At 42.0% G+C, this 144,179-nt stretch overlaps 2 protein-coding genes and 2 pseudogenes across 6 annotated transcripts; 1 reads left to right on the forward strand and 3 right to left on the reverse strand.

The window, feature by feature from the left end:
* Positions 1 to 9,877: 9,877 nt before the first annotated feature.
* Positions 9,878 to 34,855, reverse strand: LOC147421268 (uncharacterized; annotated as a pseudogene).
* Positions 34,856 to 35,081: 226 nt separating this feature from the next.
* On the forward strand, positions 35,082 to 37,624 carry LOC147421269 (isoleucine--tRNA ligase, cytoplasmic-like; annotated as a pseudogene). Its single transcript, XR_015186982.1, has 5 exons — positions 35,082 to 35,790; positions 36,218 to 36,283; positions 36,367 to 36,513; positions 37,086 to 37,321; positions 37,402 to 37,624. The product of XR_015186982.1 is annotated as an isoleucine--tRNA ligase, cytoplasmic-like (transcript).
* A 20,507-nt stretch (positions 37,625 to 58,131) lies between these two features.
* Positions 58,132 to 63,304, reverse strand: LOC147421270 (uncharacterized). The gene is made up of 5 exons (XM_086505098.1): positions 63,045 to 63,304; positions 62,251 to 62,357; positions 62,098 to 62,173; positions 60,281 to 60,327; positions 58,132 to 59,590 (listed from the first exon to the last, which is right to left on the reverse strand). The coding sequence occupies exons 1-5, from the start codon at positions 63,298 to 63,300 to the stop codon at positions 59,459 to 59,461; spliced, it is 618 nt and encodes a 205-aa protein (XP_086361224.1). The 5' UTR covers positions 63,301 to 63,304; the 3' UTR covers positions 58,132 to 59,458.
* Positions 63,305 to 63,366: 62 nt separating this feature from the next.
* LOC147421271 (E3 ubiquitin-protein ligase RGLG3-like) lies at positions 63,367 to 106,350 on the reverse strand. Of its 4 annotated transcripts, none has more exons than XM_086505095.1 (12): positions 106,126 to 106,283; positions 86,557 to 86,641; positions 67,126 to 67,276; positions 66,524 to 66,667; positions 66,301 to 66,414; positions 66,141 to 66,238; positions 65,960 to 66,039; positions 65,772 to 65,877; positions 64,417 to 64,544; positions 64,103 to 64,340; positions 63,952 to 64,008; positions 63,367 to 63,745 (listed from the first exon to the last, which is right to left on the reverse strand). In XM_086505095.1, exons 2-12 carry the CDS (start codon positions 86,566 to 86,568, stop codon positions 63,485 to 63,487), a joined length of 1,389 nt encoding a protein of 462 aa, XP_086361221.1. In that variant the 5' UTR covers positions 86,569 to 86,641; positions 106,126 to 106,283; the 3' UTR covers positions 63,367 to 63,484. The 4 variants fall into 4 exon arrangements, with proteins under 4 accessions (XP_086361221.1, XP_086361222.1, XP_086361220.1 ...); XM_086505096.1 differs by lacking the exon at positions 67,126 to 67,276 and adding an exon at positions 105,896 to 105,960 and having other exon boundaries at positions 106,126 to 106,267; XM_086505094.1 differs by lacking the exon at positions 67,126 to 67,276 and having other exon boundaries at positions 106,126 to 106,350.
* Positions 106,351 to 144,179: the final 37,829 nt, after the last annotated feature.

Here is a 144,179-nt window from a genome sequence, read left to right on the forward strand (position 1 = left end):
CCAGGTTTATGCGTGGCTATCGGTCGTTCTTGGCTACACACCACTACCTACTCCTCTGGGAGTCACCCCAGTCGTCGACACTCCTCGCTTCGGGGCCCACACTCCAATGGAGACACGTGACGTATGTACCCCCATCGAACGCCGCTAGAGACCCCTGCCAGGACACCCAGGTTCACGCGTCACAGGCGAGAGGGATTTCCGTACTTCGTCGACTTCAGCGACGGCATCATCTTGGATGATAAGGTAAGAAGGTGATCTCGCGCATGCACGATCTTTGCTCTCAGGTGTTAGACACTACATACTAAACATTTGGAGTGAAGTACCAAGTAAATTAAAAGACAGAGTCATTAGCATGCCGCATGACGAGTTTCCCGTGTCAACATGGGATGAGCGCTTCAATGAAGACCTGATGAAGGTCCGAATGAACGAATACTGCAAGCACAAGATTTCTGAAGTGCAAAAACCAGTAAAACATGGGTGGAACAGACCAGATTGGCTGGTCAAAGAAGATTGGAAGAATGCAAAGCGAGCAGTGTGCGAGAATCTTGACAAGTGGAAGCAACAAAAGGAGGCAGCCAAAGCGTGAGTAGAGGCAGGGAGCTCGCACCACTCGGGGAGCGGCGGGTGGACATCATTTGAGGCCCATTTTGTAAGTGTTTTTGCATTGCTCTTTAGGTTTGGTAGTTACATCTATTTGTACTTTTAAAGTCTAACGTAATGGATTCTTTGTATGTTTTGAACAGTGGTCGATGATAGGACGTGACCCCACACCGTACGAGTGTGAGTACGCACGCAGAAAGGGCTTAAACGCCCTGATGGACATTCTGAGTTCTCGTGGCAGCATGGTTAGGATTAGGGTTTACTCTTTTCTATTTGTTATATTGTTTTGTAAATTATATGTTTATACTTACAGAAAATTGTCTTATTGTTTTTTTCTAGCAAAATCCGACAGATGCGCCGCTTGGGCGCGATGAGACGTCTGATTAGACGACGCTAGGCTAGCCGTAGCTAGATAGCATTAGTTTCCTTTTGTCATAGCATGTATAATGAGATGACGTGTATACGTCTTTTTGTAACTATTGGAAAACCATGTATATTTTCTCAATAATGACAATGGTGTTGTAACTATTGCATTTGCAAAGCTTAACAATCAAGTGATTTTGCCTATAATGTGTACAATTGTCATTGATTTACTTTTGTCAGTTTTGTATCTTTATTCTGCAAACAATACTATGGATGATGGAGTTAATGGTTATATTGTCTTGTGGGTGACTACTTTGAATCTATACCTTGCACTTTCTTTCAAAGGTGAATATGGGATTATCTTGGATTCATTTAGGTTTACGCTATTATTGAAACATTCAATATGGTTGATGGGTGAATGCCCTGCCACCCAAAATTTTTTACTCTCGGGCGTCGCTATAAGCATCGCTATATAAGGCTCTGCAACGTCGCTATAGGTAGCCTGTAAGCGTCGCTATATATCAACGAGTATAGGGACACATATAGCAAAGGTTATAGCGGTGCTTATAGTGACTTTCTTGTAGCGACACCGATAGCGATGCCGGGGAGTATAAAAACACAATGTATTTTCGTTGCTAAAAACGTCACAAGTGCACACAACCTCTTGTAGTGAGGGTCTTCAATAATTGGTTCACTTGGTGACTCTCCTTTGTAGGGATTGAGTAGGCTCACATGAATTTGTATGAGCCAATGGTTGGGCAACTTGAGTTGATAAACCGTCTCATTGATAGACTTCAAATTTGGAAAGGACCATAGTATCTTTTTGCTAGCTTAGCATAATACTTTTGATGGCCCGTAGGATTTTTGCCCGTCGTTTGCCTTAATCGAGCCTTAGGAAACTTAAGTAAGACCCAATCATTTTCTTTGAATGTTAAGACCCTTCTGTGCTTGTCAGCAGTAGTTTTTTGCCTTTGTTGAGAGATGGATATAGCCTCCTTAATCTTTTGAAAATATTCTTTGTAGGTCACGGCTATACTCATCGGCAGCGAAGATCTATCCATGTACTTTGAGTAGTAAGGGACTTTTAGGTCGTCCCCCCATGATCTGAAAATGTGCTTTTCCCGTAGAAGTATGTACAGTATTATTGTAGGCATGCTCTACAAGAGGTAAGTACTTTTCCCGTTGAGCGTTGATCTACTTCGGTAACATAAGTCTTGAGTAGATCGAGTATCGTAAGATTGGCTATCTCACTTTGACCATTCATTTGTGGGTGATAGGCTACCGAAGAAAAATTCAATCTTGTTCCTAGATATTCAAAGAGACTTTCCAGAAATTATTAATCATTCTACGATCTCTATTTGACATGATGGATGTTGGTAGTCCATGGTGTTTGAAAACCTGAGATATGAAGAGAGTTGCCATTTGTTGTGCATTAATAGTCTTTTTGACAAGAATAAAATGTGCTTGTTTGCTAAACCTATTGGCTATTGTCCATATTCTTGTATTCCCATGGATAGAATTGGGTAATCCAAAGATGAAATCCATGGATATACTCTCCCATGGTGAATTTGGGATAGGCGATGGCTGGAGTAATCCAGGTTGCTTCCCTCTATCATACTTGGTCTTTAGGTATACTGCACATTTTGAAACGTACTCTTGTATGTCCACTTTCATGGTAGGCCAATAGAAATACATCTCTACTCCTCAGAAAGTAGGTTGAATGCCTATATGCCCCACATAGGGAGGAGCATGGGATTCATACATAACTTTCTCACGAATGGAATGGGTAGCACATAGCCTATTTTCGTGGAGAAGATAACCATCCTGCAAGGTGAATGGTTCCTCTTTCTTCCCCAAAGCAAGGGCTGACATTATGTCTCTAAAGTTAGGGTCAGTAGCATACTCACCTATCATAGAAGATAGATCATTGTGAGTGGCTATAGACACACATTAACTTTTGGTCATCATGAAAGTGCATCGGCCACTTGATTGTGCTTACCATCAATGTGAGCAATATGAAAATTAAATTGCGAAAGAAAATTTGCCCACCTCATTTGTTTGTCGGAAAGCTTGGTTTGCGTCATGAAATACTTGACACTTTGGTGGTCGGTTCGTAGAATAAATGGAGTCATGTAGATTCCTTGGATTAGGCCATTCTTTTATTACCTCTAACTTCAATGGATCCATACGGATCCCATCTTGAGAGATAATATGACCTAGGTATTGAATCTCTTGGAGGAAAAATTAACTTTTCTTTTGGTTGAGAAAAAGCTTGTTCTCCCTCGATGCTTGAAAAATCACTTGGACATGTTGCTTATGTTCCTCCAAAGACTTGGAGTAGATGATGATATCATCAAAGAACTCTCCAGTGAATTTGTGGTAAGGTCTAAAATTTTTATCCATTAGATGACTGAACATAGCTAGTACATTAGTCAAGCCAAAAGGCATGACTAGATATTCATAAAGACCAAGCGTAGAGCGAAACACGGTATCTTCATCCACTATCCTTATTTGATGATCACCACTTTTAAGGCTAATCCTATTGAAGTAGGTAGAGCCTTGTAGCTTATCAAACAGATTTTCTACCAGAGACACGGAAAATCTATTTTTGATAGTAATATGGTTTAATGCTCGATAGTCCACACACATACGGTAGGTACCATCTTTTTTTTGCACTAAAAGGACTAGAGAACAAAAGGGAGAGGAACTAGGCCTCACCATCCCTTTGTCTATCAATTCCTGAACTTGCCTCATGATCTCCTCTTGTTGAGCTTATGAGACTCGATAAGGAGGCTTGTTAGGCGGTGAGCTTCCTGGAAGGAGCTCAATTCGATGGTCATCATCCCCTCGTTTTGGAGGTAAGTCCATAGGGATATCATCAATGAACACATCTTGGAACCCTTTTAGAAAAGTAGACAAGTCTAACTCTTCTTGATTCCTACCATTTACATTTGATAAAACATTAATATCTTTTAGAGACTCTTTGACAAAAATCATGTACGCAGAAACTGAGCTCTTCGTTGATTTATCAAAAGCAGGAGGATTTATAAGTGAAATAGTGCATCCACGCTCACTAGCATCTATATACATGTTCTTTCCCCTGTAGGTGAAATAGATTCTCGTTTCAGGGAACTTGATATTGGCAGCTATGCGATCAAACCATGGCGCCCCTAGGATAGCATCCTCATGTTGGAGGGAAGATATGAAAAAGTCCTTTTTTGTCGACATAGCTTTGGACATGAAGCCTTAACTTCCCAATCGAGAGAGTAACGGAGGCTTGCTGTCCCTTGAAAGATGTGTCAATCGTTACAATATCTCCCATCTTGAAAGCTTGAATTCCCAACTTGGTGCCAACTCCGTTGATATGAAGTTGTGAGTAGAGCCAAGTTCAAACAAGATGAAGGCATCATGCTCTCTTACCTTTCCCCAAGCATAGGAAGTGATGATCCTTTGCAATGAGCATCCTCTTTTGGAGCTTCGATGGTGGAAGCCCTAGGAGTCTCATTGCGAGCATTCTTCTTGGGGCAAAAATAATAACCATGTCCTTGCTCCCCACACTTGAAACACTTATGGTCTTTGCGAAAAGATTCAAGCTCTTCAGGAGAGAGTTTTTTTTTGGCTTTGTAAACTCCCTTCTCCTTGAACCGATTTTTGTTGTTGTTGGAAGTGCCTTGGGAAGAATTTTGAGCATTGGTTTTTCCCTTTGCATCATTTTTGTCTTTGTTTTCCATGGGCTTGACATTTTGCCTAGCCCCTTGTTGGAAATTGATGCGTGAAGCAACCATGGTGTGATGGATTACTTCGGTTATAGAACCATGCCGTTGAGAGTTGATGTATTCGGCCATCTCTTCAGGTAATCTTGCACAGAATTGTTGCTTTTTCTCGGCAAAGTCTATCTTTTGAAAGATAGTAGCCTTGAGATGTAAATCCCAAAACTTGTCTACATACTTGTGGATAGACTCATGAGAGACAAGCTTCAAGTTGCGCCATTCGGTGAGCACTTTGTCCTTTACATGCTTGCAAGGAATTGCTTCATGATGGAAACTCCTATAATTTTCCATGTCTTTGGGGCTTCGTTGTTGCCATGAAGGCTAGCCCACCATTGACAAGCTGATTTCTAGAAGTGCATAGCTACACAGTGTAGCTTGGAGGACTCTGTGAAGCCCTCGTCTCCAAAGGCCGCATCAAATTGTTGGATGAAGGCCAACACTTTGTCAATAGCACCGAAGGTGAGAAAATAGATACTCTTTCCTCCCACTTTGAACTTCTTTAGCTTTTGTGACCTTCACCATGCAGGGTAGGATTTGCGATGTCCTTCCCTCTTGTATCTCTAGGAGAATAGTCATAGCTTTCATTGGAAGAGGAGGAAGGTGAAGAAGAAGGAGAAGAGGGTGACCTCTTTCTTGCCCTTTTCTTCCTTGTTTCCTCTCTTCCCTTTTGGAATAATGGGACTGTGTGTTGATATTTTCCTCTTGGGAGGAGTTGGTGATCGTCTAGACCGCCATCTTCGTGGAGCCACATCTTCAGAGGAACTTAAACTTTCATTGCTTTCTTGCTCTTTGGATTCCTCCTCTCGTATGGGAGAGAGCCTTCTTTTGGGGGTCTCTTCAAGAGGCTGCCTAAGCTCTCTCTCCTCTTGGAGAGGAAGGTAAATTCCATAAGCACGAAGTTGTTGAGTAACTTCGGCTTGCAAAGCAGAGTTGCCCATAGCTTGTTGCAACCTAGCAACGAGATAATTAATAAACATGAGAGCATCTTCATTAGCACCTTCATGTGCAAAATCAAAGCTATCAATGTTCATTCTACTCTCTTGGTTATTGTCAGCCATGTTATCAAAATTTGTGTATGTACTTAGTGTATGCTTTGGCAATTCAAAACCTTAGTTACCACTCCTCTTAGCCTTTGAAAATCAGCTCTTAAGTATTTTGTCATAATAATCAATATCTAATTCTCCTAAATGATTTTCTCATATTAAACTGATCATTTAATGTGGGGAAGTGCCAAGGGAGAAAAAGCTAGAATATTGGTTAAGTTAGCAGACCGGCCACAGTAGGGATCCAAAGGAGGGAAAATAGGGATCCAAAGGGGGGGCCATCTGCAAAAGAGCCATGTGAAACAACGGGCTAAAAAGACCCTAAGGTTCAGCCCATTAAGACTTCCAAAATGCTAAGGTTCCAAAATTCAAAGGTTGTGTCCAAAGGTCAACCTTAGGGAAAATTGGATGCTTAGTGTGTGCCCAAAAAGTCTTTCTACATCCCTACATGGGAGGGGGCGAGCCCCAAAGCTAGGGGATGAGAGAGAAAGCCACACACACACACACAGGCTCCCTTTACACAAAGGGAACGAGGGACACATGTCAGCTCCCTAGGCCAGATGCCCACAAGGTATGCCCAATTCCTATTGGAAGACCCTTGAAGTGGACCAATGAAAATTAGGCTAGAGTAAATCTAGTTTAATTAATTTAAAAACATTTAATAAAAGAAACCAATAAGAATTAAGTGTCCTAGAAGACTATTGGGCAGTCTCCCAAGGGGTCCAATGAGCATTCAGGAGCCCCATGGCTTGCCTGATTCCTATTGGCCAGGAGGCAAAGGGGTCCAATGAGAGTTTAGTTTAATTATTTAATTATCTAAAGCTCTCACAAAAGGGGAAAGGGGGACACATGTCAGAAGGCTATCACTTATGCTGCTTAATCCCTATTGGCTTGACCTGGGGAGGTCCAATGAGGCAAAAGCCAGACTAACTTAGCAGCTAGGGCTCGCCCAAGAGAGAGAGGGGGCTGATTTTTGCTTGGCATTGACACACACACTCTCACACTTGACCATGTGTGAAGGGAAAATACTCTATCTCCTCCCAAGCTTTAATGGAGAGCTCATCACCTACTCCAAGCTTGTGAGATAGAAGCCTACATCAACACTCTCTTGGCATGTGGATGCAAATCCAACCAAGAGCCAAGCTTCAATGCATGCTCATCTTCTCTACCAAGCTAATTACTAAGCTAAGCTATGCTAATATGAGTGATTATGTGAGGAGATGTACTTCTTTCTCGTAAGATACTTCTTTTTCCTCTCAATCTACTCTCATACCCTGCTAGCTCTCACCATCTTCGAAGGTGTGTGAGGTCTTGGGTCTGAGAACGGGGATAATTCAAGTTGTGTTTGATTAAGTGTTTTGCTTGGTGTATGAAGCTTCCATCTTCATTGCACTAGCTCGTCTTGAAGGAACACAAAGAATTGTATTGTACAATGTCTCTCTTGATGGGAGAAACCATAATACAAAGCCTTTTGGAGGGGGGACCGGCTCCATGCAAATCCGGTCCTCAACTGTTGTCAATAGCTTAATTGCTCTCTCTTTTGAAAGTATTGTCGATGCTATCTAACTAGGTGTTATGCTTTTTGTTGCTCTCTCCACCCAAGCACTCTTGTAATTCTCATTAGGAATCAACTCTAATGAAATGCTCACTATGTTCATGCTAATTTCCGCTACACATAAGATTTTAGGCCATTAAATGTTACATATTTACACCCACGGCTCGAAGTGGTTAATTATAGAGAGTAGTGGAGTAAGTCTAACATAGCAGAGTTGCCGAGGGCTAGCTCCTTTCGGACTTCTTATGTCTCGATAATGGTAAAGCCGTAGGCAAGTCTAAAAAGACTCCATTATCAAGTCCAAAGCTCCCAAGGTGTGCACCATATCCCACATAGTGGCCTCAACAAAATCGATTATAGATCCCAGTTCCACTTAGCCGAATATAATTAACAAAATCAACCATTTATAGGCTACTTAAGGACCTCTCTTCTTAAGCAAGAAAAGAGAAACCAAATGCTCTGATACCAATGTAATGGAATTGGCCTATTAACTTGAGAGTAGAAGAAATTGAAGAGAGTACTTTTTGTGAAATTACTTTGTGAGCATAGTGGGTGAACATAATTGATGGTAGCAACATAAACATAGCATTTAGTTAACTTGGCATGAACAATACTTTTGCCAGAGAGAGAATTTAGAGAACATGACAACATTTGAGGACCGGATTTATGTGGAGCCAGTCCCCCTTCCAATCGGCATTTGTAATATGATTTCTCCCATCAAGAGAGACTTGTTACAATACAATCTTTGTGTTCCTTGTGACCTAGGTGATGCAATGAAGATGGAAAGCTTCATGCATCATGAGCACAACATAAACTTTGAGGAAAGCATTAACTATCCCAAGAATTAGTCCCAAGACCTCAAACACCTTCGAAGGTGGAGATAACTAGCAAGGAATGAGGGTAGGGAAGAGGAAGAAGAAACATTTCATAGGAGAAAGAATTAGTTCCTCACTTATCATCACTCTTCTTGCTAGCATACATAATAGCATAGTAATGAAGATGGAGAAGATGGCAAGATTAAGCATTGAAGCATGGCTTTGGTTGCATTTTCACTCCATAGCCAAGAGTGTTGGTGTAGGCTCTCAACCTCTCTACTTGCTTGGAGAAGGCGAGGGAGCTCTTGCACTTTGCACTTCACAAAATGAGAGTGTGTGTGAGTGTGTGTGGGAGAGTATACCCCCTAAGCAATCCCCCTACTTGCTTTGATCGACCCCCCCTTGTAGCTCATGCTTGAAGCTCATTGGAGCCCTCCACGCCTAGCCAATCACAAGCAAGAGTCATACCAAGCAGCAAGGGTAGCCTTGGGACAAGTGTCCCCCTTTCCCCTTTGAGAGAGAGGACTTGATAAATGCAAAGACAATTAATTAAATTTTCTAAATTATCATTGGACCCCTTGGGTGGCCAACCAATAGGCTTCAGGCACACCATGAGGGTAACATGAGGAGGAACTTGACAAGTGTCCCTTTTGCTTTCTTTGTACCAAGCATGCCTTGTGTGAGTGTGTGGGTGTTCTCTCTCATCCCCCCTCATGTAAGCCTCGCCCCCTCCTTGTAGGGATTGGTATTAACTTTTAGACACCTAAAGCCACTCAACCTTGGGCCTAGTCCTCACCACAAGCTTGGCCCTTAAGCCCCTCAAGCTTGGATTGGGTTCTCATGTCAAGTACAGCCCTAGCATCTCAAGCATGACAAGCACCTCAAGCATCTCAATCATCGACCACCTCAAGCATCTCAGTCATCAGGCACCTCAAGCACCTTAGTCATCAAGCACCTCAAGCACCTTAAGCTTGGGCTGGGTTCCCACCTCAAGCTCATCCCTAGCTTACCTAAGGTCAAAGGACTTTTACACTAATTATTGGAATGGAGGTTTTCAATGAGGCTAACCCTAAGGTCTTATGCTCCATTGGTTAGCATTGCTCTTTGATAGACCATCTCTCATATGCGTCCCTTTACCATTGGCCCCATGTTGAGATAGACCTATAAGCACATGTCTATATCTTAACCCTTGGTCCCGTTTATTCTCCCACATTAAGTGATCAATTTAATATGAGGAAATCATTTGGGTTAGAGATTAGATTTTATGACATACATCAATGCCATGCACAATATTCCAAACGCCCTTTGACATAAGGACATGTTGCATCATATTAACCCACATAGGGTAATTGTCCCCATCCAATCTATCATCAACAACAAACATCTTGAACACATCTGTGTTGTTGTCAGCCATGGCAAATGCTACACCTAATGTGAAAACTGCTCAAAAAGAGGAGAAACAAAACGGGAACAACACGTGCTATATAGCACAAACCATAGAAGATTGTAAGGGACATGTTGTGCAAAAAGCGACACTGACAGAAAAATTGCACAAAATGACGAAATAGCCTGCACAGTACTGCCTATAGTGGAAATGAAGGCTGAAATGAGCCGAATTAGAAATCTAAGCAGATCGAGCTCTACGACCTTACCCAAAGTATTTGTCAACCTGTTGACGCTCGCTAAAGCTCACAAAAATTGTAGAAAGTGAGTAGGCGTGTGTAGGAGCTGTTATATTTTCACATCTTCATAAATACAATAGTAGTCAAAAGCTACCAGTAACACCTACATATAACCCTTAACAAACCATACAACATAATGGATTGCCCAAGAACGTGGTGGATGTCCGACCAAGCCACCCTCAATAAACATGCAAATGCATATCATCACATACCATCCACAAACATGAGCATTCGGCTGTTGTGGAGCCTACACCAAAAAAAATAAAAATTACATTTAGATGCTAAAAGCACTTGCTCGATAATGTGTGTGGGTAATGTATGCTCCATTGAACAATATACACCAAAGGTATCTCTGTGATCACAAATGCATAATATTTTAACTATTAGAATAGAATGAAAACTAAAATTCATACATATTAACAAATTCATAGCCATTGTGATGCCTCAACATCCAGCTCACTCTGCTAGAACGATCCAAGCATGTCAACACCGAGGTTAAAACGTGTTGACTTTAAGTGAAAGACTTCTCCACTACAACAATAAAAATGTTATAGAACAAGAAAAATATATCCTTTGAAAGTTACAAAACTAATGTATCATTGAAAAAGATGGTAGCTTACCTGACAGACCCTTCTAGACTTAGCAGTATGGGGCTTTTACAATCAATCACCCCGGGGCGAATCTCAATCGCAACATGGGTTTCATTTTTGGATTTTTGAGATTTCTTATCATCGAATGTTGGCTGCCAACAATTTTGTGTGTGTGTGTGTGATTTTCTTACATATTTATATCTATTTGTTTATTTGACATAGATTCAAAAATACCTAGAGAATATCCTCTTTGAATCCATCCATTGCCTGAGGGTCACGCTTTATTTTGGTCTTTAGCTTTTGAGGAGGAGCATGTGGAACCTCCACTTGACTTGTCCTTGCATCCTGGTGGTGAGTACAATCAAAGGAGTTAAATAAAAATAGTACATGCATTGTTTAAGAGACAATGTACTTAAGCACTATACCGGTGTGGTTTCTATTTTTGATGTAGAATTTATCTTCTCACTACTTTTAAGTAAATTTGATGTTTGTTTGCGCTTCAATTGAACATTATAATTTATGAAAATTTAGAACACACATATAATAATGCAATACTTTTAAAAAAAACGAAACTTATAGCTTTGTCATAGCCATTGAAAACTCGTCATATGACCATCTTGTCTCGTGCTCGCTTGTGTGAGCCCCATGATGCTAGCCCAGTTTTGCCAAATTCATCTATCCATGACTCCTTTGCTATTTTTCCTTTCTACTTATGTGTGCAAAGCGCCCATCCCCGCTCTCCTTGTTTTCTCTTGCTTTTCTCATATTCCTTTCTGGAATTCTTAAGCTTGTGCTCAACATTTAAAAATCAAGGCTTGCTTTGAATGCGTGACCTAGAAGAAGTGCATTAGTGTGTTTTTATGTTTCCCTTTGGCCGACCTATTGGAAGCGGGTGGTAGGACTACACTTTCACATTGATGCTTTGTTCAAGGTGGCGTTTCATATCCACTATCTTCTCAAAACACTGATGTTTGCTTATATGTTCTACAAAAGCAAAACAATACCGCCACCATCTCTTGGATTCATCTTGGTTACATTGGAAATAGTTAATTTCCTAGACGATGACCAAACTATCAAAAATCAACCTCTCTCCCTCTCTCTCTCTCTCTCTCTCTCTCTCTCACACACACACACACACACACACACACACACACACACACACACACACACACATTTGGTCACTTCTTTGATTGCTTCTTTTATTTGACCATTAGTGCATTGTTGATAAATTATTGCTTTTGCCCACTATCATATAGCTTTTATAATTGGTTTTCAATATGCTTGATAGAGCTGATGGACATATTGTCTTCTGTATAAATACCATGGGTATTGTACCTTGCTAATTGGGAGAATTTGGCTCTGTGATGCATGATGTAGTGGTGGTTTGCCTTGCAGCTGCTACTACCCTTGTTTATGATATACTTATTGAAGCTACTTACCCTCCTGAAAATTTAACAGGGCTTATGAATAGGTAAGCCATGTGGACCCTCCCCCTTGGTTCAGTTAAGTGGGAGTTTGGATGAGCTTTTATTGCTCTTATCTTCCCAATGCCAGGTCCTTCCCCTGATCTACCTGGGATTTTATGTGATTTTGTGTGCTCTATTGCCCCTTTTCATCTTTGGTCTAAACTCATAGATGTATCTCTTGATCTACCGACGAGTTTCTCCCTCTATTGTGCTAATACTATTCTTTTCCGCTCATGCTATGTGTACCTCAGTGATGTAGGTCCTGCTACCGGCTCAGATGCCCGCCCCTTTGATGTGCTGACTGGCCTCCCCTATGGATTATACAAACCAAGGTTTCTTGAGAGGATGTTTCCCAGGTAGAATCCTCTTACAAGATGCCACAACATTCTATTCAAAAGGTGAGGGTTCTCTATTTCCCTCACTTAGCCTTGCATTACCTTTTTGTAATTTGAATGTGATGAGTACTATGCATCTCTTATTTGCTGCATAACATTGTCCACTTTTACAAAGGAGCTTGTTGGGAGTATTGTAGCTTCTCAGGTCTCAGACTCGCTTAGCCTTGCAATACTATCTAAGTTGAATGAGTATGATGGTAATTGTAACAGAATTAGGTTAATAACATTGATTGTAGTGGAATTAACGTGACAATAATGAGCATTTTATTAAGAGAATTCCTAGAGAAGATAGAGACGGAATATTAAAAATAGCAATATAAACATGACACCTAGTTAGCTTGGCATGAACAATACTTGTAAAAGAGAGATAATTAGAGAAATTAACAATAGTTGAGGGCCGGATTTTACTTGGAGCCGGTCCCCCTCCAAAGGCTTTTGTATTATATGTTCTCCCATAAAGAGAGACTCGGTACAATACATTCTTTGTGTTCCTTGAGACCTTGTTGATGCCATGAAGATGGACAGCTTCTTGCACCAAGATTATGGTCAAAACAATAATTAAACTTACTTTCAATAACATAAACTTGTCCCCGACCTCAATCCCAAGACCTCAAACACCTTCAAAGGTGAAGAGAGCTGGCAGGGAGTGAGGAAAGTGAAGAGGAAAAAGATGTAACATACGAGAAAGAAGTATTCTCCTTACCAGATATTACTCTTAGAGCTTAGCTTAGCATAGTAATGAAGGTCGTAGAGAAGATGAACATGCCGTTGAAGCTTGACTCTTGCTTGGATTTGCATTCCATAGCCAAGAGGTGTTGGTGTAGGCTCTCTACTTCTCAAGCTTGGAAAAGGAGATGGAGTTCTTGCTCGACACATGAGAAAGTGTGAGTGTGTGTGAATTCGTGCTGAATTTGTCAGCCTTTTTCCACTTCCTTGGTCGACCCCGCTCTCTCCTAACTCTCGCCTAGACCCAATTGGTCCATGCTAGGGCCTAGCCAATCAAAGGTCTCCAACATAATAGGCAAGGGGTGTAGCATTGTGACAAGTGTGCTTCTTTCCCCTATTGAGAGAGAGCTTAATTCATTTATTAGTTGAAGCTAAAATCTTATTGGCTCTCTTAGCCAATATGAATTAAGCTAGTACATGGTCTGCTTAATTCTAATTGGACCCCTTGGTAGACTATCCAATAGGAATTCAATGGGTCTTAATTTTTACTGGTCCTTTTAATAAGCTTTTCTAAAATGTTTAAGCTTAAGTCTCATCGGTCCTTCCTATTATAGGCCATCCAATAGGATTCATGCTTAATTGGGGGCAACATGGCTAGGGACTTGACATGTGTCCTTTATGCCCTTTTTCTCTTGGGTAAGCCTAGAGAGGGTGTGTGTGTGTTCTCTCTCATCCCCCTAGCAAAACGGCTCACCCCCTCCTTTGTAGGGATTTGTTGACTTTTGAGGCTCAAGCACCTCAAGCACCTACAATTGGATGTAGTTCCTACCTACTGATCCTAGGCCTAAGGACTTTAACATTAACCTTTGGAGGTTTTAATAAAGCTTAACCTAAGGTCTTTTAAAGCTCCATCAGGTGCACCTTGCTCTTTGGTAGACCATCTCCTTTTGGGCCCCTATTGAGAGATAGTTATCCCTCCTCTTGGCCCCCCTGCTGAGATAGGTCTAGCAACACATATCCATATTGTTCCCTTCTATCTTCCCATATTAAACGATCAATTTAACATGAGAAAATCATTCGGGTCAAAAGTTAGATATTAGTTTTTATGACAGTAATTGTGCATCTTTACTGAGAGAGTGAGTCGAGATATGGGATGTTATGTTATGGCTAATGTTCTCTGCCACAACTTTGAGCTTGCTGGATTCACTACCTCTTCACTGGTTTTTTCAAAACCCATTGGTTGTTACAATTATTTTTGGCATGGAGTTTGACTGACATAATGGGAAATTTTTACCTGTGATGCTTATGTGGCTTACTTGCCACGATAATTTTATTGGTTATCTGAAATAGATATCTGCTTTACTGATGGTTGAATATTATGCTTTGTCTGATGAATATAATATCTGCTTTCATAGCTTTGTCGGCTAAAAAATCTGATGGTAGTGAGGTTTTGGTTTGTTTCTAACTTGATATGGGAAGATAATGGGTTATGTTCTGCTGATTCAAACCTGTGTTATCTAATTTGAATGTTATTTCTTTGAGAAGAATAATTGGACGGACATTTGGAAATATTTTGCTCATAGAATTCTGGTTTGATAAAGATGTCATTTTACTGGAGAACCAAAGTTGTGTATAAGTATTAGTTTTCAAAATTGTTTAAGAAATATTCTCTAATAGTAATAAGCTGTAAAATTTTAGAGCTAAATGATGGGATGGACTCTCCTCCTACAGTGTGATACTTCAGAAACTCTCAAGGCTTTTTGATGACTTTTGTGTCAGATTATGAAGTAAGGATAGGATGGTTATGGGTAGTTTTTACATGTTCCAGACTTGACCTTTTTCTCTTGAAGTCTGACTGAGTTTGGAATACTCGTCCAGCTTGCATTTTGATGACTAGTAGCTTCTAATTGCCCTACTTGATTTGATATTTATTACACACTCATAGCAGAGCTTTGGTTTGCTTTATTGGAAGTAGAAATTAGGTTAAATTATGCCGGCTTTTGGCTTTGTGGTGGCTCTTGACTTGTCCTTGCACATTGCATGGATACTTATCAAGACTTATTGTTGCTTCTCTGCATTCATTATAAACAATCAAATTTTTGAACATACTAGCCCCTAAAATTTTTGTTTTGTCATGGATATAGGGATTGATATACCAAGTCCATCTTAATTTTATGATAAGAATCCCTAAACTAGTGCACACTATAAGATTGGTTGCATTGGATGCAATCACTCCTGGCTATGATTGGGTATTTAGATAGCTAATTTACCATTGTTTAGGCATGGTGTATGACTTTGATTGAAAAGCTAAAAATATAGGTTTTCTAAAAAACATTGGATGGAATGGACAAAATTGAATGAATTGACTTAAATTAATAGATACACTTGAAAAATATAGCTTAACTTGGATACTTCACACTTGAAATAACAGAAAATTTCATAAAGATTGATTCATATTGTATTAGCAAAATACATTTTTTCACATTAAAGACAAGCCACTTGAATCAAAAGTGGTGATGGCCTTTTGATCCCTTTGTGGTTTAAGTGTTTAAAAATGAAGGGTTAATTATGCTTGTAAAGATCCGAAAGATATCGCTTGGAAAATATGGTTTAACTTGCATATTTCATACTTCAAATCCTTATAAAACAAAAATTTATATGATTTCTGAAACATAAAATGTTGGGAGAAGAGGGGGAGATCGACCGCTTAAATACTCAACACAAGCTTCCAAGCAATCACCATCAAACTGTCCACCTCTTCTTCCAATTTCCAAGCACACACACTCACCTAGACATAGCTTAAGAGAGTGGAGAAGAGAAACTGCAAGAGAAAGGCCTAAAATCTAGCCCCAAACTCCACGGCACCTCACTTGTGGAGTTGGTATTTAATATATTATTTTGAGTTTAAGGTGCCAAAAATTGAGGCCCCTCTTTTACAACCACTTCACTTTTGTATATGAGTGAAGCTCGTTAGTTCTTGCATGACCCATAAGGGGAGTTCCCACTACAACTATTTACAGAGCCATAGTGGCTTATTGAAATGATGTTCGAAGATACTGTGCAAATATAAAATGGCCAAGAGTAATTGCCGTCGCCTCTTCATCAACTCCCCACATTCCACTCTACAAAATCATCATCAACTCAATTAGTAAAATAAATAGACAGCACATAATTAACCATTACGCCCAGCTATCCCAATTGCAGCTAACCACCACAACAGGAGGGTGCCCAGTCTCGTAACATCCATCCCACCAGGGATAGCAACTGTCCTCAGTTGCTCAATAGAGAAATCAACTGGACCGTGAGTGATGGAAAGTGTGGAGAAGGTCGGGAAAGTTGCGAAAAAACTTTTCAGGCATCCATTTGGCATCCTCTCTAGGGTGGCCCTTGAAAGTCAAAAGGTAACGGTTATAAACCATTCCAGTGCGTGTAGTGGTGGTCTCATGGTCAACTATTTTGTCAGGGATGAGTTGCTCTTCTTGGTCTACAAGTGAAGGTGGGTCTTCATAAATGTGGTGTGTAGGTAGGGGTCCTCGGAATGGGCGTAAAAGACTAATGTGAAAGGCATTGTGAATGTGCCAATGTGCAGGTAGGTCTAAACGAAAAGAAACATCATTAATGACAGGTGAAATTTTGAAAGGTCCATAAAAACGAGGAGCAAGCTTAACAAAGACATTAGTATCAACACTTTTGATCCTTCGTTTTTCGATGCGAAGTAAAACATGATCACCTTCTTTGAATTGGTGTGCCTTGCGGTGCTTGTTAGCATGCTTGGTGTAAAGTTCTTGTGAGTGTTTAATGGAAGAATGCACACTTGCATAAAGATCATGAAAGTCAGTAGTGAAATCATCAGCGCGGCAGGCACAACATTAGAAAGACGTGAAGCAGGAGTAGGAATTGAGTGACCATATACAATTTCAAATGGAGATTTACCCGTGGCAGTGTGAGTGGTGTTGTTGTATGCAAATTGCAAAATATGTATGTAATCATCCCATTTCTTAGGTTGAGAAGAAACATAAGCCTTTAACAAGTCAATATTGCCTTCACTTAGCCTTGCATTACTTTTTGGTATTTTGAATGTGAGGAGTACTATGCCTCTCTTACTACTCCATAACATTGTCCACTTTTACTATGGAGCTTTTTGGGAATACTGCAACTTCTCATGTCTTAGACTCGCCTAGCCTTGCAATACTGTCTCAGTTGATTGAGTATGATGGTAATTGTGCATCTTGGCTGTGCACCTTTACTGAGAGAGTGAATGGGGATATAGGATGCTATGCTATGGCTAATGTTCTCTGCTATAACTTGGAGCTTGCTAGATTCACTACCTCTTCACAGGTTGTTTTAAAACCCATTGGTTGTTACAATTATTTTTGGCATGCAGTTGATTGACATAATGGGAAATTTTTACCTCTGATGCTTATGTGGCTTACTTGCCATGATTATTTTACTGGTTATTTGAAATAGATATCTGTTTTACTGATGGTTGAATATTATGCTTTGTCTGCTATGTATAATATCTGCTTTCATAGCTTTGTCGGCTAAAATCTGTTGATATCTTTGCTTCTAAAATTTGTTGTTTTTTTTTTCTGACTACAAGTATCTTGACCTTTGCTTAAAACGAGTGAAAATTTAGTAGGATACGATGTATCTACAATTATGCCAAAACTGTTTTAAGGCTAAGTGTAAATTTTTGGGAAGGATGGTATCTTTCCAGGTGATGGGCTGTAGAATTTTGAAAGTACTTCTTAGATTACCATAGCGATTTCTTTTCGGCATACTATATCACTGACATAATTAGTGTAAAATTGGAACGGTGCTACATTCTCAAAACTGGGTTTTTGTTTAACATGTGTCTTTAAACAAACGCCCGATCGAAAGAGGAATGCTCATTCATCTTCGATGACAATAAATGTATCATGTGACAGTGGCGAGGTTTTGGTATGTTTCCAGATGATATCGGAAGATAATGAATTATGTTCTGCTGATTCAAACTACTCTCTCTCATACACACGCATACACCTATGAAAGACTAGTATGTGAAGAAGGTGAGTCTTGTTCCTCCAATTCTTGCACCGGATTCAATGGAGAGTTACCGCTTTGTCGAAAGCCATCCAAGGGATCCTCTTTCACCGTGCTTGCACAAGCAATTTGAGCGCTTGGTACGTTCCATGAGAGCTCTCCTTCCTCACTTGAGAAGACTCTCTCTCTCTCTCTCTCTCTCTCTCTCTCTCTCTCTCTCTCAGCTTGGGGCTCCTCCTATCTATGCTCACATTCGTGCCTTGGATGAGTGAAGATACAATCCATTTTTTTGAATTAGGTATCTATTAAAAACTAAACTTGGGATCAAATCTAAACTCGGGATCCCAAGATTAGTTGTAAAGATTGATGGCCCGGATCTCGTGCGCCCCTCTTTTTGAACGTGCACCCCGTGGCACTTAAAGGGAGGGAGGAGAGGCGCCCACACTCTCTCTCTCTCTCTCTTAAATTATAATTATAATAATTATCTATATATCTATCTATATACTTCTGTTGGGAGAAGAGGGGGAGATCGACCGCTTAAACTATTCAACTCAAGCTTCCAAGAAATCACCATCAACCTGTCCACCTCTTCTTCCAATTTCCAAGCACACACACTCACACCTAGACTATGACATACACACACACACACACACACACACACACACACACACACACACACACACAATAAACAGAAAATTGACATAGTCATGCTTGTAAGAGAGTGTAAGAGATGGAGACTAAATTAGAGAGTACACAACAAATAACCATAGCTTAAGAGAGTAGCAAGAGAAAGGCCTAAATCTAGCCCCAAACTCCACGGCACCTCTCTTGTGGAAATGGTATTTAATATATTATTTTTGAGTTTAAGGTGCCAAAAATTGAGGCCCCTCTTTTTACAACCACTTCACTTTTGTAAATGAGTGAAGCTCATTAGTTCTTGCATGACCCATAAGGGGAGTTCCCACTACAACTATTTACAGAGCCATAGTGGCTTATTGAAATGATATTCTAAGATACTGTGCAAATATAAAATGGCCAAGAGTAATTGCCGTCGCCTCTTCATCAACTCCCCACATTCCACTCTACAAAATCATCATCAACTCAATTAGTAAAATAAATAGACAGCACATAATTAACAATTACGCCAGCTATCCCAATTGCAGCTAACCACTACAACAGGAGGGTGCCCAATCTCGTAACATCCCTCCCACCAGGGATAGCAACTGTCCTCAGTTGCTCAATAGAGAAATCAACTAGACCATGAGTGATGGAAAGTGTGGAGAAGGTCGGGAAAGTTGCGAAAAAACTTTTCAAGCATCCATTTGGCATCCTCTCTAGGGTGGCCCTTGAAAGTCAAAAGATAACGGTTATAAACCATTCCAGGGCGTGTAGTGGTGGTATCATGGTCAACTATTTTATCAGGGATGAGTTGCTCTTTTTGGTCTACAAGTGAAGGTGGGTCTTCATAAATGTGGTGTGTAGGTAGGGGTCCTCGAAATGGGCGTAAAAGACTAATGTGAAAGGCATTGTAAATGTGCCAATGTGCAGGTAGTTCTAAACGAAAAGAAACATCATTAATGACAGCTGAAATTTTGAAAGGTCTATTAAAACGAGGAGCAAGCTTAACAAAGACATTAGTATCAACACTTTTGATCCTTCGTTTTTCGATGCGAAGTAAAACATGATCACCTTCTTTGAATTGGTGTGCCTTGTGGTGCTTGTTAGCATGCTTGGTGTAAAGTTCTTGTGAGTGTTTAATGGCAGAATTCACACTTGCATAAATATCATGAAAGTCAGTAGTGAAATCATCAGCGCAGGCACAACATTAGAAAGACGTGAAGCAAGAGTAGGAAGAGAGTGACCATATACAATTTCAAATGGAAACTTACCAGTGGCAGTGTGAGTGGTGTTGTTGTATGCAAATTGCAAAATATGTAGGTAATCATCCCATTTCTTAGGTTGAGAAGAAACATAAGCCTTTAACAAGTCAATAATAGTGCGGTTGGTGACTTCGGTTTCACCATTAGATTCAGGATGAAATGCAGAAGTGAAGTCAAGTGTAGTGCCAAGATAGTCAAACACAGTAGTCCAAAAAGCACTACAAAATTTTGAATCTCGATCAGAAATAATCACTTTAGGCAAACCATGATGTGGGAAAACAGTCTTAAGAAACAAAAGTGCAGCTTTATGTGCTGTGAGTGTTTTCTTACACGGAACAAAATACGCTTGTTTAGAGAAACGGTCAATAATAGTCCAGATCATGTCACGTTTGTGCATTGTGAGTGGGAAACCAGTAACAAAATCCATTGAAATATATTCCCAAGGTCTTTCAGAAATGGAGAGAGGGTGTAAAAGTCCCAATTTCTTACCTGTAGCTGCTTTGATTTTTTGACAAATCAAACAAGTTGAAACATACTGTTTAACATCCATTTTCATAGTAGGCCAATAGAAATCACAACATAAATTTTGAAAAGTTGCAGCAAATCCTCTATGTCCAGCATAAGGTGGTTTGTGCAATTCTTCAATAATTAATGTATGGAAAGGTTTAGTAACAAACAATTTTTGTTTGAAATAAAGGAAGTTTTCTTGAATAGTGTATTCGAGAAATGTGTGTACAGAATTATCAAGCATGTGCAACCATGTCGTTTTGAAGTCATCATCATGTGCATAAGTGTCAGACATAGTGTCAAATGAAGTTCCCGTAATGGTTGATAGATGATTAAGTGAGGGTCTTCACTCAACGCATCAGCTACAACGTTTTCTTTACCAGGTTGGTATTGAATGTTGGGTTGAAAACTTTGAATAAAAGCGGCCCACTTAATATGTCTATCATCTATTAAGGGCTGAGAAAGTAAATATTTGATACTTTGTTGATCAGTTTTAATGATCAAGTCATTACCCATTACATAGTGTTTTCTTCATACGGTTTGAATTTACGACTTTTGAAAGCAATTGGATGGTTATCTTGCATAAGGACTGCACCGATACCTTTTCCACTAGCATCAGTGACTACCACAAAGAATGGTCTTTCAAAATCAGGCAATTGCAATACACGTGCATTAGTCAAAGCATGTTTAAGTGCATTAAATGAGCTTTCTTGCAAATCATTCCATTCATAAAGCGTGTTTTTCTTCAACAAGAGAGTCAAATAATGTGATTTATAAGCAAAATTACGAACCAATTTCCTATAATAGCTGCAAAGACCAATAAAAGATCGTAGCTCATGCAAGTTTTTGGGTCTAGGCCATGATTGAATGGCTTCAATTTTCTTTGGATCGACATGTATTCCCTTACCCGATACAATGTGTCCCAAATATTCAATGTCAGATTGGAAAAATGAACTCTTTTCAGGATTCAAATACAAGTGATTTTGTGCAAGCAGATCAAATACACGTGGTAAATGTTGTTTATGCTCTTCTTCAGATTTATTGAATACCAAAATGTCATAAAAAAATACAATCACAAAATCTTGATGGTCAATGAAAATTCTATTCATCATGCGTGTGAAGATAGCTGGTGCATTTGTCAAACCAAATGGCATGACAAGAAATTCATAGTGTCCAGTTTGTGTTCTGAAAGCAGTTTTGTAAACATCATGTTCAAACATTTTGACTTGGTGATACTCTGACTTAAGGTCAATTTTGCTAAAGATGTTTGCCCCTTTCAGTTTGTCTAATAGATCATCCACTCTAGGAATTGGAAACCTATTCTTAATGGTGATCTTGTTTAAAGCCCTGTAGTCGATACACATACGAAAGGTTCCATTTTTCTTCTCGACAAGAAGTACTGGAGCTCCGTATGGTGAACTACTAGGTCGGATTAGGCCTCGGTCAAGTAAATCAATGATTTGAGTTTGTATTTCCCTGTGTACGGTAGGATTTACACGATAAGGTGCTCACAAGGAGGTTCACTACCCGGTATGATGTCAATTTTGTGGTCTTCTGGAGGTGACGGTGGAATTCCAGGTGGCAGATCATGGATGAAATAATCTTTAAATTGTGAGAGAAATTCATCGTGTGTGGAATTACATGAAGTTTCAGTTTCAGCAGAAATTTGATTTACCACTACTAGATATGTTTTCCCCTGTTTTCGAATTGCTCGTTTGGCTTGAGTGTGAGAGAGGAGTGGAATTTTTTGATGTGCCAGTGTTGCTTGGATGGAGAAATTTGTATTATTATGAGTGAGAGACATTGTACGTGTTTTATAATTAATCAACGGATCAAATTCATGACGAAATGGAATTCCCAAGATCATATCAAGACCATGCAATGGTGCTACCAAAAATGTGCGTGCTTATGTGAATTCCCAATGCAAACTTCAACAGTGACTTGAGTTTTACAATTAAAACTTTGATTATTAAAAACAGTTTTGACCTTGTGAGGTGATGAGATTTCAAAGAGTGATAGTTGTTCAATCGTGTGGAAATGAAATCATGGCTACTACCATCATCTAACAGAATGGTGACATTTTCACCCTTAACAGTGCCTTGCACTTTAAACAAAGTGTGAGGAGATATAGGAGTACCTGAGAATGGGTTGTCATCGTTATCATAATCAGGATCGTATCCCTCACCGTAGTTAACTTCCACTTCATTGTTGTCGGGTGTAGCATCTTCGATGAGGTTAAGAGTAGCTCTGTTGGGGCGGTTGTTGTTGAAGGGTTTTTGACTTGAATTTTTGTTGACTCCATTGGAATGGCCATTGGATTGACCATTGCCCTTAGCATGACCATTTGGGCACTTAGCTACATAGTGACCATACTGAAAGCATTTAAAACACTTCACCTTTTTGTTACCATTAGAATTTGGAGGAGAACGTTGGTTGAAGGAATTTTGGTTGCCTCGTTGCTAGGTGTTGTTGTTGTTATTGCTCGTATGAGGTTGAGCAGTTGTAGGAGGATTGTCGAATCTACGTCTTTTGAAAAAAGTACGGCTTTGGTGTTTGCTTCTGTCAAAGTTAGGAGAGAAAGGAGGTCTCTTGTTGCGGTTAGTGTTAGCAGGTTGATCAGTGTGAGAGGAATGTCCACCTTTCTTCTTTTCTGCGTTGAGAGCCAAATTAATAGCTTTTGATAGAGAATTTGGTTCGAACATATCTACCTCAGCACTAATTTGTAGTGCCAAGCCTGATATGCACTTTCGCTTCAATTTCCTATGACTGTGCGCGTATGTCGCACGTGTCAATGCAAGGAACTTGCCGATACACCGTGTGTGAGCCACAAATGGCTCCAAGCACACAACAAGCCTAAACTAGTAAGCTCAAAGATGGCGTTGGTGTGTCACTCACTGCTCTACGCTTCTTGTCGTGGAGGATTCCTCGTCGTGAAGAGGAAGGAGATGCCGCTACGCCGCGCTCAACCGCTTCACCACCGTCGTGCCGTCGCAATGCTCGATCGCACACTCTCTCTCTCTCTCTCTCACGCATACACACACACAAGGAGATGAAGAAGAAGAAGATGGAGATGGAGCAAGAGCACTCTTCTATTGCACAAATGAGAGAATGAGTGAATTTTAGGTTTAGTTTACTTTTATATGAGCTCACCCCATTCACACTTGGGTGCCCATGCTTAGCCAACTAATCCCTTGAATGTTCCAGTTAGAGTGCGCCTCTCATCGGCAATCACTCTTACCCTTTTCCTATTGGACCGACAAACCCGGTACCTGACTCTATGGAGTAAATAATACAATGTTCGTCATAGGTGATAACGTGTCCGTGAGCCATGAGGGTTAACATGTCCCCCTTCCTGATGTAGATTCCGTCCTCGAAAGCTATTGAGTTGAAGCTCGTTCGTTGAGGTGGAAGAGCATTTGAGATGAATGTCCTTAGCCTTCTTCAGTCACTGCAAAATCAAACAACATTGACACGGTAATTGCATTCTCATAAGCGATTAAAAAGCATATGCAGTTGTAGGCAGACAATTTGATTGGTAACAGAATTTTAAACCTTTTGTCAGCAATAAACATTAAATTGCAATATAATCAAATGCATAAACAGTTGTAAAGGTAAAAAATTAAACAGTCTGGGGTCGCTAATTTAACGATCAAAAAGCACTAAAGATCGACTATTAATACCATGGGTAAGCTTCTTAATTTTCTCTGGTCAATTAAGTTGTTTAATCGTGAGAGCCAAGTATTTCATGTTCGAGGGATGACTAGAGGCTATACCTAGAAGACCTTGTAGTTAAGATACGATAAAAGGAATTTCTCATGAAATCATCGCCTGACTGATTACCTTTTCTTTGACCCCCCAAAGTCTTTTCACAGTGATTCAATTTTGATGTGTGTACTTATTTTGTATGCCTTGGGTTTTTTGCTTTTCAAGGAAAAGCACCCACACTGGGAACCTCTAGGGCTCTAGTACCATAGGCGATACATGTGAGTGAAGTATCCAATCAAGCTGAGATTTCTCTTCCAGTTTAAGATTTTACATTGTGGCACTTTGTTTTTTTTTTTTTCATTTTCAGCATTTTTATTTTGTAACTTTGGGGGGTCATATAACACTGTTACACCTCCCCAGGCTCATCACACTAGTGAACTCCCTTTATAATACTTAAGCTAAAGGTCAATAGGGACTAAGCCCACTAGAAAGCCCTAGTACATTTCACACAATGCTGCCTAAATCGGATTAAGAACCTAAGTAACCATTGATTATTAGGAAGGCATTCCCCATGGTATTAAGAGAAGATCTCTAACACCTAACTCGGTCAAACTGGACTTGCTTGATGTTTAAACCTAGACAAGTGATTATGACAAAAAATGACATTGAATTTAATGTTTGGTACTAAGCAAATGCGCTGAATATTATGCTACCAATCACAATCAAGGTAGACAAACATGGATGCAAAAAGATAAGGGGCAATGCTAATGGACAAGAAACACCTGTTTGTGTTGATGGTCGCGCTTGATTTGAAGTGTGAATGAGAGAAAGATCCAATGAAGGTCCAAATCCTAACCACAACAACATGTTCCTGTACACACTATGAAACACAAGAATACATCTAGGAGGCACATCAGTGGGAAAAAAGAACTTTGGTAATCACTCAACTCTAAAACAGAAACACTCCTATCGTACTAATTCTACCTACCCTCCATCACTCGAGTGATGAGGATCAAAGGTGTTTTATAGCATAGGTTTCTGTTTCAGTGTACCGGATGCGAATGTGTAGGTCCGAGTCAATGTTTTGACTTTTATTGTGCATACTCGTTTGCTAATTGCTCTTGCTCTTTTACTTTTTTATCTTGTTTTTGGGAGTATAAGTTTTTATATATACAATCCCTAAGATTGGGAGATTAAGAGGTCAGGGAGAAAGGTTGAGAGAGAAGCAAGTGAATGATGGATGTCAACAAACACTCCCCCCTTCCTTGGGTAGATCATACCGTTTGAAATGATGTCGTCACCCTTTGAAACCAGTTATTCCAAGTTGTTATAGGTGAAGGCTTTAACCAATAGTTTTCGACCGCTCTATGCGTTTCATCTAGTTGCAAGGGTGGTAAGGTACTCTCCCATGATTTTATTTGCAACATTGTTGTAGGTGGTGAACTTACAACGAGAGGTGGAAACTCTTTCTTTCTTGTATGGATATATACAATGGTAGGTGGAGGTTGTGTCGAAGCTTCTATTTCCGTATAGGAACTACATGAAGAGCAAGAAGCTTCATTTTCTTTCCCTGTTCCTGAGCTAGGTGGAACAAATCGTTCTTTCTTTGGTACCCAAACTAGCTCTGGAGCGGGTGTGTCGCATTCCGTGATTTTTTCCTTTCCACGATCTTCAATTTGTTTTGGAGCCACAGGATTGAGCTCACATGGGGCTGGTGACAAGTAAGAGCACAATTTACGTTTTGGCACCCAGATTTGATCATTTCCTTCATAGTAGCCTTGGGATTCCAATAGTTTTTTAAGAATCCAACGCCACATTTTCTTACTTTTCTTGGATCGAGTGGTACGTTTCTTACAAGGCTTCTGTTTTTTAGCACTAGCTATGGTCGCTAAAGAAGCTTTAGGGATCCACTTGTATGTTTTCTTTGTTATATGAGGATGAGTTTTGACAGAAGCTATATGCATTGCTTGTAGCATATTTAAGGGTACGGGCATTTCATCCCCATCAGGTGTTACCCAGGTCGTCCCCCTATTTCCCCAAGTGTCTATGGTTGCTGCTAGGTGGATCCAATCCACATTGTCCGACTCATCCATCCCAGGTAGTGCATCCATGTCAGGAGAATCTTCTCCAACATTAGTGTCCGCTTTACACGTGTAACAATACTGCAATGGGGCCGAGTGAACTGTGGTGTCAGATCTATGATCAATTATAAACCTGTTTCCTAGAGGATGTCGTCGACCTGTCACAAGATCCACTCCAATGACAGAATCTTGGAACTGCAGGTAGACATGGTTTTTCGACCAGTCATGTACCATTTTTGCTTCCCTCATGAAGGACGTCCTAAAATCATCTCCAATCCATAGTGTGTTTGGAGAAATCCATAACAATGAAGGTAATCCTTATTTTATGTCCAAAGACCTTGATCTTGAGATCTTCTAGCATCCCAATAGGTTTAACAATAGACCCATTGGCCATCTTCACTACTATGGTTGTGGTCGCAAGGTGAGGTGTTCCAATAGTTTCCCATTGAGGAAGGCTCGAAGAGTTGAGACTAGCTCAGGGTCTTTATATAGTTTGGACATGATGGTGGTTCTAACTTCTGAAGACATGAAATCCATCAATTTGGCAATGTTTAACGGCACCTTTTGGCCTTGAGTCCCTTGACGTGGGGAAGATGGGATCTCCATTTCTTCGATAGGATCATGTAGTCCCTCTGTAAACATTCTTTCCATCAAGAAGTGAGTACGTCCACTTTCCCATGACTTTAAGTCACTTGCTTCTTGGATGACACTAGGTATGGCTAAGGGTCTATGGTCTTGGTGAGGTTGTTGTTGCGTAGGGAACACGGTGTCTGTAATCTGGATCTGCCTAGGTGTTGGTTCTAGATCCCTTTGGGTATCTTCTACCAAACTCTTTAATTGCTTGACTCGCTCAATCTCCTCTGTAGGGTTTGGGTAAGTTCCTATTTTCTTTTTGGATCCTTGCCATTGTGGCTCATGAAGATCTTCCTTGTTGGTTCCTATGTTAGTGGTCGTTTTGGTCTCCATGGTTTCACCTAAATCAGAATCCTCTTCAGCATCATTCATATATACGGGGTCATCACCAATCCCTATGTTGGTCTTTGAGAGGGTTAACAGTGACTAACATGTTCAATAGCTTGCAATTCCAAAAACGGTCAATGTAACCCTGTACATCTTCATTTCTACCCTGTTGAATTAAATCCCACTGACGTCGTGCTTTACCTTTGTACTGTGTGGGCAAAAATTGGGATAAAAACACTTTTTTTAATGCATTCCATGTGTGTGGTCTTCTTTCATGTTGTTTGGTGGCGTTCCACCACAATGCAGCGCTGCTAGTGAGATGATTGGATGCACACTTTACCATTTCACGCTCGGGAAAGTCTTCATCATGAAAATAGTCATCTAGTTGACTAACCCATGCTAGAATCGTGCTAGCATCTTTAGTGCCATCAAAATCTTTGAAAGTGAAGGCTTTTCTGCTAATTTTGTTTTTCTTGGGTGCCGGTGCAGATTCGGTGCGTGCAAAATGCAATAATTTATCTTCAAGTTCTTTCCTTTGCATGCGTTCATATGTGAGTGATTGTTGTAGATTTTGAAGTTGTTCCGCAATCGTGGGTGCCTGGCGAAGGTGTGCCATGATTGCGTGTTTTTTATGTTTTCCTCCTTTTTTTGTTTTTTTCTTAATTTTTGTTTTAAATAAATATTTAAATGGTAATGCTTAAAAAGGCTATTTGGTGATATTCACAGATGCAATATGCGGAATAAACGAGTAAAATAAATGACAGAAATGTAATGTACTTAGCTGAGAAATAGCGGTGGCGTCCAGTCCGGAATGGCGGTGCGCTAGGAAATTGCCAGAGAAATAGACGGTCCGACGGTGCTTTACCGAGCCAGTTGAATTTTGTAGCATCCGGTCTCCCTTATCCTCCTGAAAGAAGACAACAATATCGATTGTAGAAGAAGTCCATAGGTTGATAAATTTTTTTGATTAATTTGACGATGTTCAAATTCTTGGCAAGTAATTTGGCAGCTCCATTGAGATAGTCGGTGTCAAGGAGGAAGTAAGTTGGAAGGGCCGATAATTTTCGTTGCAAAAATATTTAGCAAGTGGGGAAATCTCCTGTGCCTATATCAACCCGTTGACTTGCAAGAAAGGAAAGTCGAGCTTCTTGGACTTACCTCGGCGGTTGTCCTTCCACTTCTTGGTGGCACGAGTTCGATACTTCTTGGAAAATGGTGATTGAATGAGGAAGACCCAATTGGGTTGGCAAGTGGAGCCAGGGGGTATAGCTCACTTGGTAAGGGACTTGAGCAGAATGGTGGGACTCGAGGTTAAGCATGATTTTTAATTTTTTATAAATAGGGTTGATTTTGGGCGGCTGACCAAAGACCCAATGCTTTAAGCCACACTTTTTGATAAAAGCGCGTACACTTTAGTGCATGGTGGCGTGCAGTTAGAGCTGTTGACAACGCGAGGGCCTGCAGAAGTTGCTACAGCCTGTAGAGAAGGCTTCTCGACCCACGAGCAAGAAGGACAAGTTGTACACGCACCTCGGGCGACCAGTTTGAGGGCGACTTGGCTAATTTTGGTGGGGGTCGACAGTGCTGGGAGTTGCGACCAAAAGCCTGTTCCCACGTTGATTGGAGAACCCGAGCCTCTTAGAGATGCTAGTTGAAGCCGAAAATTGCCCAGATTAAAAGTTCTTGGAATCCTCTTGAATACCTGTAAAATTTTCTCTTCTCTTCTTCGCCGCTTCTTGATTTCCTTCAATCTTCAAGTCTTCGTAGCAAGACTTCAAAGCTTTGCCTATTTCAAGGCTTGCCGATTTCAAAGCTTCGACGGTTTCGAATTGTGGTCGATATAGATTTTCCTTGATTCTTGATCGAAGTCTACGATTCCTTAATGAAAAATTTCACCCAAATTTCTAAGATGTACCTATGCTTTTGCAACCATAGCTTCTTAATTGACGAATTGGAGTCTTCTTGTTCGTATAATTACTCCAATTGGACGGAACCTTCGCTCTGATACCACTGTTGGAGAAGAGGGGGAGATCGACTGCTTAAACTATTCAACACAAGATTCCAAGCAATCACCATCAACCTGTCCACCTCTTCTTCCAATTTCCAAGCACACATACTCACACCTAGACTATCACACACACACACACACACACACACACACACACACACACACACACAGAGTAAACATAAAATTGACATAGTCATGCTTGTAAGAGAGTGTAAGAGATGTGTAAGAGATGGAGACTAGATTAGAGAGTACACAGCAAATAACCATAGCCTAAGAGAGTAGAGAAGAGAATCTGCAAGAGAAAGGCCTAAATCTAGCCCCAAACTCCACGGCACCTCTCTTGTGGAGTTGGTATTTAATATATTATTTTTGAGTTTAAGGTGCCAAAAATTGAGGCCCCTCTTTTTACAACCACTTCACTTTTGTAAATGGGTGAAGCTCGTTAGTTCTTGCATGACCCATAAGGGGAGTTCCCACTACAACTATTTACAGAGCCATAGTGGCTTATTGAAATGATATTCTAAGATACTGTGCAAATATAAAATGGCCAAGAGTAATTGCCGTCACCTCTTCATCAACTCCCCGCATTCCACTCTACAAAATCATCATCAACTCAATTAGTAAAATAAATAGACAACACATAATTAACCATTACGCCAGCTATCCCAATTGCAGCTAACCACTATAACAGGAGGGTGCCCAGTCTCGTAACAACTTCATTAAAAAGGCAGGACTCATGTCCATGTGGCTCTTGCTCCATGCACCCACACAATGCGAGCCTTGCTGCATGCAGCCATGGGAGCCAGCCTGTCCAAGCAACCTCGCCAACACTCTAGGATAGCACTCCAGTCGGCCCGGGGGGGGGGGAGAGATAGGATGTGCGCATGCATAGTGTAATGGTCTGGTTCCGATGAAAAAGTGATGCAGGCCCACCAACACGTCCGCACACCCCTGTACAGCTTCGCCGTCTTCCTCACCGCCGCTATCGGAACATCATTGCTCTGTAGTTACAGTTTGACACCGGTAGCTTGCCGTTTGCAATGGAGGCTTACATCTCAACCACAAAAAACTCCTGATTTTGTGGATGTTGACTCCCGCCATCTTCAATCGGAGCCTTTGGGCTGTTCAAGCTGTGCATGTGCGTGAACCTATAGTCGATGTAGGCCAAGAGATCGTCCCCCTTCCATCGGCTGCCTGGGCGCATGTGCGCAGGCTGAGAGAGAGAGAGAGAGAGAGTTCTAGCTCACGTCCACTTAGCAACGGACTCACCTCCTCGAGTTGTAGGTTGACTCCTTGACTTCCCGAGACTTTTGAGCTTCACCTTGAGTACCGGACAACACACCTTGAGCTACGGGCGCACTAGGGTTTTATAATATGGATCCCTCTTGCTCCAAGTTCTACCTTTGTCAGCATCATCACCAGCAGATCCATTATCTCCATACGATGCTCTTTGTGAGTGGGCATGTTACCGTGTGACAATTTGTATCTGTCAAATTTTCCTCTGCTTGCATGAAGATTCATTTGAACCCTTTGCTCCCATGATTAGTAGTTGGATTCATGCTTGCTCACAGCAATCTCTCTCGCTAAAAAGCAGCCATAGCTGGTTTTTCTCTCATGTCAGACCCGACGCCTCGTTAGTTGGCAACCATACCTCCACAAGTCTCTCTCTCTCTCTCTCTCTCTCTCACACACACACACACACACACACACACACACATTACACACACACACAATGGCAGGCCGTAGGAGCAGTGTCAATAGGTATTGACCTAGTATATATGACAAACATTCTCCACCTCTCTCTCTCTCTCTCTCTCTCTCTCTCTCTCTCTCTCTCTCTCTCTCTCTTTGTGCAGGATTGCAACAAACAACATTAGATGGGCGACCTGCTAATTCTTTTGTTTAAAATTTCTCTACAGGGGTAGTTCCCACCACTAAAAATCCGCATTGTATAGGCCATTGTGGTTCTAATCATTCCTAAAAAATCTTAGAGGTTTTTGCATCGTTCGTTATTAGATGTTAGAAAAAAATAAAATAATAATAAATAAATAAATATAAATATATATATATATATATATATATATATATATATATATATAGAGAGAGAGAGAGAGAGGGGAAGAAGAAGAAGAAGAAAGCTTCTAAGATCAAAGAAACAACCCCAAAAGATCCTCAAAGATATACCGATGAGTCTTAAGGTGAAGAGTTGCTACATCTCAAGATACAGGGGAGAGAGAAGCAGCAGACAATGTAACAAGGAAAATACAAATGTTTGACAAAGAACAGTTGAAGAGGATTGTATTAAGTTGTAACGATGATCTCATAGTATGTAGACATAAGCCATAGGTTGAATAAGATGGTAATGATGGAATCAAAGGGACTAGAAATCCACATTCACATGCAATTATCAATGCGCATACATCCATAGATACTTGAAAGACAATGGTTTGAATATAAGATGTACAATAGATAATAGTATGGAAAGTTGTTGGATGCATTGTATATTTATGAGCAAGATCACTAATAACTTGCTCATGTATGGTTTTTTATTTTTGTTTATTGAATTAGTCCACCACAACAATAAGGGATTTGAGTCCATATAAAAGAGGTAGCTACACAAGGGAAAGCATCCACATGAAATCAGAGATTGGGGAGATGTACAATAGATAATAGTATGGAAAGTTGTTGGATGCATTGTATGTTTATGAGAAAGCTCATTAACAACTTGCTCACGTATGGTTTTTATTTTTGCTTATTAAATTGGTCCACCACAACAATAAGGGATATGCGTTGAGATAAAAGAGGTAGCTAAACAAGGGAAAGCTTCCACATGAAAGCAAAGATTGCCCACTAGGAGATTGTGGTATGATGATAGTGGAGAAATGTTATATTGGCAAAGAGAAGAGCCCGATGAACTAGAAGGAGATGATGAAGGATAGGAGGAAGAGGCCAACGCCATCACTACCTTAACAAGAGGGTTGGTAAGAGGGTTGAGACATCAAAGGAATCTCCTTCGCTTGAGTAATTCGCCCTTGGAAATCGGAAGCCCTCAGGACCAACTAGTTGCGGCAAGCTAGCTGGGTGCAAATCCATTATCTTGCGGGAATGATGCTCTTGAAGCCCTCCCCTTGCAGGTAGTTACATATGGATCTCGAAGGGTTGTTGCCATCGCCTTAGAGCAGAGGGACAAGCCACTCTAGTTGCAGAAAATCGTACTGCAATGCAACCATACCTCCTGTAGGTTTTGTTTGTGGTTGTGCAAGCCCCCCCCCCCCCCCCCTGTGTGTGTGTGTGTTCTGTGTGTGTGCGTGTGCAACCAGTCCCTATGCTTTCGCTCCATGTTTGCCAGTGATCAAAGCCTCTCCCCCCTCTTAATAATGTGATGCAGGGGATATGCTTTACAGGCAAAGCTTCATGGCAAAATGGCACATTTAATCTTCCCTACTCTCTCTCTCTCTCTCTCTCTCTCTCTCTCTCTCTCTCTCTCTCTCTCTCTCTGCAGCCAGCATGTGCTCTCTCTCCTTGTTGAAAGAAGAGGAACAGAACACTTGAGACGATCGTAGACATGATAGCAGAAGTGAACAAAACAGTCTTGAGAGGGTTAAATTTTGAATTTGTGGGTTAGCACAAACTATTTGTGACTACCGTTCATAGGAAGAATTGCTGGGTCCACAAGCTGTGAGCATACTCCCTTCTCTCTTGACTTTGCGTCCCTCAAAGAAGTATTGTGAGTGCATGTGAGTGATTGCCTTTTCCAATCTTAGCATATTGTCATTTTGGATCTTGACTTTGTGTGTGTAGGAGTCTTTGTCCCTCGTTGTTCTCAACAATGAACTTGGAACAATGGGCTCACATTTAACATTTTGGAAACAATTGGCACAAATAGGCAGTTTTTGCAAATGATTTATGTATGCTAATGGTTCTAGATCTCTTGAATTACTATATATTTGCAAGGAATATGATTCCTAAGTTTCTTGCCTTTTCTTTTTCATTAGTTTTGTGCCTTTCTACGACTTACCTAGCCAAGTGTATTTCTAGAATGCAATATCAGGATCTACCTGCACAAGCAAACATGGAGGGGAAGAGAATAAGACCGCTTGTTAGATGTGGGTAGTGGACAAGGTCCAAAAATGCCTATTCGGGCACTTTGGTTGTTGTCATACACAATGGAAGCTACACAAATTTACTGCTTTTGAAATTTCTCAGTAGTGAATCAAAATACACTCCCTCGGTATGCGCAAGCCTATGTTCGTTGCTCGCGCGCTTTCTGCTTTGCATGTCCGCTATTGGGCGATGGCATGGGCGTGTGTGACAAGGACCTAAGTCTGTGAGCTCACTTAAAGTGTGTGCTAAGATTAGGATTTGTACCAAGGTAGTAGGATACATGTTGATATTTGTGATAGTGGGTAAGAACACATACTTAGGCAACACATTAGTCAGTACGAGTGTGTGACCCGTCCTCTTAATGGCGAGGGGTGACAAGCATGGTGATGCAAGTGAGCAAAGGAACGAGAGAAACATCAAGCAAGAGAGACAAAGAGGGAGAGAGGGAGTGCGCTACCTCGGCCGACATGTATACCAAGTGTCATCTAATTTAGAAAGCATAAAAAGTGTTTGATGAGCTAGCTGTCTAGGATACCCTCTCTTGGAGTGTTTTGATTGCGGGATATGCCCAACAAAGGCAAGGCAAGAAGCTCGAGGATGTTTTTCACAGGATGCAAATTGAGGCCATCTCTTCATATGCAATTAGATACGCTTGCATTTTGAAGGCATGTGGCAATATGCAAGACACCGATGTGGCCAAAAGAATTCACGGGGATATTGTTAGTCAGGAGCTCTTGAAAGAAAATGTTGTGCCTAGCAATGCCTTGGTCGACGCATATGCCAAATGCGGTGTGCTTTAGAAAGCATAGAAAGTGCTTGAAGAGCTACCCGTCTGGGATGTTATCTCTTGGACTTCATTGATTACATGATATGTGATTAATCACTTACACTTTCATCTTGAAGATGTGTGCCACCACTCAAGACGTTGATACGGGCAAAGGAATTCACGATGATATTGCTAGCCACAGGTTGTCAAAAGAAAACATCGTGGTTGGCAATACCTTGGTTGATATGTATGCCAAATGTGGTATCCTTCACAAAGCACAAAAAGTGCTTGAGGATCTATCTATTGGGGATGTTGTCTCTTGGAATTCATTGATTGCAGGATATGCCAATGGGGACAAGGCTAGGAAGCTATGGGCTATCTTCATCAGCGGATGCAAGGCGAGGGCATCTATCTAGATGCAATCTCTTACGTTTGCATCTTGAAGGTGTGTGCCACCATTCAAGATGTTACAAGACTCAAAATAGAGATTGGACCTTTCGTGTGATTTTACGAGGGGACCATCAAAGGCTCAATATAGATGTAACTTTGACTAGTACCCTTTTTGTTGTTGCCGCAGGCCGATAATCGTAGGTACATATTGGTAGACTTTTAAAACAATCCATTAATCTAAAGATTCTCTTATTCCCTCCCCTTGTCGTCGAAGGTGCTCCCTTCCCTCTGACGATCACCTTCGCCAATATACCCCCCTCCATTCTGCCCACAGCGCCTGCGCCCATGCCTGCATTCGTCCCCAAGCCTTCCTCTCTGCCACCAGCCTTGCTATGTCCTTGCATCGTACTGGCAAATGGCCATCCTTTGCACCCAACTCTGCTTTGCCTCCCGTTCTTCCAACCCATCCTGCAGGTCTATCAATCATGCATGAAGAGCTCTCTCTCTCTCTCTCTCGGGATAGTTTTCCACGATGTTAAAATACTCTTCTTCTTGTTCTTCTCGCCATTTAATTAACCGAGTCAGGACTCAGCATGCTGAGAGAGAGAGAGAGAGAGAGAGAGAGAGAGAGAGAGAGAGAATTTCCTGAGATTCCAGCTCGTATTATATAGTGCGACTTAAGTATTTAGCGTGGGTGACACTGAAAGCAAAACCCTTTTTCCAAGGTTCTCCATTTGTGGGAGGACGTAGAGGACGTAGACATCAGTGACGCACTGTCGGTGTTTCTCCATCGCCGGACCCCTACTCCCGCGCAAGCACAGTTTCGCTCTTTGAGCCTCACACACACGCACGCACACGCGCGCGCGCGCGCACACACACACACACACACACACACACAAAATAAACTTTGTGCCATGGAGGACGTGTGTGAGGGCAAGGACTTCAACTTTCCGCTACAGGAGGAGAAGGTCCTAGTCCTTCAAAAGACAGCTGGAGCTGTCTGAGGCCCGAGTACATCTTTTATGATGGACCGCCCTTTGCAACAGGTCTCCCACATTATGGACACATTCTAGCTGGGACAATCAAGGATATTGTTACAAGGTTTCAAACAGCAAATGGCTGCCATGTGACTCGCCGGTTTGGCTGGGACTGCCATGGACTCCCAGTTGAGTTTGAAATCAACCAAAAGCTTAACATCAAGAGCACAAAGGATGTGCTGAATATGGGAATTGATATCTACAATGAAGAATGCAGAGCCATTGTGATGAGATATAGTAAAGAGTGGGAGACTGTTGTTACACGTATGGGACGCTGGATTGACTTTGAGAATGACTACAAAACTTTAGATCCCAGTTCATGGAGAGTGTTTGGTGGGTTTTCAAACAGCTCTTTGATAAAGGGCTTGTGTACCGAGGCTTCAAGGTAAGCATTTAGGTATTAATGTCTGCAATCCTTACCGAGTGAAGAATGAAGAGTGTTTTAAATAACTTGTGGTTGTTTTTAATAGTGTTAGGGGGTATTTTTGTATGTGTTCTTTTTCCTTACCATATCTCTGCCTCGTTTTTGTCATATTGCAGGGTGAATTTAGAATACCAACCACAGCTCTGTTGCAGGAGTTGTGGAGAGTATGCCTCGCAGTGTGAACCATACTAGTATTATGTTACTAACTCAAGGCCATTCTGCAGAACCGTCTTTTGCATTGTTTCTAACAATGATATTTAACCAAAGTTTAAGATCAAGCTTATCAAAAGTCCAGGCCTTTATCATCAAATTTTAATAAATCCTTTTTTTTGTGTATCATGGAACTTTGTGAATTTTAATGTAAGCGTTTCTATGTGTTTTGATGCAGGTAATGCCTTACAGCGTAGGTTGTATTACAACCCTTTCAAACTTTGAGGCGGGATTAAATTACAAGGTATGATACTTGCATTCAATGCTCCAAATTCAGGGACTTGCTCTTGTTTCACTATAAATGGCCGCTTCTCCCTGCCTTTTCAGGATGTATCTGATCCTTCGATCATGATCAGTTTTCTGTTGCTGGAGGATGTAGACGGAGTGCCAATGGTAGCTTGGACCCCGACACCATGGACTCTACTACCAAGCAATTTAGCCCTCTGTGTTAATCCGAACTTTACTTATGTTAAGGTCAGCCATGCAAATAATTGGTCGTTACAAATACTGACTATTGTTTCTCTTGAATTGTCTTTGATGAGGTAGTCAGTTCTTCAAGATGATGGCATTGTGTTGAGATTTCCTTACTCTTAGCAATTTTTTTTTGAAGTCTTTATGTGCATAATGTGTTCCTATAGTCACTGGCAAGCCCTAGAGCTTAGCTTTGCCCGACGTCAACTTTATCTTCATTCACTGTATGAGCACACACCATGTATTTGGTCCATATGAAATATCTGTATTTGATAGCAGTCATTCACTTGTTTTTGCACAATCCCTTGTGGCCATGGAAGTTCCTGCTTGCTGGTTCGAACTGCAAGTGCTCATTAATTGCTATCATTTTGGAAACCATTGTTCCATTCATGATTTTATGGGCTTCCTATATTGTGCTTCTGCAGCTCTTCCAGGTTTCTTTGTGCTGGCAGTGCACAATGAGAAGTATAGTGAGCTGTACATAAGTGTTTCGTACTGCAATATAACACTTTGATACTAATCCTATATCTAATCGCTAAATAATGAGATCTATAGTTGTGTCTTTTGCCTGCTAGGCTCAATGCAAGGTGACTGGGGCTATTTACATGGTTGCAGAGAGTCTTCTATCTCAGCTACCTATTCGAAAAGGCAAAGTAGAGGTGCCAAATGGTGATGTCTCTAAGGTCATGGACACATCTGTCAACAGTGATAATCCCAAGTCTTCTGATAAAAAGTCTGGCGAAAAGAAGGCTGAACTGGGTGGCTATAAAATTTTGGCTCGAATGAGTGGTTCAGAACTAGCTGGAAAAAGGTACACTGCATTAAGTTGAAGTTAGTGGTGTAATTGATCCTTATATTGTATAGCACTGACAAGGCACCGTTATTTTGCAGGTACCAGCCTCTTTTTGACTATTTTTTGGAACTTTCCAGTGTAGCCTTTAAGGTACTATCAGAATAATATGTCAAAGACGACAGTGGCACGGGTGTTGTACACTGTGCACCAGCATTTGGTGAAGACGACTATCGTGTCTGCTTGAATGCGGGCATAATTGATTCAGTAAGCCTTTTTTCCTCTATGTTGCTTATTCTGGAAATTTATTATGTTACCGGTTAGCTTTGTGCCCAAGGCCTGGTGATGTTCTTGCTTGAAAACGGCAATCACTCCCGTGAGAAGCGGACACTCACTTTTCTTGCACACCCACAATTGCAAAGAACAGGAAAGTTTTCTGGCCATTTGACTTTGTTTCGCACCCCCGTCTTTTCCCAAATCAAAGGTGCATACACCAACTCACAGTAGGTTGTACGAGGGGCCCCGCTTGTTGTCTTCTTGCCATACCCTCTCTCTCTCTCTCTCTCTCTCTCTTGCTCCTGATTTCTTCACACCGGACACTGGACAGATAGAGGAGAAGCCACCATTGCAAATCTTAGCTCATACTCACACCCGTAGTACTCTCATTGACCTAGCATTAGAGCTAGGGAGATCGAGAAGCCCCCGACCAAGGAGAGGAGCTTCACAGCATCGACGAAGGCTGCAACAGAGGATTCAAGTCATACTATCTTGACATCTAGAGTATAGATGAGGATAGATTCATGACCTATTATATCACCCACTTGTATTGGGCACCCCTTGTATCAATGATCACACATATTCCACACGGTTCCTGCTCATAGCTCTACTAGATTCATTTTAGCATCTCTTTTTTTTACCCAGCCATGGTGTCAGATTCACCAGTTTATAACAGATAGGTCTCATGGGTCATTTTGGCCTTTTGAAGACGTTAATATATGTTACAGACTTGGGCACCCCAAGTCAGAAATCTGATACGACACGAGAGAATCACTTAAAATAATTCACAACTTTATAGAGTCGACACGGCCTCACGTAGTTCCGTGCCCATAGGTATTGACTTCAACATCTGGCGCCCCTTTTGGTATTTATTTTTATATCAATGCTTGAGCAAAGTTATAACTCCCGCGGGTCCTTTTTGCTGAGTTGCTAGTCAACACACTGAGGGAAAGAGGTGCCTTGGGTTCTATTTAAAGGCCCTTAGCCTCAAAATCAAAAGCTAGTTTACATGAAAAGCTTCTAACTCAAATGCTGTTGGCCTAAAAGCAATCAACGTGATTCACGGAATTCCATACATTGCCACGAGGCATGTCAACGCAAAGCGTAGAGGTCCGTAGAGCTACCACGTCAGCATGCCAACACAATTCACGGGATTTTGTATTGCTGTCCACGTCATCTGTAGAAATCCGTACTGTTGTCCACGACAGCAAGAAGGGCTGCCACGTCATCAGTTTGTGACATCCCCCCCTCTTGAAAGAATTGTTATTGCCCTCGATTATGCCAGCAAAATCAGACATAAGCTATAAACCAGTTCAGTAGACACTGACTCCAAGTATTGATGCACTAGACGACACAAATCCAGCACTTGTACAAAGACGACAGTCACATCACATTCACATCACATTTAGTTCATATCACATAGAATCCATTCAGATTTAGGACCATGTTTCTTGACAATGTATTTAGCAATCGCATCTAAATCCACACCGGACCTCACTGATGTTAGACTAACTAATCCTTTTAGCGATCATGTCCATAGATTTTTCAAGACCGAAATGCTACAGTCATTTTGTCAATCATTCCATCTCTCAATATTCCATCTTTCAATCTTGCACTCCAACACAATCACATGGGTGAGTAATCATTTCCGGGAGTTCCAACTCATCAATCAGACATGGAGTTCATATTGAACAGAGTGTTTTAATCATTCAATTCTAGTCATCTTATCGCTGTGTAGCCATCTCATCCTTCGGGAAGTCTTGATGCGCTTGTCACCGTTTCATTTAGTCATTCATCATGATTCAAAATTCATGATTCTGATCTCGAATCATAATTGGGTTCATTTTGCAGCTATTATTGCTTCCAATTCGTCATCATCATCTATTTCACTTGTTATCTGCACACAAATAGCAAGTTCTTCCAAAAACATTAATTTCATACATAAAATCAGAGTCATCTTCGGGAATTTCTCATTTCAAATTGTTTCATGATTCTTATTGTGACCAGGTTGATTCTGGAGTTGCCATTGCTCCCGATTGCATTCAGATGTGAATTCGTTATTATCTCATTCTTGATTTCGTCTGTTATCTGTATACAAACAACCGGATCTTGAAAAAAACATTAATTTCATAAATCAAAGTCATCTTCTAGAATTTCTATTTCAAAGTTTTATTCCTAAAGTCATAAAGCAAGATACTGTAAGCACATCAATATCCCTTTCAACGTCCTTTCCAATATCTGGTTCATCTTCTGGCCAAACAACTCTATCTAGCTCTTCTTGCTAGCAAAGCTTCCGCTTTTCTGCACTTGTCTGTCGTTTCAGGTTTCCTCTCGTCCCGAGAGAAGAATGAATGGCCTCCCGCCATCTTGAGTGAATCTCATCAATCGGGTAATTCTTCAGGTATTTCGCAAATCTCCGATCTTTGGAGTAATTGATCAATCTTTTCACACATGTCAACCTGCAGTTGAGACTCGTACTTCTCTCTGGCAAAGTTCTCCATCTTTTCTTCAGTTCCCATACCGGATTTCAACTTTTCTTTGCCTTCCCGTTGAGAGGTGTTATCTTTGTCAAATTCTCCATGAGAACCCATGTGTAATCTGGGATTCTTTATGGCTTATGCCCTTCAAAACAGAGTGATTAAGACGAGAGCGCGTTTGATGCGCGATGAAGTAAGGGTGGAAGTAACTAATAAGTCCAGGGTTGAGACATAACCCCCTAAACTTTAGAGAACCGGTATGCTGTGAGAAAAGCTGTCATAAAATTGAATATCTACCCATCTCAAATGATTTTCTCATGTTAAATTGATCATGTAATATAGGAAGATAAAAGGAAACAAGAGTCAGACTAATAACATGTGCTGATGGTCCAAAAAGTAGATGGTCTACCATAGAGCAATGTGCATCTAATGAAGCTTGAAAAGACCTTATCTTAGGTTAAGCTTCATTAAGACCTCCAAAGGTGTCACAAACTGGTGACGTGGTTGCCCAGTACACACACATACCCTCCCTTGGCAAGGACTCTCGGAAATGCGAGCTGAATGTTGACGTGGCACTGTCGTACGGTTCTCCGAAATTTGCGGCAGAAAACGCGTCACGTTTGCGGAAAGTTAGCCACGTGGCAGCACGTACGGACGACAGCTTTTGGGCTTGTTTTTTGGCTACGCAAGGCTTAAGAGAAAGAGAGAGAGAGGTTTTACTTTATTTATTGCAAGGCTTTTGATTTACAACTTTTGGGGCTTTGCTTTTGGCATCCCTTGTAAAACCTAAAAATTATTGGTTTGGGCTCCTACTTCTCAGAGCATTTGGACGCAGAGTCTGAGAGTGAGACCCAATCACTCCCTTAGACTTTGAGCAAGATTTTAATACAAAAAGGAATACCGAAAGGGGCGCCAATCTTTGGGGCCAATACCTCTTGGCACGGAACTCCGCCGGGTCGTGTCGAATCAATTGTGAACTGTGAACCGTTTGAAGTGAATTCCTGTCGTATCGCGGTAGATTCTTGACTTGGAGTGTCCAAGTTTGTTACAGTGGTATCAGAGCGCAGAAAGATTCTTCTTCTACGGAGGATCCGATCCTTTTTAGAGTGCACACAGCTTTTGGAAAAGAATCTTCGTGTTCCGACCCTGTACTTATTAGCCACTCCCACCCTTCATACATCGCGCATCGGTCGCTTCCGTCTTCATCGCTCTATCTTACAAGGCATAAAGCCATTAAGAATACCAGATTACACATGGGTTCTGATGAAGAATTTGACAAAGATGACATCTCTCAGTGGGAAGACAAAGAAAAGTTGAAGATCCGACGCGGAAACTGCAGAAAAGAATGAAGATTTGGGCAAATTTGTTTCGGACAAGTTCGCCAGAAAAGGAGTACAAACGTCAACTGCAGATTGGCATATGTGTGAACAGATTGATTAAGTACTCCAGGGGCCCGAGATTAATAATACACTTGAAGAATTACCTGATTAATAAGATTTACTTGAGATGGTGTGTGGCCATTGCTTCTCCTCTCAGGTAGGGAGTAAAGCCGAATAGATAGACGAGTGCAGAAAAGTAGAACCTGTACTCGCAGAAAGACATGGACAAGCGAAGCAAAAAGCTAAGCTTCGCAAAGGGCAAGAAAAAGGCAAAGAAGCCTAAGTTTTGCACAGTTTCCGACAATTCTACAGAGGACTCATCTTCGGATAGTTTTGACACAGATTTTATGCAAAGAAGAAGAATTTCTATAAAGCCAACCAATATGACTTCCTTGAAGATAGAAGCAAGAAAGTAAAGGATTTAAAGAAGGTGGACACTCGATTTGAATCCTTTTTTGGGTTCCGTGATGCTCGAACATGGTGGTTCACTCTTCTACTGAGAAAGGAAGCTCCGGTTAAATGGTTGAAAGGCTTTTTATTTCTTCTTGGTTGACTCGAGAGTACTAACGAGATATACGAACTGCTTGGAATCATCTTCGGATGAACAAGGGAGATTCTTTGGACGCTTATTGCGAGCGAATTTGGAACTCTTTTCTACCAGCCTCTTCATTTATGAAGGTCTTGTTTAAGGAACAGATTGAGCGGTTTTGTTGCGGACTTCCTATAGAGATCCGAGACTACTGCTTGGAACAAAAGTTGAATTCTTTTGAAGAATTGATGGGTCATGTGAAACGGGGTTTTGTGATACATTCGGGAGATTTGACTTAACCAACTGATGAGATCTTGACTCAGAGAACCCAACAGACCTCTCTCAATGAAAGTAGAAAGAGAAAGAGTTCCCAGAACAAATAAAAGAAAGATACACGTCCCCGACAGACTCTTAGAGAAAGGGTTATCTATCTCAAAGAGGAGAAGTGTTTTGGATGCGGGGAACATGGGCACATTTCTGCAAAGTGTCCCAAAAAGACACAACAAGAATAGATTGCAGACAGGCCAAAGAGTTCTAGAGCAACAGAGGAATGTGACAGAAAAGGCAGATGAAAACAGAACTGGTACCACATTGCGTGGGGCCCGAACCGAATCAGATGAACGAAAGTACAAACTTTGCCGCACCTATGAAGCCCTCATTTTTTTTGATGGAGGAGCCAAGGCCAACTTTTCCACCTGAATTGGCGGCTCGATTTGGGATTACGCCCGACACGCTGAGGCCACAGGTGAAGGAAGTTCTAGCGGCACCCGGATGGGATGATGCCATTGCACCGATCATTGGCAAACTTCGTTTGCAATGCCAGGGGTGTTTAGGCACGATGATTTCTACGTAATGCCCTTGGGAGGTTGTGACGTCCTCCTTGAAATCCCTTGGTACCATAAGAACAACACCGTGGTTGACTATCGGGCTAAGAAAGCGACTTTGACAAATGAAGGGCATAGAGATAGAAATTCAGCTTCTCGATTTTCTGGAGAGAACTGAATGATAATTGAACGTCGAATATGTTTTCACCTTGATAAAGAGCACCAAGATTTTCTCCACACTCATGCCGATTACTTTTCAGAGGGCTTGCCAGGCGAGTTGCCACTAGCTCATCTTCAGGATCATACAATTGATCTGATACGTGGAAGCACACCACCGAACCGGCCACCTTACCGTGTGAGCCGAGCCCTGAACGAAGAAATTATGAACCAAGTGAAAGACCTCTTGGAAAAGGGTCCTGTCTAGTTTAGTACTTCACCGTACTGCTCTCCAGTGTTGTTGGTTTTCAAGAAAGACGGATCTTGGAGAATGTGCATCGATTATAGAGCTCTCAACAAAATCACCATCAAGAACAGATTTCTGATTCTTAGGATCGATGATATTCTTGACCGACTACAAGGATCCTTGTGCTTTAGCAGGATCGATTTGAAGAGCGGATATGATCATATCCAAATCGCGCCGAGAGATGTCTACAAGACAGTTTTTCGACCGACTTTTGGGTTATTTGAGTTTTTGGTGATGCCTTTTGGCCTAACCAATGCTCTTGCGACATTTAACTCGATGATGGACATGATTTTTCGAGAGTACAAACTTTTTGTTGGCACTTTCTTTGACGACATCATTGTTTTCTCCAAGGATGAGGCAGAACATAGAGAACATCTGCTACAGGTCTTTCAGGCATTACGAGATCAAAAGTTGGTGATTAATGCAAAGAAAAGTGAATTTTTCCTACCAGAGATACACTTTTTGGGACACATTGTGTCAGCAGCAGGAGTGCAGGTGGACCTGGCCAAGATAGAGACTATTAGTGATTGGCCCGATTTGAAGAATGTCCATGAAGTTAGAAGCTTCCTGGGCTTGTGTTCGTACTACAGACGGTTCATTAGAAAGTTTGCAGAGGTTGCTTCCCCTTTGCATATCTTGACACAGAAAGAAGTCCCTTTTTTCATTGGGACCCACAGAGGTGACTACCTTTCAGACATTGAAAGAGAAATTGACTACAGGACCAATTTTGACTTTGTCGGACTTGCAGAAGTCCTTGAAGTATATGCTTGTGGTCGTAGTCTGGGTACGGTCTTAATGCAAGAAGGCCATGTCATTGCCTACGAGAGCCGATTGTTCTCAAGGCCGGAATTGACAACACAGATTTATGAGAAAGAGCTTTTGGCGGTTATCCATGCTCTTACTCAGTGGCGACATTACCTACTCGGAGCGGGAGGCGAACATCTTCTCACAGTTTCACTTCCAGATTGTTCATGTGCAGGGACAAAAGAATTTGGTGGTAGATGCTTTGTCCAAGCCATTGGTTCTGGCTATTTCCGCGATTCATCATAGGAGCTTCGAGGATATGGTTGATTAGTATGCCACAAATACAGATTTTGCAGATATTTTCACTCGGATACGGAATGGGAGATAGTAGCCGGATATTCCATTCGAGATGGCTCTACTTGAGGAGGAAAACCATGTTGTGCGTTACACAGCTGTTGAGGGAAAAGGTGTCTCGAGGACGTGGCAACTGCTAACCTTAGTTGTTGGTTTCTTTCCAATGATTTTTATTTAATTTTTGAGACCCTCTTTTTGAAGTTGCAAATGGTCGGACATTGTATGGCCAATGTGAATGGTAGTTTCACCCGCAGACGGGAAGTGGGTCAGCATTGGAATTTGTATAGTAAGAGGATGTCTAGGCTCAGTGCAAGATCATGTAGGTTCCCCCGTCGCACTTAGCAAGCTGGTGGATACTAGGAAGTGAACTCAATAACGGCATAAAGTCAAGGTGGGATCACCAACAGAAAGTATTCGATAGTTGGGCCACATTGCACTTTTGGATGCGGTCCCAATGAGGATAGATGGTCAGAAGACCCGTGGAAGTCCAACAGAAGCATCTCCTAAAATTTAGGGAACTGCTATTTTGGGCCATGAAATCTGTTCGCGACATTAGCTTCAGAATGACAAGGGGAACATTTTATTACTCTGCTGCAAAGTCAATTGATGGGAACATTTTATTACTCTGTTGCAAAGTCAATTGATGCACCAGTTGACAGATTTTTAAGCGGAAAGCCCAATGCGGGGAAATTGCATGCATGAGTGCCAAGTGGCACTCTTTGGCCAATTTACCAAGTTTGGGAGAACAAAACTCGTAACTAACTTTTTGGAGTAGTTTTGGAGGCTGATAACTGTGATTTTCAGCCATTTCTCTCCATTTTTGAGCTTCCCATGACTTTATCTAGGTTCGAGGGGCTCATTTCAGCATTGGAAGACATTAGATGCGTGTTTATAGGGCTGTTTTGCTGCGTTTTCAGCGATACACAGGTTTTGGCAGCTATGGAAATCTTCCCCTTTTTGCATCTATTTGTTCACAGATGCATTACAAGTCAAGCGTAGAAGAGGGGGCGCTTGATTTATGCTGGGGGATGCTTCATTGAGATACTGTCACACGTTAAAGAGCTATGGAGTGATTTCTTTGTTAGGGAATAAAGGCCTAAGTGCCTTGTATTTATTACCTTATAAGTTAAAAGACTTATAAGTGAGGGGGCCCAAGTGTGAATGGCCCCCTAGTCACTTACTCATATACTCAAAGGTGAAGCCCAAATAAAATATAGCGTGACTTTCCCAGATTTCAACGAGCGTTCTCTCTCTCTCTCACGTTCTTTCTCTGCGTGTGCTTCTGCGCCAATCTCTTCTTCTCCTTCACTCTCATTGCATAGAGTAGCAAGTGGGCTCTCTCTCCTGCTCCCCCACACATGGTATCAGAGCTTTAGGGTTTCCAAGAGAGCCATTTTCGCAACACAGATCAGAATTCTGTTCTTGCTCGCTGCGGGAAGGATATTCAACCGTTTTCGATCAACTCTGTCGCGAAGGGATCCTCTCACTGTGTAGAATCGACCTCCGGTGACAGTTTCCCCAAAATTAGGGTTTCAAAAACTAGCGAACAGCAGCCTATTTCTGTTGAAATTGACCAATTTCGGGGTCAATTTGATGCAATTTCATTAGGGCAAGTCTCACAGGTCAATCTTACAGGTGTTTCCACCAACGAGGTTTTGAAAATTCAGCAAAACAGGTGTTTACAGGTCTGATTTTTGCCCTAAAATTGGGAATTTCAGCAAGCAAATGATGTATACACCTTGTGGAAACCTTTGGTAAGGGTTTGGCAGTGAATGTACGCCGTTTTGGGGTGATTTCGCGTGAAATTTGCTCGCTGTTTTTCTGTAACAGCAAGCTGTTTTTTGCCCGATTGCGCACATTTGGGCGTGTTTAGGTCGGCAAAACAGGGTTTCAGTGTTTGCAATCACTCAGAATGGCTTCTAGCAGTGAAAGTGGCAATTTGTTGCACATTCGCAAGCTTGAAGGTGCCCATAACTTTGCTATACGGAAGAAGCAATGTTATAATGTGATGTTGCAGAAGAAACAAGCGAAACCTATTAAGTTACAGGGTGTGAAACCGGTTGATATGGAGGTTGAAGAATGGGAAGAAGTGGACGAGTTGGTTCGCTCCACGATCATGCTTTCGGTGTCTGACAATTTACTCTTCAATGTAGAGAATGAGCAGACAGCATGGGGCATGTGGAAGCGTTTAGACGAGTTGTATGCACAGCAGAGTGCTGCCAGTAAAGTGTATTGGCTTAAGAAGCTTATGGATCTCCGCATGAAGGAGGGCACGCACATGTCAGTGCACCTCAATGAATTCAATTCTATTTTCAGCCAACTGACAGAGCTGAAATTCACGATTGATGAGGAGTTCAAAGCTACTTTTCTGCTATGCACATTGCCCGAGAGTTGGGATGTATTCCGGACAGCTCTTAGTAACTCAAGTGCGTCCCTTAAGTATGCAGATGTAGAGAGTTCTCTCTTGATGGAAGAGATGAACAGGAAGAACACCACAGGTGGGTCTTCTAATGCATTGCACTTGAGAGGCAGGTCTCAACAGAGGGAGAAATCTGACAGTAAGGACAGGGTACGCAGCAAATCTCGTAGGAAAGATGTTGTGTGTCATCATTGTGGAAAGAAAGGGCATTATAAACGGGAATGCTATGAGTGGAAGAAAGAGAAGAACAAGGGTGCTGAAATTGATACAAAGGACAAGGGAAATGCCAAGAAGAGCACTGTGTTGATTGAGGAAATCAATGTTGCTAGTAGTTGTGACAGTGACAGCAGCACTGATGTACTCAATGTCTCTTCTGTGGATGCACATACCCTTGCTATGGGTTCTGATGTGAACATGCATACTTGGATTCTTGATTCAGGTGCCTCCTTTCATGTAACACCTCATAGGGATTGGTTTACACAGTACTCAGGTGAGGTGCAGGGCACTGTTTATTTGGGAGATAACTATGCATGTGACATTGCAGGTATTGGCAGTGTTCAGTTTTCTTTTGCTGATGGTATGACTTTTGTTTTGCACAAAGTGCGCCATGTGCCACAACTCAAGAAGAGTTTGATTAGTACAGGGCAGCTAGATGATGCAGGCTATCACACCACTTTTGGTGATAGCAAGTGGAAAATTTGTAAAGGGGCCCGGATTGTAGCCAAGGGTTGTAAATCGGACACTTTGTATCCTTTGCATGTATCTAGTGTGCGTGACCATGTTGTCGCCGTAACCGAGCAGCCAAGTGTTTCTTTGTGGCATGGCCGGTTGGGACACATGAGTAAAAGAGGAATGGAAACTCTGTCTCGTTGTGGTTATTTGCCGTGTTTGAGGTATGTTGATTTTTCTCATTGTGAGCACTGTATTTATGGTAAGCACAGTCAAACACCGCACAAAAGGTCTCTTTCTTTGAAGTCTGACAGGTTAGACTTAATGCATTCCGATGTATGTGAAATGCCACAGTTGTCCTTAGGGGGAAAGAAATATTTTGTCTTGTTTATCGATGATGCTACACGTAAGGTGTGGGTGTATCCAATACGTGCTAAAAGCGATGTTTTGGATACTTTCAAGAAGTTTCTTGCGTTTGTTGAGAATCAAACTGACAAGAAGCTTAGATCTTTGCGCTCAGACAATGGGGGGGAGTATGTATCAAAAGCATTTATTGACTTTTGTGCTACTAAAGGTATTAAAAGAGAGCTCACGGCTCCTTTTAATCCCTCTCAGAATGGAGTTGCAGAGAGGTTGAACCGGACTATCCAAGAGAAAGTTCGGAGTATGCTGTCACATGCTGCATTACCTCATGGTTTTTGGGCAGAAGCTGTACAAACAGCTATTCACTTGATTAATCGCTCACCTAGCAAGGCTTTGGGTGGAAAGGTGCTTGAGGAGGTGTGGTCTGGCAAGCCACCCTCATATGCACATTTAAGAGTGTTTGGTTGTGAGGCCTATGTTCACATCCGGAGTGAACTGCGCACCAAACTAGAACCAAAGTCTCATAAATGCATTTTCCTAGGATATGGTGAGAATGGTGAAATGGGGTATAGATTATGGGATCCCGCATTACGGAAAATCATACGCAGCAATGATGTCATCTTCAATGAGAATTGCATGCACAAACAGCCCACAAAGGTCGAGGAAGTGCGCCGGGTTGTTTTTCGTGAAGATGTTACATATGGACAGCCAAGAAGGCCCAATGTTCAGCAGCCTTTACATGCTGAAAATGGTGCTGAAAATCAGCCATTAGCTGCTGAAAATCAGCCCCAACAAGTTGCCATTGATGCACCACAGGTAGGGGAACAGGTTGATGCTCCTAGACCGCCCGTTGTTGTGATGCAACCGGCTGAACAGCCTGCTGTTTTTGATGGTTTACAGGCTGAAAATCCACCTGTTATGGATCATTGGGTGCGTAGGTCTACTCGGGTGACAAGGCCCCCCGATAGATATGAACCGTCTTTGGACTATGTCATGCTTACTGATTGTGGTGAGCCGTCTTGCTATAAAGAGGCTATGCAACGGGAAGACAGTAAGAAATGGTTCAAAGCAATGGTTTCGGAAATGCAGTCTTTGGAGAAAAACCATACATGGGACTTGGTTGATTTGCCTAAAGGGCATAAGGCTCTGCCATGTAAATGGGTTTACAAGACCAAGGTCACATCTGATGCTTCTTCTAAGTACAAGGCACGTTTGGTTGCTAAAGGGTACAAGCAAAAGCATGGTGTTGATTTTGATGAGATTTTTTCTCCTGTTGTAAAGCTTGTCACATTACGTCTTGTTTTAGGCCTGGTTGCTTCTGAAGATATGGAGTTAAAGCAAATGGATGTCAAAACAGCGTTTTTGCATGGCGATTTGCTTGAGATGATCTATATGATGCAGCCAGAAGGTTTTGTGTCAAAGGGGCAAGAGAAGAAAGTATGTAGACTCTTGAAGAGCTTGTATGGTTTGAAACAGTCTCCCCGTGCATGGTATCACAAGTTTGATACATTCATGAGGTCTCAAGGATACAAAAGAAGTAATTCTGATCACTGTTTGTATATCAAAACGGCAAGTGATGGATCTCTTCTATTGCTGATTTTGTATGTTGATGACATGCTTATTGCGGGTAAAAATGTCACGGAGTTGGATGCATTACAGCAAAGCTTAAAGAATCGCTTTGACATGAAGGATCTTGGTGATGCTAATCATATTTTAGGCATGCGTATCTCTCGAGATAGACCTAACAGGCGTCTGTATCTATCTCAACGAGATTATGTTAATAAGGTGCTACATCGTTTTCATATGGATGGGGGAAAGGTACTTGGTACTCCGCTGCCTCCATATGTAAAACTGACTGCACATGACTGCCCAAACACAGATGATATGCGGGCTAAAATGGCCAAGATTCCTTATGCATCAGCCGTTGGCAGCTTGATGTATGCTATGGTTGCTACACGTCCGGACATTGCATTTGCGGTGGGAGTAGTAAGCAGGTACATGAGCAATCCTGGCAAAAAGCATTGGGAAGCAGTGAAGTGTATCTTGAGATACTTGAAAGGCACTAAAGACTTGTGCATTTGTTTTGGGAAGAGTGAGACATCTGTGCATGGCTTTACAGATGCAGATTTTGTTGGACATCCAGATTGCAGGAAGTCTACCTCTGGATATGTGTTTACATTCACAGGAGGTGCAGTTTCTTGGATTTCTAGACTGCAAAAATGTGTTGCTTTGTCTACCACTGAGGCTGAGTATGTGGCTGCCACTGAGGCATGCAAAGAAGCTTTGTGGCTCATGCGTTTGGTAGAAGAGCTTGGCATTAAGTCACCGGTTCCTGTGCTACACTGTGATAGTCAGAGTGCTATTATGCTTGCAAGGAATCTTGTTTTTCATGCCAAGACAAAGCACATAGAGGTGAAGTATCATTTTATCAGAAGTGTGCTTGATGACAAGAGCATTACACTTGTCAAGGTGCACACAGATGACAACCATGCAGATCTTTTGACCAAGAGTCTTCCAGCAGAGCGGTTTGCATATTGCCGACAGATGATGGGTGTTGGATGAGTAAGTGCATGATCAGCTGATGTATAATAGTTAGTTGATTCTTTGATCTCCCAAGGTACATTGCCTTTAGGTGGGAGGTTGTTAGGGAATAAAGGCCTAAGTGCCTTGTACTTATTAACTTATAAGTTAAAAGACTTATAAGTGAGGGGGCCCAAGTGTGAATGGCCCCCTAGTCACTTACTCATATACTCAAAGGTGAAGCCCAAATAAAATATAGCGTGACTTTTCCAGATTTCAACGAGCGTTCTCTCTCTCTCTCTCTCACGTTCTTTCTCTGCGTGTGCTTCTTCTGCGCCAATCTCTTCTTCTCCTTCACTCTCATTGCATAGAGTAGCAAGTGGGCTCTCTCTCCTGCTCCCCCACATTCTTTCCCTCTCATGTACAATGTGGTGCTAGGAGTGATGCCCTACACGCTACACACTGCTCTCTCTCCCCCCTACGTGCAGTTATGTGATGCCCCACAAGAGGGCTCTTCATTTGACTGATGTACAGCTGTGTGGCTTCATGCTTTTGTGCTGAGGCAAGGGCCTCCTTGAGCAGGAACATGGGTAGCTAACTGCTACTCCAAAGCAGGCATCGGTGAGGGTCATAACCTCACCGTACAGGTGCATTTTGAGCGCTGTGTATGTGCTGTAAATTGACTGTTTTTCAGCCATACGGACACCAAAACCTTTGGGAATCGTGCCCCAATGGCAGAGGACAGCTAGGGGACTGTTTGGGACTGAAAACAGAGCAAAAACCAGTAAATACAGCGTGCTGAATTTACTGTTTTTGGGCAGGAATAAGAGGGTATACATCAGTGGTAGTGAGTTCTAGCAGGGGAATTGGTTTCGCGCAAGTTTTGGGGCTGTTATGCTACCGAGATTTGGCCAAAACTAGTAGTATCTAGCGGGATACAGGTAAAGGATTCCTTGGACTCTACTTTGTAATTTACCCTCTCAAAAGTATAAAGAAATACTGAAAGGGGCGCCAATTTTGGGGCCTACAGGTTGTCGGCGTCTGCTCGAGGCATTCTAGCTTCCTAGCTGTGTGTGTGCTTAAGTGTTAATTCCCGTCACAGGTTCCCTTTGCAAAGTGCTCTTCGTGTGTGTGTCTAAAGTAAAGAATTTCGGGTGAAAGCCAAAGCCTACCGCCCCACGGGCCGGTTTCTGTTGCCACTGTCTACTTTTTACGGGTCACTGCGGCATTGCTACCACCTTGAAAGGGGTAGAGAGATACTTCTTTTGGTCGAGGCTCAAGAAGGATGTCGATGATTTCGTACGCAGTTGCTTGGTATGCCAGAAGGTCAAGTTTGACAGGCATAAAACACAGGGATTGTTACAGTCTTTACCCATATCCACCCGCCCGTGGGAAAGTATTGCAATGGATTTCATTTTTGGTCTCTCGAGAAACATAGAGTGGTCACGATGGTATCTGGACTGTTATTGACAGGTTTAGCAAACAAGCTCATTTCATTCCAATGAAGAAAACAGTCAAGCCGGATTACTTAAGCTAGATTGTTTGTGGCCTAGATCTTCAGATTACATGGCATGCCCAAGACGATTGTCTTCGACAAGGACCCTAGATTCACGAATTTGTTTTGGAAGGCTATTTGGGAGAACATTGGCATGCAGTTGTAGTTCTCTTCATCGTTCCACTCGCAGACTGAGGACAATCAGAAATTGCTAATTCAGTGGTACTAGATTTATTGAAGTCTTACATCTCGGATCAGAAGACTCAATGAGAAAAGTATTTATCTTTGGTGGAATTTGCCTACAATAGCACGATACACTCTTCGACGGGGAAGGCGCCATTTGAGATTATTGAAGGTGCTAGGAAGGTTCCACCCTTCCTAAGCACGGAAATTAAGATTTTTGAAGCTGATGAGTACACGCCTGACTTGGACATGGCTTTTGCCAAGGTCTGCGAGGCTTTGCAAAAATCTCAAGAAAGACAGAAAAAGGCAGCAGATTGCCATCGTCGTGAAATTGAAGGAGAATGATTGCGTGCTCCTACGTTTTGAGAAGGCACGCCTGAGAAAGAAAAAGGGAAAGGAGAGGCTTTTTCCAAAGCTTAGTATGCAATACTACGGACCTTTCTAGATTTCCGAAAAGATAAATGATGTCTCCTTTAGACTGAAGCTGTCCGAAACTTGGAGGATTCACAATGCTTTTCATGTGAGTCTCCTGAAGCCTTTTAAAGGCGATGTGTCTGAAGATGGGGAGTCTGATGAGCAACGCGAAGTGGAAGAAAACGAGGAGATCCTTGTTCTCGAACAGATATTGGCACATAAAGACAGAAAGATTAAGGGTAAAGTGATAAGGCGGTTCTTGGTTAAATTCAAGAATTATCCTGCATTGGATGCAAAGTGGATGGAGGAGGAGGACCTAGCAGATACTCCTCAGATTTAGAATCTTTACCTTGAAGCTTTTGGTTTAGCATAGTCTATTCCAAATGGAACCACGAACTCAGCTTGGGCGGAATCTAGTGCAGCGGGTATGCACAAGAGGGGAGTCGCTCCACTCCTTTGTCAACGGATTGCCTTGATTTTTGATCTTAAAGTTATTGATGTCTCTTTGAGTTTCAGGGATACCGTGAGCTGACAATATTCTGCTGTAATGACTATGAACTGGAATTCCCGATAATATGATACTGACTTGTTCTTGACTTGTTTCAGTGCAGGAACTGATAGTCGAAATGACTGCAGCATTTTGGTCTGAAAGATCTTGATAGATGTGATTGCAATAAGGTTTAGTTAATTGGGCATCTATTAGGTCCCGAGTGAATCTAGATGTGATTGCTAAATACGTTGCCGATTAATCATGGTCTGAGATCCGAATGAATTTTGATTGTGATTTGTCATGTGATGTCCTGTGATGTCAAGCGATGTCTTGCGATGTTGTGTGATATGACTGTCGATTGATACATGTGCTAGATGTGTGTTCCTGGTGCGTCGGTACTAACAGTCAATGTCTGCTAAGACAGTTGATGGCCTTTGTCTGTTTTGCAGATGTAATCGAGGGCGATTACAATGCTTTCAAGGGGGGGTATGTCACAAACTGGTGACGTGGTTGCCGAGTACACAGACACACACACACACACACACACACACACACACACACACACACCCTCCCTTGGCAAGGACTCCCGGAAATGCGGGCTGAATGCTGACGTGGCATTGCCATATGGTTCTCCGGAATTTGCGGTGGAAAACGCAGTGCGTTTTGCGAAAAGTCAGTCACATGGCAGCAGCGTACGGACGATAGCTTTTGGGCATGTTTTTTGGCTACACAAGGCATGAGAGAGAGAGAGAGAGAGAGAGAGAGAGAGAGAGAGAGAGAGAGAGAGAGAGAGAGAGAGAGAGAGCTTTTGCTTTATTTATTGCAAGGCTTTTGATTTATAGCTTTTGGGGCTGTGCTTTTGGCATCCCTTGTAAAATCTATAGATTAGTGGTTTGGGCTCCCACTTCTCAGAGTATCTGGACGCAGTATGAGAGTGAGACCCAATCACTCCCTTGTACTTTGAGCAAGATTTTAATACAAAAAGAAATACTGAAAGGGGGGCCAGTCTTTGGGGCCAATACCTCTTGGCACGGAACTCCGCCGGGCCGTGTCGAATCAATTGTGAACTGTGAACTGTTTGAAGTGAATTCTTGTCGTGTCGCGGTAGATTCTTGACTTAGAGTGTCCAAGTTTGTTACAAAGGTTAGTGTTAAAGACCCTAGACCTAGGACCATAAGGTGGAACCATGTCCAATTTTGAGGTGCTTGAGGTGGGAACCATACTTAACCTTGAGATAGCTTCACAAGGCAACATGGATCCAAAAAAGAAAGAGGGAGGGGGCAAGCCCTAAAGGTGGGGGATAAGAGAGAGTGCACCCACACACTTCCCAAAAGTCACCTTTTCCACAAGTCATCTTTTTCACTTAAAGCATTAAGAACATATGAATCCACATGTCAAGCCTCACCTTTTTCACTCAAAGTTTTAAGAACACATGTCAGGCCTCACCTTTTCCACTTAAAGCATTAAGGCCACATGTCAGGCCCCTAGCCAAGTTGTCCCAATTATGCCTAAATCCTATTGGATAACCTCTAGGTTTGACCAATGAGAATTAAGCTTGATAAAATTAAGCTTAGACATTTTAGAAAAGCCCATCAAAAGAACCAATAGGAATTAAGACCCCTAAATTCCTTTTGGATAGTCCACCAAAGGGTCCAATAAGAATTAAACAACCCATAAGCCATCTAAATTTCTATTGGCCAGTTGACCTAGTGGACCAATAAGAATTTAGCTTCATTTAAATAATTATCCAAGCTCTCTCCTAAAGCGGGGAAGAAGGACACTTGTCACAATGCTACATCCCTTGCTTGTTTTGTTGCAGGCCATTGATTGGCTAAGCCCTAACATGGACCAATGAAGATCAAACAATAGTTAGGAGAGCGAGGGGTCGACCAAGCAAGAGAGGAGGCTTGTTTTTTTTTGGACACGAGTGAATACACTCACACACACTTCTTCATGTGTAGAGCAAGAACTCCATCTCTTTCTCCAAGCTTGAGCTACACCAACACCTCTTGGCTATGGAATGCAAATCCAAGCAAGAGTCAAGCTTCAATGGCATGTTCATCTTCTCTATTATCATTATTACTATGCTAAGTTAAGCTCTAAGAGTAATTTATGGTGTTGGGTTAAAGGCCTAATAATCCCTTCTGTACACTTTTATACTTTGTCCAGGTTCACATTGAATGTGGACACATTTTTTTAAAGTCACTCATAATAAAGTGGAAAAGCCCACAAACTCACAAGTGAGTTTTCCCTAAAATCGTGCGAGCACTCTCTCTCTCTCTGCGATTTCAATCTGTAGCGCTACCCTCTTGTTGCACCTATGCCTTGCTCTACCCGGCCCAATCCTGCACTCCTTTACCTCGCGCATCTCCCAATAGCCTCTCCTTCTCGCTTTCAATTGGTATCAGAGCCCTAGGGTTCGAAACAGGCATGCGCATGTTGTTGGACAGCAAGCTATATTGCTTTCCCGCGACCATTTTCGTTTCCATCACGAAGCTCCTTGCTTCCGTGATCAAGAAGTTCACCAAAACAGCCCAAAACAGCCCAAAACAGGTTGTTTTTAGGTCAAAATAGGCGATTTACAGGTTATGACAGGTTAAAACAGTAATACGCAGGTGTATCAAATTTATGGGATCACATGTATTGATGTTTTGTGCGAGGATTTGAGTGAAAAGCTGAGTACAGGTGATTTAAATCGCATATTCAGCTGAAAATTTAGATTTGGACAGTTTCATCTAAAGAAATTGTGGTCTATCGTATGCAAAAAAGTCTTGTGGTTGCTCCTATTTGTCGAAATTTTCAGCCTATTGCATCTCTCTTGTAGACACACTTGTGGTTGAGTTAAGATGATTGCTACCTTTTCCGCATCTGACACTAAAAGTTTGATGGAAATCAAATGATTCGATGGTCAAGGCTTCGACCTTTTGTAAGAACGCATGCAAGGTATTCTTTTCTTAAAGGATTGTAAAGATGCATTGAAGAGAATAAGCTGCAAGGTTTGTTTGACTTAGAGTGGGCCAGGTTGAATAAGAAGGCCATGGCTTACATCAAAATGGCTATCAATGATGACATTTTGACGGACATCAAGCGTTTGGACTCTCCTTATGCAATATGGCAAAAGCTAAAGTCCAATTATGAGAACACCACGCTTGTGAACCAGGTGCATTTGATGGGAAAGTTGGTGAATATGCAGCTTGATGACTCGAAGTCAGCTTCTGAGCATTTGAGTGCTTTTACAGGTGTGTTGAGTCAGCTGCAAGACAGTGGGCTTCAACAATTTGATGATAAGCTGAAAGCTATTTTCTTGCTTATGACGTTGCCAGATACTTGGGAAACATTGGTTGTTTCCTTGAGAAACAGTCCCAGCCTCACGTATGACGGTGTGAGAGGGTCTATTCTCAATGAAGAGATTAGATGCAAGTCTAGTGGGGCAGGTGGCAATTCTGCCTACAATGCAAGAGGTAGAAATCAAAAGCGTGATGCGGGCAACAAGACTCAAAATAGAAGTAAGAGCAAAACAAAGGATAAGGATGTCACTTGTATCAATGTGGCAGAAAGGGTCACAAGAAACACGATTGCAGGTATTTTAAGAAAGAGCAGGATAGGAAGAAAGAAGCGCAAGAGAAGAAGAAGAAAGATGAGAAGAAAGGGGAAAAATCAGCAGGTGATTTCTCCAAGGATACTGAAAATGCAAATGTATCCTCTAGTGTGCTCATTAAGGAGTTGTCAGACGTTGAAGAAATTTTGGTTGCGGCTTCATGCCCCTCAGATTTGGTGATAGCTAATGCAGAAGACATGCTTATTTCGAAGAAAGATGTCATTGCTAAGTGCTAATGATGGTCTATCCCAGTCTTGGATAGTAGATTCTGGTGCCTCTTTCCATGTGACTCCATCTTTTTGAGTGTTTTGCTACATATGCTGTAGGCAATTATGGCAAGGTGTACCTTGGTGATAATTTTGCTTGCAATATTGAGGGAATAGGTACCATGCGTTTGGCTCTAATAATGGTCACGAGCTTGTATTGAATGATGTTAGGTTTGTACAAGGCATTAGAAAAGTTTGCTATCTGCTGGTCAGTTAGATGCACATGGTTTTACCACCATCTCTGCTGGGGTTCATGGAAGTTGCTTAATGGCCACTATCGCCGGTGGAGCAGAGTAGCAAAATGTTGAGGAGTAGAGCAGCATGAGGGGGTTGAGGGGGTGGCAGAAATAAAAGAATGTACAAGCATGAAAGGACACTTCTACGAAGTTGTTCAGGGTGCAGCCATGCAGATGCAAATTCCTTGATTTCTAGGACTCGAGTCATATACATCTCGTGATAGAAACCTTCATGGGACTCTCTTTCTTTCTCTCTCTCTCTCTCTAGGTTATTTGCCCTAAGTTGTTTCTAGTTAGCAATATATGCATCTCTGTGGTGCAATGACAAGTTTGTTTACTTCCATTCATGCAGGTCCTTGTATCTACTACTTCAAATCAATAGAAAAAGATGATGAGCCTGGTGCTTTAACCAAAAGCTATAAACTCCGGAACATGCCATTGGAGAAGGTGTTGGTGACCAGTTATGGCCTGTGCTGCACTACTTTCCCTTGTTTGTTGCACCACCTCGCCTGTGGCATGCTATCAATCAAGTGCTTTGCTTTGGCCTCAAGAGCGCTCGTCATGCCTATGTATAACAAACAACATGTAGAGCTCTCTAGGGTATATGCATGAATAGGTGGTACACTAGCTACCTATTGTAGCAAGGGGGTGGGATGTTTGGTAGCTAGGTGAGGAAACATAATTGTAGAGCACTCTAGGGTATATGCTTGAATAGGTGGTACACTAGCTACCTATCGTAGCAAGGGGGTGGGATGTCTGGTAGCCAGGTGAGGAAACGCAATTACTGGAAGAATTTAATCAAAAGCTTTATTTTTTTGAAATTTTCTATAGAACTTCACTACATTTGTGAAAGTAGTGGGGGCCAGCACCGTGCCGCGCAATCATGAAGCCTGCTCGACGATGGTTGCAGAGGCCATGGCCCATCATCACCTTTGTGTTCTGTTCTTGTGAAAGATGCGCTTCCTGGCTTCAAACAATGGGCACAAAGAGAGAGGGGGAGAGAGAGTAAAAATTCATTTTAGCAACTTTGGTATGCAAGTTCCAAATGCATGGAATGACTGTTGTACGTACAAATGTGCCGGGGGGGGGGGGGGGGGGGGGGATGGGCATATCTCTTACATCATTTACGGAAGGAAGGGTTAACCTAGGACACACATTGGCAAAGAAACGAGTAATAGCGGTTAAAGCCCAAAGATTCAAGGTTTAAGAAAATGATTTCAAAACCGTCAAGATCAGGGGATGGGGGGCCGACAACATGGGCCCTCCATTCACTATTGATTCCTGGCCAGAATACTTGCCAGCAGCCATTGGATGGCTTCAACTCAGCATGCAAAATAGTGTTGGGCACAAACCATCTTTAGGAGAGTGATCACAAGGCACATCAGCACTCATAATATCCCCTGCTGCAAAATCTATGAAAGAGGATGGAGTTGACATGTCAGCATGCAAAACATGACCATTGTTGGAATCTTACTCCTGACCCTTGACGATCGGGAATGGTCCACCAATGACCATTCCTTGGAATTAAGGTTCCTAGCACTGGCTGACTCGCCATCGGTCACGACTTGGTCGCCTATATTCCAGGGAATGGTCATTGGTAGACCATTCCCTATCTCTTACAGTCACCAAAAAGTAGCTTGATCTAGGCGTGTTGTAACCTTGGACGAAGAGAAAAAAACTATTATGAGAAAGCAAAGAGACTACGTATATAACCGCAACCTTGAGGTGATTCTTTGCCTACAAAGCAGACCTGCTACCAGGTTTGTTGCACTCTCTACATGTTTGTAACACTTTCAACAACAAAAAGTTGATTAGAAATGAGTGGCACGACTATGAAAAGAGTTGTTTTTGTTTTTGTCTTGCGATATAAGTGAAATTTGAAGGATGTCATCGGGTATCAAACTCGGGTCTTTACGCGCTCACACATACACCTCAACCACTAGGTTACGACCCTGTTGGGAAAAAGTGGCATCGAGGAGCCTATGAACAGAGAAAATTACATGGTGCCCACATCCAAATGCCATGTCCCTCACTTGTGTAAGGCAAGTAGGGCACAACAAAACAGACCCAAGTTAACCAACTCAAAATTTATTCGACCCATTGTGCTAAATCAATTGTTAGACCTCTACATGATAGACACACACTTGATTGTCCGGTGCTATATCCAAATTGGTCAAAACATATCTATTGCCAAAATTATTGCTCAAGTTTGATCCTCTAAAAAAACTTATTGGGTCATTGCTCATTCAAGCTGCATTGCTTTTGAAATTACCACTCAAGTTTGGTCCTCTAAAAAAGCTTGCTAAGCTGCTGTCTATTCAATCCAGTGCTTCGTAGAAGTGGCAAGTGGCAAGAACATACCGCTTGCCCTTTTTCCAAGCTTTTGATTGCATTGGAGATTAGTTTTTATAAGAATCAATGTGGAAAGCTCTTCACAGCCAACATGCTTAAGATGTTTGCTACTTTGAAATGCCAAGTTCAACGGTCCCTTTATATTGAAAGGGTATCTCCATTAACACAACCAATTCAAATGCAGCCTCCCTTTGAGTCTTGGGTAGATTATTGGCCATCAAAGAGGTGAACTTCACAAACTGCAACAATAAAGTAATAAACTATCCTTATCAATAATTATTGATGGGGATGTGTAGTGATGGGTAACTTTGAACCTCTTTGAATTGTGAAAGTTAATTAGCCTAGAAGCATGGGATGACACATATCTAACTTCTTCATAGAGGTTTTCTCAACATAATTACTCTAATTTCAAAAAATTGTTTGATCACAGGAAGCCTTCTAAACCCCATTTCATCAAAAGGGGAGATGGCCTTTTTGATGGCAATTCAAAGTGTTTATCAAACCAAAAAATACATCATGGAACTTTTTTCGCTTAGAAATCTTTTTATATTTTCTAGTAGGTTTTTTGACAAATGTGAAACATATCTAAGGCTAATGAATCTGTTGTCTTATTTATATGGATATATGTGAAAATTCTATCTTTGCTTGAAGAAAATTAGGTGTCATAATCCAACCCTAAATATGAAGACCTATTTCATTTATAGATTCATTTTTGGTAGGATAACTACAGTGTTGCTTCATTTTGACCATATTGTAGATAAATGTTTCATATGCAAAGAAGTAGGTACACAAATATCTTCCTCTTGTTTAAAGCTAGTCATCCCTTGAAGATAGTGTTCTTTTGAATATCGTTCTTTGAAGCTAGTTGTTCCTTTGAACATTGTCCTTTGAACAACAACACACATTCACTCACTCATACACATACCTACATTCAATTGAAGTAATTTCCAAAGCATAAATCTCGTGTTTTGAGGAGCTACAGACAAAGATAAGCACTAGTTAAAAACTTTACACGAGAAATTATTTTTGAAAATCCATAAAAAAAGGGTACTGCACAATCTAAGTGAGTGCCAAATAGAAGTATGGTAGAGAATTGGCACAGTCTATCCAAAATTTATAATTTACAAGAGTCGTGCCCTCCTCCGTAGTTGTGTTCCTACAATAAAGGCATGGCCTTTAAGAATGAGATAACCTACCTGTTGGTAATTCGAATTGGCAATGGATTTTAGAGGCTTTCTTTTCAATGTTCAAGGTTTCATTGCAATTTAATGTGACAATAGAGGCATAAATTCAAAATGTTAATTCACAAAAAGAGTACAAATTATGTCCAATATTTAAAATTCCAACTTAAATGATATCTGTCCACTGGGTCACCTTACTCTACGCTCCACTATAACTAGAAAAACCTGAATTTGAGTCACTTCACAACCCAATGCTACAATCTTTGACTTCACGTTCCATTGCACTCATGATCACATGGACTTGCTAGACATTGAATTCAAAACTTTGCTTCTCTACACCTTTGTTAGAGGGGAAAGAGTGTATTAAACTAGTTCAAGGTTGCAGCCTAGGCAAGGAAATGGAGGGGGAATGGGTTAAGGAGAACATAATGGGTCATTGATTGGATATAGATGCGTGAAAACAAAAAGACCCTTCTATAACTAAATGTAGCTTAAATCCTTGCAATTTCAATTGCTAGCAGTGTTATTTGAAAGCCTCTACTTTTGCCTAGGAACACATCGATCAAATCAGAAACAATAATCACTATCCTTACTCACTCTAGGTACCACCCTATCACTTTCACAAAGATGTATATTCCCTTTTAAGTGAGCAAGGTGATTAGATTGCTGGTTTAAGACTGCTAGGAAAGTAATTGTGATTGGCCATATTTTGGACACTAATGCTGAAAAACTCAAGATAGTCATCACTTCACTTGTTGCTCTATATTGCACTCGTATCTATATCCTCTCAAATTTCAATATACTCTTATCTATACACACTCTATCGCATACACCCTCAATATACATATAGCATGCACACAAGTATAGACATACATTTATATAGATGCATGCACAAATATAGATCGACAATGCACACATTCTCTCTCTCTCTCTCTTGGAAAAATATGAGAGAGTTCCAAGCCTTAGGATAAACATACAAATACAAGAAGGAAAGTGCTAAAAAACTTGTATATGAAAATCATGAGAGCCAAAGCAAATTCAAATACTAAACCATATGGAAAGAAAAGAGAACATTAACACTATGCTTGGAAAAATAATGACGTTTATTTTTAGACTCTAGATGAATACTACATGTCGTCTCTTAAAAACGTTTTCAATTGTACATTTATTTGGATAAAAACATGAACTGTACATGTAGATTTGAGAAAAGTTATTACTCTTCAAGGCCCATGAAGTGAATCAAAGCTAGATAGGAGAGAGAAACTTTCAAGCCCTCAAATTTGAAGGGTGACTCCACTTGGAAGAGCATATATATGTCATTGGGATTCTTTTTTTTTTTCTTTGCAAAACTCACAATTGTGAGTAATATTTTAAATATAAATTCCAAAAAAATCACATCATAAGCCATGCTCAGAACAAGCCATGGCATCAAAGGACGCACACATCACCACAAGCAAGAAGACACTGGTACAAAACCACTAATGGGGTTTTACACAGAGCCTGCAAACCCTCATACAAATCATGTAGCAACCAACAACAAACCAACATAATGCCTAGAGGGATACCTGCAAGGAAGATGTCACCATGATGAGCACTCACACCCCAACCCAACATGTCCGTATGGGACCAACTCGACCATGACTTGACCATCAAGAGAAGACCACATATTGCCACTAGAGGGGGGAGCCCTTAGTCTCCATCACCTACCAAACCACCACCCCAAAGCAAAGCCAAGATTGGGAGGCCAAAAAGGAAGCAACTTGCATCACGAACACCAAGCCATCTGATAGCTGTATAAGGGGGGCAGGGCAACATACACCATCACCTAAAAAAGGGGCAAATATAAGTCATTGGGCGTTGGGACTCTTAATTGATAAAACCAAACATGGACTCTACAATCTTATCAATCCACCTAAAATCTAGTTATCGAAGGATGTGTGCAACAAATGATATTGTGAAATGCTAAATTCCAAATTGATAATGCTTGTACTTTGATTGAATCTGTACACAGTCATCATTGAGCTCTTCCCTCTAATTAGATAAATTCAATTATGCCTTGTACTTCCTGCACCTTTACAATCTTACCATGCTTCGGTTGAGTTGGTTATAAGCTTGTCACTGAGAGGTTATAGCCCAAATTAAGTTGAGCAAATTAACAAATTGGCTCATGGTAGAGGTTCCTTCTTCTTCAAGCTTCATCTTCTAAGCTTGATTCTCAAAATAGAACGATTTTTTTCCGATAATTATGCTAACAAGTGCCAAATTTCGCGCCTTTCTCCAAGACGACTTTGTGATATGACCAATTTAATGGGGTTAGTTTTTTCATACGCAGTAGAGGTCGGTTCTCCTTTGTGCATTTGTGTCACCTCTCTAGTGTAGTGCAAATATTGTGCATTTACAAATTTCCACCTTGAATACCCCTAAGCTGCGTTGAAGAAATAATCTGATCTGTTTAGATATTTATATCATCAAAATAATACGAGGGGAAAAGTTCAATGCAAAAGTGACTTACAAAACTTAGGTATCCAATGTTCATTTGTCCCTTCAACAAATTGGATCCTCAATTGATAGTGTAGGAAAAGAACCTGCAATGTCCTTTCCCATAATGCAATGGGGAGCTGCATTGTGGGAAAGGACATTGCAGGTTCTTTTTTGGCCATCAAATGTCCGGGGAAGAGGAGCCCATGTTCTCCACACTCCTTCCATCCTGCCACTGATGTGTTGACAATAGCACCACTGCTGACATGTCGACTGCAGGATAGCTTCATGAATTGGGCCTACATGCTTGTTGAGAGAGAGAGAGAGAGAGAGAGAGAGAGAGAGAGAGAGAGAGAGAGAGAAAATAAAAATGCAATTTAGCAACTTTGATACACAAGTTCTGAATGCATAGACTAACGGTTCTATGTACAAATGTGCAAAAGGAACCTCTCTCTCACATCATTTAAGGAAGGTCTAACCTAGGACACACAGTGGCAAAGAAATGGGTAATAGCCGATGGAGCCCAAAGATACAAGATTTGAGAAAATGATAACAAGCCCATCTCAAAAGCTTACAATCACCGGAATGTAGCTTGATGTAGGCGTGCTGTAACCTTGGATGAAGAGAGAAGAAAATATTATTATGAGAAAGCAAACAGACTACGTATATAACCGCAACCTCGAGGTGATTCTCTGCCTGCAAAGTGGGCATGCTGCCAGGTTTGCTGCGCACTCTCTGCATGTCTGAAAGAAGTTGATTAGAAATTAGTGGCACAAAAGGGAGCATGAAAAGAGTTTTTTTTTGAGGTACAACTGAAATTTGAAAGATACTGCTGGGTGTCTTTACGCACGGACGCATCCAATTTAACCACTAGGTTACGGCCCGCTGGCCGAAAAGAGAGAATGTGTGGCACAGAAGAGCCTATGAAACTAGAAAATTACCTGATGCCCACATCCAAACGCCATGTCCCTCGCTTGTGTCAGGCAAACAGGGCAGAACTGAACAGATCCAAGTTAACCAACTCAAAATTCATTTGACCCAATGTGCAAAATCAATTGCTGGAACTCTACATTGAGAGACGCAGACGCATACTTGATTGTCTGGTGCTGTACCCAAATTGGCCAGAACATCTCTATTGCCGAAATTACCGCTGGAGTCTGATCCTCTAGAAAGGCTTGCTGGGTCCCTGCTCGTTTGAGCCGCAGCACTTCCGAAATTACCGCTCAAGTTTAATCCTCTGGAAAAGCTCGCTAAGTTGCTGCCTATTTGAGTCGCAGTGCTTCCTGGAGGTGGCAAGACCGTACCTCTTGCCCTCTTTCCAAGCTTTCGACTGCATTCGAAATTAGTTTTTATAAAAACCAGCGTGGAAAGCTCTTCACAAACAACATACTCCAAAGGTTTGCTACTTTAGAATGCGGAGTTCCATGGTTGCTTTGTACTGAAAGGGTATTTCCATTAATGCAGCCAATGCAAATGCAGCCTCCCTCTGAGCTTTGGGTAGATTCTTGGCCATCAGAGAGGTGAAATTTACAAACTGCAACATCAAAGAAATACACATATCCCCATCAATAATTACAAACTATCACAAGCTCATACACCTTAAAATGGCCAGATACATCTCGACTTGCAAATATGAGAGAGAGAGAGAGAGAGAGAGAGAGAGAGAGATAAAATGAAAAAATGTACTATTGACGTCTTCAAAAGACCAAACTTCAAAGTGACCTTTGAGATGACCAAAAGTTACAACATACAGGTGTATTTGGTGGGTGGGGGGGGGGAGGGGGGGGGTTTGTTCTCCGCAATATGGTGTCCACCTCGGTCATAGTAAGAAACATGGACATGGGTCTTAGGGGGGGTTCTCTGCAATATGGTGTCCACCTCGGTCATAGTAAGAAAGCATAAAGATGGGTCTCATGGGTCTCTGCAATATGGTGTCCACCTTGGCCATAGTAAGAAACGTGGAGGTTTCTCCTGCACCCTGGCTACAATATCATGTAGCCTCCTATGCATATGACCATTGACACCTATGAAGTGATTGTCCACAAGGTCTGTGGCATCCAGATTGATGTAACTCAACAGCTCAGAGTACCTTGCGTGAGTGACTGTGGTGCCTCCTGTCCATCGGTGCCCTATCTCTCTGTGTGTAAACATGAGAAAAAGAACTCAAACATTCAAAACATGAGCTTGCAAATGAGAAATATTACATCAACTTCATTACAAGGTTAAAAATTGTGAGCTTAATAGAGAAACAAAGCACAAACACAACAAAAAGGTTTTTCCTGCTTGAAGAACCAGAAAAATTTTACATAATAGCACACTTTTTCGCCAACATAAGACCTTAGTAAAGCATGGAACTCTTCAGAGCCATTGTGGACCGTTGGATAAAGCTTGTCGATTAGTGCTACATTGCGAGTTATGATGGCAAACTTTCTTGCTTTCCATTACTTGTAACAGGGGCATTAACTATACATTGTCTTACATACGCCACTAGGGCATACACTTGACACTAGTCATAACCAACGAACGCAATTGCTACCAATAATTTGATCGGAAATAAGAAAACACAACATTTAACCAGCCAGACGACTTCAAACTCTTCAATAAGCAAAGTAAGACGTCTATAGCCAAAGTTGACGACTAAACTACGCTTGGACTGCAAATTAAGGACCCTTCAAAAGAAAGCATTAGAAAGCCGAAAAATCAATATGCAAAAGCACAATTGCAGAGAGCTTTGTGCATTGCTCCTAGTGTACTATACCACCTGAAAATTGTCAAAGACCCTGCGAGGGATACTATCATCAAACTGCTTCATTGCATCCCAAGGGCCATCGCCAACGCCCACCAGCACAATAGATAATGCATAGTCACTACAATGGCCCAACATCAACATATCACAAATCAAGCTGACGACGAACACAAAAACAATCATATTATGCTAATTCTTACTACCTGGCCTCAACAATAGCTGTTATGGTTTCTTGCTCTTGCGGACTCAACTTACCTTGGGCTGTATCTACACTCCTTGTTACCTGCAAGGCCCGAAAGTGATTTTTCTTGAGCAAATGAATTTTGGCATAGCATGTACATCAAACTTTCACAATAACTCAAAATTCCAAATCTGCAAACTAACCTGTCCATCTGCTATGATAAGGAGGACATGATACTGGCCTCCAGTCTCTTCTACGATGTCCATCGCAACTCGGATGATTGGAGCAAACGATGTTGGCCCTGCATAGATTGGATAATTACTGACAAAAACTATCTCTATGGGCGACAGTACAACTGCATACCTGAAAGGCGTACATTGGGAATAATCTCCTTGTAGCGTGACAACACTTCTTTAAAACCATTACAAACTTGCCCATTTGGATAGAAGCTGAAGACTGATTGGTCGTGTGTTGAGACTACAATAGCAACGGGAAAAATTAGCTGTATGCCCTCAAAGAGTTCGGAGGCACACACCAAAAGTTGACTTGCGCAAATTATACTGATTGATCAATTTACAAAACCAACCATCTCCAAAACCAAAGCAAGGAATTAGATCATCGTCATCAAATGGTGACAAGGTCTCTCCCACTATATGGATTGCTTGCTCATAAGGATTCGGGAATGCGTCGCTTATTGCATGAAGACTTCTTCCATTGAATGAATGCTTACCTATCACCAAAAAAAAAAAAAGCATGCTGAACAAGGACACCTTTGATGCTTGTTCGAAAAGCGAGATAAAACAAGCTTACACTAGTTGCATGAGATTTTGATTGTCTTTTTTAATATTTTTTACGTTCCCAAAATGCAAAATTTGATGAATGAAAACAAGACGCCTTTGAGGCAGCAACCTTGAGGTTGAAAAACAATAAAATGCTAAAATGGAAGTTAGCAAGTAATATTCATGAACGAGAGTATTGCAAAGATAGACCCTGACCCAACCAGAAACCAATAAATTAAGATAATGCTGAATTCACACCCAACTGTTACTAGTCATAAACCATGCTGAGATTTATGCAAAGGTTCTGAAACAAAGAGATCAATAGGAATATCCCAAGAAACAAGCACTCGATGACTATAAACCTATGAACCCTTGGGACCTTCCAATTCTAGGTAAGACATCCGGTTACCTTCCTTTCTCCAAGCTTCCTCTGTGTTTGAAAATTTAATTGCATCATTCCTGGCTGCTTCAAGTAGCTTAGCATCGCCCCTTATTTCCCTTTCTCCTACCTTTCTCTGCTTCTCACAGCTGCTCAACTTTAACTGTGCCGTTCCTGCCTGCTGCTGTAGCTAGCCTTGATGGTCAATGCCAACTGAGAATAATGATTTTCGACTGCACACATCAACTACATAACCTCTTTTTCCACAAACAAAGGAATGACAAGAAAACAAGCACAGAATGACCCTTAAAAAGTTTCCCCCTACGGCCCATAGAAGGAGAACCATCCAGAACCTTGTAACAGTCATGTGCAATCAACATTATAAGAATGACACCATCAGATGTTCAGGTGGAAGCCCTTTGAAATGCACTTGTAGTAATGAGCACATCATCCATAGTTCTAGTAATCTATCCCCCTCTCGGTTGGACAGAGAACCATCCCAAAATGAAATCACACCTTCTGTGCAGCAACTTACACATTGCTCTGTGCAAATATTTGCTTGGTCTAATCATTTAGCTTGCATTAAAGTTTTTTTTATTTAATTTTAATCTTCTTATCAATCTTAGCATGAATCTAGCCGTACATTTGTCTGCTGTCCACAACTTAGCAAACAAGTGAAGTGAACAAAATAACTGTCAAGAATAGGCTCCCTACACCCAGCATTGATGACATTCCTGACCGTTCAGAGGAAGCATCTTTACTGAGCAGAATAGATGTCAAAGAATGGGTACTGTCAGATATGAACCTGTGCACAAGCTTGCATATGGAACGACATTTGGAGTCCCCTTGTAGCATGGAATCAGGACAGGAATAAGGGGACAGCAAAAGTTAGGGCATGGGATCGGTGCAAAAATAGCAAAAAAGAACTATACATATGCCAAATAGAGAGAACAACAAAAGTACTCCATATCACATTAGCAAAATACACCAATCAAGCACCGACAGGACAATGATGGAGACAAAATGATAACTGCACGCCTCGAATGCTACAAAACGACAAGTGACAAAAGGGCTAAATGGAGGGAAAGATGCAATTGAATAGACCCCATCTCTCTCTCTCTCAAGGTGGTCCATTCCTAACTCTTAGTCAAAGTGAGAAGCTTCTTATGCCGAGTAATGACTTCCTTTCTCTAGATTCTCTCTCCTCTCTCTAGAGAGTGCTAATTTTCTCTAAACCTGAAATTCATATTTTCTCTCTCTCTTGGCAGTTCTCTCTAGAATCTGCTGAATTTTCTCTAAGACTTGCAAGTTTCCTCTTTAAAGCCAAGAGTTTCTCTCAACTGAGTTTTCTCTCTCATTTTTTAAGATTATTATAAAAGTAATTTGAACTCTTTCTCTCACACAGTTTTTGTTAAAAAGTAAAGCTACCTGTAGCCGGTGGGTCACCTGACAAGAAAGTAAAAACACTAAGATAGTACATAATTGAACCGAAACAGCAAACTTGACACCTGAAAGAGAGAACACAGTAGACAAGAGACACGGAGTGGCAAAGTTCCACTTTCAAAAACATTCGCCCCTCAACTAGGCGCTGTCACAAATTGCTGACGTGTCAAGCCACTGAAGAACGGAGCAACCTCCAGATCTCGACCGAGGGGCCTAAACCCTAAGTGAAGAAGCAAAAGCAGCAAAAGAAGTCTTACCAACTTACAAAGTCTTGCTCAAGTGGCCTATTTTTAAAGAGGAGTTCCCGCCAACTTATGGGACCCTGTTCGATGGGGCCCAAGTGACATAAAGTTAATAAAATAAAGAAGGACCAGCGCGCACACAACTGATGACATGGCAGCAGATGTACGGAATTCCCCAATTTACGATGGCATGTTGACGTAGCAAGCAGTACGGAATTCCGCATTTTACGCTGGTAGTGCCACATGGCACCTGTACGGATTTCTGCGTTTTGCGGCCTGGCAGCTTTTGGACAAGATGCTTTTGGACCAGTTGCTTTTGAGTTTGAAAGATTTTCATGTAAACTGCTTTTCATAGGCCAAGGGCCTTTAAATATGTGAGGAGGGCTCATTCTCTGGCATGCTTTAGTACGAAGGTGCAGGTGGAGTACCTGCATTGTACTGAGTTCAAGTAATATAAAGAAATACTGAAAGGGGCGCCAAGGTTTGGGGCCAATACTCTTTGGGTGGAATTCCATCAGTCCGTATCGCGTGTGCTCTCTCTCTTTCAGTTCAGTTGTTATTGAAGTGCTAAAAGTCTGTTCAGTCTGTTCTTTTCCGTTGGCACGTGGTGCCCGTCTTGTGATAGGTGCCCTTTGCAGTATTTCTTTATTCCATAAGACTGAAGTCGAAGTTACAACTTGAAGATCCATGCTCTCAAAGTTTGTAATAATCTAGTAAGTTATGCATCTCATGAGAATGTGCCCAGATTTTAGCCTATTTATTTTATGTGTTTGGGTCAGCAACTTTCGATGGGAACTATATAAGGGTCCCTAGGGCGATCACTTTGTATCAATCTGATCAAAATTAACTGGAGCAATCTTAAGCGTGGCTTGTCAATCTCTCTTTATTTTCTCTCTCTCACTCTCACACATGTCTGCTACAACGAGTGTCTTACATCTACGCTTCCACATTGTGCTATTCTGACATGTCATCAAACGACTTCAGCTCATGATCTTGCGCGGTGTCGTGCAGCTCCGCTCCCATGCTAAGAAAAATGCCAAGAAAATGAACATCAAGTTGTTTGAAGCTTACAGGATTAATGAACAATGATTAGGGCCTGGAAATAGGCTAAGTTCAATGCTGAATGTATGTCAAATGTGGCTGAAAGAGCCAAAACATATGCCTTAATGATGCCAAAAATGACCATGCTTGATGTGAGCACATGTGGAAGATTATGATGTAAAACTGCAGTGCTTGAAGTGCTCTACTGGCTTGTCTTTACAGCTCGTCGATTGGAGCTACGATAAAAAAGTTATGGCAGTTTGAAGTTTAAGTTGATTGCAGATCTGTACCGGATTGGGCGACTGCAGTTGAGGTGACAGAGATGAAATGAATGCACGGGCCTGAAGTGCTCACTTTGTGGAGCGCATCGGTCTTTTGAGATTAGTGATCGGAGTCCGGGTCGTCAAGATATTAGCCGTTACAGATTCACTGGGGGTCGGTTCCGTGCCACTCCGGTTCGCTCGGTCGGAATGCCATCTGAGAATTTTGGCCTCCTTAGCACAGTTTGTATGCGTTCTATGCAGTTTGAGAAGTCTACGGCTTGGCATGCAGAGTCCGGTGTCAGTTGCGGGTACTACTGAGCTGGATAAGTTTTTATACATGAGGTAAGAAACATGCATTTTAATGACGGTGAAGATGAAGAAGTTATACCCAAGAGTCACTTTTCGAGGACTCATTGGGCAAGAGCAACGACAGAAACAGTGGTAAAGCTTGGCGACATTGAGGAGCCGGTCTTAGCCCTCATAGACCATGGGTCAGAAATCAATCTCATGGCAAAGAATTTGCACCAAAAGGGGAAGTGGCCTATTGATGTAGATCACGGGTGGCGGATTCGAGCTACTAACATGCTTCTTGGAGATCTTTATGGTGCATGCACAAATGTTAAGGTAACTACTGAGGATGTCTGTGATGAGCAGAACTTTTTTATACAGGAGCACTCCTCCTATCCATTGATTCTGGGACAACCCTACATTACGGCTGTGCAGATGGAAACTAAGGTGCTGGATGATGGCTCGGCCTATGCAAGGGTTCGAAGCCGAGATGGTAAGAAAGCGGTTCAATTTCTAACTGTATGTGTTGATCATGCTAGAAACAAAGACAATTTACGTGATCGTCCAATGCCAAAGATACGTAAGGAGTTTAAAAAACAAAGATTTGCTTAGGATTTTCTTGGGGTGCCACTATAAAGCGGGACTATGGTGGTGCAAGTGAGGAGAAGTTCTCGCAAAGAGAAACCTTCTCTTCAGGATTTCTAGGGTTGACATCTGAGGGTTCAATATCTTACAGGAAATTTAATGATTTAACTAAGTGGGAGAAACAATATGTTTCAAGCATTCAAAGTGACTTGCAAGGATGTGATGTGCTAGAACCGGATGATGCGATTTCAGAATCTTCGAAGAGATCTCTTATGTTGATATTATGTCAGAGCTTGAGGATATCAAGCAGAACAGGTTAGAAAGTGGAATTGAAGTTGTTAAAGTGCACTCAATGGACATATACGAGGCACTTATGCATATTGAGGATGACTTGGATAAAGAAGTTGAAGCACAGGTAGAGACGAAGTACAAGACAGTTGCAAAGAAAGTGAGACCTGTGGCTACACCTCTACCAGAGGGAAGTGATGAAGTAATTAAAGAAGCTTCTCGACAGCCTATGCTCAGAAATCCTAAGAACATTGGGCACAAATTCACTAAAGAGACATTGCAGCAGCTTAAGGTGGGAGAAGATGGTTTTCTCAACGAAGAGGAAATCAAGTGTTTTCAGGGTATGCTCGAAAAACATGGTAAAGCTTTTGCCTTTGAGCCAAATGAGATTGGGTGTGTGGATCCAAGTGTTGTGGCACCTATGGTTATATTCACTGTTCCTCACACGTCCTATTCCAGTTCCTAAAGCTCACTTGCCAAAGCTTATCAATTTGCTTAATGAGAAGATACAAATGGGAATCTTGGAACCATCATGTGCGCCATACTCTAACCGATGGTTCACTGTTCCAAAGAAAAATGGTACTTTAAGGTTTATACAGGATATGCAGCCTGTTAACAAGGTAACAATCCGCAATGTGGGTACCGGCCCAATTGTGGATGAATTTGCTGAGGCTTTTGCAGGTAGGTCAATTTACTCTATGGGTGATCTTTATTCTGGATATGATCAATTTCAGTTAGCATTGGAGAGCAGGGATCTTACTACGATGCGTACACCTCTCGGATTGGTAAGGATATGCACTCTGCCACAGGGTGCTACTAATTCTGTAGCTCATATGATAAACAGCATGAATAAGGTATTAAGGGACTTTATCCCACATGTTACTATGCCTTTCATTGATGATCTACCGATTAAGGGCTGTGAGGAAAGCTCAAAAGATGAGGTAAAAGATCAGAGGGGGTGCCGACAATTTGTTGCTCAACGTATTGTTGACTGTGATGCTATTTTATCCAGGCTTGAAGAAGTTAACCTAACACTTTCAGGGCAAAAATCAACTTTTGGTGCCAAAGAGGTTCTAATTGTAGGGCACATGTGCAATCCAGAAGGTAGAAGGCCAAGTCCGGCTAAAGTTGAAGCTATTCAAAAGATGAAGGAAACGTGCTCTTCGGTTACTGAAGTTCGTCGGTTTCTGGGTGCATGTGTATTCTATCTTATTTGGCTGCCACATTTTGCTCATGTTGCAGAAGTGCTTTATTAACTGTTGAGAAAAGGTAAAAGATTTGTTTGGGAAGAAGTTCACACACGAGCTATGAGGAAATTAAAGAAGATGCTCCTTGAGGCTCCGACCTTGAGGAAAGTTGACTACAAATGCGGAAGGCCAGTAATCTTAACAGTTGAAACTTGACACTAGCCCGACAGGTATTGGCTGGGCTATAGGTCAAGATGATGAAGAAGGTAATAGGTATGCGGTTCGATTTGGAGCAAAAGTACTCAATGCTCGCCAAAGAGGCTACCCACAGGTTAAGAGAGAACTTTGGGGCGTTGCTACTGCTCTAAGGTCTGATAAAGAATACTTTATTGGAGCTTCAGTCATGGTAGAGACAGATTGCTTGCCACTGATAGGGATGATTGCAAATTGCTCTACTCCGGATATTGCTATGCTGCGATGGATAGCCTACATTAAATCTCTTAATCCTGAATTTTGTCATATTGTAGGTAGAGATAATCCTGTTGCAGATATGTTATCGAGAGCTAGATTTGAAGATGAAGAAGAGATGCTGACCACAAGTGATGATGTTGGCTTGAAGTTCTATTCGTCTTCTTATCTGTATGCAAATTGTGGCAATATTACTCATACTTTTTGAGGTATTTTCTGAAGAGTTCTATGAAGGAGAATGGCTTTTGATTGGTTGCTACCTTAGCACTCTTACTAAGCATGAAGGGTGGACGGATCAAGAGTACAAAAAGATAAGGAAGAAAGCTTACGGCTATTTTCTAAAGGATGGCCATTTATGGAAGCAGCCAAAACGCTCTAAAAGAGTACCGCAACGGGTTGTTTGTGATAAAGCGACTCAACAATAGGTTATCAAAGAGTTTCATGAAAGTTTATGGGCTGGACACAGAGGGGTTTGGGCAACTTTTGTCAAGATTAAGGATCGTTATTGGTGGAAAGGTATGTATAAAGATGTGACTCAGTTTGTGGAGACATGCCTAATATGCCAACAGTATTCTAATGTACGACATCGAGATGGATTGCATCCCACCTATCCACTGGCTATGCACTACAAGTGGGTGGTGGACCTGATTACCATGCCAGTAGGTGTCTGGCAGATGGTATATTGTTCTTGCCAGAGAGGATCTTATTAATCAGGTGGAAGGCAGAGCTTTGCGTACTAAGGCTACCAGTTCCGTATGCAAGTTCCTGCTTGAGGATGTCATTTCCACGTATGGATGTGTTGGTAGAATTACTGATGATAGAGGAGAGCTTGATGCAGATGAAGCTCGGGATTTCTTTGCTCGCTTGGGCATTAAATTGGCTCTCACTACAGCATACAATCCAGAGGGTAATGGCAAAAGTGAAAGAGGGCATCCGCCTATTGTTAAAGCTTTAGCAAAGGCATGCCAGGGACATATTGGTGATTGGCCTAAACTCTTACCATTTGCTTTATGGGCTGATTGAACTACACATAGTTCTGTTACAGGTTTTATGCCATTTGAGCTAATATACAGGCCAAAACCCATTATGCCTATAGAGGAAGCAGTTATCTCTTGGACCATAATACCATGGGAAGAAGGTATGTCTACAAAAGATTTGCTTGCATTGCGCATACGCCAACTTGAGAGACGTCAAGAAGATATTGAACAGGCTAAAGTAATGCTGAAGGAAGCAAGGTTGAAGAACAAAGCAGCGTTTGATGGTAAGCACAGACTACGACCTCGTGCTATTAAAGATGGGGATTGGGTCCTTGTATATGACAGTAGCCTGGAGAACCAGTACACTGCTATGCGAAAGATGGTTAAACGATGGTTCGGACCATATGTAGTACTTCATGTTTATGATAATGCGACCTACAAGTTATGCGAGCTTGATGGCACTGAGCTCAAGGTGCCGATTTTGAAGGGAAAAGAGTTAAGTTGTTTAAGCAACGAGATAGTGAAATTAATATTGGAGACTTCAACACAGATCAACCTCCTGAAGACAATGTTATATATGCATCACACGATGAGTCTGACGATGCTCGTGATGATGCTTTATAAGTGCGGTTGGCACAAACCGGAGGCTGTGCAGGTTCAGAGGGGGTGGATGTCGTGCAGCTCCGCTCCCATGCTAAGAAAGATGCCAAGAAAATGCACATCAAGTTGTTTGAAGCTTACAGGATTAATGAACATTGATTAGGGCCTGGTAACAGGCTAAGTTCAATGTTGAATGTATGTCAAATGCGGCTGAAAGAGCCAAAACATATGCCTTAATGATGCCAAAAATGACCATGCTTGATGTGAGCACATATGGAAGATTATGATGTAAAATTGAGTGCTTGAAGTGCTCTACTGGCCTGTCTTTACGGCTCGTCGATTGGAGCTACGGTACAAAAGTTATGGCAGTTTGAAGTTTAAGTTGATTGCAGATCTGTACCGGATTGGGCAACTGCAGTTGAGGTGACAGAGATGAAATGAATGCACGGGCCTGAAGTGCTCACTTTGTGGAGCGCGTCGGTCTTTTCAGATCAGTGATCGGAGTCCCAATCGCCAAGATATTAGCCGTTAAAGATTCACCGGGGGCCGGTTCCGTGCCAGTCCGGTTCGCTCGGTCGGAATGTCATCTGAGAATTTTGGCCTCCTCAGCACGGTTTGTATGCGTTCTATGCAGTTTGAGAAGTCTACGGCTTGGCATGCAGAGTCCGGTGTCAGTCGCGGGTACTACTGAGCTGGATAATTTTGGCATTATCTGAGAAGCTATACAAGTAATAAATAACCGAGTGCAAAGGAAATGTCTTTTACCAGATGCAATCACTTATACTTCCATCTTGAAGGCTGTGTCGAGGAAAATGGCAACAACATTCATGATGATAATATCACTCAAGGACTGCTAAAAATGAAACCTGTACTTGACCGAATTGCATGTTAAATGAGGTGCCCTTTGAGAATTGCCCGGAGACTTTGTGCTTGGCGATGCTTTAGTTGAATATGTATGCCAAATGGGATGCCCTTTAAGGGCCATCCACAGCAACTGCCCAAAGGCCAAGGGCCCATAAATAATATCAAGGGCCGCCCAAAAGCAAAGGCCAGTGGCCGTCTGCCTGCATAATAAGGCCGCCCAAGGGGTTAATTAAAGTTGAGAAGGTGGGAAACAAAAGAAAGAAAGAAGGCCATGGCGAAGCAGCGAGCTGCGCAAGAAAAGGGGGACTCGCCCTCACCAGTACAATGCTCGGATGAGGTTGACCAAGAGACGAAAAATGCTCTTCTTGGCGGGGCGAACCCATTCGGTATGAGTTGCAGAGAATTCCGTGCAGATCCGACTCCGCGTTGCCACGTCAGCAGAAGAGCATTTTTATGCCTCCCTAGCAACGACGGCGCCGTCGTTGCTAAGGGAGGATGCATGCTATTAATAGAAGGATTTTTTTTGCACGAGAGGTGGGTGGAGAAGCTATCAACGAGAAGGGAGAGAGGAGGGAAGAAGAGGAAGCAGGGCTCTCAAGCTCTCGAGGCTCAAAGGGCTCGCTCTCTCGCATGCTCTCGCTCTCTCTCGTGCTTAAGCAAGGGAGGAAGAAGGGGAGATTCTTAAGCAAGGAAAATCAAGACACAAACTCTCTCTCTCTCTCTCTCTCTCTCTCTCTCTCTCTCTCTCTCGTTTGAACAGGTAAAGAAGCCACATCCTCTCTCTCGTTCTCAGACGAGCAAGGGAGGAAAGAAAGAGGTTATCTCTCTCGTGCATGAGCAAGGGGAAGATACTCTCTATCGATCTTCAATCCAACCGAAGCAAAGGGAAAACTCTCTCTCTTGCTCGATAATCAAAGCCAAGCAAGGGCTTTGCAACCAAGGCACGACTCTCTCTCTCGGCTTAAGCAAGGAGGGAGCAAACAAGACTCGTAAGCAGTCTTCGGGGAAGAAGGCCAAGGTTCGGCATAGCAAGCAGGACAAGTTTTGAGAGCTCGGAGCAAGCCGACCATGAAGGGAAATTGGAAAGTCTAGTGCTAAAGGAAAGGCAAGATAGTGTTAGAAGACAAATTGAACATATGGAACCGGCACATTAGGATTTTTCTCGTCAGCAGGCAACCTAGTTTAATTATTTCTTTTTGATGAATTGCGGAGCCATTAACGGCCCGGAGTATTTTGTATGGGGAGTTTAAGCTCCTAAATCGTCATTAATTTCAATTAACGGTGTCGTTAACGACACTTCTTCATAATTGTGCATCAATTTCGTCAGTGTTATCAGTTTTTGAGCAAGTTTTGTGCGTCGATAGCATTACCAAGTGATTAAAAGCTACTGCATTGTGCGGTGCGGCAAATTTTTGCTCTCAATTTTACCAGAGCCAGCAGCCCGGTGCTGACCTGGCTCAAGTTTCGAACACGTATCCCCCGACAGCGGTAACCCCGGCGGTGAAGAAGAGGAGTTTGCAAGAAAGGAGGCACAGGCTGAACCTGCACTTTTGCTTGCGACAAAAGATGTAATAGACTTGGATACCCCCAGCCAAAGATCTATAGCAACATACGTGAGAAAACTCCAAACAGATGAATTAAACTTGAAATGGGGGGGGGGGGAGAAAAGAGGAGCGTCGACACGAAGCGGCGCAGTTCCGCTTCCAGATGCACTAGCCCCGAAGACCAGCGCCCCTTCCGGTATTTCTTTATTATTGCTTCACATAGGTACAATGTCCGAGAGTCCTCTCTTTGCAGTGCTCCCAAGCTAATCTGCTTGAGAGAGAGGCCTTGGCTTTGCTTATAAACAATTTACAAAAGGCCTCTGGCACAAAAGCACCTGCTATGAAAAGCTATGGCGCCCAAAAGCACTAAACTCAAAATCTGGCGCCCTTTGGGCAGTTCCGTAAAACGTGGGCTGTCCATACTTCCACGTCGGTAGCTTCCGCCAAAGCTGGGCTGGTCCGTATGGTGTCGTCACGTGTGCACTTCACTTGCGCCACGTGGACACGCTTCTGCCATAGTCTAGCATCAGTCATAGCCTAGCTTAGGACCGAGCCTAGCACTTTGTGAGCCTCTAGCAAGACGTGCATGTCCAGACCGGTCATAGTTGCATACCCTCTATTGCACAAGAACGATCATTTCATCATGCAGGCAGTTTACCGCGTGAACCACCTCTTATAAGTCATTTTATTAAAAGTGACTTTTGGGAATTCTTTTTGTAAGTTTGTTGGGAAGCTTGCCCTACCCAACATATAATTCCTATAAATGAAACCCATTGGGCACTCGGTAGAAGCAGAAGAAACAAGGACACAGAAAGGGCAGGCACCATAGTAGACCGGCATGCACCCTCAAGGCTCCCCAACGTTTTCTCAGCAATTCAGCCCAGCGTTTTTAGCATCAGCAGTTCAGCGTTTTCAGCCCACAGCCATCAGTGTTTCAGTTTTCAGCCCTTAGTTTCGCGGGACCGCAACTCCCTGTTGCAGTTCCTCGCCGCATTGACCAACCAACAGTAGATCAGCCTAGCTTTTTCAGTTTTCAGCCAAGACAGCCAGCGTTTTGCATTCTCAACCCTTGCACGACTTGGCGGTTGCATATCAGCCCGGCAGTACCGCCATAGTAGCAGATCGCCAGCAGAGCATCTAGTGTTTTCAGTTTTCAGCCTTGATGCTGTCGCTGTCGACACCATCTTCACGACGACACCTTCGTCATCGTCATCGCAGTCCCTATCTTCACGATGACGCCTCCATCATCGTCATCGCAGTCCGGGACTTGACGACGACACCATCGTCGTCGTTGTCACAGTCACCATCATTGTCATCGTTGACATAGACCAGCAGTACCCATCGTCGACATCACCGTCTTCAACACATAATCATCATTGACTTCACCGTCTTTGACACAGTACCGTCGTCGACTTCATCGTCGTTAGCAAAGACCCTTGTTACCTCGTCGTACTTCATCGTCTTCGACATAGACCTCGTCGTCGACCTCCTGTTTTCGACATAGAACCCGCAGTACCCGTCGTCGACATCATCGTCTTCGACATAGAACCTCAGTACCCAGTACCCACCATTAGTAGCATCAACATCTCAACATTCAGTCACTGTATCAGCATTGTGCAAGAATAAAGAAAGTACTTGCTCTGGCAACAAAGCAAGGGAGCCCTTGAGGGTTGGGACCCGACATCCCTGTGTCATCTCTTTTCTCTCTCTCGTCACTTTCTTTCTTTCAGTTCAGTTCACTTCTTTCAAGTGAAGTAAAGAGTCCATTGTGTTTGTGTGCGGAGTACTAGATCCGAGCAAAATGCTTATTCTCTTCCGCTACACCTGACATGGTATCAGAGCTTGTGTTAGTCGCACCTGACCTAGGTATCAGAGCTCTGTACGTGCTTCAACTTCGCGAACTCAAGGGAAGAACCTAAAGAAGAACCCCAAAAGAATTAAGAACCCTAGAAGAATCAAGAACCCCAGAAGAACAAAGAACCATCAAGAACCCCATCCACAACATCAAAAGTACAAATCGAAGTTCAACAACTATGCCTCACTTTTAACGGGGGGGGGGGGGGGGGGGGATGTTACGTACGCACTTCAATTGCGCCACATGGACACGCTTCTCCCATAGTCTAGCATCAGCCATAGCCTAGCTTAGGACACCTTAGTCCATCAGCACCGGTAATGTTTTCACCACACTTAGTGTTCGGGAGACAACGCTTGCTACAGTAGGCAGAGTCAGCACTATCTGGTATAGAGCCCAGGTTGATAGTCAGCTATCGTAGTAAGGCTGGTCAGTGACCCTTACAAGGTGTTTGCATCGCCAGCAGTACCCACAACACCCCCAGTACCATCAGTCCCTAGTTTCGGAGGAATCTGCATTGATTTGTGCAACTAGGGGCCACATGGACACACTTCTGCCATAGTCTAGCATCAGTCATAGCCTAGCTTAGGACCGAGCCTGGCACTTTGTGAGCTCCTAGCAGGATGTGCATGTCCAGGCCGGTCATAGTCGCATACCCTCTCTTGCACAAGAACAATCATTTCATCATGCAAGCATTTTACCGCGTGAACCACCTCTTATAAGTCATTTTATTAAAAGTGACTTTTGGAATTCTTTTTGTAAGTTTGTTGGGAAGCTTGCCCTACCCAGCATATAATTCCTATAAATGAAACCCATTGGGCAGTCAGTAGAAGGAGAAGAAGCAGGGACACAAAAAGGGCAGGCACCCTCAGAGTCCCTAGCGTTTTCTCAGCAATTCAGCGTTTTCAACCCACAGCCACCAGCGTTTCAGTTTTCAGCACTTGGCTTCGCCGGACCGCAACTCCCCGTTGCAGTTCCTCGCCGCATTGACCAACCAACAATAGATCAGCCTGGCCTTCTCAGTTTTCAGCCAAGACAGCCAGCATTTTGCAATTCCAATCCAGATCAGACAGAGTTTTAAATTCTCAGCCCTTGCACGACTCGGCGGTTGCAGATCAGCCCCACAGTACCGCCACAGTAGAAGATCCCCAGCAGAGCATCTAGTGATTTCAGTTTTCAGCCTTGACGCCGTCGTCGTTGACATCGTCATCGCAGTCCCTATCTTGACAACAACACCTTTGTCATCGTCATCGCAGTCCCGGACTTGACGACGACACCATCGTCGTCGTCGTCACAATCACAATCGTCGTCGTCGTCGTCGACATAGACGAGCAATACCCGTCGTCGACATCACCGTCTTCGACACAAAACCGCCATTGACCTCACCGTCTTCGACACAGTACCGTCGTCGACTTCATCGTCGTCGACAAAGACCCTTAGTACCTTGTCGTCGACTTCATCGTCTTCGACATAGACCTCGTTGTTGACCTCCCCGTCTTCGACATAGAACCCGCAGTACCCGTCGTCGACATCATCATCTTCGACATAGAACCTCAGTACCCCTTCAGTACCTCAGTACCCAGTACCCAACATCAGTAGCATAAGTACCCATTAGCATCAGCATCTCAACATTCAGTCATTGTCTCAACATTGTGCAAGAATAAAGAAAGTACTTGCTCTGACAACAGAGCAAGGGGGCCCTTGAGGGTTGGGACCCGACATCCCTGTGTCGTCTCTCTTTCTTTGAGTTCAGTTCAGTTCTTTCAAGTGAAGTAAAGAGTCCTTGTGTTTGTGTGCGGAGTACTAGATCCGAGCAAAATCCTTATTCTCTTCCGCTACACCTGACAGGTGTGCCACGTCAACCTCCACGCGATTTTTGATGTCCTTGCTTTGATTTTTAAGGTCCAGGGCCACTTGTAAGTTGGGTAGGTTAGGTCCCTGACCTTGTTTGGGCCTCTCGACCAAAATCTGCAACTTAAAGCTATGCCACATCACAAATTTGTGACATAACACTCTCTTGAAAGAATTGAAATCACCCTCGATTTCGCATGCAAAAGAGACATGACAAAACCTAGCGCAGTAGACACCGACTCTGGGCTGGCCACCCTTTGCATATGCATTTAGAATGCATCACTATTCGGGCACCCACTTTTGTCTGAGCGCCCACATATATTTCCGTACATTATTTTTTGTTGGGTCGTGGGGATTTTTATCAGGCCTTGCCTTACCTCCCCTTGGGCACCTATTTATAGGGCCAGGGGGGTACCCACTTCCACATCTCTCATCTTACAAAGATCATACTGATTGCATTGAGGGTCTTCTGCTCGTGGTAGTCATGGGGGCTGATCAGCCCCCCTCTTCACCATACCTTGCGTTTGTGATCTACTCTCTCTCTCTCTCTCTCTCTCTCACACACACACGTTCACTCTCACATGGTATCAGCAGCTTCAGGCTCTCGATGATCCAAGGCGCATCTCCGCATCAGGAACTTCTCCCAAGATCAGCAACAGCCAGCGTTTTTTTGTAGTAACCACCAGATCAGCCATCAATCTCTGCACAAACAGGATGGCACCATCACCTGGACAACATCCATCGTGACGGATATTCAGCCATACCTGCATTTTTGCAAATCAGGCCTAGCGTTTTTGCATCAGGCTGCTAGCGCTAGCTTTTCTGGACATTTCCGTTGCTGGAAAACCCTCGGATCCACTTGCGTTTTTGGACAGCTATTACGTTTTTGCAGCAGAGGGGGCAGCGCTCAGCTTTGGCCACCTGGATCTTGCTTACCACACACAGCCATAAACACCTGCTGTTTTCTCTGTTTTCAGACCACCTGAGGCTGTACCTCTCCGGACCGTGCTGGGAGCATATGAGCACGCTGAAAATCGCTGAACAGCAGTGTTTTCATCACCTCGCAGTTGCGTTTTTGGGTGGACAGCAGCCCCTTGGCTTGTGTTTTTCGCAGAGGATGAAGTTACCGCTTGCCAGGACAACATCCGGTGGTGGTCCATGCGGTCTCTCAGTGACTGCTGCAATACACGGTATCTTCAACATCGGCTTGATCATCTACAAGCGTACGATCCTTGGGAGATCCATTGATTCCAGCCATCATTCAGCGGTTGCGCACTCAGAGGGGGTGGTGACTTGTGGTTTGCTATGGAAACACCTATGCACTCATCTGAGGAGTTCACACGAGATATGGCCATGCTCATGGCATATGGGATTCCGACATTCCTTGAGAAGACACCACCATCTTGAGTGGATAGACACTTACCACTTGACCTCGACATGTCAGATCACTTGCTTACACAGGAGAATCTACATGGACTTAGGGTGAGGATCTTCGATCTCTTCTTGGACAGGTTCATTGCTAGGATCTCCAGACAAGAGTGGGACTTTAGTGCTTTGGACTCTCTTGGAGAGTTTACCCGCGAGATAGGGAGATCAGGCATCCCGCGAATACATCCAGAGTCACCCGGAGCTTGGCTTGGATGATGGTAGTGCAGTTGCTCTTCCACACTCCTGATCATTTGAATTGCTACCTTCAGAGTTTCTTACACTCACCCTCAGTAACCTTACAGCAGACTTATCCCCCGACCTAGGCAATAGGCCACTCCCAACTCATTCACATTGAGAGCCACACCGAGTCGCGGTTTGTGGCGTTGTTGGCACGGATTCTGTTTTGGTTGACACCGGAGGATTGGAGGCAGGATATACAGGCAAGACGGTGCAAACAAATTGGTCTTTCCTCTTCTCAGAGGATCTTCACAATGTAGACTTCTCAGTCTGGCTTCCCTACTTCTACAGGATGATTTTGGTGCAGACAGCTTGGTCTGAGCACACCTCTTCTCAGAGGCCCTTCACAGCGCAAACTGTTGAGTCTTGCCTTCCCCTCATCTTGGATTACCCTACCTATTGACAGGACACCATTCGGTGTCCTGTGAGTCTTCCGGTGACTACTGTAGCTTACAATAGCTTCTACAGTGCAGACTGTTTAGTCTGGCTTTTCTTGTTTCGGAGGACGTTTACGGTGCAGATTGCTACATCTGGCCTTCCTGAGTTTTACACAGCTTAGCCACCTGGCCACCTTGGGTTGCAAGTTCATGCATTGACAGGCCTCTGGTCATTCTCATGACGGTTCCTAGGCTTCTCCATTTTCTCCAAACGGTTTGACTACAAACACCACAGATCCTATTGGGTAGGACACTTGCAGATCTATTAACACTTCTTTTACGACAAGGAGTTGTTTTCACACTCAGTTCGAGACCTTCATGCAGTATCTTCACCCTGTATCGGCAACGTACAATAGTTTGCTACACTGCTCGTGATGGCACTTTACCACGGAGATTTCTTGGCGGTCGTGACAGCTTAGATTGCTGCTACACTTGCAGAGTTCACCAGAGTAATGTCCTTCAGTGGACATGGCAGCAAATTTCTTCATCATTTGTCTCACATCTTCGGCTTCATGCGGTTTGTTCAACATCAGGTGCTGAGAGGGGGTGTTAGACTTACACCACTCTGCTGCTTCATAGGTCTAGGGCATGTATGTACTGCTAGTGTGCCTCCGGTCTGGCCACCCTTTGCATATGCATTTAGACTACATCGGTGTCCGGGAGCCCACATAAATTTCCATATATCATTTTTCTGTTGGGTCGTGGGGACTTTTATCAAGCCTTGCCCTACCTCCCCTTGGGCACCTATTTATAGGGCCAGGGGGGTACCCACTTCCACATCTCTCATATCACAGAGATTATACCGATTGTACTGAGGGTCTTCTGCTCGTGGTAGTCATGGGGGACTGATCGCCCCCTATTCACCATATCTTGCGTTTGTGGTCTCTCTCTCTCTCTCTCTCTCTCTCTCTCTCTCTCTCTTCCGCACACGTGTACTCACACTCATGTACTAGCCTGCACACATCCAGTACTTGCACAAAGACGACAGTCACTGAACATTCACATCATCATCCCCATGCATATCTTAGATGAGAATGATGATCATTGTAACTTATTTGGCAATCACATCCAGACCGCACCGAACTTTTCACACCTCTTTATTTACTAAATTTTGTTATTACAACATTCATATCACCCATCAAGTGCATAGATAAATTGCTGCATTCATTCCATCTTTCCGACACGTACTCGAATAATACACACATGCAAGAGCACATGTAACAAATTCATTTACGAATTCCCATTTCAATGTACATCTTTTCATGATGTCATTTGGCAGAACACTGTCAACCTCTCAGTATCCTTGAAACATCACAGAGAAATCATTCCCATGGAGGTAACCTGTGACAAAGGAGTTGAGTGGCTCCCCTACGCACCCCACCATATTCAACCTGGTGATTCATCGGTAACTTTTGGAATAGCGGAGCTAAAGCAAAAGCCTCAAGGTAAGCTCTATTATTTGAGGAGAATCTACTAAGTCCTCCTCCATCCACTTGGCATCAAGAGCCGCATAATTTTTGAACTTGTCCAAATATATGGGGACCAGCTTACCTTTCACTTTCCTTTCCTTGTGCGCCAGTATCTATTCTAGAATGAGAATCTCTTCCGTCTCTCTTACTTCTGGATTCTCATATGGTCCCTTGTTCATTCGTACTTCCCCTTTGAAAGGCCTCAAGAGACTCACATGGAATGCAATGTGAATCTTCCAAGTAACTCGTAACTTCGGTCGGAAGATACATCATTTATCTTCTTTTGTACCTGGAAGGGCTCATAGTATTGCATACTAAGCTTTGGAAAAAGCCTCTCCTTACCCTTCCGCTTTCGTAGGCATGCTTTCCGAAGTAGCACTCACATCATTTTCCTTCAACTGCAAGTCACATTGATTGCCTTTTTATGTAGTGCTAGAGACGTCTACAAGCCTTGGCAAAAGTAGTGTCTAGATCCTCTATATACTGATTTGCTTCAAAAATCTTGTCCTTGGTGCTCAGAATCAGTGGAACCTTCTTGAGACCCTCGACAATCTCAAATGGCACCTTCCCCATAGACGTTGAACTGTGTTATTATAAAAAACTCCACCAAAGGCAAGTACATCTCCCATTGAGTTTTATGATCAGAGATATAAGACTTCAACAAGACCAAAACCACTGAGTTGGCTATCTCCGATGGCCCATCTTTCTGTGGATTAAACGAGGACGAGAAGTCAAGGCGAGTGCCTATATTCTCCCATATTGCTCTCCAAAACAAGCTTTGGGTTCTCTATCTAGCACTATAGATTCAGGCATGCCATGTGATCGAAAAATCTGAAGACAAATAGCTTGGCCAAGTGAGAATTGGGCATCCCATGTAGTCGAAAAATGTGCGAGACAAACAGCCTTGCCAAAGGATCGGTCTTCATTAGTTCTTCACTGATGCAGAGTGACCCTGCTTGTTGAATCTATTCACAATAGATCATATGCCATCCTGTCCACCTTGAGTCTTGGGGAGATCAAAGATGAGATCCATACCTATACTCTCCCATGGTCGGCCTTGTATAGGTAAAGGCAATAAGAGTCCCGTTGTATTCTGTCGGTTATGTTGACACACTAAACAAGCGCCCACAAACTCATCCACGTTATTCTTGAGCTGAGACCGGTAGTAAGGCGCAAGACCCTTGAGTGTAGCCTCTTTGTCCACATACGGATGCCATCCGTACAGTACATCCATATAGTACGGATCTTATTGTATGGATGCCATCCGTACGTACATTTTTTTTGTTTTAAAATAAAAATAGAGGGCGACCATCTATATATGGTAGCTTATGTGGGGTGACAACTTTTTTACCCCTATTATTAAATGCCTTTGAGTTTGAAGCCCCTGCAGTCCTGCATAGTAAAACCAGAGAGTATAGGGAGAGCAAAAAGAGAAAGTGGAGAGAGTGCTTCTTGTAGTCTTGGCAATGGGCATTGATCAAGCCTTGTCACTTTGTGGTATTGAAATTTGCAATCATATTATTATAAAGGTCACACATTGTTTTAGAATGTACATGTATGTGTGTGTGTGTGTGTGTGTGTACCCACACATATAAACGTACCTAAAACCTCAATCCATCTAGGATTGCGTACCTCACACACCGATAGCTACCATATTTTACGTACGGTTCCACCTTGATAACTTCTGTTTCAAAGTTTTCAAAGACATTGATGTCTTCAGAAGTCCAAGTGAAAGTGGCTCCCTTCTTTGTTGTGTCCTGAAGAGGAGAAGCAATAGCTGTTGAGTCATGGCCTCCATTGCCAATGAGGTCATGCCTCAGCTAGCCTGACTAAGCATGAATTGGTCTAATAAAGTAGGAGGAAGAAAGATTACAGTCTAATCACCCCCTCAAGCCCAATATTGTGAGCATGACACCAAGGGTACGACACAAGTGTAAAAGCTTTATTAACTAAACTTAGAACTCTAGAGACATGGGATAAAAATGTTAAAATGTGTGCCTCAATAAGATGTGTACTGTCTCCTTAATACTTATGTTTCGACTCACTGTAATAGTATCATGCGGCTATATATTATCCTGTTAACCTACCCACTTGAAATAAACAATTGTAACTATCTTTTACATTGGACAGCTATGTGTGTTGGCGTCAAGGACAAAAATGTTGAATGTGTGCCTCAATAAGATAAACATTGTATACCTACTTAATACATGCGTATCATCCCACTGTACCACATCAACCATCCACTTCAAATGAACAACATATCACTATCAATTGTCCTTGATGCCAAAACATACAACTGAATAGCTACGCACGTCTATGACATAGATTATTTTAAAGTTGTACAAAAAAAAGTAAAAAGTATCCAGGGTCATAAAAAGTCTTAATTTCCTAACAAACCTGTCCACTCATTACTCTTTGTAAAATCGATGCCCACTATCAAATTCGAGGTCTCAAGCCCAGCTCCTCTTAGTGCATCCGTCACCTGGGTATATACAATCGCTCTCTCTCTCTCTCTCTCTCTCTCTCTCTCTCTCTCTCTCTCTCTCTCTCTCTCACACACACACACACACACACACACACACACACACACACACACACACACAAAGAAATGGGGCCGATTTCTATTACTTGAAAGACACCTCAGAATGCCCAAATGATGTTGATTTTGAGGACAAGTACAGGACTAAGTACAAAGCATACCCAAAGGAAACATCTAACTAAACCATATTTAACTAGCCACACAGGCAAAAACTGAAAAACTAAATAAACAGAAAGGGCTAGGGGAAAAAACGTCTCCTAAAAAGACTAAAAAGTGCCACGCCAACTAAGGAAGACAGAGGATGACAGCTACCTCTAAAAGATAGGCATTCCCCACCAAAAGTACTCTCTAGCTGCACTCTAAAACCCTAGAATAACCAAAATTCACAAGTAGTATCAATGAGTAAAGAGCTTGCTGCTAAGGCTGTTGCTCGATGTCAAGTGAAAGCCCACCACTAAGTGTGTACACCATCTTTAGCTATGGAGCTAAGGAGGCACAAAAGAGAGGTAACAATCAATGACGAAGATGATAGATAAGAAGCAATTGGCACCACCAAGAGATCTATTTAAGGAAATCAAGAGGTAGAACCATCAAGAGGCATTGAATGTCACAAAGTGATACGTGGCATGACCACCCAGACAATCCCTAGCAGATAAAACTGACTTTATAAGTTGTTCCAACATATGGGATCCCTTCCGACGAGGCCCAGGGGACACAAGGCGATTAAAAATAAAGCAAGAGTCAATCACGTGAAGTTGCTGATGTGGCAGGTTGTACAAACATCCACAAAACGCGCTGACTGTTGATGTGGCATAGTGTATGGATTTCCGTGATTTGAGCTGCCAGCTTTTGAGAGTGCTAGCTTGTGGACCAGATGCTTTTGAGAATTGAAGCTTTTCATGTACTGCTTTTAGAAGTCCTAGAGCCTATGGGTTGTATCAAGGACCACTCCTCTCTCAGTTTTGCCAAAAAGCACCGAGCAGAGAGGACCCTTGGACTTTGTACTTTGCCCAAGCATTAATATTAAAATAAAAAAACAAAAGGAGCGCAAGACTTGGGGCCAATACCTCTGAGCACGTAACTACGCCAAGTCGTGTCGACTCTATTGAATTGTGATAAAGTTTGTGAAGTGTTTTTTAATAATTCTCTCGTGTGTCGTGCCAGATTCCTGACTTGGGGTGTCCAAGTCTCTTCTAGTGATATCAAAGCTTCATTCGATTTTCTTCCAAGGAGAATCTGATCCTTCTTCTTGCGACACGCATGGATTCAGTTGACGAATCCTGCAAGGACCACAACCCACCTAACAACTCATGATTGGGTGAAAGCACGGAAAATTCAAATGGACAACGGCCACTTTCTAGGGCAATGGGAGTATGTGGTTATGCGGATTGACATGTGCCGTGGATACATTCAACCGTCTCATGGTAGGCCGTTTTGGTGATATGATCGATGTGTACGTATTTATCTTTCTTGATGACATTCTCATATTCTCTGCATCGTGGGAACAACATGAAAAGGATGTAGAAAAGATTTTAGCCTGTTTGGATGAAAATCAGTTGTACCTTGCACCTAGAAGTCTGAATTTTTTCTCACTGAAATTACGTATCTGGGTTATATCATTTCTGCAGAAGGTGTCAAGCTTGATCCCGCAAAGGTAGAACAGGTTCGTAATTGGGATTTGCCCAAAACTGCATATGATGTTCGTTCTTTTCTTGGTTTATGTCAAGCATATAGTTTGCACATAGAGAGTTTTTCACGCATTGCCGCACCCATGACTGATGTTTTGAAAGGGGTGAAAACTCGCCGACAGCGCGTCGTTTTGCCAAGAGAGTCGTTGAGGCTTTCGCAGCTCTCGAGGTTGCGGTGACAGGAGCGCCGTGTCTCATCCTTGCCTCTTGGGACGACCCCTTTGAGGTATGGACGGATGCAAGCGATGTCGCCATAGGTACTGTGCTTCAACAGCATGGCAGTCGGAAGTTAAATAGTGCTAAAAAGAACTATTCAGTTTATGACAAAAAACTTATGTTTGTTATTCATTCTCTCAAGCATTGGAAACATTTTCTGTGTGGTAGAGAGTTCACAGTTCACACAGATTATCAAGCCCTCAAGTGGCTCCAGTCTATGCCTAGTGCAAATTGGAGTGATCGCCAAGCACGGTGGTCACAGTTTTTTGAGCAATTTGGTGGTTTGATTGAGTATGTGCCTGGTAAAGCTAACCCTGTTGCAGATGTGTTTGGTTGCAAAGGACAAATCCTAGCTCTTGAGTCAAGATCCACAGTTTCTATTCAGGGTGTCTCTTTTGACAGCATGAAGAATCAGTATGCAGATTCCGAGTTTGGTAAGCAATGGTTGCAAGCTCTTGCTTCCCAAGGTCCCAGCAACTATCTCATTTGTGAAGGTTTGTTTTATTTTCGTCACCATCTCTTTGTGTTTCCCTCTCTCATGACAGCCATATTGCACGATGCTCATGACTCTCACGGGTGGGCACAAGGGAATAAACACCACTTTGGAAAAAATAGAAAGACTCTTTTATTGGCCGTAGGTAGCAGGGTCTCTTGATGCCATTGCTTATTCTCGAAGGACCTTTTCAAGATATCTTTATGGATTTTGTGACTAATCTTCCACCTAGTTTGCATGCAAGGAACACATAGTGCTTGATCGTTTCAGCAAATTTTACATGTTAATTCCTTGTAAGGCCACAGTCACTGCACAAGATGTAGCACGATTGTTCATTAAGCATTGGTATCCCCTCTGTGGTTTGCCAAAAATCGTTTCAGATAGGGATGTTAAGTTCACGTCAAATTTTTGGTGAGCTCTCTTTGAAAATTTTGGCACAAAGTTAAATTTTTCATCTGCTTTTCATCCGCAGTCAGATGGTCAAACAAAAATTTACAATCAATTGGCTTTTGACGTTTTAAAGTCTTATGTGCATGATCAACGGTATCATTGGGAGCTCTATCTCCCATTGGTCCAAGCAATTTTGAATGACTCTTATTCCTCTTCCATTGGTAGAACTCCATATGAGGTAGCATTTGGCCGTCCGTTCTAGTCTCTTTTGACTCGTTTGGTCAATCAATTGCCTGATGCCAATGCTGAAAGCATAGTTACAGGGGACGGGGGGGACGGGCCCTAGGGCCGGGGGACGGCTGTAACAGGGCCGGTAACGGCTCGGAACGCCGAGGGACGGACGAAAAACGGGCCGGACGGGCGGGTCGCAGGGGGGACGGACCGGGGACGGCCGGGTCCGGACTGGGGTCGGACGGACCGAACGAGGACGGCAGGGGTCGGCCGAGGTCGGATTCTAAAAAATGGCCGTTTTTTACTGTTTGCAACGGCTCTGTGTAGCCCCAACTGCCATATTTTTTAAGCCTTGGCCCTTGGGAGGCTATAAAAGGCTCCCTTGGGCCTCTTAATACTCATAGTCTCAATGCTCAATGCTCATTCCATTTCCCTCAAGCTCAAGGCTCAAGCTCATTCCATTTCCCTCAAGCTCAAGGCTCAAGTTTGAACTTTGAAGCTCTCCTCTCCCTCTTCTACCCACTTTGAAGCTCTCCTTTACTCTCTCCACACAAGCTCTCCTCTAACCCTTCTAACTTCTAAGCTCTACTCTCTCGAGTCTCTCCACCATCATGTCATCTCAAGCCAACTCCACTTCTCAAGCCGCTTCTTCTCGAAGGAGGCCCGCCGTGCAAACGTGGTCGTGGTGGGATGAAGTCGACTTTAGCTCGCGTGGCAAAGGTGGCGGTGCAAGACCATGGACGTGCAAGCTATGTCCATACAAGAGATCGGGTGGTTCAAACAAAGTGCGAGCCCATCTTCTTCATGAACCCGGTCACGAGGTGAAGTTTTGCCCTAATGTAGCTCCCGAGAAGAGGTTGGATCTTCTTGAGAAACTCACGGTGTATGAGGTTGCGGAAGCGGCCAAGAGGGGCCGTTTTGTTGCCGTTGATCCCTTCGCCACGGCGACACCGCGAGAGCAAAGGGAAGCCAACCTTGACGACATCTCTCAAACCTTCAAGAGCCATGGATCTACACCGTCCTCTTCCCTTCCGCATCGCCAAACCACTCTCAACGAAAATTGGAATCCTAAATTGAAGGAAGAGGTGGATAGGTCGGTTGCCCGATTCTTCTTCCACGACCACATTGCCTTCCATGCTTCGCGGTGAGTTTCCCTTGGCATATACACATTGCAATCTTCCATTTTGTATTCATAATGGGTTATAATTTCTCGACTCTCCATACTAACGCAACATGCTCTATTTTGTGTGGATAGGTCTCCATACTTTCGAACCATGGTTACGAAAATAGGGGAATATGGCTCCTCTTATGTGCCACCTTCATCGGAGAGGCTTCGCACCACCCTCCTTGACAAAGAGAAGCTTGCCGTGGAGCAAGCGGCCCAAGCAACAAAGGATTTGTGGGAGACCAATGGCGTCTCTCTTCTTGTAGATGGATGGAGCGACACCCGCAAGCGGTCCATCCACGGGGTGGTGGCCTACTCTCGGGGGGAGATGTACTTTGTGGAGTCACATGATGCATCTGATAGTGGCAAGGCCGCCGAGATGCTTGCTGCGGAGTGGACAAGCACCATAGAGATCACTGGCCCGGAGAATGTCCTTTGTATGGTTGCAAATGGAGAGGCGTCAAACAGGGCAGCCGGAGCTATCATTGAGGGCATGTATCCCAGCATCCATGTCACATTTTGCATGACGCATTGCCTCAATAACCTCCTCAAGGACATAGGGAACTTGTCATGGATTTCACCCACCATTGGTGACGCCTCTCGAATTGTCTCCTTTGTGCTCAACCATCAAAAAGTGCGCCATGAATTCTCAAAGAGGAGCCACTTGTCTTTGCTCAAATATTCAGAGACAAGATTTGCATTCAATTGGCTTATGCTAGGCCGCTTGTCTACATGTGGCGGAGCCTTAAGGGGCCTCTTTCTCAGTGATGAGTTCCAGGCCATGCCGGAGTCTACATCAGCAGTAGGATTGAAATGCCGAGAATGGGCCGACGACGCCGCTTGGTGGGAGGAGGTGAAGACTCTTGACGCCATGGTCAAGCCTATTCTACACCTACTTCGAGTGGTGGATGGCTTGCAGCCATGCATTGGCAAAGTCTACGAAGCCATGGATCGGATGATAGAGGCACTTGAGAAGCTTGTGCCTGACCCTGTTCAGTATGCGGAGATTCATGGCTTGTGTGAGTCGAGGTGGAATGGATACTACTCTCCACTTCATGCGGCAGCTTATGTGCTTGACCCTGAGTTTCAAGGAAGGCGTCAAGAGACCGACAAGGAGGTGAGCAAAGGATGGCGGCTTGCATTGGAGCGCCTTGAGCCTAGCAGTGACATTAGGCGCAAGATTAGAGACGAGCTACTCAACTACAGGCAAAAGAAGGGCTCCTATGGATGTGTAGATGCACAGCTTGATCGCAACAAGATTGGCTCGGTTTTGTGGTGGGAGGACTATGGAGGAGATGGCCCACATTTGCAGCGCTTGGCTGTTCGTGTCCTTAGCCAAGCATGTACCACTAGTTGCTTGGAGCAACTATGGAGTGTGCACAGCCACATTGCCTCTAAGAAGAGGAATCGCCTTGGGGTTCAGAGGGCCAATGATTTGGTGTTTGTGAGCGCTAACTTGCGCATGCTTGCCAAGAGCATCACACACAAGGCAGATCCTTTCACTGAGTGGGAGATGGCACAAGAGAATCCATCTATGGCCGATACTCTTTTGGAGGAGCTAGAGGAGGATTTCGAGCCTCAATGCGAGCCTCCCGAGCCGGAGCCCTCGTACGTTGCTGACGACCTCGACTACGACGACGATGTGGAGATTCAGCAGGTGAGCACTTCTTGAGTTTGATGATCATTGATCACTCGACTCTCGAGTCTAGACTCTTGAGTCTACGACTCTACCTACTACATAGCCCTTTGTACTTTTTGTTATCCTTGAGGCCTCAGGCTTGTCCTAAGTCCTTTAGGCTTTTTGACTCTTGAGCCCTTGTGGCATGCACTTCTCATTTTGTATCGATCGATCATCGATGTTTTATTAGCACATTTCAGCCTATATGACTCGTGTTCTTTGGTCTATTTAGTGTAAATTTATGGTCAAAGTGATGCTCTATGTGTGTGGCATGTGTGTAGATCAAAAAATGCCAAAAAAAATCTCTCTTTTTTTTTGCCGTTCCGAACCCCGTCCCCGTTTCCTGACTTTTGCCGTCCTGACCCCGTTCCCGACCCCAACCCGCCGTCCCATGTAACTATGGCTGAAAGTCAGTCATTGGATGAGATTATTGAGAGTGTGATGCTTCGGCTAAGCAAGGCTAACAAGCATCGCCAGGATGTTACTATGAAGGAAGGAGATTGGGTCTATTTGAGAATCATGTAGCAACGTCTTAAGCAAGTCGGGAAGAAGTGTCCTAAGTTGTCTTTCAGAATGTATGGTCCATTTCCTGTCATTAAAAAGATAAATGATGTTTCTATGAAATTGCAGTTGCCTAACTCACGGTCAATGCACAACGTTTTCCATGTTTCTTGGTTGAAAGTGTTTCATGGTACACCTCCAAAGGACATTTCCGAAGAAGAAGAACCAGAAATCATAGATGAAGCCGAAGTCATGGAACTGGAGCAGGTCTTGTTGCATCGGTTTCCCCATGGTTCAAAGAAACAAGTGCAATAGTACTTTTTGAAGTCCAAAGATCGAGGAAACCCACGAAGCCGTGTGGGTTGACGAAGACTTTTTCAAAGACTACCCAGAGTTGTTAGCAGACCATAAGGACTCCATGCAGCTCGGTACCAGTACCTCACTTTAAAAAGGAGGGGATGTCATGTCACGAGTACATGGCAATTGTTAACTATGTCACGAGGACGTGGCAAATTGCTAACTTTAGTTGTTGCTTTCTTTCCAATGATTTTTGTTTTACTTTTGAGACCCTCTTTTTTAAGTTGCAAATGGTCGGACATTGTATGGCCAATGTGAATGATAGTTTCACCCACAGACGGGAAGTTGGTCGGCATTGAAATTCGTATAGTAAGAGGATGTCTAGGCTCAGTTCAAGATCACGTAGGTCCCCCTGTCGCACTTAGCAAGCTCGTGGATACTAGGAAGTGAACTCAATAAATGCACAAAGTCAAGGTGGGGTCACCAAAGGGAAGTACCCGACAGTTGGGCCACATTGCATTTTTGGATGCGGTCCCAATGGGGATAGATGGGCCACGAAATCTGTTCGCATCATTACCTCCGGAATGACAAGAGGAACATTTAAGAACTCTACTGCAAAGTCAATTGGGCAACCAATTGGGAGATTTTTAAGCAGCAAGCACGAAACGGGAAATGGCATGCAAATGTGCCAAGTGGCACTCTTTGGTGGACTTTCCTCATGCAACAGAAGCTAGCGCTCGATTTCTACTAGAGAGGGCTTCATTTGCAGCCTGCCACACAAGTTAAGAGCTATTGATTGCTTGCTTTTCTTCTCATGTACAATGTGGTGCAAGAAGTCATGTCCTGCACACCTCACGCTACTGTCTCTCTCCCCTATGTGCAGTAATGTGATGCCCCACAAGAGGGCTCTTCATTTGACTCATGTACAGCTGTGTGGTTACATGCGTTTTTGCTGAGGCAAAAGCCTCTCTAAGCAGGAACAGGAGTAGCTAACGGCTGCTCCAAAAGCAAGCACCGGTCACGGTGATAACCTCACTGTACAGGTGCAACTTCAGCGCAGGTTATGCGTTGTATTTTGACCGTTTTTCAGCCATACGGGCGCCAGAACCCTTGGGAACAGTGCCCCACTCCTAGAGGGCAGTTCAGGGACTGGCAAAAACCAGTAAATACAACGTGCTGAATTTATTGTTTTTGGGCAGGAATTAGAGGGTTTATGTCGGTGGAAGCGAGTTCCAGCAGGGAAATTGGTTTCGGGCAAGTTCTGGGGCTGTTATGCTGCCAAAATTTTGCCAGAACAGGTGGTATCTAGCTGGATACAGCTAAAGGATTCCCAGGACTCTTCTTTGTAATTTACCCTCCTAAAGAATAAAGAAATACCGAAAGGGGTGCCAATTATGGGGCCTACAAAGTGTCGGCGTCTGCTCGGAGCATTCTAGCTTCCGAGCCGTGTGTGTGCTTTAAGTGTTAATTCCCGTGGTAGGTTACCTTTGCAAAGTTCTCTCTGTGTGTGAAAATCTAAAGTAAAGTAAAGAATTTTGGGTGAAAGCCAAAGTCTACCGCCCTACGGGCCGGTTTCATGGTTGCATTCCCGAGACATCAATCACTTTTTCCTCAAGAAGTGAGCCTCGGTTGTTTTGGGTAAAGACAAAGAGTATAGGAACACGGGATTACACTGGCCGACAAAGAGAAGGGCATTATGGAAGAGGATTCCTCTTCGAAGGACAGACAGGAAACTCCTATGGTGTTTGAGATTGGCGAGAGCTCATGGCCACGCTTGTCGGTACCTCCTGTTGATGTGAATGTCCCTCCAGTACAGGGCTTTATGACTGGACAACTTGAGGATGATGCGTTCAAGACTCGGTTAGTTGCCGCGGTGAATGTGTTTTCGCAACTGGTGAAAAACCCAAGGTTTATGGAGTTCTTGCAAGCGCCACCAGTGCTACAACAAAGTAGGTGACCTACACCACGAACAAAGCTTGTTGAGGCTCAAGCCCAAGTACTTCATGCGCCTCAGCAGGATAGGGAACACTCGCATGTTGCGGAGTCAAGGGCTCCAAAACAGATTCCTCCTGTCCTTGAACAGGTGGCTAGAACGCCTATTTCACAAGCTATGCCAGTTCAGCCCGCCACCTTTCAGAGCCCGCATGCTGTCTTGAATGGATAGGGAACTGGTTACCAGGCAATGCATCCAGTTTTTCCACCACCCATGGTACATCTTTGATATTTTGGGGGTAGATCTGTGTTCCAGAGTATAGCTGGTTATGCGCCTGGAAGTCGGCCGTACATGCCAGGAACAGTGTTTGGGAGCATCGACATGCAGTAAGGTTTTCAGAGCAACCAAGGCCAGTTTGGGGTGCCACAGGCTCATTTTGGCATGGCTGGTTTTTCTGGACAACCACCAGATATGGTCCTCTGACGCAAAATGTTAATGGTCAAGATGTGTCGATGCTGCCTACTACAATGCCCATGTTGCAGACTATTCCTTATGACACTTTGGGGGCATTGGAAAAGCCGAAAGCTTACAAAGAAGGTGGTGCAGCTGTAAAGTTTAGGACTTTCAACAGCTTCGAGGATAAAGCAAAGGCTCTCACTTTCCTATAGCAGTTTGATACAGCTTATGGAGGAGGGAATTTTACAGAGGCCTCTAAGGTCAAGAAAGCTACCACTTTCTTGAAGGACAATGCGCTTGCATGGTGGACGACATTGTTAATGCAAGGACAGACACCCGCCACTTGGGTCTACTTTAAACAAATGTCTACATCTATATAAATTTGAAGCCGACGTCATGAAAGGTTGGCACCAGCTTACTTCGGCTACATGCAAGAGCTTGCTGGAGTACAATTGAAGGTTTTGTAAAGCGTTACTCTCAATGACCTCCTACAGATTTGTGCCGTTGACACAGCAGATAGAGAAGTATTGTTGTGGGCTGCCTAAAGGGCTTCAGGACTACTGTACCAAGAACAGAGTGGCTACCCTCACCCAGCTCATGGAAGTTGCTAACACTGGTCTTGCCTTGTTGAAAGGAGAGGACAGTGGGTTTCCGAGCAATGAGAAAGGAGGCCAGCAAAAGAAAAATTCAGCGAAGAAGCCCATTGTGAAAATGGCTCATGAAGCGTCACAGGGGTCAGAAAAGGCCACCAAAGATAAGGATTCAGCCGGGACTTCTGGAGCGCAGGCAAAGAAACAGTAAAAGGAAGCCTTTTGTCCGTAAGTCGCTCAAGGAAAAGAAGATCTTAATGGCTGAAAACAAATGATTTATATGCGAGCAGCCTAGTCACTTTGCTACCAATTGTCCACAAAGGAAAAGACCAGCTGACTCAGATGATAAAGAGGATCAGAAAGGCAAGAAGCCTAAACCCACGGCAGGTTTGGTGCCAAATATGGTGGGTGACAGGCCCAGTACAGATGCCAACGAGTTATGTACAGCGTGAGGTAAAGTTAGAGATCAAACAACACTCATCTTCTTTGATCCAGGTGCCAAAGCAAACTTTATCTCACCAGAGTTAGCTATGAAGGTGGGCATCGGAGCTGAAGAGATGGGGTACACATCAAAGGCGGGTTGGCATGTCCTGGCCACTCAAGTGTGTTACTCCCATCATTGGAAAGCTGCGTCTGCATATCCAGTCATATGTGGACACAGAAGAGTTCTATATCATGCCATTGGAAGGGTGCAATGCGCTATTTAGAATTCCGTGGATGTTCAGAGTACATGGCGTGCTGGATGCCTTCGGCAAGACAATCACCCTTCAGCATAGGGGCAAAACTCATGTTTTGGATGTAAAGCTCAAAGGGGAGTCTGTCCCTTTTGTATCTGCTTCCGCTATCACTTCTGTAATAAAGAATCATCTTTCTGTGTACTTGATTTTTGCATGTGATGTCTCAGATAATTGTCAGTCAAATTTATCTGTGTTAGATAAATTTGCAAGAAATGCTGCAATTTTCAACAGGATATACCTTAAGAGTGGGTACCATTAGATTCGTATAAGGCCAGAGGATGTGCACAAGACTGCGTTTAGAATGACATTTGGTCTTTATGAGTTTCTAGTGATGCCATTTGGTCTAACAAATGCTCCTGCCACGTTCAACAGAATGATGGACCGGATTTTCCACTCGCATCAACAGTTTGTTGGGACGTTCTTCAATTACATGATGGTCTACTCGAAGAATGAGAGGAGCATAGGCGTTACTTGGCCATTGTGTTCGAAGAGCTGCGCAGTCACAAGTTACTTGTCAATCCTAAGAAAACTGAATTCTTCCTGAAAGAGATCCACTTTCTTGGCCAAATAGTCTCAAAGGATGGTGTCAGAATGGATTCTGCAAAGTTTGAAGCTATTAAGACATGGCCAGACTTGAAGACTGTGCACGATGTCAGCAGCTTCTTGGGATTGTGTTCCCACTATAGAAGGTTTATCAGGAATTTTGCAAAGATAGCATCACCTCTTCACGCTGCTTTGCAAAAGAAAGAGGTCACTTTCAAATGGACCCACAAAGAGATTTCAGCTCTTAGTCTCTTAAAGGAAAAGTTGACTTCAGATCCAATAATTGTTTTGCCAGATCTCAGGAAGTCAATTGTGGTCTAGTGTGACGTGTGTGGCAGTAGCATCAGTGCAGTGCTAATGCAAGATGGACGGGTAGTAGCTTATGAAAGCCGAATTTTGCAAGGACCAGAGAAGACTATGCAAGTCTATGAAAAAGAGCTCTTGGCCGTAATTAATGCGCTTTCTAGTTGTAAGCACTACCTCTTAGGTGTTGATTTTGCTGTCCAGACAGACCATCACACCTTGCGTTACTTCTTGACACAGTCAAAGTTATTTGAAAAGCATATGCGATGGGCAAACATTCTTTCTATGTTCCACTTTCAGATTATGCATGTGGAAGGCAAGAAGAATGTTGTGGTTGATGCGTTATGAAGGAAGCCACAAATTTCAGTTGTGTCAATTCCTTATCATCATGAGTAGATTGACATGAAGGAACAATATGCTACTGATGAAGATTTTGCAAGGATCTTTGAACAGTTGCAAGAGGGGCAATATCATGAGCACTACCTCCTCAGAGATGATTTTATAATGATGCATTGCAGACTTTGTGTCACTAGAGCATTGCGACATAAGGTCATGGCACAGTCATGTCCCACCGTATGCAGGGTATCGTGGTATTGATGCGACAGTTAAAGCGGTAGAGACATTCTTCTATTGGCCTACCTTGAGGAGAGATGTGGATGTCTTTGTGCGAGCATGCTTGATTTGCCAAAAGGTCAAGTTTGATTGTCAAAAGACGGGCACCACGTGCCACTAGAAAAGATCAGACTGAACAGACTTTTAGCACTTCAATAACAACTGAATTGAGAGAGAGAGACGACACGCGACACGGAGTGGCGGAATTCCATCCCAGAGAGTATTGGCCCCAAACCTTGGTGCCCCTTTCAGTATTTCTTTATATTGCATCAATACAGTACAAGCCGGTACTCCAGACTTTGCACCTTCTCCAGGAAGCATGCCAAAGAATGAGCCCTAACCTCATATTTAAAGGACCTTGGCCTCAAAAGCGTTGCAGTAAAAAGCCTTTAAAACTCAACAGCTTCTGGTCCAAAAGCAATGCCAAAAATCTGCCAGCGCCATTTACAAAAATCCGTACAATCTTGCCGCGTTAGCACCGCCAACGTGAAAAGCGAAAATTCGTACAATTCTGCCACGTCAACAGTTAGCGTAATTTCCGGAACTTCCGTACAGCTACACGTCATCAACTTTGCGTGAGTGTGTGTGTGAGTCCTGCTTTATTTTAATCCCTTTATGTCACTGGGGCCCCATCGGACGGGGTCCCTATAAGTTGGTAGGACTTCTTCTTCTTCTGCTACTTGTTCTTCTTAGGGTTTAGGCCCCTCGGCCGGCATCTGTAAGTTGGCTCCATTCTTTAGGCTTTGACACGTCAGCAGTTTGTGACATCTCCCCTTCTTGAAAGAGAGTAATCGTCCGCGATTATAGCATATCTGCAAAACAACTCAAGTTAGCTCAAAAATTTCCGAGGGTCGTTCTGAGGGACAATCAAATTGCTCTTTTTGTTAAGGAGTTAGCTTCTCCTTTCGGCTCTTTTGATCAAGGAGTTAGCTTTTCCTCTCATCCAGATCGGAACTCTTGATATTCCGGCGTAGTAAAATTAGCCATCACACCCAAAGCGTACTGATCTTACACGGGTGTCTTGATGCACTAAAATTACATACGCAGGCAATCTCATCCAATTAGGAATGTTCAGTGGTTGGCACATCACAATGCAACACAAATGCTCACATATGCATGTTACAAGACATAAAAACATAAAGCCGCCGATGAACACTCCTCCCGCATAACCTAACAAGGTCCGGGCCCGGAGATATTCAACGACTCCCTCTAACCACTGCTCAAACTTCTTAATACTCCTCTCGGATAACCATCCACGTCCGATCTGGGAGTCACAACAACAATTATTTTCAAGCATACAACCAAACGCTCCCTAGACATCCCATCTGCGTCGTTCAAAGGTTCAAACTTCAAACAATAGCAAAACAACATTTCTCACTACTCCACCCGGGAGTAAAATCACCAATCATTGAAACCAGTATTAAAACCAGAGTCAAACATTTCAAATCGGCACCAAGACAAGTTCAAAACAGATACCATCCATTTCAAATAATACTTTCTAGCTATAAAGAAAAAAAAACAAGTAGAGAGTTCATTCGAGGTTTTGTTCAGACAACCGAACTTTGAGGACAACTGGCTTGTGCTTCTGCATCACAGTGTTGGTTCGGTTCCAAACTTGGAGAGTCGCATCATTCTTGTCGTGCCAAGGCATGCCCAAAGGAACATCGCAATTGCCCAATTTCATGATGTGGAAATCAGCTTTTCCATGATAATTTTGAATAGTCACTGGAAGAGCACCAATGAGCGGTACCACTTTCTGAGTTTGCCCTGTGGCTAGCTCAGCTTCAATTTCTCCACCCTCTGCATCATAATCAAAGTGTATCTGCTTTAAGAATTCTGGATGAATGAAGTTCTCTGTAGCTCCGGGGTCAAAGAAAATAAGGGCTTTGAAGTTTGAAGCCATTGACTTTGCCATATGCTCGACACAATTCATTTGTACTTTCAAGGCGTATGCCATCAATATCAAGAACTAGTCCAATAGCGGGTCTAGCTCTCTTAGTAGGAGGTGGCGTCCGGGTTCTGTCGACTGTTGGTGCGGGCGTCGGCTCCTCTGGTCTATCAGTGCGTTTGGGACAATTTGAATGATTATGCCTTGTTTGAAAGCATCCAAAGCATTGGCCTTCTTGTAGTCAGGTGTCTCGTTGTTGAGGCGTCAAACGAGGCCTTTGTGGTTGACTTTCACGAGACTCTCGAGAATTTGTTCTTTGTTGGCGAGAGTTGTGGTTCATGGCCGGAGATTCTCTGTGGTAAACTCTAGCTTTCCCTTCATCAGTTTGTAGCCAACCGTTGCATGGTCCAAAAGTTCTTGCATGGTAGAGACTTGCTTGGATAGACAATATTCTTGCAATGGTGATGATAGTCCAATGGTGTATCGCTTGCATTGCGTCTCCAGGGAACAGATCTAAAGGACACCGGAAGGTACACGTCGAGAACCTTTGGTTATATTCGTCCATGTTTTCGCTGGCAAGCATTTTCAAGTTGCCCCACTCTGCCAAAATCCAGACTTCAAACATAGAAGTCATGTAACTACGTGCAAAAATTGTCTTGAAAGCTTGACAGGTCCTTGGAGCATGTGGTTGTGTCACGATTGAACTCCACCATTGCATAGCATTATCTTTAAGAAAACCCGCTGCTCGAGAAATCTTGGATTCTTCTATAGAGTTCTCCAAAGCATAGATGTTGTCGAATTGCTATAGGAACTGCAATGCTTTCTTGCGATCTTTCACGCCGGAAAAAGTGAAAAATTTGATTGTTGTGCCGCCTTCTTTGAAATCTTTGGGTTGGTTAGGCGCATATCCCGGGTATGGATAATAAGGGTATCCATATGGGCTCCAACCATTGTAGCTGGTGGTGGAGGTGGGGGCAATGGCGGTTGCACTGGATCAGGGTCAGATGGTTGCACCATATTCCTGAAGACTCCCCCGATCGGAACAAACGGCTGAGAAGGTTGCCGGTTGGAAGCTGGTGTGGAGGAGGAGGTACCACCTGGGGCATCAGAGGGGGTAACATGTAGTTCAAAAATTGTTCAAAACTTTGCAGCATCGGAAGATTCTGCTGAGGATGCCGCGAAAGAATATCGTGAAGCTCGTTGAGCAGAAGCTGCAAATATTCTACCGAATCCATGAATTCCAAGTCTTGGGTTCTTTATGGCTTATGCCCTGTAAGACACAGCAATGAAGACGGGAGCACGCCCGATGCGCGATGAAGTAAGGGTGAGAGTGGCTTATAAGTCCGGGGTCGGAGGCCACAGATACCTCAAATAAAATTCCAATAGCTCTGTCTGCTCTTAGATAGGACCGGTATGCTTTCAGAAAAACAGACGCCTGATGCTCTGATACCACTGTCACAAGACGCGCACCGCATGGCAATAGAAAAGAACAAACAGAACAGACTTTTAGCACTTCAATAACAACTGAAGTGAGAGAGAGAGACAACATGCGACACGGAGTGGCGGAATTCCACCCCAGAGAGTATTGGCCCCAAACCTTGGCGCCCCTTTCGGTATTTCTTTATATTGCATTAACACAGTACAACCCGGTACTCCAGACTTTGCACCTTCTCCAGGAAGCATGCCAGAGAATGAGCCCTAATCCCATATTTAAAGGCCCTTGGCATGAAAAGCAGTTACAGTAAAAAGCCTTTAAAACTCAAAAGCTTTTGGTCCAAAGAAATGCCAAAAAGCTATCAGCACAATTCACGGAAATCCATGCAGTCCTGCCACGTCAGCACCGCCAGCGTGAAAAGCGAAAATCCGTACAATTCTGCCACGTCAGCAGTCAACGTAATTTTCGAAACTTCTGTACAGCTGCCAAATCATCAACTTTGAGTGAGTGGGTGTGTGAATCCTGCTTTATTTTAATCCCTTTATGTCATTGGGGCCCCATCAGACGGGGTCCCCATAAGTTGGTAGGACTTCTTCTTCTGCTACTTGTTCTTCTTAGGGTTTAGGCCCTCGGCCGGCATCTGTAAGTTGGCTCCATTCTTTAGGCTTTGACACATCAGCAGTTTGTGAAATTGACAGGCAAAAGGCACCAGGGTTGTTACAACCACTGCCCATTCCGGATAATGGACTCTATCTTTGATCTTTCAAGAATCCCAACAGGGAATGATGATATATGGACCATTATCTGCAGGTTCAGCAAGCATGCCCATTTTATCCCTGTCAAGAAGAAGATAAAATCTGATCAGATGGCACGCTTATTCATGTACAATGTGTTTAAGTACCATGGTTTGCCACAATCAATTGTCAGTGATGGTGATCCTCGCATGACAAGTTTGTTCTGGAGAGGATTGTTTGAGAACATGAGCACTACGCTCAAGTTCTCGTCTTCGTTTCATCCACAAACGGATGGACAGTCAGAAGAGGCTGATTCTTTCGTCTTCGATCTGTTGAAATGCTATGTGTCAGACAATAAGGGCAAGTGGGAATATTATTTGCCTATGCTTGAGTATGCGTACAATAATACGGTGCATTCATCGGCTGCCAAGGCACCTTTCGAGATTGTTGAAGGCGGCAAAAAGGTTCCTCCCATTTTGCATACAAAGGACAAGATCTTTGAGGCAGATCGATATGTTGAGAAGATGGATGAAATCTATAAGAAAGTTCAAGTTGCCTTGGAGAAGACTCATGCAAAACAAAAAAAGATTGTTGATCGTCACTGTTGTGAATTGCTGTTATCACCTGGCGATTGGGTTCTCTTAAGGTTCAAAGAGGCAAGGTTAAAGAAGATGAAGGGCAAGGAACGACTGTTTCCTAAACTCAGCATGCAGTATTATGGGCCTTTTCAAGTGCTTGATAAGATCAGCGATGTGGCTTACAAGCTGAAATTGCTTGATGCGTGGAAGATTCATAATGCGTTTCACGTGAGTCTTCTAAGACCCTTCATGGGTGATGTGCCAGAAGATATGCCAGATGAGGATCAATCAGAAGTTGAGGAACTTGATGAGATCCTGGTACCTGAGCAAGTTTTGGCACACAAGGACAGAAAAGTTAAAGGACAGGTTGCAAAACACTACTTGGTGAAGTTCAAGAACTATACGCCTATGGATGCAAAGTGGATGGAAGAGCATGAACTGTCAGAGTCACAAAATGTATTGCAGCTTTACCCTGAAGCCTTTGGGTTACATCCTACCTATGCCCCAACCCAACGTGTGCAAAGGAGGGCTAATGATAGGGCTAGCACATCGAATGTACATATGAATTCAGTGTAACAGAAGAAATGACAAAAATATGAAGGTCTCATTAAGTCATTTGTATCTATGTGTTACGACCTTTCTTGCGGATACATGCGATGATAAAAGAGTGCTAACAACACAAGATCATCAATGGCGTGTATTTATGGTATGCAATCGAGGACGTTTGCAATTTCAAAAGGGGGGTATGTCACGAGGACGTGGCAATTGCTAACTTTATTTGTTGGTTTCTTTCCAATGATTTTTGTTTTACATTTGAGACCCTCTTTTTTAAGGTGCAAATGGTCGGACATTGTATGGCCAATGTAAATAGTATTTTCACCCGCAGACGAGAAGTTGGTCGGCATTGGAATTCATATAGTAAGAGGATGTCTAGGCTTAGTTCAAGATCACGTAGGTCCCCCCGTTGCACTTAGCAAGTTGGTGGATACTAGAAAGTGAACTCAATAAAGGCACAAAGTCAAGGTGGGGTCACCAAAGGAAAGTACCCGACAGTTGGGCCACATTGCATTTTTGGATCGTTCCCAATGGGGATAGATGGTCAGATGATCAGTGGGAGTCCAATGGAAGCATCCCATAAAATTTAGGGAATTGCTATTTTTGGGCCACGAAATCTGTTCGCGTCATTACCTCCAGAATGACAAGAGGAACATTTAAAAACTCTATTGCTATTTTTGGGCAACCAGTTGCGAGATTTTTAAGCAGGAAGCACGAAACGGGAAATGGCCTGTAAATGTGCCAAGTGGCACTCTATGGTGGACTTTCCTCATGCAAGAGAAGCTAGCGCTCGATTTCTACTAGAGAGGGCTTCATTTGCAGCCTGCCACAGGTTAAGAGCTATTGACTACTAGCTTTCCTTCTCATGTACAGTGTGGTGTAAGATGTCATGTCTTGCACACTCGCACTGCAAAGAGGAAGAGAATGGAGCCCAATCCGAGTCGTCGCACTGGAGAGAAAATCAAGTGACACATAGCAGCCCATGATTCGCGCTGAGATTTGCACCATGAGTCCTGGGCTGATGACACGGCAGTTGGACACAACTTTTTTGGGCAACAATGTCGAAAGCAATTAGATTTTGACGTTTTGAGAATGCAAGCTTTCATATCAATTAGACTTTTTCGGATATAAATTTCTAGGGCTTTTTAGTTCGTTGTAAAAGCAAAGGCCAATGGCCTACAAAAGAGTGGTTGTTTTACACACTCACTTTTTGGATAAGTAGCTCCTCCAAGCAATTGTATTCAAGAAGATCAATAATAAAGAAAGCCTATAAGGAGCGCCTAGTTCAAAGGCCAATGCATCTGGAAGTGGAACTCCGCCACTCTATGCCTCATCTCAAGAGTTAATTTTTCTTTTGGTTCAAGTGTGAAGTATTTGCAGATTTGTTCTATTGCTATTTTTTTTCGGTACGTTGTGCCAGCTGTTTGCTTTCCCAACAAGCAAACCGGTCCAACATCTATTTACAACTTGAAGCTATGGATTCGGAATAATATTCACAATTTCTCATTACAAAATTCTTTGGAGGCATCTTCTGAAACATTTGCATTATTTACAGAATTTTTGCCATGATTCTTAGATTTTATGATGCCTCCAGTTATGCCTCAAGTGTTACATCTTTGGCACCAGATATCAACTAATAATCCAAGAAATTCCACTACTATTCCACTTGGCAATGTTTTTTTTGCATGGTTGCCCTCCACTTGCACCACCTTTGCCCCCGCATCCACCGCCACCTCTCATATCCACAGTTAGAATCCCTATGGTTACCGGTTGTCGATTATTGAAGTCTAAGAGGCGAAAAGGATGGATTCTATGGAATAGGATCCCTAAGTCTATATACATGTGGGGACCTAAGTAAGGCCTTGTATTCTTTGCTTCCTCCCTCCTAGCTCTCTCTTATTTGATCTAGTAATACTTACTGAAAGATGTATCTGCCTCTCCTGACCATCTATCAGCTTTCTATGCTCTGGATGATCTACTCTCCGAGATAACTCCAGAATCCAGCCAGTCACATTACGGACAAAGAGGACTAAAGCATGTGGAGCACAAGAAGGAATGTCCAATTATGCCGCCAACAAGAGTGTGCCTAGCGAGAGGGAAAGGGTACGGTGCTTCCACCTTAACCGACTAACAAGTGTGCACACAAAATGCCAGGTTGATGGTTGGGGTGATACCCAATCTAGCGAGGTAGCCTCCATGACGCAGGTGTGCAGAACCAGGGAGAAGGTGGTGTCGAAACCTGAAGGGAAGACACAATGGGAAATGGTGAAATTCACCTCAAGTAGCTCTAAAAAGCAGATGCAGGATGAACACGACAAATTAAACAAAATGACTCTCTCTCTCTCTCTCTCTCTCTCTCTCTCTCTCTCTCTCTCTCTGCACAAAACGGCAAGATAACACGTGCCTGCTCAATATTGTTGAAGTTGTCGCCAATAAGATGATACTTCTGCGAGGGGCCTGGTAATGAAGACAAATGGTTTTCTGCTGGCGATGGCATTCCCCCCTTGCAGAGCAGTCCGCCCATGCTGTGCTGTGCAGGAGAGAAAGAGAAGCTTCCTTTCTCCGAACCATCGGGGGGTGAGCGATACGATAGCGACTACTAGATCGCTTTAGAGTACAGTTACGAATCACGATCACTGAATATGTTTATTTGAAGGCTTGGCGTAGAATTAAAGGGAAAGACTTTATACTTGCCTTGATTGGTGTAGGACTAAAGGAAGCTCACCCGGGGTTCACCAGGATTTCATGCCTACTATTGTCCACACTGCCCATCTGGAGAGACTCTAAAAAGGGCTTCCACCGGGGGCCTTACAAGACACTCATTGGTTGGACGGTGACAACTACCACTTGGGTAGCTCGATCAAGCCGACAGGAGAAAGGGGATGCTTGGCCGTGAGCCAACATGTGCCGTAAGCATTGCAATGCGTGGAATGTGTGCTTCACAATTGGGTCAATCGGGGTGCATTTGCACGGGCAGCTTGCATCAGATAACATTGCCCTTCACTCTCCACTATGTCGATATCGACAGAGTTAGCATACATCGTCTTCTACCCCCACCTTGCTTAACAAAAGTGCTTTTTATGCCTGCTACAATTAACAACATAGGATATGCTTCTGCTTCTACTTCGCCCTCTAGTTTCTGCTTCTAATCACCACCATCGTTCGAGCCAGGTTGATTGGGATTGTTTGTCATCTCTTCAGCGAAATTGATGAGTGAACTTGGCTTATCTTATGACTTTGTCGTCAAGCTTATTGTCTCTTTGTTTATCTCTCGATTAGGCGGACCAATTGGCACGATCAGATCCTCCTACATCTCCACCTACGAGCAACCCTTCTCTTCAATCGCCTCCGTGCTAGACAAGTCCTATTCTTCAGCCTTATCTTCCGACCTTGGGTCATCAGCAGAGGGCTTGACCTCCCTAGTAACGCATCTCCAAGTTGTTCTGACCTTCAGATTGCTGGCACCCTCTACTTCATGGTAGTCCTTAGTATAATGACCAATTCTGTGACATTTATAACATGCATTCGAAAACGAAGAATTGCTAGCTCTTGTCGAAAGTTACCAAAATTGCCCATGCGCAAGTCCCAATACTTCGGAATTGACTTACTCATATTCCACAGTAATTTCCAATCCTGATCTTGCCCGCTGCTGTTTTGGAATGAAAAGCACCCTACCCAACATAGCAGCAATGAAGTCCACAAAGTCATTTAGCCAGAGAGGAAAGTCCTTGAAAGTCACCCATACCGGACAAAAGTCCATAAACTCTTCATGTGGATAGAACTCAAGCATCCAAGGCATAGCATAGGCAACGTGGGAAGCTCCCCAAATTCCCCCTTTCATAAACACCTCCTGAACAGATTGCTTGGAGGCACACATAGCCCCATAGAAGCCTTTACCCACTGTTGTAAACTAGCAAATCTCAATAGAGTACCACCAAGTGAGCACAGCAAGCCTGAAGGCTTTCTAACGCTACCTCCGAGATAAACTCTGCCTGCATTACGTACCCCTCTTCAGCCTTATTTTGACTAATCTTGATTGCTCTATGCAAGATATCCTTTGTCAATGTCCGAGCTCCAAAGTAAGATGGTTTCAGTATCTTTTTCGAATTGCTAGTGTTTGCATATGACCCTGAGGCCCTCTTCCTACCTTTCGTAGAGAACACAAACCCAGAGAGGGATTTGGCACCCCCCCCTCGTTGTTGTCTTGATTATCTACATCGAAGTCCATATTGGTACTCAAACTCGCGGAAGGAGGGGTGTGAACCGCCCCTGCCCCCAACCCCCCCCCCCCTCTAGTGATGAGGTTCTTTAAGATAATTTAAGTCAATCACAAAAAAACAACGTGAAGTCAGGGTCACGAGAGTTAAAAATCTATTTTAAAAAGGTAAAAACTCAGAATGATCTCCAAAAAAAACACACACACACACACAGGGTAGTGTTTTAAAAAAACCTTTTACTTAGCCCTTAAGGGTAGATTTACAAAAATTGCTATTTGATTAAAAGTGTGCAAACTTCAACCGTAACAATTAGGGTACAAGAAATAAAAATGGGTAATTATCATTTATAATTGAAAAGTTGCTTACAAAGCTACATGTCAAAAAAATTGGGCTGTTAAATGTTTGCCTATGCATTCTTAGAGAACCTCATTATAAAAGGGCTCTAAAAGCATGCCTCTTTACAATACTTCTTGCTCTATCTCATGTGTCATGGAGGGAAATTGGAGCTTTAAAGAATCATGCACGTCACTATATAAAAGTACTCATTCACAAAAAAACTTTCAATATGTATCCAAACATATTGAAGAGATTTTATCATAACTTGTTAATCTATTTGAGGATCAGTGGACTTTATATATATATATATGTATATATATATATATATATATATATATATAGAGAGAGAGAGAGAGAGAGAGAGAGAGAGAGATATTAAAAAATCTACTTTAAAAAGATGTTTGGTTTAACATTTACAATATGAGATGAAAATATGACATTAACCCATTTTTGGCATGTACTGCGTTAACTTGCCTCACTCTTTTTGCCTTGTCTAAAAGAACTTTGCATTTTTTTGTTCTTATTGGATACAATTAAAAATCAAAACCCTTCGGCAAATGTCTTAATTTCAAAGTGATCCGATCTCCATAATTGGAAAAAATAAAGTGACTAGGTCTCCACAATTGGAAAAATGTCTTAATTTCAAAGTGAGTAGGGGGGCCCAATGACTTTAAATTCGAAAATCAAAGCAATCAAGTGAGATACCAACACAAAAAGAGCGAATGAGATACCAACATAGAAGGGGTGATGCAGACAAGGAGACTGTGAGTAGGTGTTGGGTGAGGTGAGGGGCAGATGAAGGGAGAGTGCAGAAACTAGGGGTCTTGTGCCTAACAGGTCATTTCAATAGTATTCCTTTGTGGGAGGGCGCGGAGACAGATTGTACTATTTTTAATTTGCACGATGCAATAGCTTCACATAGTTTTGCGAGTGGTTACGTGGGATCTCGCATTATTAATGTAAATCTGCGTGCAGGGTCGAGTTCTCGTTCCTCCTTTTGTAAGAATGAGAGAGAGAGAGAGAGAGAGAGAGAGAGAGATTCTTGAGTGGTAAGCTTGGGATCAAGAGGAATCTTGACAGTGCTTGAATAAACTATGCAATGAGCTAGTATTGTACGGCCTCCCAATTAAAAATAAATAAAAACTCCTTTTAAAACATCTAAAATGCAAAAGTGAAGGGGATAGAAAATTAAAAGCTTCTTGCAATTGAAAAGTGAATTGACTTTTATTTTACTCTATATAAAGGAATGGTCTTGTCTATATTCTCCTTAAAACAAATGTTCCTAAAATCGTAGACACATACTGCAATGCAATGTGCCAAGCTTTTGTGGAATTTAGTTTATTTCTTAATTTTAGAACGAGTAGGTGCAACCAGCTGGAGTTAATTTAAAAAAAAAGGGAATCGAGCGAGATCCCTTTCGAAGGTAGGAAGTTGTTGGGCGATGCATCAGACATAGAGCAAGAGAGGACGAGCTGGTGGGGATGAGGTGATGGGTAGATGAGCATTATACGTGCAGAGTTTGAAGGCGACGACAGAGGAGCTGGAGACGTGCAAGTAGTTTTTTTTTACATTTTACAGCTCGCTATCTGCAGAGCAGGCGAACGAAGCTGCTCAAGTGGTTAGTGGAGTGAGTTGAAAGCTCTTCGTTCGAGTTGGGTGAGCTCGATTCTTTCCCTCTCTTTTGAAATTGTAGCAATCCCCCCTAAGGGGCAAGAAAAAGATTCTGAGGAATCTTGGCATAAATGGAATAAACTATACAAGCTGCCAGTAGTAGTAGTAGTAGAATGATTAGGTCTCCTCAATCTCAAAAAAATAAAAATTCTTTCAAAACATATTAAGTGCATAAGTGAAGAGTGAGTTTAGGAAATGAAAAGATACATGAAGGTGGAAAGTCAAAAGAGAAATGAAGATAAAAGATCAAAAGACTTTTTGTGTCCATATAAATAGGTGTTTCTCTGCTCTTTCATTTTTCCTTGAGTGTTTTCTTCTAAGTTATCTTTAGCGTTTTCCTCTCTCTCTTTCTCTCTCTCTCTCTCTCTCTCTCTCTCTCTCTCGCAATGTTGTATTCATCTTTCTTAGGTAGTATTGTTGTAAATCTATGTGTTTTGTCATTGCCTTTCGTTATGTATTATAGATATATAAAAAAATTCAAAAGTTTTCAAAGGATTATTATGTTCAAACTTCAAATCATTTGTTTCACCCCTCTAAAAAAAAATAGAGAATCAAAAGTTTTTAAAGGATTACTATGTTCAAACTTCAAATCATTTGTTGCACCCCCTCCTAAAAAACAAGAAAATGACTATCATTCCTTTTCATTGCAAGACTTTTAGGACACTTGTCAAGCCATAAAATTTGAACGACCTTCACCCATAGTGCACTAAAGCCTTTAGAAGGCCAAAAGTTTATGGATCCAGATCTTAGGGGCAGTAGCTCCTTGCACACATTTCTTTTTATGGATCGCGATCTAAGAGACAGCAACTCCTTACACACAATGCACATATAGCATACCGCGATCTAAGAGACAACAACTCCTTACACACAATGCACATATAGCATACCGCGATCCGTAGGTGAAGCCTGTGACTTTATGCTCCGACCCTCGGAGAACTCTCCAACAATCGATGACTAAAGCCAAGTGCTTAAGGATCGTGATCCGAGGCACTGAGGATGGATTGTGATCCATCACACATTGAGCTAAGAGGATGGCCATCAAGAAGCTCACAAAGCCTGGACAAGAGCAGGCGATCACCTGCCAAATTGCGGATTGCGGACACCTCACCCTGCCAACTAAAATGCTTGCTTAGACCACTTCCTCACCCCTCCAACTGACAAACCCTAAGCCAACCCAGAACAATACAAACCTTCGCAGATTGTGACCCATTGTGTCCTAAGGCTGCTTCACACAGAGTTAACGACAACAAAACCTCCTGCAAAAGTACCTACTCATCGACCTCAACCCTCCAAACAACAACCAAATCTTCTAGCAAATCTTAGAAAGACAACCCAACTTCTCTTAACTACTGCACATGTAGCACTCAACACAAACCTTCGCAAGCCCACACATATCTATGCCATCTTCTGTACAATTCTCACGCAGACCTACATTATCTTCTCTGCAACCCTCACCTTAGTAATAAATCCTAATAAATACATTAATTGTTTGATTAGTTTGACCATATAAAACAAGGTAAAGAAAATGCATTTTTTGGAGCATTGATTTAGTCACTAGCAAGTCGGTGGGCACTTGGTGAGCTAACTTTCAATTTTCAAATAGGTTCAAATAGGAAACTTTACATTCGATGTCAAATGGTGGAGTTGGGTGCTCTGGGAGTCCACACCATTTTACTTGCTTTAGGAGACCAATCCTCACATATCTCATAGGTCATTGGTCTTCTAAAATGTTTTACTTTCTTTAGGAGACCAATCCTCACATGTCTCATAGGTCATGACGATGTTTTGAGGGTGATAACCCACCAACTTTTATATTCCTTTGTCTTTACCCATCTATTCTACATAACAACTGAGGGCTATTGTATTCTTTTTGGCCTGTGGAAGGCCATAGGGTTCATTGTGCAAGGTTGTTGCAACATCGAGGTTGTTGGATTCTTTGGCTGGATGAGTGTCACATGGCAAGGGTCTTTGTAAAATAACTTTGTTGTCCTTTCAATTGTTTCCTTACACCTTCTTTGAGAGAAGAGTGTCTCTAAGGATTCAAAAGTCTCTTGAATATAAAGCTAAAACTTTGGAATAGAAAGCTATTCACCAAGGTAGCATTTACTTTGTCAGCATGCTTGAAAATGACTTTAGAGATCAAAACTTTAAACAAAATATTTATAGGAGTTTGATCTTATGATGCAGTCTTTGAGAAAGTCTTTTTATCTAAGCGGCAAGTTTCCTCCTTATACGAATACAAACTGAAAATACTAGTAGAAATTTTCAAATTTGCAAAATATTCGAACTATTTTCTAGTATATTTTAACAGGCTTTTTTCCCTTTACCATCCTTTGCAACCGGCTAATCTCGATTTTCAATCGGCTTAAGACCAAGCTCAGACACACCTTTCTCAAACACTAAGGTATTGATAAACGATTCTCTCATTTGAGGATTTCAAAAAAAATCACTTCACTAAATTGTTTAATTATTTTCTATGCTTATTTGAAAGCATTAAAATATTCTTTTGTTTTGATTTTTAATATGTCTTTCTATTTTATTACGTTTTTGTTTTATTTTGTTTCAAAATACTGATGTGCAATGTGCACCATTTACCTTATTATTAGGGTCTCTTCATAATATATAAGCCATTTACGAGTAGCGGGTACCGACTAGAAGAAAATAAAAAAATGGCCTGATTGAGACTTGCCTTAAATGTTATTTAAATTTTATAATATTAAATAGATTTTTTTATTTCACCTTTCGTTTCACATCCTCACATGGCTTGACTTCTCTTGCATTCTATTCTTTTAGAATGCTAAAGTGAAGCTTCACCTTACATAATTCTAGTAAATTCTATACATACATACATATATACACATATACATACATACATAAAATATACACACACACACACATATATTTATGTACTTATGTTTATTAAACTTACCTTTTTTTATGAAAGCATTAAAAAAGAAGTCCTTAAATAACAAGACATTAGATAGGGCATTTATAGCATAATCCGTCGTTGAAGACAATGGTGGTGGTCAAATCGACCAGTAAGCCATTCTAGAACCGCTAGTTTGTAATTGTGTGTGTATATGGACAATACAATTTTATATTAAAACAACACAACTGCAACACTGATTAAGACCTACTTTCGATAAATCTTCCTCCCCCCTTACCTTCAACAGGCCATCGTGAGTCCTCACCTTCTTAAGTTAATATAATATCTCTCAAATCTCAATTGTAAGTATGGCAAAAAAAAACGTTTATGGGGACAGGAGGTTTTGAGGAATTGGATGCCACGTGGCACAATTTTCCCAGTCTGACAGTGCCCACCCCACCCTTTCACGGGTGCACTTTCTACTGCAAAAATCCCACTGTAGTGCCCATGCCCCACACACTCTTCCAACGGCTCTTCCCTCTCATTCAAAATTCCTTTTGTAAAAAGCTCTCTCTCTCTCTCTCTCAATGCTCCTATCTACTATCTATGGAGAAGATATAGCATGCACTCACAGCTCTTGGTAATCCTTCTCTCTCTCTCTCTCTCTCTCTCTCTCTCTCTCTCTCTCTCTCTCTCTCAATGCTCCTATCTACTATCTATGGAGAAGATATAGCATGCACTCACAGCTCTTGGTAATCCTTCTCTCTCTCTCTCTCTCTCTCTCTCTCTCTCTCTCTCTCTCTCTCATGCGCCTGGACTAGTGGGCCTCTCAAAGTGTTCTCTCCTCCTACATGGGTCGGCTCACAAGAAAGCACCAAACCCTTCTTCACCTCACTACAAAGCCACTCACTAGACATATGAGCTTATCACGGCTACTGAACGCGGAAACTCAAATTAAGTCGCCACACGTGCACGAGAGAGAGAGAGAGAGAGAGAGAGAGAGAGAGAGAGAGCACTAATCTAGCATAGGGATCTAACAACGTAATTACGAGATACTAATTACTTGTAAGCTCTGATACCACATGTAAAGCTATGGTGGATATACCAATGAGGCATTCATCGTTGCACTATAGCCAATGGATAATTAGGGGTAGATTAGAGAGTGAGCTCAATACATATTAAGAAATAAAAGTAGCTTGATTGATTGGAATGGAGAGAGAGAATTACAAGCTTTTGTTATTGGTCATTTATAGGCTCAATGTAGAGAAGTGCGATCAATGGTTGAATGAATATGCACCATGTGGAAATGATAAGGGTAGTGTAGCTACCACAAGTGGCATGTGGCCATCAAGTGTGTAGCATGTGTGAGGTTTTGTAGGTTCCATAGGGAAAATATGACTACACTTTTATGGTGCATGCTTGGATTTTAGGGAGTGTTCTCATTGCGAGTGTAAGCTAAGGCTTATCCCAACAATACAAGCCTCCCTTGTGCTATCTACATGTGTTGCATCATTAGGACTACTCGTCAGAGATAGATGTGTGTCCGTCTTCACTTCCTCAGGTAGTCCATCCAACCACCGCTTCCCTTTTGCCCAAACCAGGAGCGGGAAAACTCGCACTGCACCTTCTTCCCTTGATACACTGATCTCTAGCAAGGAAAATCCATAATCCTGTAGCCATACCTCCGTGTCTTCATCCTTGGCAATACTTGCTCTTCAACACTCGCATCTTCAATACCGGAAAAACCACCACTTCAAATTCAAACCAGAGCATCGATCAGCTCCTCCATGGGGGCACCATAAGATGGAGAGAGGGAATGGGGAACACACCTAACGTGCACACAAATGCCCCTATATAGCTCAGGGTATTCACAACAGCCTTGTACACCTGCCTTGTATTACCAACACAGTCCACAAACTCACACACCCTATGTAGCATGTAAGCCCATTCATCTTGCAATGCTCATTCCACAACTCTTTGCACACACAATGCTTCTCTCTCACCCTCTTTGTAACACAAACGTCATTGATTCAGCGTATACCCACAGACACACACATAACGCCACAGATTGCACAAAAGAGGTTGAAAAAAGAAGGGACGAAGGGGGAACAACACCAGATTGCGGAAATGATGCTTTTCCTTTTACCAAAAACAATTTACAAGGTGTATACAACCCAACTTATGGCTCTTTCTCTCCTCTCACTGCTCCGCCGACCTTCCAATTGCCGAAGAACGCACCCTTGGCCTAGTTTTTCCTCCCACACAGAGATCCAAGAGGCTTCTTTTATTAAAAAAACACTCCACAAAAACGTTTTTCTTAGTCTCAATAGAGCGTCCCTTTTTATTTTAGAAGTCGGCATTTGATTGGCCCATCCAATCACACCCCATTTGAGAATTTCTGGAAATGGTACCTCTCTCCCTCTTTATCACACATGAGCCTCATCTCTTACTTATGGGGGAATCACACATGAGTACTTTGCCTTCAAAAATAGCTTGGGGAGGAGGGGCCCATGCCTCCTCGTGTGAACGTGTCCCCGCGGGCTACTGTGCCATGTCATCACCTTCTCTGCACGCCACTGCCACCAAAATCGACCGCCACCACACAGCTCCACAACAGATGCCACCAAAACAAGTGCCCGCTCAGCGAGCGGCCATAGCCACACGATCAAGGAGCTCCTCTCTCCACGCTTTGATGCCCATTGTGGGTGCACACTCCACTATATATAGAACATTGTTGCAGGTCTGCATCGAGCCTACGGGATTATGCATTGCCACATGGCGGCTCCACGTCCATTGGCCCTCAAAAGCTTCATAAACCCATCAAAAATACCCCATTGAACTTGTTTTTAACCCTCTTTTTAAATCATTGCCACTGCATGGTGACCCATTTACTAGGCTACAAATTTCCACTAGAAGCCCCTTTGCTGGCTACAAACTGTATGAACCTTGTCGCCTCTCATCTTTGTCGTGCACTTGAACGTCGCTTGCCAAAATAGAAAAAAATCATATGATGTCACCCGGTTGGTGTTGAGGTATAAAGCCCAATGTGGTCGCCCAGGTAAGTGGGCGGGCCGCCAGGTATGTACACATATTCTTTTGTAAAAACCTAATAAGAACTCACTATGCTCTACACATTACAGTAGAGCGAGTTCACCATATCGTCGTGCTCTTCTTCTCGCACTCTCTCTCGCGTCGCACTTCCGCTCGTACTCCTTCAACTGGTATCAGAGCTCAGATCGAGGCTCGGGGCAGCACTGCAGGAGACTAGAGTCACCAACTCAGATTGGAGTGAAATTCGATAGGCGAAGACACGGCCCCAAATCTCGTGGGATAGCCCGAAGGGCATGGTGTTGTCAGAATTTCATTATGAGGTCATCTCGGCCACCGTTCGGCTTCGACAAAGGTCTGCGCATGCCATTTTCGACTACGTGGTCTCGACGGGTGCAGATCCGACTCTGCAAATTTGGGGTTTTCGGCCTACGACTGCAGGTGCTGAGGATATCGACACTCCCAAAGTGTTGATTTGTGGCTGTCTACACATCGAAGGACGGCTCACAGTTCTTGGAGGCGTGTCACATACGACACGGGCGCATCTACACACAGACTGTAGGCGACATCCACTAGTTCATCAGGTAGCTTGTGTTTGCTGCTTGATATTCCAGATTTCATCCTGACATTACAAGTACTTCCACATGGGATGTATTGTCAGAGATGATGTATGTCTGTTGAGGGTTTGCTCGCTATGAGTCACGCAGCAAACAACCACCGCAGCGGTTACAGCATACAGTGGGAAATTTGTGGATGTATGACTTTGTGGGAAGTCTATGTACTGTCAGATTTACTGCAGCCTTTGTTGAGGGTCGAGTGAGGTTTTATTGAGCTGGGGGATTCTCGAATGTTGAGATCCTTTCGGTGATACAGGTCTTGGAGCGATCCCTCGAGCACCCTTAGATAGGCAGCTAGGATGTATTGACTGTGAGTTAGATAGTTGGGATTGCATCTTTGCTTTACTGCCGTTGAGGCATTGTCGCAGTCTATGCTTACAGGACAGTGACAGGACAGTCAGAGACAGTACAGGTGCAGGACAGGTTTACCCACAGCTTACAGTGTTAGAGAGACAGTGGTTTTTTGAGCTGTTTTTTGGTTTGTTTTTAGTACACCAGAGCCATTTTACAAAGGAGACTCTGCCAAAATTTCTGGAGAATCTGAAGCTTTCTTGGTTCATTTGACAGGTTGATATTGGTTCAGAGGTCAGTTTACAGGGGAAACTCTGCCGAATTTTTCCCAGGAAAGTAAACTACTGTGAAGCGTAGCTATGGCTGGATCACAGGACACTGCTCTTTACAATATCAAGAAGCTAGATGGAACCAATTTCCCATTGTGGAAGCAGCAGATTTGGCACGTGTTGGTACAAAAGAAGCAGATAAAACCTATAAAGCTCAAGGGGATAAAACCAGAAGATATGGACGAAGATGAATGGAGCGAAATGGATGAATTGGCACTTTCTACCATTATGCTGACTTTGGCAGAAAGCGTTTACTTCAATGTAGCAGACGAGATGTCGGCTTATCAAGCATGGTTAAAGCTGCGTGATCTTTATGAGAAGCAGAGTGCAGCTTCACAAGTATACTGGCTTAAGAAGCTTGTTGACTTGAAGATGAAAGAAGGGACACCTATGTCCAATCATCTGAATGAATTCAACACAATCTATAGTTAGTTGTCAGCTCAAGGTGTCAAGTTTGATGAACCTGTTAGAGCTATGTTCCTGTTGATCACATTGCCGGAAAGTTGGGACACTTTTCGCACAGCTTTGAGTAATTCTGCACCTCCAGATGGTTTGAACATAGCAGGTGTAGAAGGAAGTCTGCTTACTGAAGAAACCAATAGAAAGACAATGGACAAAGGCAAAGGAACAGCCTTAGTTGTCAGGGGAAGGACCAAAGAAAAGTACAAAGGTGGAAAGAGGAATCAGTCTCGTAGCAAGTCCCGCAGTGCTAAAGGCAAGAGTGACATAGAATGCTACCATTGTGGCAAGAAGGGTCACATGAAAAGAGACTGCAGAGAATGGAAAGCAGAAAAAGGCAAAGAGAAAGCTGAAGACCATGGTGAGAAGAACAAGTCCTCAGTGAAGATTCAAGAAATAAATGTGACAAACACTGTTGCAAAGGATGACAGTCTAGTGTCAGGAGACATCTACTTCTTGAAGAATACAATGGACTCAGCTCTTCTTACAGCATCTGATGGAAATGCACTGAGTGACTGGATTATAGACTCAGGGGCATCACTTCATGTGTCTCCAAACAAGGAGTGGTTTACTTCTTATGTGACCACTAAAGATCATGTTCGGCTAGGCAATGGGCAGACATGTGAGATCTTAGGTGTTGGAGATGTTCAATTGAAGTTTCAGAATGGCTCTTCTTTCACGCTGAAGAATGTGAGACATGTTCCCGCAATTACAAAGAGCTTGACCAGCACAGGTTTACTTGATGATGCTGGCTACGTCACCACTTTTGGACAGAACATGTGGAAGATATCCAAGGGTTCTATGACAGTAGCACATGGAGTAAAGTCTGGAGGACTTTACATGATTTATGTATCAAATGTCTCTAAAAATGCAATCAATGTAACCGAGCAGCCGAACGTTTCTTTGTGGCATAGCCGGTTAGGACATATGTCCAAGAAGGGAATGGAAATCTTGTCTCGTTATGGTTATTTCCCTGGCTTTTCATTTAATGATTTTGAATTCTGTGAACATTGTCTGTATGGTAAGCAAACACAGCAGCCACATAAGCATAGAAGCAATAGAAGAGATACACAGTTGGCACTTGTTCATAGTGATTTGTGTGGACCTATGCCTAACCTATCTCTAGGGGGAGCTTCTTACTTTATGACATTTATAGATGATTACTCGAGGAAAGTATGGGTTTACTTTCTCAAGCACAAGGATGAAGCGTTTAGTGTTTTCAAAACGTTTGTGACACTTGTGGAGAATCAGAGTGGCAAGAAGCTTAAATGCTTACGCACTGACAATGGTGGAGAGTATATTTCAAAGGCCTTTCAGGACTTTTGTGAGTCAAAAGGTATAAAACGTGAACTTACTGCTCCTTACAATCCTCCTCAAAATGGTGTTGCTGAGAGGATGAATAGGACTATACAAGAGAAGGTCAGAAGTATGTTGTCTAATGCACAGCTGCCAAATGGGTTTCGGGCTGAAGCTGTATCAACAGCTGTTCATCTTGTAAATAGATCTCCTAGCAAGGTTTTGTAGAAGGATTCAGTGCCAGAGATGGTATGGTCAGGCAAAATGCCCTCATACAAGCATCTCAGAGTTTTAGGTTGTGAGGCATATACTCACGTTCCAAAGGAATTTAGGAAGAAACTTGAGCCAAAGAGTAGAAAGTGCATCTTTCTAGGCTATGGTAATTCTGGTGAGATGGGGTACAGACTTTGGGATCCCGAATCCAGAAAGGTTGTCCGCAGCAATGATGTTCACTTTAATGAATCCAAATATCATTCTAAACCAGAGAGGGTTGAGGAGATTAGAAGAGTTGTCTTCCAAGAACATGGACCTGCACGTGCAAGACAAAATGTCAGGGCTCAAGAGGAGCAAGGACATGATAGAGTGGAACCACAGGTTGTGGCTGAGCCTGAGCCACCTATTGTGCGTAGATCTAGACGTGTCACGCGACCTCCTGATAGGTTTGTTCCATCTATGAACTATGTCATTTTGACTGATTGCAATGAGCCTTCATGTTACAAGGAAGCAATGCAAATGAAGGACTCCGGGAATTGGCAATTGGCCATGCAGTCAGAGATGACAGCTCTGCATAAAAACAAGACATGGAAGCTAGTTAAATTACCACTGGGCAAAAAGGCTCTACCTTGTAAATGGGTTTACAGGTATAAGATCACCGCTCATGATAGTCAGCCAAAGTACAAAGCAAGGCTTGTTGCCAAGGGCTTTAAGCAAGAACAAGGCATTGACTTTGATGAAGTCTTCTCTCCGGTGGTCAAGATGGCTACATTGAGATGCTTTCTTGCATTGGTTGCCATATTAGATTTGGTGTTGCACCAAATGGATGTCAAGACAACGTTCTTGCATGGTGATTTAGATGTGGAAATTTACATGCAGCAGCCAGAAGGGTTTGTTGAGAAAGGCAAGGAAGATTGGGTATGCCAGTTGTTAAAGAGTCTTTATGGCTTAATACAATCACCGAGGGCATGGTACCATAAATTCCACAAGTTTATGCTTTCTCAAGGCTACAAACGTAGTGAGTTCGATCACTGTCTATATACAAAGAAGGCTAAGGATGGTAGTTGGCTGATCCTTATTTTGTATGTGGATGACATGTTGATTGCTGGCAAGCACTTGGAAGAAATTTCAGCTTTAAAGTCAAAGATGGCAAAATCGTTTGACATGAAAGACATGGGTGAGGCAAGTCATATACTTGGTATGCGCATTGAGAGAGACAGATCAAAGAAGTTGATTTGGTTATCTCAAACAAAGTATATTGACAAGGTTTTGCAATGTTTCAATATGGAGAAGGGAAAGGCACTGAGTGTTCCATTGCCACCATATGTGAAACTTAGCAAACAAGATTGTCCTGTGTCTGAGGAAGAAAAGGCTGAAATGGATAAGATTCCATATGCGTCTGCAGTGGGTAGTTTGATGTATGCAATGATTGCTACTCGCCCAGACATTGCATTTGCAGTGGGAGTAGTAAGTCGATACATGTCAAACCCAGGCAAGAAACATTGGGAGGCAGTGAAAGGAATATTGAGATACCTGAAAGCTACAAAGAGTATGCGTATATGCTACGGGAGTCAGGAGCTAAGTGTAAAGGGTTTTACAGACTCAGATTATGTAGGTGACTTAGACAACCGAAGGTCTACGTCAGGGTATGTCTTTACATTGGCTGGTGGAGCAGTATCATGGAGTTCTAGATTACAAGATTGTGTTACTCAGTCTACTACAGAGGCTGAATATGTTGCAGCATCAGAGGCATGCAAAGAATCAATTTGGCTTAGTCGACTAGTAACAGATTTGGGAATCAAAGAAGAGATGCCTTTGTTATATTGTGATAGTCAAAGTGCTATACAATTGGCTCGCAATCCAGTTTATCACTCAAAGACAAAGCGTGTGGATGTGAAGTATCATTTCATCAGGGAAATGCTCGAGGATAAGCAACTTCAGCTTGTCAAAGTTCACACCACAGAAAATTCTGCTGATCTACTTACAAAAGGACTTCCCTCAGAGAGCTTTGCGCATTTTCGCAAGCAGTTAGGTGTAGGGTAGTACATCACTTCTCTACATCTCTTGTATATTAGCTTGTATAGTAGCTTCTCTCACACTTAAAGTACCACATTGGACTTTAAGTGGGAGGTTGTTGGGGTATAAAGCCCAATGTGGTCGCCCAGGTAAGTGGGCGGGCCGCCAGGTATGTACACATATTCTTTTGTAAAAACCTAATAAGAACTCACTATGCTCTACACATTACAGTAGAGCGAGTTCACCATATCGTCGTGCTCTTCTTCTCGCACTCTCTCTCGCGTCGCACTTCCGCTCGTACTCCTTCAGTTGGCAATTGTCGCCGACTTTGACCTTCAATATCTTACCCGTCCAAACTCTGTTTGACATTTCGTTGACTCCTATGACCTTCACATGCCGCATATTTGACATTCAAACCCTGGCAAGGCTCCAAAAACCTCATATGGCACACCGACCAAGGCAATCAAACTAGCATAGAACTGTTCCCCCAATAAATCTTTGACTGGTCATATCTTGCCCGTTTGAACTTTGATTGACGATCCAAAAAGACCGGCGTGCTTGACAACTTGATCTCTTCATCCATATCCACTGATTCCATCTCTGGCCACATGTCCATACCTAACATGTGCGTCAGGGATCTTCCAAATTTAAACTTCTCTATTTTCCCCCCCATGGCTCCGTTTGAGGAGTTGTCTAGACCGGCTTCTCCAACATCTTGAACTCTACATTCTAGAGTGCACTTCCTAGGTGCCCACCCATCTCGATGGCCCCTTTATGGAGCCTTTCTGGCCCAAAGCCACCATCAACATACATTCTTGCTGCTCATGACCTTTATACCTACTTCAACCCTTGGCTGTGCACCTGTGTACACCTTTGGCACCACTTCTAGCTTTGACCAACTTTGTCCACACCAACATCTCCAATTACCATGCTTTTCATGAGTGCATGTCTACATTGGATATCGAAAGGAGGTAGCGTCAATTTGGAAGATACATTGGGTCTTTTGAGAAATTCAACACCTATAGTAGTCATGTTGGTCTTAAAATTGTCCCCCTTAAAGCAAGACTGCAGTGTTGGCTATGATGACACCTCAACCTGTATGGGTTTGGTGCCCAATCTGTATGCCAATCCTAGCTGCACGAGTAGTGAGGACTAGGAGGAGGAGGGCCACAATGCAATAGTTCAGGATGGAACCATTAGGATAACGACATTCAGATGGTCACATTCAAAAGTAGAATACATTTGTAACAATCTGAAGTTTCATACACGAACTTGATCGAAGGAAAATGCATGTTTTTGTCTTCTAGTAGCCATGTATCCAGAGAACTTGCATTTTCAGTTGAGATTGAAATGATTGTCATGGAGAAATTGGAGACACCTTCGCATATGTCCAGCGTGAAGGCACCCCGCTTGAAAAGACCTAGTCTTGTAGAAGCCATTCCCATGATCGTAATCAAAATTTAAACATGTCATCCCCAACCATTTCCATGATTTTTTGCTTATACTAATGTGCTTGGAAGCGATAGTTCTCTATATTTGTCTCTAGCTTGGAGAAGCATTGAGACTCCATATGTCACTTCATTGATGGTTGCCTCCATCCACTAGTTCATGCAAAAGCATGCATCCCTGCCTAAGGAAGAGAAAATGATCGTTAATGGTCTATTACCACTGTCTTGATTCGCAAAGAAGCATTGCCACCCTCAACATGTACAAAGGTATACAAGTTTGCTTTAAAAGGAGCTAACGAGACAACCAATTACAGCCTCCTATTCTATAGCTTGACGCTTCTTTCACTAAGGTATATCATGAAATTCTCTTTTGCAGCACCGATTGTTAGCATACAGCAGGGAAATATAAAAAGATTTCCATATTCATCACCACAAGAGTGAGTCACAATGGAGAGAAAATTTGAGGCTCACTATATTTACTTGGTTGCCCTAAAAACTTTTTCTAAAAGAAGGATAGAGGATTCTCTACATAGCATAATCCCAAAATGCCACTGTAGATTGCTATCGAGGACACACATGTGATGAAGGCAGTGATTTTTGTGAACTCATGTTTTGTGTGTGACAAAAAGGACATGTAATTATAACAGTGGACGATTCAACTGCACAACCATGACTCTAGCTCGACAACATTGCAAGGTCCATTATGTGCATCCAATTTTCCATGCCTATGCATTTGCTTGGTGCAACACATAAATGCTATGGCGTACGGCACGACTTCCATTTCTTATAATTTCTGGAGAGACCACAGTGCCAACTCTCCACCATACTTTTGTATGGCACTTCTACATGACGTGCACACGGCTTCCATTTCTTATAATTTGTGGATAGACCACAGTGCCAACTCTCCACCATAATTTTGTATGGCACTTCTACATGACGTGCACTATATAATTAGCATTTTCACCTTTGTGCCTAACTGCAAGACAAAATGTTTAACTATTCACATTTCTTTTATGTAGCTTGACTCAAACATTGTCCTTCAGCTTGCACAATTGGACGTAATCGGTACATGATTATCAGGTTGGTACTGTAGTTCAAATATCATAGTTTGTTGATGCTTTTTGTATTGTTTGAAATTGTCAAAGTTTTTTTAAGTTTAGTTTAGCCACATGTTAGAACATGTAACTCTCTCTCTCTTTCTCTCTCTCTCTCTCATGTTCTACGAGAAATAAAGGAAAATTGACTATGCTCGATTGAGAATAAGATGGGTGTCTCAAAGGTGGGTCCACGGTCTAGAGACTAAATGGTCAATATTACTAGATTGAATGGAAATCTCCAAAAGTAGGTTAAGGAGTAGCTTAAGTTGCAACCATTTTGCTCGATTCAATTACCCTCTTTAGTAGCCCTTTGTTGTATAGGGAGTGCTATGGGACACTTTTCTTCTTCCCAATGCTCATCAAGTCCCAAGCTAAGCTATTATTGGTTCCTATCAATTGGTTCTACTCATTTTCTCGTGCTTAACAACAAAATCCAAGGCGACAACAATAGCAACCAAGTAACCAATTGGTCTTGCAGTAACTATCTAACATGACATCTCTCTATGTATTGCTTGAAGTGAAGCAAAGCTTCCTGCACCATTTTTTCTCTTTCTGCTTATAATTGTAGATTTGGGAACCCTTATTATGCTTGATTCCCCTTTTTGAGAATTCCTCCGTAAATTCTCACAAGATTTGCTCTATGTTTAAAAAACCTCTTCTATTCAATGGTTGGAACCATGTTAGTGTTGTCCTCTCCAAAGTTAACCCAAATCCCTCGTATTGAGTATGCAAATCCACTAGTTGTTCCACTCTCAAAACTTGCTTAAAGAGGGAAACATGTGCATATGGATCCCCCAACCCATTGTACGGCAACAGAGTTTGCTACATGAGATGTTTGCATCCTTTGTGTTTTGACAACCATTCTCATAACTCTAGGTTCTCCTAAAAAAATATCTCTAGCTTTATAACCCCCGCTAGGAACTCTAGTTGGAGTTCTCTCCATGACTCTCTCATTCAGCACATCTTTCGCTTCAGTCCAGGTATCCAAAACCCTCACAGTATAGTTTGTGCTTGGATCTTCATTGCCCCTGTGTGTAATCATTGGAGGTCTCTATTTCAAGGATCCCATTGGTCTTGATACTAAAAATTGTGATCGACTCAATGAGTCTTCCACTCTCGTTCTATCGAAGCTCACTCTTTCTATTTCTGGTCTGGGCTCTAAGATAGTAGGTCTGAACGTGCTAAGAGTGACATAATACTGGTGGACTACTCCTCCAAAGTATGTAAATCTCTCTAGCTCCTTATAGTCTATTACATAGTATTTTTGCCTATACTTATCAAGCATGATCACATGTGTATCTCTACCTACTATGTATATAAAATCAAACAAACACTTTTGCTATGACAATTCTCCATTGTAGGGTTTGTTGCACTTATAGTAGAGGATTTTCTCCCCGTTGTATTTCTTGAACAACCCCACATGAGTATTATCCGTATTTGTCTCGTTCACTTGTCTAGCTTAGGTGGCTTATCTTTAGGCTCTACATCAAATTTGTCCTTGGACTTCTTATGGCTCAATAATGATAAAGCTGTAGGCAAGTCTAAAAAGACTCCATTACTAAGACCAAAGCTCCCGATGTGTGCACCATATCCCACATAGTGGGCTCAACAAAACCATAATAGATATCAGTCCCACTTACCCTAATATAATTAACAAAATCAACCATCGATAGGCTACTTAAGGACCTCTCTTCTTAAGCAAGAAAAGAGAAACCAAATGCTATGATACCAATGTAATGGAAATGGCCTATGAACTTTGAGAGTAGTGAAATTAGGGAGGGAATTAGATAAAGCACTTTTGTGAGATTACTTTGTGAGCATAGCGGGTGAACTTAACTGATGGTAGCAACATAAACATGGTACTTAGTTAACTTGGCATGAACAATACTTTTGCAAGAGAGATTTTAGAGAACATGACAACAATTGAGGACCGGATTGATACGCAACCGATCTCCCCTCCAATAGGCATTTGTATTATAGTTTCTCCCATCAAGATAGACTTGGTCGAATACAATCTTTGTGTTCCTTGTGACTTAGGTGATGCAATGAAATGGAAAGCTTCATGCATCACAAGCATAACATAAACTTCGTAGAAATCATTAACTATCCCAAGCCTCAATCCCAAGGCCTCAAACACCTTTGAAGGTGGAGAGAGCTAGCGGGGAATGAGGGTAGGGAAGATGAAGAAGAAACATTCCATAGGAGAAAGAAATAGTTCCTCACTTATCATCGCTCTTCTTGCTAGCATACATAATAGCATAGTAATGAAGATGGCAAGCTTAAGCATTGAAGCATGGCTCTTGGTTGGATTTGCATTCCATAGACAAGAGTGTTGGTGTAGGCTCTCACTTCTCAACAAGCTTGGAGAAGGAAGTGGAGTTTCTCTACTTTCACCAAGTGAGAATGTCCCAAAAAATTGAGTGTGTGAGAGGTGTATACCTTCAAGCATACCCCTTCCTTGCTTTGGGAGAGCCCCCCCTTTTTGCTCAAGCTTCAAGCTTATTGGACCCCTCTCCCCCTAGCCAATCACATGCAACATGCATTTCAAGTACATGGGTAGTCTTTGGACAAGTGTCCTCCTTACCCCTTTGAGAGAGAGAGCCTGAAAATATCTAGATATTTGTTGAATGGAACTAGAAGCTCATTGGAGCCCTCTTTAGCCCAGCCAATAGCATTCAAGCACACCATGTGGCTAAGCATAGGGAGAGTTTGACATGTGTCCATGTGCCCCTTGAGAAAAGGGGGTCCCCTTTGCGTGAGTGGGAACTTAAGTTAAAGATTCCCCTAACTTTGGGGATTCCCCCCTCCTTTGTAGGGTCTCTTTTTAACTCAAGCACCTTATCCCCCACGCATGGGAATCTTCTCAAGCACCTTGGTCATCAAGCACGACAAGCACCTCAAGCACCTTAGTCAGTATGCACGACAAGCACCTCAATCTTAGGTCGGGTTCCCACCTCAAGCTCAACCCTTGCTTGCTTTAGGTCAAAGGTCTTTTAACACTAACCATTGGAGGTCTTTAATGAAGCTAACCCTAAGGTTTTTTAAGCTCCATTAGCTACCCTTGCTCTTTGACCGACCGTCTCTCATTTGGACCCCTTTACCATTTGCCCCGTGTTGAGATAGATCCGTAAGCACCTGTCTATATCCTAACCCTTGTTCTCATTTATTATCCCACATTAAATGATCAGTTTAATATGAGAAAATCGTTTCGGTTGTTAGATATTAGATTTTATGAAGCTCTCTCTCTCTCTCTCTCTCAAACTCTGACAAAGTGCAAATGAGCTCTAATCTGCCCAATTTTTCCTATATGTGCCCTACCTACCCCGAGTGTTGAGTGTATACTTACCTTGTTTGCTCACATTTTTCATAGCATACCACCTGCGGCTCAGGCGACTCATCATGTGGATGCCCGATCGTTAATTACCCTTGATTTTGCAATTTTGGTCCATCGTAAATTGGCCCAAATTTTGACTTGTGCCAAATTCTTCCAAACTTCTCATGCTCGAAGCACTTGCTTTGTAGACTGGTGTTTGCTTTTAAGATTTGCTTCTAACATGTTTGGCTCTATTTATTAATTTTTTATCCTTATTAGATTAAAAAGGAAAGAAAATTATTAAAACTTATAATTATTTGACCAAAAATTTAGGCAAAATTATTCCTTGCACTCATATGCACATACTCTCACTCGCATCATGCCCGTTCAAATTTGTCATTATAGCTTAGTATTATGCATGATAGGTATCAAATTCTACTAAAAAACAAAAATGCAAAAATTTAAGCAATAAAACACACTTTGTACACTATGTACATGATATCCCAACATTTTGTAGCTGACAATGTTGCAATAAGCTGCCTAAGCTATTGTTACTCCCCCCTTCCCATTCTGAGTCGTCCCAGAGAAAGGTTTGTGCCATGTGCATGGGATCGAACATTTTGTCTATGCAAGACCATGGAATGTGGCCCATTTATGCCTATGGTAGAAACGCATTTGTTAACAATATGCTATGCAAGATGTGGTTATTGAACTGAGTGTGTAGTGGTTTTCGTTGGCGATGTTTTATCTAAATTGCGTATTTCGAGCACAAGCTTTTGAAGATGGGGCGCCCCTTTTTTATGGTTGGCTTTGTGAGTATTGTTGGTTGGTTATGATTTGCTTTGACTTAGTTTTATGTACCCATTTGTAGTTTGGTTTTGGAGAGTGCAAAGGTTATGGTTGTGTTGGTTGTTTTTGTCTCCATTGCCAAGTTGGTTTTTTGAAAGTTGGTGGTGATGGGGGCTTTTCACAAGCCAAGCTCCCATACCCCTCTTCTCTCGTCCCCACCCCATGAAACCCCCTCTTAGGGAGGAAGTGATAAAAAAGCATTGGAAAAAGTAAGAAAAAAATAAAGTATGATTATGTAAATATATAAGAAAGGTAAAATAGGCCACCTCATGCCTGCGGGGTAGCCCATCCCCACCTTGCCTCCTTTTTCTTCACTGTTGCCCCGTCGGGTGTCCCTTTTCCTCTCCTCCACTCAAAAGGTCAACCCCCCTCTCTCTTCCCCTTGTCCTTTCTCCTTTCTCTCTCCCCTCAAGCTACCCCACCTCTCACCAATAATGCATTATAACTCACCAATAATGCACCCTAACTCACATGCAACTTACCCTATCTTCCAAAATAGTATACCCCACCTCCTCTTTCTCTCTCCTATCATATCCCATGACCCAAATACCCCCCCCTCTCTCTAAAGGGCGCCATGTCTCTTGTCTTGTAGCTAAATAACCTCCCCCACCCTCACACACACTCAGTTTCACTGAAAAAAGTGCCCACAGACCCATCCCCACCCGATGGTTACCTGATTTTTCTTGTGTTCACACACATCTGCACACAGATTCACCTCTGAACACACTCCCCTCTCTCCCCTCTTGTAATTACTTTATTCTCCATGTCACCTCTCACTTTTTTTCATCAACCCATATCTCTCTCTCTTAGTCTCTCTCTCATGAGACTGCTGTTCTGGCACATATACACACAGCCAGACAAGTGGGGCCCACAGTCACATGGCCTATGTAGATAATGATTTCTTCATTTCTAAATTCTAGAATTTCTCCCCCCTCCTTCCCTATATAAAGAGGGGTCACCATTACACTAAGGACACACACAACATCACCAAAGAACACACTATGCACTGTGTGTGCCTAGTGCACACACCCACACCCACACCCACACCATCACCATCACCATCACCGCAATCACCATGCTTGTTTTGAGCATGACCTCTACACCCTTGGCTATGGAAGATGAAGGGCAACTAAATGAAGGATGATGGCCATAATCCTCGTGCGAGTCTTCGCCATCAACTCCCACCTATCCGCCATGTGCTCTACCACTCTCTCCCTTCTCATTCCCCTACCCTATGCTCCCCATTTCATCGCCTAATTCTCTAAATAAAGCTTGAGGTTTTGTGAGTATGTTTTCTTGCAATATTTTGCCCATGTGAGGTGTGCGGAATCGCCACCTAGTCTTGTGTTTTGGAGTGAGCTTGTGTATGTGTGAAGGGTGTGCGGATTCGCCATCCTTTTGTGGTGCCTAAGTACTAAGCCGCTATACCCCCTCCCTCACTCTCTCTCTCTCTTTCTCTCTCACTTGATCTCATTCCCTTTCCTCTTCATCATTACTCCCAAGCATCCATCTCTCTTGGATGAAAACTTTGTTATGGTGGTGTGTTGTTTGCGTCCTAGCCGCTGAAGCTAGGTGGTGCCCCCTGTTTGCTTTACCATGACAGGCTCGAGGCGCGCCATTCGGTCCCCGGTGTTTTAGAGGCCGTCGGGGTTCGGGGTTCGCTTTGCTCCCGTCAGTGGCTTCTCAAAGTTTGACTTTGGAATCCATTTATACTTGGGTTGATTTGAGATAGAGTTGATCCGTTGTGTGGATTCTTTTTGCCAAGTATAGTTGCTTTGAGTTGTTGTGTTTCCTTATGGCATCCTCTGTGTTTTAGCTACCATTCTCATTACTCTAGGCTCTCCTAATATGACATCTTTCGCTTCATAGTCAACATTAGGAGCTCTGATGGGAGTTCTTTCATCATTCTCTCATCGACTCGTATGTCTCTAGGTTTAGTCCACATGTGTAAAACTGCCATAGTATGGATAGTGTCTCGAATTTCACTACCCCGATGTGTGGTCATTGGAATCCTAGAATTGAAGGATCCGATCAGTCTAGGTGCAAAAAAGTGTGGTTGACTGAAAGAATCTTCCACTTTAGTTCTATAGGGACTCACTCTAATTGTTTTTGGCATTCAATCTAAGATAGTTGCTTTATGTGTGCTAGGAGTGACATAGTATTGATGAAGCGGTCCTCGAAAGTACGTATATCTCTCCAGCTCCTTGCGGTTTACATCAGAGTATCTCCATCCACATTTATCAATCACTATCACTTGAGTATCTTTGTCCTCTTCATATGTGAAAACATACAAGTATTTTTGCTTTGATAACTCTCCAATGTTGGGCTCGTCACACTTATAGTGGAGCATTTGCTCTCCATTGTCATACATGTACAACCCACATTGTGTATTGTCGGTGTTGACTCGAGTGGCCATATTCACTCACCTAAGCTTCACATTAGGGATATCCAGTTTTGGTAGCTTGTCTTTAGGATTGACATCAACCTTATCTTGGTGCTTGTTAGTCCCCATTCATCCACAATATAAAAATTTTCACAACTAAGTACATGGATCCCTAATTATCCAATATCGATTGCAGTATAGTCTACAAGAACGATGTCCTTGAACTCACTTGGTCTCTCTTCTAGTTTTGCAAAATAGTAATTCATATTGTTCTTGTAATTTTTTGCACCTTGTTTGTTTTCAAATTGAAATTTCAAGTGCAATAGTTCGATGGTTGGTGTCGGTTGGGATGGTCCTGCTCCCATGGTAGTTCCCTCTTTGAAACTCACACTTTTGAACCCTTCATCCATGTAGGTGTAGGATCTTTCCAAAGAAGTATAAAAAAGATTTCCCTTTGTAGTGGGCTCTAAGGTAGGCAAAGGTCCTTGGTTGACACTTTATTTAGCCAAAATGTGACTAACCAGATCTCCTACAACAGGGTTTCTACTCCGATATAGTCTACTTGATCGCAAATACCTCAAGAAAGCACTATTGCAAAACCTTGACATGTTACCTTAATTAATGCATCCAAATTCTCCAATTCAGGGCACTCTGAGTCACAGACTTTATCTCTTGGAATATGTACAAAAAGTACTTGGTGTCTATGAGTTTTACAGCCGCTTTGTTGTCAAAATCTAAAGTAGGTAAAATTTTATCGCTCTAGCTATTGTACAAGTCGGAGCTCAATCTATGACAAAGGAACATGGATCGCGATCCACGTACCTATGTGTCAAAACTTGTTGAAACTTGGTATACAGCTTGTCCTTGGTCTACTAATATCAACTATATAGACTTTTGTTTGATTTGCATCAATTTTGGTTACTTGAAAGTCAAACCCTAGGCTTGCTTGGCGGTTTTTAGCCTTGAATTGATTTTGTCCACTTTTTGAACTTTTTTGGCTACATTGCCTTTGGAAGCTTTGTTTGTATTAGTGTCTGCTACAAGCTAGTATGCTCTCTATTCAAAAAATCAAAAAAGGTACACGAATCATGATCCATGTTTCATCAGATCTGGACCCCAAATTTGGCTTGTTGGTTACTTACACTCTCAATAATCTACTCCCTAAATCTTTTTGGATTTAATTAATTTCTTGCAAATTAAAAGAAAAATTTTGTGTCTGCTTTGCATTTTTTTGCAAGCTTCTCATGTTTTGGTGATTTGACCAACATTTTGCAATTTTTTGCTTTTTAGAAAGTTGTTTCAAATGGTACTTGCTACTTATTGCTCAATCTCAACCCCAGATTCTCAAAAGGTACATGGATCGCGATCCATGTTTGACAACATTTTAGCATGAAACTTGGCCAGTTGATTCTCTATGCCCTATAGAGATCAATTCCCACCCCTTTTTGAATCAGGATCTCTAAAAGCTAGAAAACCCCAAATTTTGGTGAATTTTCTAAGCTTTTGTAGGTTTTGTCCAATCTCTTGAGTGTGTTTTCAGTATTCAATTTCACTTCAAAGATGCCGATTAATTTGGTAGGAGTCACCCTTGACCCACTCGTATCAACCTCTGCTCAAACTATCATAGGGATACATGGATCGCAATCCACATTCCTCCAAATAGGATGAAACTTTGTAGTTTGATTCTTATGGGTTTGGTTATCCCCTTTTGCATCAAACTATTTTGTTTTGATCAACTTTCATACTTTGACCATCAAATTTCCCAATTTTTAGAGTTATGCTCTCATTTACCAAAATATGGTTTTCAACAATTTTTGCTATGAAATTTTTAGTCCAATTTGATGGTAATGGTTGCTACTTAGCTTACTTCTAAGTGTTGAAATGAATCTAGGAACAAAAACTAACAAACAATGCAAATTTGAAGTGAAACACATATGATGAAATAGTACTTTCAAAGCATCGAGAAAAATGCACATTGAAATGCTTTTTGTATCTCACTCACAACTCTCTATGCCTATCAAGAGTAGATCTAGCAAGTCCCCAACTTCTAACCTCTACTAAGCACTAAACCTCGGGTCTAGCTGCTTAAGTGCTAAGATGTAAACAAAATGGGTATCAAGCTATCAAAATCACAATCCATCATGATCAAGGTCTTGAAAACTACAATAGAACTATCTAAAAAGATCGCCTTATGGTCAAAGAACACTCTCCTCTAGTAAAAATGTCCGAAAAAAAATTCAATTTTACACTCAAAACAGCAAATTTAGTTCACAAACAGGCAACCACAAACCACAACAAAATTGAGAATGGTTACACTTAACTTAAAGAGCAAGAGGCAAGGAACACGTTGCACTTTTGAAAATCAAAATTTGATTACTAGAGCTTGAGAAAAATGGATTAATGTGCTTAAGAGTAGCCACTCTTAGTCGTATGCTTAGAGCTCTTCAAAACTTTAGATAAGATACAAAGGTCTATGTTTAAACTTGAAAATTTAAACTTTATACCTAGGGCTCATTTGGCTAGTGTCCGGCTTACAAGGCTTTCAACTCAGGACAAAAGAGATTACAACTTAGAGCTTACAATGATGCGGCTCAATAATTACAACTCCTCTTTTATACAAGGCTTTCCAACAAAATAGTGTAATTACAAAAAATCATGACTCTGTGATGGTGTAGCCGACCAGGAGGTTGCCCATTGGGTAAGCGTATATAAAGTTTTTCCTTGGTACCTTGATCTTAGTTATATTCTTTTTGTGTAGTTTGGACTGGTTTAAGTCAGTCAAAAGACAAACCCTACATTTGTCTTGGCGGCTTTTGGCCTTGAGGTGTTTTTGCCCCTTTTGACCCACTTTTTGAACTCCTTGGGCTACTTAACTCTAGGAAGTATTTCTTGCAATAACATCTACTATAGGTTAGTATAGTTTTTATTCAAAAACTCAAAATAGATACATGGATCATAATCTTTTTGGATTTGGATCACTTTTGCCAATCAAAAGTGAATTTTTGTGTCTGCTTTACAATTTTTGGTTAGATTCCAATTTTGCTCTTTCGGTAATTTTTTTTCTCACTTTTGGCTAATGCGCCTTTTGGGAAAAATGTTTCAATTGGTCTCAACTACTTGCTACTCAAAACTCAGCCAAAAATCATGACAAGGTATATGGATCGTGATCCATGTTTGACCTCACCTTGGCATGAAACTTGGTCAACTAGTTGTCTATGCCTTGTAGATGTCAATCCCCAAAACCTTTTGAGTTTGGATCACAAAAAGTTAAAGAACTCCAAATTTTGGCCAACTTTCCAAACTTTTGAAGATTTTGTCCAATTTCTTTGTGTTGAGTGTGTTTTGGGTCGAATTGTGTTTTTGGGTCAATTCAACCACAAACTTTAGTTTTTATTACCCAAAAGTAGTCTGTATCAAATGGAGATTTTGATCCATGCTCCTCCACAAAATTGGATGGAACTTTTCAGATTCCTTCTTGTGAGTTTACTGAAACTATTTGGCACCAACTTTTTGGGTTTTGATGAGTTTTTATGGCATGACCGTCAAATTTTATATTTTTTAGAGTTATGGTCTCTTCTGACAAAATATGGTTTTTACCTGTTTTTTGCCATGATCTTTCAGCCCAAATTTGATGGTGATAGTTGCTACTTACCCTACTCCTAGGTACTGAAAAGAATCTATAAACAAAAATAAATAAAACAATGCAAATTGAAGGCAAAATGGAATATGGAATAGTACTTTGAAAGCATCAAGAAAATTTGAGAATGAAATGCTTTTTGTATCTCACTCATAACTGTTTTTACCTCTCAAGAGTAGATCTAGCAAGTCCTTGACTTCTAGCCTCTACCAAGTACTAAACCCCGTGTCTAGCTGCTTCACTGCTAAGATGTAAACAGAATGAGTAACAAAATGTCTTAAAAGAATGTTCTAAATATGACTAGATCACTCACCACCTAAGGTGCTCATAGTCATGCGTACAAAATCTCTTCAAAAACTTTGAGATAATGTTACAATGTCCTTTCAGACTAAGGGTTTTTGAGCATAAGACTAAGTTGTTGTTGATTACCAGACCATGAGAAAGATTGATTGCAATTTGTTGTTGAGTAGGCGCTCACAGTCGTACATACAAAAGCTCTTCAAAAACTTTGAGATAATGTGACAATTTCCTTTCAAGCTAAGGGTTTTTGAGCGTGAGACTAAGTTGTTATTGATTACCAAATCATGAGAAAGATTGATTACAAGTTGTTGTCGAGTAGCCACTCACAGTCATACATACAAAAGCACTTAAAAAACTTTGACATAAACATTTGGCTCAAAAATCATAGAACTCTTTTACAAGGTTTTTTATTGTAAGAATATGATAAATTACATCAAAATTAGTAACTTGGGCAAGATGTGGTCGGCTATGAGGGTGTCCATTAGCTGCAATGACCAAACATGACTGTTAAACAGCGACAACAGTTCCTAGTAGACAATTTGACCAACTCGTTGTTTCTATGGTTGCAATTGGAGGTCCATGCACCATATATAGCTTACAATGTGATGGATATTAGACCAAATTGGTTTTCTAATGTAGTCCTCAACAAGCTGGAATTATATCTACAAGTAGGCAATCAAGCCGAGTTGAGGGTGTAGCCATCCGTCAGAGACAAAGAAAGGTTGACGAAGAAGCTGAAAGGCATGAGAGGGAAAGATTAGAGAACTAGTAGCAAGAAGAAGTAGAAAGGGAAATGCACGAACCAGAGACTCAGCAAAGACAGGGGCACAAGCACACTAGGCACCACAAATACAAGCGCCCTAGGCACCACGAGTGTTTCAAGAGTAGGAGACTCTTTGTAGTTTTGTAAAACTATGTACTACGATGGAAAGTTATAATATCGTGATGAGATCAGCTTTTCAATGTTCATACCTATTCTGACTTTCATTTCAGAAAGTAAGGATCAAATTTTACACTATTTTAGTTTTTGGGGCCATACCTTGTGCACTGTTGGCATCCTTTTTGGAGTTCTAAACATTGCATGAATGCAATGGTAGCATATTGAGTGTTGCTTTTCACACTCAACAAGCTAGTAGCCCTAAGCAATAAGCTAGTTGTCTTACCCAATTTTCTAATAGTAAAGATAGTTGTAACCAACATACTATGTAGTTATTTGCTGCTGGTTGTTTTAAACACCAAAGCCATGTATATACACACACACACTGCACACAAGAGACATAGAACCAACTTTATGATAAAACTGCATTTTTTGCAGCAAGAAGTATATTGAAAATCCAAAGGTTACAACTTAAAAGCTAAAGGGCATGCTATTACAAATTTCTTCATAGATTCATGGGGTGATTTTGTAAACCTGCTTTCTCCTTGGGATGTGCTCCGTAGGCATGTTGATACATCGTACTGGATGTGAAAGAAGGTGGACGATGGCCTGCTTGTGGTACAAGCTATATATTAGCTGGCTATATATCAATATCAAACTCGTCATCCTGTTATCTCTCAGTACACATATGGGGGTGGTTGTTGTGACAATGTGGCACATGTCCCCTCCTTGTCTATCCTCCTACGTTGCTCACCTCTATCACGAGACAAGGTTGAGGTCTCTCTCATCGTGAACTCTTGCATTAATAAAAGTTAAATTAAATCAATGTATAATTAAAAACTATTTTTAAAATAATTTTATCTTGAAAAGATAACTCAAAGTTACCAAGAATACTCACAAAAGGGCTTGCAGATGGAAGTGTGCTCTACAAGGCTCTGCATTCCCGGTATGTCGCCATTTTGAACTTTGATGTGGTCGGTGTTTAACCGTTATCTTTGGTATGTACAAAACAGATCCAAAATTTAGGGTTATTTTTATTGATTATTGTAAAATCTATGCTATAAAAAACTATAAACATATACTTACTAAAGTGGCTATAAAGGCGTGTCTGCCCATGCAACCCAAGCAGGACATGTGGGAGCTCCCATCCTAGCCTTTGTTGACTTCTACATTGCATTCATTGAAAATAAAATGATATTGAAGTTACATAATATGTGAATACATATAAGCTATAATTCAAAATTCAAATTGTAAATTAACATACATTTTGTTGTGGGAATTCTAGCGACAACCGCATCTTGCATCAAAAGTGGATCGATGACTCCTCATGGAATCTCGTAGGTCTCTTATTTTATAGTAATAATAATAAATAATATACTATATTAGTTTTATATTAATTGACACTATACACTAGCACTTTAATCAAATAAAATGTAGCCTCCTTTTTTGTTATACAGATTCATATCCCTCTCATATACCATCACCTCTGTATTATAGCCATGGAGACCACACTCAACCGATTGGAGATAAAGAAGAGCCATTTGCACCTTCAAAGAGAGATCCTTTGTTGTATTAGGAAATGGAGCGGATTCCATGTTAGTGTAATATATGTGAAAGCTTACATCGAAGGCCGTGATGCCATACTGTCATTCACATGAGCTGGATTGGGGTGTTTATGTTCATGCACCAATGCCGCAGACTAAGATCAACCTATGGTTAGAGTTCTTTATTTCAACTTTGATTTATTTAAATTATTATAACTATCTATGTTCTTTATTTAAATTCTTATTTATTTCACATCGAGATCAACCTATGGTTAGTGCTCTTTATTTCAATTTTTATTTATTTAAATTCTTATAGTTAGCTATGTCAACAATATAAAAAAGATCTCACATGTATTGATATGCATCTCTAGTTGATGATGAGGGTGCCATCTATGATTAAGATAATCATCACTCTCACACACAATACGCTCATGCAATCCAAACTTTGCAAATGGATGTCTTGTGACAACCTTTGTCTCCCAACCTTGAGAGCAAGAATCGTGGTGATTATGCATTACCCAATCATCCACTATCTTTAGTGCAGATGTATGATTGTACATATTGTGGGGATGGCATGGAAGATCTCTTCCTAGAGATGGAGAGATTTTTAGCTTTTGGGATACTCGTTACATGATATCTCCTGCTAGCCTTTCGGATGGAGGACATGGCATATTCATTGCATAGAATCTACAAGTCACACCACATTTCTTATGTGTTTTTGTGGACACATATATGGTACTATTTAGTTTTCTGCTTAATCAATTTTTTTTCTTCGTAATTGATAAGCATTTGTCACAAAATATTAAGTTTGAGTTTTGTATATTGTATGCTTATAATTGTGTGTATATGATAGATACCAGATTATGATGTTGACAATTTGTGTCTACCTTCTCATGGCATCTCATGTATGTCGATTGAGTGCATGACACTCCTTTATAAGAGTGATCCAAATAGTTATGATAGATTAAAGAAACTATATGGTTGTATTTTGACAAAAAGAATGATGTTTTTGATGATGATAATGGCATAAATTATTTTATTCATGATTTTTACGAAGAAAGTAAAGCATGTGATAAAGAAAATTTTCTTACAGTAATTTAAGCGCTTGAGCAAATATACAAAGGCTCAAATTTGTCACGCTGATTAAGTGCAAGTTTGCTTATTTAGAACCTCCAAAATAGTTATGCTTGGAGTAATGCATCCATTTTGGCACTATTAAAGTAAATGTCTTCTCAATTTTCAGTGTTGAACGCTTTGATATTAAATATGTATATAGTATTTGCTCAAAATGTTGCTACTATCTCAAAAGTTTTGACTCTCGAACAACATCCTTCTTACATTAAGAGATGAGGTGAAAAAGACGTTGAGCAAGATTAGAATCTATTACTCACCATGCATACATGTCTCAATGATTGTATTTTGTATAGAGGTGAATACAAAAATGAAGAGAAACACCCAATATATAAAACATCTTGTTATAAAAATACGAGCAGACAGATTCCTTGTAAGGTGCTTTGACATTTTTCATTAGCACCACATATACAACATACATTTTGAGCCTCAGATTTAGCAAGACTTATGGACTGGAGAGCAAAGAATGCAAGTACAAATGTAACTATGAGAATTCCCTCAAATTGTCCTGCTTTCAAACATATGAATACAAATGGCCAGAGTTTGAAGAAGAACCATGACACATTAAGATGGGTGTTGGCTTAGATGATGCAAATTCATTCTCCATGTGCTCACATAAATGGTCTACTTAGTTAGTAGTTCTACTTAACTACAATGCCACCCTTTATTTTCTTTAGAAAAGATCATTTATTTTTGTCTCGTATAATTTAAGAAAAAAACATTAGCGTATATTTGGTATCTCTAATTGAAAACCTTCAAGAGTTATGGAGAAACATAGATGTGCTTGATATGTCAAAATCGCAAAATGAAAAAATTTTAGAGTTCATGAAATTTTAGCATGTACTATACATGACTTTTTCGGCTATGGATTTTGTATCAGTATATTGATTTGTGTTTAAGTAATAGATATGAATATTTTTCATTTTATTATATTCTGTTGTTATCATGATAAATATTTTCCTAGGTGCTCAACCAAAGCTTATAAAGCTTGTCTCTCCTATAGTGACTGGTTGAAATCTATGTATAATAAGAATCTCAAAAAAATATATACCTTCAATATAGACGATTCTTCTCCGAAGATCATTTACTATACCAAAGCACACAAATCAGATATTTTAATTGAAAGGTCAAGAATGGACAATGTTCAGTACGGATGAGACCTAGACATATGTACCAAAAGTGGACCGAAGCCCATCATCGATCCAAAGTCAAAGCTTGTAAGTGATGGAGACGATGAGTGATATCGAGGATGATGACCCTCTCTAAATCCCTCTATCTTTGTATGGTTTTGTTTGGAATATTGAAAGGATTTGAAGATCACCCATCTTCCTGATTCTATGCATATATTCAAAAATGTAGGCCACTCTTTGTGGAAAAGGCTTTATTGGTTTGAAGGACACGAAAGCAGTTTGAAACGCTTTAAAAGAGAAAAATTACAAATGCAACCTAAGGCCCCATATTGATGAAAAGATAGTAAAAAAGAATACGCACTTGCACCATGGGTGCTTGCCTTCAAAGATATTAATAAGACTAATCAAAGAATATGATCTATCTGCATACCCACGGGATATGGTACCTCATTAAAGAGCGTATTCAATATAGATGACACCAGCACTTCAAACTTGATGACACATGATTGGCATAATTTGATCAAGATAACTCATTATTTTTTTATTGCAACACTGAGTTTTTGTTTCAACCAAATAATAACTATTTTGATTGTAAATTAATACAAGTAGCTTGTTCTTCCCCTTGTTATTGATGGTTGTTTAATGAGTGATATCCAATATATTATTTATCTATCAAGGTAGCTAGCAAGGTATATCTATAACTCATAGATGTTTATATATGTCTTTTAATAAACATTCAACACATTTTCCTTGTGTTTTTTTAAAGATGGATCACGTGTAAGGAGATTGATACAAGATCCATACTACAAAAGAAAAGGGAATGCATTGAGCTCCTTTGCTTGGTAGAGAAATAGATACCAGCTTTCTTTTTCTACATTCAAGTCCACATACTCATCCATCTTGTAAATGAGGTAGAGACTACAAGTGTTGTTAGCACTCATTGGATGTTTTGGATTAAGAGATTCATGGGAGTTTTGAAAGGGCTTGTTGGCCATAGAGTGTGACCAGAGGCTTCAATGGCCGAGGGATGCATTCTTGGAGAGGGCATGTACTACCTTTAGAGAACCTTACAAAGTTTCTCCTCATCTCGCAAATGGACAATAGAAGAGTCTCTTACACTTTTAGATATGGTGTTATGTGGTTAATTTTGCACGAGCCCACAACTATAGAATGTTTGAACATATTTATGTTTGTTATTTACAACTCATAGTGTATGGAAAGATTTGTCAAAAAGTACCCAAAAGTTTGCAACCCACAAAGGAGATAAGGAGATGGAAAATCTACCAAGATTAAACCTCCATCCATTCCTTCATGGTTATCTAAACATATCAGAGATAGAATTTTGGAAGGGAAAGACGTCATTGATGAGCAGAGAGAGATTGGATTTGGATGTGATAGAGAAGTAATAATTCTTATATATATATATATATATATTTATTTATAAAGCTGTTTGAAACTCTCTATGAATGTATATAACAAAGTTGTTTGAATTTTTAATATTATTGCTTAAGTTTATGCACTCGATTTTGTACTTTTAGGTATCTACATACAACTACATGTGGGTGTATTTGAGTCAAAAAAATTGATCAATGACACGTTACTCAAGATTTTTGCATTGTTTCATCTTTTAAGCAGCACTCATGTGCAAGTGTAAGAGATACAAACCCAATCAATGACAAGCTTGGCTATGTGGAGATCGTATTTAATATTTATGAACTGCGCTTTCGTGTTTGCAAGCTGGTGATAAGAATTTATAGATATACAAAAATATTTTGATAATGTTGACTTTGAAGTTTTCTTTAAGGAATTTTTGATATTTTATGTTAAACCAGATTGTATTAGAGATTGATTGGTTTTGTGCTGTGTAGAAAGAAGCTAGAGCCACAATGAGACAAGAGCCATTTGGATTTTGGTCAATCGATTCTTCAAAACCATTATGGAAAACACAAGAACCATATATTTTTTGGCACATTGTGAGCAGGTTTTCTTCTACACTTCTTCAGATTCTCTCAGTCCATGGAGGCAAGTTGTGTTGCCAATCCTTGAGGACGTTGGATATTTGGCACCACAAAATCAACTTGGATCTCAAAAGAGGTAAGCCAAAATAATCTTATCAAGAACAACATGACTTCTATGTATCCCCAACCCCTTGCAACATTAGCACATGATAACTACTCTAAGGAAGAAGAGAGTGACACTTATACAATGGTTGATGAAACGAAAGGTCTTGCCTTAGAGTTGGACATTGAGTCTTCGGGAGAGCCTCAACAATTGATTATTTTTCCAGACTTTGTTGGAATTAGGGTTGCAGAGAAACGCACACAGCTTGGAGAAGACGAAGGAAGCTAAAGGTACACAATAGAGAGTGTATTATTTAGTGTGCAATGGAAAGATAGATAACCCTAGAGTGAAGATGTCACTCTTTATCAAGTGTTAGCGGATTGACCGAATGGGTGCCCACTTGGCCGGGTGCATAGCCGGACACCACATTTATAGTCAACTATTTTTTTGAGCTAGTGTAGTGATACTCTGTGTAAATTTTGATTCCAAAGTAGCAGGTCCATTCCCTCATATGTAATTCTTTCATGACATTTGTAAAAGTCCATGTGAGTCGGCCACTGGCCATTTAGAAAGCCCTAGGTATAAAGGTCAATAACTTTTATGTGGGCTTTTCTTTGAAGAAGAGAGAGCTCTACAAAACGTACGCTCAAGCTACTAAGCTGCTCCAAGTTGTAATCAACTTTTCTAGTGATTGGGTAATCCGATTTTAATTCCAAAACGTGCATTATGTTCCTCTCTCTTTGCTATTTCATTTAAATGTAAGCATTGTCAGTTTTGTTGAGGTTTGTGACTATGTGTTATTGAGTCTAATCTTTAGATTTGAGTGTTTAAATCATTATTTTTCAATGTTTTAACCATAGGAGAGTGCTCGTAGACCATAGGGTGACATTTTTGGTACGTTCAGTTGCAATTTTTAAGACCTTTTTAATGATGGATCGTGATTTTGGTACGTTGTCGGATTGCGACTAGCGGATTGCGACTAGACTTGGTAGGATAGTGGCCCTAGGTGTCTTAGACCTCCTCCTAAAGTTTCATTCTATTTCAAGTCCGTTTGAGTGGCGAAATGGTGTGATGGCCTAGAGTAGTGATAAAGGACATAGGTAAATCTTTCGATCATTAAGTGATTGATTTTCTTGTTGAGTTGGTGTGTTTGCTTGTTAGGTTCACTTCTTGAGATTTACAACCTCAAAGAGTCTCCGTGCCCCATGCGAGTCACTTCCCTGAGTATTAACATTATGTTAGTGCCAAATAGCTATGATGCAGACGTTTGTCACGGGCGACCCGCTAACATTGGCGCGTTGCCGAGGATAATGATATCATCCTCTTCCGAAGATTTGTCTTTCCATTCCATTTACATTGTATTAGTGAAGCAACTAGACATAAGGTTTAGTGCTTACTAGAGTGTAGAAGTCGAGGACTTGCTAAAACTATTCTCGAGAGGTAAAGAGGGTTGTGAGTGAGATACCCAAAAGCATTTCATTCTTCGATTTTGTCTATGCTTTCAGAGTGTTGTACCATTTTTCATTTCGACTTTATTTTGTACTTTTTTGTTTTGTTTTTGTTTCATGTTTCATTTCAGTACTTAGGAGTAGGTATGTAGAAACTACCACCATCAAATTTGGGCTGAAAGTTCAGAGAAAAAAAGGGTGAAAACCATATTTTGGAAAAAATGACCATAACTTTGAAATTCTAACAATTTGACGGTAGAGACCTGAAAAGTGATTCAAATTCAAAAAGTTGTGGATCAAGGGCATTAACACCCGCTCTACAAGCAATGTAAAAAAAGTTGGCCAGATTTTGTGGAGAAACATGGATCGCGATCCATGACCCTCAGAGACCATTTTTGCAAAAAAGCGATCAATGACAGTGTGCATCAGTGGGATATTACTATGATCCATTTTGCTTGAAAGCAAAACTCAAAAATCACATTAGAATTGGTTGATAGGGCAAAAACAGTAAAACATGCGTTTGAGACACAAAATTTGGGGCCTTTTCAAATTTTTGGGATCCAAATAAGAAATGAAGTGAAAATCTGATATCCAGAGAGTGCAAGCATACTATTGACCAAATTTCATGCTCAAAAGTGGTCAAACATGGACCACGACGCATGTCCCCCATGACCATCTGGAGGTGAGATTTGACCAGTAGGTAGCTGATACCATTTGAAACAACTTTCCCAAAAGGCACAATGTCAAAAAACTGAAAAAGTTGGTCAAAATAACCAAAACAAGAAACTAGTCAAAGATTGCAAGGCAAAAAGAAAACTTGCATTTGACTAAGAAAAAAATGTCCAAATTCAACAAGAAGTGGTGGAGTAGATTACTGATACTGCTAGTAATCAACATGCCAAATTTGGTATTCAAATATGATGGAACATGGATTGCGATCCATGACCCCTCTCAAAACTTTCGGCTGAGATTTGGGCAGTTGGTAGCTGAGACATAGACAAACACTTTTCCTAAAAGAATCATTGCCAAAGAAATTGAAAAAAGTGATCAAAAGATCCAAAGATAGTTCAAAGAGAAAACGTGTCAAAACAGATTTGAGGATTGACTTTTGCTTGGCCTAAAGTGATCCAAATCACTTTAGGCCTAAAGTGATCCAAATCACACAAAAACCATATAGCAGGGATCATTGGACCAAGGGCAAGTTGTGTGTCAAATTTCATTACCATCTGACATAAGGGTACATGGATCATGATCCATGTCCCCCTTCACAGACTGAGACCAAACTTGCACCATAGCTAGAGCACATCACAAGGAGTGCAGTGATCTTTTGAGAATTGAATTTGGATATCAAAAACCAAGTCAAAAGCCCAAAATATTCAAGCGTATTGACAAAGTGGCAGAATTGACCTAATTTTCAATCTAGCGGTCCATTTGCAAAAAAATTTGATACCATAGGACCTACTAGTCGTGCTAATTTTGATGGTATCAAGAAAAGTCAATTTGGGCTCCAAACATGGATCGCAATCCATGACCTCATAGTGAAGCTTGACCTGAACTTTTCCAGATTACTAGTGCATACAAAAGAAAATATATCCGCAAGTCCAATTTTGGAAAAAAAATCAACAAATTTGGGCCAAAAAATAGCAAAATAGGTGACACACTGAAAACTGTAGTGCAGACCTAGTGTTGGGCATTTGACCTATCAAAACCAATCCAAATTCAAAAAGAGTTGAGATTTAGCTTGTCGACATAGAGTGCATGGTCAAAGTAGTTCAAATTATTGAAAATTACTAGAGAATCTACTCCTACAATTTGAAAACTATCTAAGTGAAAACAAGAATAGATATCTTTTTTCTTACTTGCCTCTTTAGTTTCAAGGGT

Source organism: Adiantum capillus-veneris, chromosome 28 (genome assembly GCF_014529385.1).
Source record: "Adiantum capillus-veneris isolate H3 chromosome 28, ASM1452938v2, whole genome shotgun sequence".
Classification (NCBI taxonomy): Eukaryota; Viridiplantae; Streptophyta; class Polypodiopsida; order Polypodiales; family Pteridaceae; genus Adiantum; species Adiantum capillus-veneris.

Bases quoted from the DNA above. Each gene is read 5' to 3' on its own strand.
- LOC147421270 (XM_086505098.1), bottom strand. From the start codon at position 63,300: ATGAAGCTATCCTGCAGTCGACATGTCAGCAGTGGTGCTATTGTCAAC. The intron at 62,174-62,250 runs GTGGTGGTTTGG...TTGATGGTCAAG, and splicing joins AATCTTGGCTTTGCTTTGGG to TCATGGTCGAGTTGGTCCCA. The intron at 60,328-62,097 runs GTATCCCTCTAG...CTTTGTCTGTAG, and splicing joins TGGTGACATCTTCCTTGCAG to CTCCTCAAAACACGAGATTT.
- LOC147421271 (XM_086505094.1), bottom strand. From the start codon at position 106,245: ATGGGCGGACTGCTCTGCAAGGGGGGAATGCCATCGCCAGCAGAAAAC. The intron at 86,642-106,125 runs GCACGTGTTATC...GTATATACCCAG, and splicing joins ACTTCAACAATATTGAGCAG to GTGACGGATGCACTAAGAGG. The intron at 66,040-66,140 runs GTTAGTTTGCAG...CGGGCCTTGCAG, and splicing joins TTATCATAGCAGATGGACAG to GTAACAAGGAGTGTAGATAC.